At 41.8% G+C, this 144179-nt stretch overlaps 2 protein-coding genes and 1 pseudogene across 4 annotated transcripts; all 3 read left to right on the top strand.

The window, feature by feature from the left end:
- The first annotated feature begins 90776 nt into the window (after positions 1–90776).
- Positions 90777–98232, top strand: LOC146674428 (chymotrypsin-like protease CTRL-1). The gene is made up of 6 exons (XM_085395849.1): positions 90777–90873; positions 91303–91323; positions 93526–93688; positions 95985–96247; positions 96333–96481; positions 97383–98232. The coding sequence occupies exons 1-6, from the start codon at positions 90816–90818 to the stop codon at positions 97764–97766; spliced, it is 1038 nt and encodes a 345-aa protein (XP_085251975.1). The 5' UTR covers positions 90777–90815; the 3' UTR covers positions 97767–98232.
- Positions 98233–110834: 12602 nt separating this feature from the next.
- Positions 110835–119733, top strand: LOC146674427 (serine protease 27-like; annotated as a pseudogene). The gene is made up of 4 exons (XR_014910349.1): positions 110835–110886; positions 115953–116319; positions 116400–116534; positions 119648–119733. The product of XR_014910349.1 is annotated as a serine protease 27-like (transcript).
- A 28-nt stretch (positions 119734–119761) lies between these two features.
- LOC146674426 (serine protease 27-like) lies at positions 119762–124098 on the top strand. 2 transcript variants are annotated; one of them, XM_085395867.1, is made up of 6 exons: positions 119762–119819; positions 120486–120506; positions 121509–121671; positions 122112–122365; positions 123210–123358; positions 123645–124098. In XM_085395867.1, exons 1-6 carry the CDS (start codon positions 119762–119764, stop codon positions 123978–123980), a joined length of 981 nt encoding a protein of 326 aa, XP_085251993.1. In that variant the 3' UTR covers positions 123981–124098. The 2 variants fall into 2 exon arrangements, with proteins under 2 accessions (XP_085251993.1, XP_085251986.1); XM_085395860.1 differs by having other exon boundaries at positions 122112–122374.
- Positions 124099–144179: the final 20081 nt, after the last annotated feature.

Here is a 144179-nt window from a genome sequence, read left to right as displayed (position 1 = left end):
CCAGTAGTCCTCGACTTAATCAAAGCATGAACAGATATTTTATAGCATCAGGGTTTGATTTACTGACGCCCCTTCATGCGTCACAGATACATTTTATACATAGATCAGATCAACACCAGAATGACTTTTCACCTAGAAGATCATCTTCTATTTTCATGGCTGGTACTTTCCGTTATCTTAAAGTGAATTGTTCCTCTTTCTTGTCGAGACATAACTAATCTCTCCTCTAAATAAATCTAACTAATGTGTGTGTATGTGTTGACCTCACATGCTCTTTGTGTCACCTCTTAACTGTCTGTGTCTCGTCCTCAAATGCTCTTTCTCAATTCACCTGTTGCACTTCTGACCTTTCACTAGACCAGAAGCTCACTGAGACTATGTGTATGTCTTCTACTAAATAAATGTTTTAACCAAGAACCTCTACTTAAAAGCTTAATATAAAATGATCTGATATATAAGTGTTTTGTAAGCATGTATTGCAATTCCTTCTATGGCTCCAAGTCACTTGCACAATAGATTGTCCGAACATCGCGCCGAACAAAGCTTCCGACCCCCAATTAATTGACCGAGCTCCAACTCTTTAATAAGCACAGATATGCATTGTGTATAAAATAGTCATAACTGCTTAAGGCCTTCTTAAAGCTATCTGTTACATTGTTAAAGCCTCGTCTTAGCCTGCTGCTCAAAATAACTTCCACTTCTGCAAAACTCTCCAAGCCTGTTTCCTGTCAGCCTGTGACTTTTAGCTTTTCTGAAAGACACACACTGTTCAACCCCTGAATGCAATATAAACTCCAGATTATATTATTAATGCAATGGTAATGATGACAATTATTTAACAATAGCAGTAAAATAATTTCCCTGCTCCACACTCCCTCTCTCGACCTCTGGAACACCAGAGGTCGCAATACATTGTGTCCTCGAGATCTCCAGGATCCTCGCCCCTCCTGTGGTCGCCGAGATCGATCTTCTGCAAAGGAAACAAAACACCTTTTCCTGCACCTCCCTAACTTATCCTATCTGGGACTCTTTAATCAAAAGCCTGATCCTAATTATCTTCTTAACTTATTGACTTATATTTATATATATTCTTCAACGTTCCTCATCACTTTAAAACTCTTTAAGCCCTGCTTTCACGTCCGGTTGCTCGCTCTATTTTTCCCTTATCTGATCATCAACATCCTGTGCACAAATTGTCGCTGCTGCAAGTTCCTCTACTCTAAAAGATCCAAAAGAAAACAACCACTTTAATCAATTAAGTTTAAGCATATAAGCAATTACTCCTGTATACATTTCATCATAGCTGAATGCTGCCTTGAAACAACTCCTATGTGTTAACACTAACTTCATTTTAAAACCTCCCATTTCCTATGTTATCACCTGTTTTTGGTATAGCCTTTTTATTTCATTTTGCTCCTTTTAATGTAACAATACCTCCTAATTCTAGTTTATCAGACTTAACCAAAATATATGCTTTCCTTCCTCTTTGGTCCTTCTTTAAGTTCAGTTAAAAGCTAAATGAATTTAAGGCCTTTTGCCTGGAATCAATACTGTCATGTGTGTTTCTTAACTCTGTGTCTGTAAGCGTGTGCAATCCTTCAATAACTTCAATAACTCATATCAAAAAATGCAATATGTATAAAAATCATTTCTATTTACAAGCTCTCCCCTTTATCCTAAAAATACCTCCTATGTAATATCTGTATGTGTAAGCCTACATTATAACCACTACTTCTAGAAATCAAAAAGAAATCAAAGCTGTTCTACCCCTTCAACCCTCACTAATTTTCCCTCTAAGAATTATTCTCAGCTTTGAAAAACCAGCATTGTATCTTCTAAACAGGATTCAGTTCTGTCATGGTCCTGGGCCATGTTGGCCCAGTATTCTTGGTTCCTTGTATTTTCGCTCCTTATTTAGGCCAGGTTTTCTGAGGTGTCCTGTTGTGGTGTTCCCTAAGTGTTTTTTCCCTTTGTGACTCTTACCCCCTTGTGCCCCTCTGTGTATTTATGAGCTCTCGTCTCTCTTTGTGTTTATTCCATGTTTTCCCCCAGCCTGTTATGTCTGTGTTCTCCCCGTGCTCTCTGGGTGTATTTAAGTTGTCTTCTGTTATGGTAGTTGCTGGTTCGTCTGTGTTGTTTCCCCTCGGTCTCCCTGCATCTCTTGTGTATTTCCCCGGACCTCCCTGCATCCTCGTTTCTGGTTTGTGTTATTAGCTTACCCAGTTTAGGTTTCCGGTTTCTTGTTTTTCCACCAGTGCTGTTTTGTGCCCACCGTTGTAAATAAATATTCACCTGCACCAGAGCTGCCGCCTTTTGGGTCCTTTTCTACAACTCCACACGGCTTGCCCCGCAAACCGTGACAAGTTCACTTTAATCCTTTAACCTTAACTTAAAAATAACAGTTTCAGTTTTACCATATCCAAATGATCAAAAACCCCAAAAGTCCTAAAATGATCCTAAATTATTAAACAATTAAATTAATAAACCCTAAACCCCCCTTTATCTTGATACATTTCATGTGTCAAGATACTATACAAAACTTAAAAATGCTCAGTTTTCCCCACTCATGATCCAATCTATATCATAAAAATAAACTTAAAACAGAACAGTTATCAGTCATGTGTTTCTTCAATTAATGGTAACTGAGTTACATCAAAAAATATTTCCCCTTTAGCATTTGGCATTCTCCCAACAATATACTATAATCCCATAATCTAACCCCAGTCAACAAAACAAAAATTTTTCTGGTAAAAGCAAATTGTTTGTCCACATTTATTCATCCTCACATTCACTCACACATTCACTCCATATTTTGCTAATAGTGGAGCTTCCCGCGTCAGATTCTCCACCCTCAGCAAAATGAGCTCAGTCATTTTTTATTTTCCATAGGAAAATATTTCTTTATGCTTTTGGACTGGATTGACTCGCATAAAATCCTTTTTACAGGGACTTACGACCTGAATTGTCCCCAGGTAGCTTTTTCCTCAGCCAATTGTAATCTGGAAAGCCCCCCCTTGTATTGGCTCTCCCCGAGAATTTTCAGCGCTGTTGCAGGCCTGCTTAAAACAGAAATGGAAAAATAGAGCTGATTGTTAGCTCATAAAAACAAAACAAAATCACCCGACAGGTTTTCTTTAAGTGCACTGTTACAAAATAATTGGCCCAATTTTTAGACATGTCCATGTTTCCTAAAACTCCCTCTATTAAAAACAAAAACAACAACCCAAACCTAACTGACAAAATCAACCCATCACCACAACAACCTCAACAACCTTAAACGCACAAAAGTTTTGCCACCACATAATTTCGCCTCCTCAATACACCGAAAGTCTCATTAAAACCACACAATTTGCACACAAAAATCACCCCCTTATGCTCTTAAATTCAGCATAAGACCCCTTACGACATCATATAATCACTAAACTATAAATTCCCTACCCCAATCTGCACTTCTCGTCTGCCATGCTTCCTCTTCTGAAAGTCACTTCCTCAGTCACACACATACAGGAAGCTCCTACGTCACCACTCACTCCAGCTAATGTGCATACTGAGTCATCTCTCAAAAAGCTGTAACAACAGAAACATATGTTTAAACATTCCCAACTCATTAAATCATTTTATTTCTTTCTACAGTGATCACTGGTTTTGATCACTCAGTACAAGAGAGCACTCCTAAGTCACTCTTTTTAAAACTACTTTAATCACTTTTTGTTTACATAACTCACTCCCTTTGTCATATGGCTTCTTCTATTCCTCAATTACAAACTCAAATGTATTTTATTAAACATTCACACCATTGTATCATTCATACAAAATAGCAAGCTGTTCTTCATTGCATATGTTTGTGTTCTTAGCCAGGTTTAATCTGTATCTATGCATTAATCTCCATGAGCTTGTCTTGTCTTCATAAGGTTAATGCATTTTCTGCTTGTGTATGTGAATTTGCATATGTTGCTTTTGCAGTGTGTCAGACTCCTGCACAATTCTCCACTTAAGCCGTCAGTTTCTTTCCCAAATCTGCTAACCCAAATTCTAAGTTCCCACCTTATTAACACCATTCCTGCTCCTTAGCCAGAAGTTAGGGCCCACTTGTCATGTTTATGGAGACATGGCGCTGTAAACAATTCAACCAGAAACTTGCCTTGGCATGTCCAGTCAAGTTAACCTACAGGTTTCTTCCGACCGCTGCCTGGGGAGAATTGATCCAGGTCTGTTTAGCCCCTAAAGAAACACAACTGAGACATTTTCATTATTATCATAAGTACTTAAACTACCCGTTTCCCTTTCTCTGGTCAGAAATCCCAACTTATGTCATGTATATACGTGTAAGCAGGTCTTCATTGCTTTTCCTATGTATTTTGTTAATGTTCAGTGAGTGTAAGCTGCTTTCTTCATTGCCTCTATATGTTATAGTCAGGTTTAATTCATGCATCTTTTCCCTAATTTCTTAATTCAAAACTATCTCACTTCTGATTCTTTCCAGAAATAATTTCACATGTAACACTTTGTCTATGTGTGTTCTCTATTCTTGTTTACCTCTTTGTTTGTGACGGTGGACATCTCTAAACCATCATGAGTTCAGGCTTTCATTTCAATCCAATTACACCCTATATACTCACAGTCGAACTCGTCCGGCTTCACCTCTCACTGGTCACTGTCCTCTTCTCTCAGTGTCCTTTTGTTGTCTTGAATTCCAGCAAACACAGTCTGTTTCTTCTCTGTTTCTCTTCAGTATTTTCCTTTTGGATCAAGTCCCAGCCTGGCAAAATACCACATTCAGTGCCTTTAAACAGTCATGTCACACTGTTCTTACCAGCCTGCTGTCCACCGTGCATGTTTCATCACGTGGTTTCTTCTTTTCTGTTGATCCTCTCAGTCATCTCTTTCAAGATTACTCCAAGCATGGCAAATCTGACAATCAGTGTCCAGTGCTTTACCACCGTTCATTATCCCACTGTTCAACTGCCCAGCCTGTAATTTACAGTACATGTTTCCACCTCGTGGTTCCTTACATGCTGCTGCTGGTGTCGTCAGTGTGGTTTCCGTTGCACTGTCTTTTGCCTGCTATTAATTCTTCTCAAGTCCACGATGTTCTGTCGGTCTTCATCAGGAGATTAACTGTCCTTTGAGCTTCTTCTCAGGATGGGGACAAGTGCGAGGTCAAGCTGTAAAATTTTAAGCCAAAATCTGGCCTGTTTTCTCCCAATTATGCTACTCTAGTCGTTTTGGCGCCGTACTCAAAATTCCAGGTTGAGAGACGTCCACCTTTATTTATCTGTAATCTGTGTTGACACACTAAAACATACAATTAATATCCTTTTCATTTCTTTTCTCAAAACCTCCATTCGCTTTATCTGCCTAGAGTTTAACTCATCTATTTCTCTCTCTGGGTGCTCACTCGTCACCTTATATGGGCATGCAAACTTCCTGTCACCCACACCATTTCCTGTTACACACACACAGCATGCAGCTGCTCAGAGCAGCTCAAGCTGCTTTGCTGTTTCTCCAGGCTAATCAAACTTATTTTGTATTTACAATCTACAAACCCTCTGTATCGCGACCGATTGCACCCAGACGCTGTGATGCATCGGTAATGTGGACCTGTATGAAAAAAGGAAGTGGAGTGGAAACCCAGCCGACCACTGTGACCTCGTTGTGTGGACACAGAGAGACCTTGCTGTGATACGCATCTTCCCTGATGTGGATTTCTGGGAACCCCGTTTAAAGCAAGCACAAGACTTCTTTCTTAAAGTGTGCCTTCCTGAACTTGTTGGGAAATACTTCTCCAAACAACGTGTTGCTCTAAACAGCCTGTAATGTTTCATTTTGTGTCAGCCAATACTACGTCCCCTGGTAACAGCTTTTGAAGAATGCCACATTTCTCTGTGATTTATCTGATGCACCCCCCCCCCCCCCATCCCATCCCCTGGAAATGAAAGAAATAGCTCCATGGGGTGTAATCCCGATGAGGTATTTATGGTGTGTGTACCTTTATAATGAGAGTATGTTTGTGCACGTGCCTTTAAATTAGATGGTCTTTCTGTTCGAATCTCAAAACAGTCAACAATGATGGCTACTCATTTTCCAGAAGTTTCAGTAAACTGTGAAGGCATTGTGGCCTGCAGACAGTGCCTCTCAGGCCAGTGCACCAGTGCTCCTAAGCGGGCATACAAAACATCAATGGTATCGGCGAAGACAGACGACAGTGTTTTATGGGACACATCGAATAGATGACAAAGATGCTGGACTGGAAGATCAAGTCTCAGACGCATTAGTGTGATTAAGAGCATTAGGAAACCTGTCAGTTTCTTCGATATTGGCAGGAAATCTTTGACAGTGTTGAAGAGGGACATTAAGACAGCATAACAATGTAGTCCAGTGTAATATCTTACTTTTTCGGTATCATCCTTTAAGAAATGTTTATTCAGCTCTGTCTTTTGCAACTATGATCGAAGCAGTCTATTCTCCAACAGCCGGTTTATTTCTGCTCTGCCCTGTTCATTGCACACACAATCCTTCGTCTGCCCTTTAGCTTCTGTGACGCTGTCTGTCCGATCACCACTGTCCACATTTGCAGCTGGTACCTCAACCTCCACTTGTCCAACACAACTGCTGTCCACTGCCTCCATGACATTGTGATTTTGTTGTTGGTCTTCTGTCAGATCTTCATCGATCACTTCTGCACAGGGCACACCTTCAGACTCTGCAGCTGCATAACAAAAAGCCTGTAAGATAAAATTAGTGCATACACATAAGCATAGCTGGACTGGCCATCGGGCATACCGGGCATTTGCCCGGTGGGCCGCTGGCGATTTTTTGTTTTTATGTTGGATGGATTTTTTTTTTTTTTAGGAAGGGTATATATAATGAAAGGTGTTGGATTGGCCAATTGGTCATGATCGACTCTGGGTTGGACCAATTACAGCCGAGGAGGCTGGATGCACCCGCCCCCTTGTTTAGCAATCACGTGATTTTCGCGCATTGCATGCCGGGAACTCGTGGCAAAACAATCCAAGTACCGCATCAAATGCAAGCGTTTGCAGCACCGCAAAACGTTCATTCTCCGGTTCCAATACCTTCTTGTTTTTTCTTTGCCGCACAAAAAAGGAATGTACAAAACAAAAGGAGAACAATGCCGGTCCGTACAAAGACAGACTCGACGAAAAGGCAAGGCAAGGCAAGTTTATTTGTATAGCACAATTCAACAACAAGGTGATTCAAAGTGCTTTACAGAGACAACAAAAACAAGTAAAAAGCATGATTTAAAATTGATTAAAACAATCAAACAAACAAACAAAACAGTATATAAAATCAAAACAGATAAAATCAGAAATAGATAAAATCAGTAGTTAAAATGTTAGTTTTGAAATTTAAGCTAAAAAGTGTGGATTTGGTGCTTTATTCAAATGCAGCTGAAAGGACAAAGAAAAGATACGAGGAAAAAATCAAAGGAGTGAAAGGGTCAGACCCTTACGAGCACACAGAGTGGACAAAAGACGTCAGCGTGCTGCCCAACTTTCACCACGCTCAGATTTATAATTATACGGTTCTTGGAGTGAGTGCATACACTCAAATCAAATCAAATCAAATCACTTTTATTGTCACATCACATGTGCAGGCACACTGGCACAGCACATGCGAGTGAAATTCTTGTGTGCGAGCCCCACAAGCAACAGAGATGTGCAAACACAACAACACAAACGAGCAAAATACAAGAATGGCCAACCTGAAACTAATAAATATATGTACAATATATAATAGTGTATGCATTTCTGGATGTGTATACTAAATATTTTCCTACGTGTGTGTGTGTGTGTGTGTGTGTGTGTGTGTGTGTGTGTGTGTGTGTGTGTGTATACACACATTTTTACAAATTAAATAGTAAAAAAAAAAAATAATAATAATAATAATAAAATATATAAAATATACAGAGTTGAATATGTGCAGAACAAGTGGCATTTATATACACTCATGAAGTTTAGTAACTTCAGGTCACTGCAACAAGCCCAGGTACAGTTTACCGACGGATGGGTGCAGGACCTTGAAATGCACCGTGTAGAACGAAAGACCATCGTACGAACAAAGGTAAGTTTACCAGTCTCACAAATCGTCTTCATAAATACACATTCGTTAACCGTTTATTAATAGGACCTTTGAGCTCAATGGTAATTAATTAGTAGTGGAAATAATCTCTGGTAGCATTACAGAAATGTAGCAGTGACAATAATATTGTATGCTGTAATCGCACTGGACAATTAGTGATACAAAACAACTGTTTTCTCCTGTGAATAAAAGTATATGTTTTTGTCAATGTACCATGGTAATAACAGAAGCGAAACGCAATATTGTGTCAGGACAATTCACTATTTATGCACAATAAACAAAGGAGCATAGCGCCATAATTTCTGTTCAGCGCCAGACTTGCTTGTAACCTATATCACCAATTATGTTAAGAAAAATGACGCATTAACTACTACAAAACTCTGACCTTTGTGGGAATGCTTGGAGCAGACTAACATGTGCGCTGGAGGGTTCTGAGACGTTATATTTGGTATATCCAGACCATCTGTCGGCTCTTACTTCGGAAACATGGCTTAAAAATGTCTCTTCAACGATGTAATCCGATAAAAAAAACGATCTCTCTACCCGTCGGCTTCCCATGGCTGTCATGTGACCGACTATTGAAGTTAATAATACAACAGCTTCTTGCCGTTTTTTGGGTTTCTTTTTATTGCTGTGTAACTGAGTTCAATTGAAAGCCTGCGTGAGCTAGTACCTCTTGCCACAAGCTCCCAGCATCCTTTGCGGTTTAACCCTGAATGACGTCAAATTTTCAATCTTTATCCTGGTGGGCCGGTCTCTAGTCAAAATGCCCGGGCCAATCTTTTGTCCCAGTCCAGCCTTGCACATAAGGTAAATGTACACCAATATTCCAATGACGGATGTATGATTCATCTGGAAGTTATGTGCGGATTAGTGTACACTGATAGCAATTTAGCATGCTTTTTTTTGGGGGGGGTGTACCTCCGATGGGTGCTCTTTTTCGCTTCCATTGCATACGCCTTGTGTGCCGGTCCGAGTCTGATACAGGTATGTCATCGTGCCCCATGTGCAGTGTTGGTGCCCAGTCTGGATTTGTTACATCCATTTCATATGCTGGTTTGCCTGCAATAATGCCAGTCGACATGACGTGGTTCTGCAGCATCACACATTAGCATGTTTTATCTCATTATCTATGACCTCAGCGCATTGAAAATAACACTAAAAGCATTTTAAGAGTGATATGAATTAATTTAGAACTCACCAGAAATAAAATGCCGTGAGCAAACCAACAAAAAGCTGGGGATTGCAGAGAACTCGATATCTACTTATCTCACCACTGCAATCCAAGCCTGACATCTTTGTTTAGTAATATCGGATACATGGGATCCCTCACGTTGCCTCCAGGATGGAAAACGATGAAAAGAGAGCCCATTATCCAGCTTCTTGCCTTCACGATCGTGTGATCTAACGTTGCAACCGACAACTCAACACGTACGAACCATAGCTGAAGCTGTATCCTTTGTCTGGCCTACTGTCATGGTGGAAGGGGGCTTGGCCCACCTCCCGTGACATCACGCTCCAAAGCCCTATTAATGCAGCTGTATTCATCAGTGGACCTGTACCGCCGGTCAGAGGAGGAGACGAGAGATTCAGCAGGTTGTTTACACTGAATAAATGGCTTATATCAGCATGTGCTGACCACTCAGTGCACTTTATTGACAACTTTAATATTTTTTGGGAACGCAGGCATCTGTTCAAAGCAAATGGATTTAATTTTAACAAGTCAGGGGTGAAACTGTTCACCTCCAACTTGTTTTATTCCATACGTCATCCATCTGTGCTTGGTGCCAAGGCTGAGATAAACGAGGAGTTATCTCATAAAGAGGAACAAACAGTACTCCAAGAACAGACAAAGCCCAGCAGAAACCTTGAGGAGGAGCTCCATTTGCCCCCACCCGGGAAGAGCCTCAGAAAGGAGAGACATCCATGGCATCTGAGGAAGAGCCTCAGAAAGGAGAGACATCTAAGGCAAGAAGAGGGGTCCCTATTTGCCTCCAACTCTCTCAACAACACCAACGACCAGGACAAGGGACCACGACCTTCCCCAGTCCCCCAAACCCCTGACAGGCCATCACCCTCCTCCCCCTCCCTTTCTCCCTCCTCCCCACACCTGAAATTCACTGAGGAGATGATGGAGCGGGTCAATGCTGGGCTCAGATCTACCCCCCGTCCCAATCCCTTTTTGTCCCCCATAAACCCCCCCACCAGAGCGGCCAAAGGTTTGCCATCGAGCCCCACCCTCAACAGAGCAATCGAAGTCACATTGCCCAGCCTCGCCCCCCTTAGTTCCTCTTCATGCCCTGTCTCCGCAGTCTGATGCGTGATGTGTGAAGGGTCCGGGCTGTGAGGATTATGGCAGTGATGACTTTTCCCAGGAGAAGTTGGGACCCTGTTTACTAGAAGGTTTTAAAATTTCTGTACTTTTAGGTGACAGGAGACATGTGGCCTGGTCAAAACACAGAGAGCTGCACTCTAAAAGATCTTTAAACATAGTAAACATACCTTGTGTGCCACAGACTGCTCCCAAACACGAGGGGACAAGTAATACCTCTAAAACACTTAAGTTGGCTTTATTAAACATTAGATCTCTAGCTGGGAAAACATTTTTAATTAATGATTTAATCACTGAGCACAGCCTTGATTTTATGTTTTTAACTGAAACTTGGTTGAACCAAAGTAACAGTGGAGCTGTTCTCATCGAGACGACCCCTCCTAACTACAGTTTTATCAGTGAGGTCAGGGCGAGCAGGAGAGGAGGAGGGGTTGCTGTCTTATTTAATGAATCATTTCAATGTAAGCAGCTATCTCCTGGAAGTTTTCAGTCTTTTGAATATGTGGCTTTACAGCTGAAGGCCCCATCCAAAGTTGTGTTTCTTAATGTTTACAGGCCTCCCAAATACTGCACAGACTTTTTTAATGACCTCAATGAACTGCTGTCTGTGATCTGTGTTGATTTTGACTGTGTAATTATTGCTGGGGATTTTAACATTCATGTGGACAACCCTCAGGACAAAGGGACTAAAGACCTGAGTAACACTCTGGGCAACTTTGGGCTTACTCAGCATGTAACAGAGGCCACACATAATAGAGGACACACCCTTGACCTACTGATCTCCAAAGGCCTGAGCATTTCAAAGGTTACTGTGTCTGATGTGGGCCTGTCTGATCATTACTGTGTTTTCTTTGAAAGTAAAATCTCAGCCCACACAAATATATCAACAACAGTGATCACAAAACGGTGTATAACTGAACACAGTAGTGCAATTTTTAACCAGGTCTTCCCATTAACACCTGACCTGTCCAGAGGGTCAGTCAATGAGCTCGTCAATAGCTTCAATGCTAACATGTTAAATGTAATGGACACTATTGCTCCCATTAAGGTGAAGGTTATCTCTGGAAGGAAAAAGTCTCCATGGAGAAACTCCACACTGGTGAAAAATGAAAAAAGAGAGTGTAGGAAAGCTGAGCGCAGATGGAGAAAAACAAACCTCCAGGTTCATTATGACATTTATAAAGAGAAACTTCACAATTATAATTTACAACTGAGGAATGCAAGGAGGTCCTACTTCTCTGACATCATCACTAAAAACAGCCATAATGCTCGGGTCTTATTTTCTACAGTTGACAGGCTAACAAACCCTCCTGTGTCAGTGGCAGCTGAACTTCATTCGACCATGGCCTGCAATGACTTTGCCAAATTCTTCACTGAAAAAATCCAAAAAATTAGACAAGCAATTGGTACATCAACAGCAGATCCAGGATATGTACTGTGTCCACCAAAAAACTGTTTAAACACCATGAAACAGTTTCAACCTATTAACAGCAAAGACCTGGAGGACATCTTAGGTCAACTGAACTCCTCCTCCTGCTGTTTAGATGTCCTGCCAACAAGTTTTTTCAAAAAGGTCTCAAAGACTTTAGAGTCAGACCTGTTACAGATCGTCAACTTTTCTTTATTATCAGGTGTGTTTCCAGAATCACTAAAAACTGCTGTAATCAAACCTATACTGAAAAAGGACAATCTTGACAAGACACAAATGAACAACTACAGGCCGATCTCAAATCTCCCGTTTTTAAGTAAGATCATTGAAAAAGCAGTTTCTCAACAGCTCAGTTACTTCTTAAAACAGAATAATTGCTACGATGCCTTCCAGTCAGGTTTTAGACAGAACCACAGCACTGAAACCGCTCTGACCAAAGTCTTTAATGACATATGTCTGAATACAGACAGTGGAAAAATGTCAGTCCTAGTTTTACTGGATCTCAGTGCAGCATTTGATACAGTTGACCACAACATATTACTCAAACGACTGGAGAACTGGGCAGGTCTTTCAGGAACTGTACTAAACTGATTCAAAACATACGTAGAAAACAGGAAATACTTTGTATCAATAGGTAACTTCACATCTGAGCAGACAAGTATCACATGTGGAGTTCCCCAAGGTTCCATCTTGGGACCCCTTCTGTTTAACATCTACATGCTCCCACTGGCACAGATTATAAACAACAACAAAATAAACTATCACAGCTATGCAGATGACACACAAATATATATCACAATGTCACCAGGAGACCGAGGCCCTGTACAGGCTCTTGGTAAATGCATTGAGGAAATCAATGACTGGTTGTGCCACAATTTTCTCCAGCTAAACAAAAACAAAACTGAGGTAATAGTCTTTGGCGCCAAAGAAAAACGATTACAGGTCACCAGAGAACTTCAATCTATACATCTAAAAACCACAAACCAGGCGAGAAATTTGGGTGTAGTGATGGATGCAGACCTAAACTTAGAAAAACACATTAAGACAATAACAAAGTCAGCTTACTATCACCTCAAGAATATATCAAGGATAAAAGATCTGATGTCTCAACAGGACCTGGAAAAACTAGTCCATGCATTCATCTTTAGTAGGCTTGATTACTGTAACAGCATCTTTACAGGTCTACCTAAAAAATCAGTCAGACAACTACAGCTCATTCAGAACTCTGCTGCTCGAGTCCTCACTAAGACCAAAAAAGTGGACCACATCAGTCCAGCTCTGAGGTCTTTACACTGGCTGCCTGTCCGTCAGAGGATAGACTTTAAAGTTCTGATGCTGGCCTATAAAGCTCTGAATGGTTTAGGACCAAAATACATCAATGACCTCCTGACCCAGTATGAACCATCCAGATCCCTCAGGTCATCTGGATCCGGTCTTTTATCAGTTCCCAGAGTCAGAACCAGACACGGAGAAGCTGCATTCAGCTTTTATGCTCCTTATATCTGGAACAAACTCCCAGAAAGCCTCAGATCAGCTGAAACACTCAGTTTATTTAAATCCAGGTTGAAGACTCACCTGTTCTCAGCTGCATTTGAATAAAGCACCAAATCCACACTTTAAGCTTAAATTTCAAAACTTACATTTAACTACTGATTTTATCTACTGTTCTGATTTTATCTGTTTTGATTTTATATACTGTTGTTTGTTTGTTTGTTTGTTTGTTTGTTTGTTAGTTAATTAGTTAGTTAGTTTATTTGCTTGTTTTAATCAATTTTAAATCATGCTTTTTATTTGTTCTTGTTTCTAATGTCTCTGTAAAGCACTTTGAATCGCCTTGTTGTTGAATTGTGCTATACAAATAAACTTGCCTTGCCTTTCCTTGCCTAATGTGTCTGCTAATTTATTTATGACAAACAATGAAAGATGAAGGATCTCCATTCACAAAACAGAGCTCTTGGTGCAGACAAACATGTTATCAGGTTAATCTCCAAAAGTTGAATCTGTTCAACTTGTGACTGAAGAAGTCACTTGCATGAGTGACAAAACGTTTCTCCCACAAAAAACGCTACGTCCAGATGAACAGAATCAACTTTTGGAGATTTACTTTCCTGGATGATTGAGAATGCATCAAGACGTTATCAGGTTAAGAAAAATCAAAATACAGTGGAACCCCAACTTACGAATACCCCATTTAATGAAAAATTCAAGTTACGAAGGCAATAAGAAAAAGAAAAGAATTAAAAAAATTTAGCAAAAAGTTAGCTCGCTAGTTTCCACCTAAACATGATATAGCATGTTCTTACTGAGAGATTTCTGAAAAAATTAAAACGTACAGCTCTGCTATCACTTCCAACATAAATGAAGACAGGAAAATAAACAGCAGTGACGTTTGTTGAGTTACTGAAATTTGGCTAGCTGGTATATAATGATGTGCTACGTGATCACTAGCGACATAGTTATGTTAGCATAACATAAACACAGTGAAGCTGGAGGATGATTTCCACTCGATAAAAGTTAACGCGAGGGTTCTCGATGGTTATGGACAAATGCAATTGCATGGCAGGATGCTGTAAATGGACCGAACTTCAGCCAGGAGAACAACGAAGATAATCCATCCACAATACGAGGTTAGTCATTAATATACTGAAACAACACGGAAACAGAGCAGCTGCGAGAGAATTCAGCATTACTCAATCAATGGTACGGAAGTGGAGAATGCAAGAAGAATGAGTTGAGTAAAGTTTGACTTATCTGTTTGATTTCGCTTAATGCGTCTTATAATCCGGTGCACCTTATGTATGAAAACAGACCCGTTTATTGATAGTGCGCCTTGTAATCCTGTGCGCCTTATGGTCTGAAAAATATGGTACATAGGGACTAAAGAATTTAATGTGATAAAGTTGTGTTGTTACTGAGGATGTGACAATAAAGTTTTGCCATTTCCCTTATTAAAAAGAAAAACAAAAGCAGTTTATTTAAATCTGGCTCATTTCCCCTTTAATGTTGTCTCCACTCGCTGTGCTTCAATGCTGATACTTTGAACTTATAAAGTTAGCTTATGAAGGGGAGAGCAGTGAGTCATGGTTTATGAGATGAATCATCATCAATTTGGTAAATCGGAACACATTTTAAAAGCATCTAAATCAGTGTAAGTTTGACTTTCCACAATAATGAGTTGATATGATAAAACACACCTTTCAGCTCTTCATGTATTTTGAAAATGGTTTTTTGCAGACCTGGAATGTAAATGTGCCCATCTCTAAAGTGCTTTGGGTCAACTTCTGTTGTTTAAATGTACTACATAAAAACAACAGTCCTAACAGTCAACATAAAAAGGTTATTATATTCAAACATAATATATTCATAGTTCATATTTGGATTTTTTTTAACATTTACAATACAATCATTTATTTAACACAATTCAGTGGGCTGAATATAATGTCTGAATGTTTGAATGTGGTCTGTAAGTGTCAGGGTCCTGGGACTGAGTGGCCCAGGGTCCCTGAGCAGTTATGTATTATATTATTATTATTATTATTATTGTTGTGTATTTTGGTGTTGCTCCCCCTTCCCTGTGCTTGTGTATATGTGTGTGTGTGTGTGTGTGTGTGGGTGGCTGAGCACTTGTTTATAGGCGGCGTCAGGCCTGGAGGGTGTGGCCCTGCAAGGGGACTGGCCACACCCGAAGCCACACACCTGCTGCTGATCAGGCCTCGTCGGGGGAGCTACTTAAGAGAGTCTTGGAGCTCCCACCGACGCGGGATCATTGCATGAGACTCCACGTCAGTCTTCTGTTCAGTTAAGTTAGTGTGCGTGTATGCCCGCAGTTGTATGTGTCCTGACGGCTGCGTCTATTTGTTTCCTGCAGGAGGAGCGTGGAAGACACGACAGCAGCGAGCACCGGGGGGTGCTGACACGGGAGTGGAGAGCACAAAGACACGGACTATTCACGGAGAGACACAACACGGGAGTCTGGGAAAACACGGGGATTTATTGTTACTTTGTTGCACACTGTAAATAAACACACTGTTTATACATAGAGCACCGCGCCTGGATCCTCCTTCCCCACACATCCCCACGGTCTGCCAGCCAGACCGTGACAGTAAGTAATGAGTCTGTTAAAATAACAGTTATGATTAACACTTTACATAAACTAACACTGAAGAGTGGACATCAGTCATGACTTAAACTTTCAGACCTAGCAGGTAATTCTTTGACAGTCTTAAACAGAGCTTCCCAAAGTGTGGGGCCCTCCCCATAGGGGGGCACAGAGCTGTTGCTCTGAAAAGGGAAAAAAAAAACGGTTGGACACTGCTAGCACGGGGCACCTACACAAACGAAAAGCAGGAGATGAAGTATAGCTGAATATGTTTCCAAACCAACTTCATATGGTGAAGCATATCTTCCCTTTGGCTTCACCTGCACAAGTGCCGAGGTAGGTCTCCCCTGCAGAATTGGTTTTTCCCTTCGTTGGGAACACACGTTGGGCTCTTCAAATCACGGACAAACAGTATCCGACATTCTTGATTTTTAGTTCACACACACGTTGTTGTAATGACTAACTACTCCTGACATTTTGGAGATGTTAGCTCTTTATACAGTAAAGTTACAGTGGGATACAAATAATATCAGGCTGATTCTGCCACGATTTGTTCCCTCGGTTCAAATCACGGACAAACAGTATCCCACAGTTGTTTATGTTTTGAACCCATTTTGCACAGAGGCATTTTTTGAAAAATGTATTGACAGCAATGTTGATTATAATAACACAGGAAAAAAAAAAAACAATTGCACTTGAAATAATCACACCGTGATGCCTCTGCCTTTCTAAATGGAGGGACAGTAACTGGATGTGTATATTTTCTCACATAAATATAATACTTCGGTGATGAATCTATCTGTCACGGTCCTGGGTCGGATCGACCCAGCATTTTGAGTTCCTTATGTTTTGGTTTATTGTTGAATGATGGATTGTTCTGTATGTTTCTCTCGAGCTTTGTTGATTTTTATTATGAATCTGTGTTTCAGTTATTCTGGTATGTCTCTGCATTATGATTAAGGTTCGGGTTGTATTTGGTTATTATTGCCGGTTCAGTTCAGCGTCCGTCAGAGTCCGTGTCCTAGTAAAGTGTGTCTTGTTTCCTGTTTTCCTCTGAAGTTTCATGTTCCTGTCTTATGTCAGTGTTTCTAGCTTTGTTCCCCCCGTCTCATTAGGTCTTATTCCTCTGAGCTGTGCTCCCTTTCTGTCTCTAAATCTTTGATGACTTCCTCAGTGTATTTAAGCCCAGTGTTTCTTCGTGTCAGTGTCACGTTGTACCCTCACGTTATCTGTGTATTCCGTCTGCCTGCCTGCTTAGTTTAGTTTTGTATTCTCGGTTTAGTTTAGTTTCTGTTCCGTTTCTCCAGCAATAAAGCTGTGTATTCTGAGTTCACGTCTGCCTCCGAGTCCTGCATTTTGGGTCCTATCTCCTTGCCTGCCCGCACACAGTCATGACATTATCAAGGTGAATTTTGAGTTTGTCGCAGAGTTTTATATTCCCTTCCTGATGTAATCCCAAAGGGTCTAGCCAGGATTAAATAAACAACCTTTTGCTTGTCAAGCAAATATATAACCACCTTTTTTTTTTCTTTTAGTAACACTCACTAATTACCTTCACTCTGCTCTTGGGTGGAGTTTGGGTCGGTCCCATCTGGGGTCCACCTGCTAGGTACGTGTTCTAGTGATGTGCGATACCACTGATTTCCTTCCCGATCCGATACCAAGTAATATTTAGGGTGTTATCGACGATACTGACCCGATACCGATACTTTGTACAAAAACGTATTTTATTTATTGTATCTCAAATTATAGCGTCATAATGATTACAGGATATCCGATTACTTGTTCTTATCACTTAATAATGCAGAGTTCATCATGTGGAAATAAAAAAAACTGAAGTTGTGCGCTATTTGAACATCTTGCCTGCCTGCAGCATTAAAGGACTCCATGAGAGACGTCTGTCTCGTCCTAGCAGCACCTGTCCCCCTCCTCCTCTTCAGTTCGCCTCAACATACGCTCATCATATTCTGTGATATGATTTACTCTGAGGTGTTTGACAAGGTTAGTGATGTTGCCACAACCATACTTGCCAACCCTCCTGATTTTTCCAGGAGAATCCCGAATTTCAGTGCCCCTCCCGAAAATCTCCCGGAGCCACCATTCTCCCGAATTTCTCCCAACAAAATTGAAAAACCATATGGCAGAATTCATAGCGCGGCCCAGCCAATTCCAGTTTCCGACAATGGCGGCAGATACTTAGTTTTAATATTATTCTTATTCCTCTTTCTGGGTTGCAAAAAAACTTTTAACATACAGTATTTTCAGGTGACTTCAAATATCTGAGCCGACCGACACATAAATAACCAGGGCTGCACATAAGTGGTCCGCAGGTGCGCATTCGCTGTCAAAATAAAAAACACACACAAGGGTTAGGGTTAAATTTAAAAACTGTACTTTTGAGTTAAAATATATATTTATAATTTTAATAAATGACAAATTAAAAAGGCATGAACATTTTATTTTGTATCGAAAAAATATTGAACCGTGACACCAAAGTATCGAACCGAACCGTGAATTTTGTGTATCGTTGCACCCCTAATAGCTACTTTAGGTAGTAAGCAGGCTGTGGAGGTACACCCTTACAGCATTGGTACAGTCAATAAACACAATTAGTGATTGAAGCAAACAATACAGAACATGCAGTGTTACTGGCTAGTCATCCTCTGGAGATGGTCCTAGACAAGGGAAAAACAGTCAAAAATACAACAGAAAACCAAACCAAAAGCCTCTCACGGGCTGCGGTGATGAGGGTTCAGTGGAACAGAACAAGTAATCATCCCTTGCGAACAGAATAATTACATCACATACATCTTGCATGAAACCAACCCTCAGTCAACATCAAGATTGTCCGTATGATAACGGTTAGTCCACCTGGTACCCGTCCAACCAGCGGTCATTGCGGGGTTCGTTGGGGAGATGGCCGCTCCATGATCCAAACACTTCAGCAGGCTCTTCTGCAGCTCCAGCGAAGCCTGTAAGCAAACTCGTGGCTTCTCAACCTCCCCTTTCAAGTTTACCACTTCAAGGTTGAGGTAAAGAGGTGTAGAGTGAGGGATGATGTACTTTGTCAGGCCAGGCGCCTCAGCATCCGGGTCGCAGCCATCTTCCTCACTCCTCGTGTCTGCGTGGGACGCCATTTTAAAAGTGTGGAAACAACTCGCTCCCACAAAAGTTATGGCGAAGTGAAAAGAGCGTTCACACACAGTACCTAAGCGCATATATCAGTCAGACCGAGAGCGTCCATGCACGCTCTGATGCTTCAATGCTTCACACAAAACAACACGTCCCTCTGAATAAACACTGAGTCAAAGTCACTGCAGCATTAGCCTTAGCTTTAGCGCCGCCGATGTCGTAACGGTCCAACAGCACTGAGTTGGCGGTCCGACGGACCGTACAGTTACTGACGGAGTACTCCCCCTCGCACGCTCGCCTGCGAGGGGGAGATATCGTTGAAGTCGCGGGGGGTCGGCTCCTTCACGGGGTCCTATCGGCCCGGCCAATACAGCCAGACGAAGAGAAAAAAAAAAAAAACACGCCACCTCAGCCGAAGTGTCGATCGTTGAAAAACACGGGAAAAACATCCGAGCCCACAGTCTGTCCTTCCGGATGACGATGAAGATCCAGAGAACAATGTTCGGGCGCCACTTTGTAACAGCAGTCTGGCGAGGAAGGAGCGGCTAGCAGGTCCAACGGGCATGTGGTGTTGAGGTTAGCCGGATAACACGGAGCCAGTCGGTTAAATCCAATAACAGACCTTTATTCGCTGTCAGCAACATTACACTTTATAAGCCAGGTCTCCTCGGCTGTACTCGTCCGAACCTACATGTGCGGGGATTTGTACCGCCAGCGCCAGCTTGTCACAACAGTAAGTAAGGTGTTTTCTTGGAGACCCCCCATAGCTACTACAATAGTTGGGCAACCCCCCCCTAGTGGTGCTATAACCCAAAAGGTTTGTTACACACTGAACTGTACAATGTGAAAAGCAACATTTAAGTCAACAAAGAGACTGCAGAGGTGCTGAAAAGAAGTGCATATTTATAACTTTAACTATGAGGTATATTTAATATCAACATTAAAGGTTAATGATCCATGCAGGAACGAGACAAAAAAAAAAAAAGATCCATGCAGGAATGTATTTCCGCCTACTGTGGAGGTCACGTGTTTCCGGTTACTGTGGCGATCCCAATATGGCGCTCCCCAGTGGCTGCAGCCAGACCCTTCTCTTTGTGTGGGCGCCCCGTGCTAGCAGTGTCCAAGCATTGGTGGGGTTTTTTTCCCCTTTTCATACCACGCCCCCCCCTACCATGGCTCTGCGCCTCCCCCTAGGGGGCGGGCCCCACACTTTGGGAAGGTCTGCCTTAACTGGTTATGACACTAAGACCTTGAAATGATAGCCTGAGCTTCTTTTTTTTTTTTTTTTTTAGACCAGGGGCACTGAATGGGAAGACCATTGTGGGTGATGGCATCAACACAGTGTCAATGTGTTACCATTAGGAAAAAAAAAAATCTAAATTTAAGCTGCATATACCCTCATAGTTTCTATCTCACTGTCTGAATACATGTTTTTGCACTTCTGTGGATCTACTAATATGACCAATGCTAATAACAGATAACAGCCTGCGGCCTCCAACCTTATCTCCCTCTGTTCTCCAACCTTTCTCCTCCCTCCTCTTCCTGCCTTCATCTGTAATCCTCCTCAGATGAGTGTGGTAAATGGGGGATAAAACAAGTTTCAAATAAAGCCATAAAAATTCAAGTCACATGTTCCCTGAGTGGCTACTGAATGTACAGTACCACATATCGAGGCAGTTAAACAGACGCTTGCGGATCATGAGGCTATATTTGCTGTAAGCGCTGCATTATGGTCAGCCAGATTAAAATGCATGTCGCGTCTGTGGATGATTACAATCTGCGTCGCTGTGTGAAAAAAACAACAAAAAACTCAAAAAACCTCACTGTCCTGTTGAATGTTTCTCAGATCATATTAGGGAAAAACAGAAGTGCAATGACTCCAACCTGCAGGGAGTCTAAGTGTGTGTGTGTGTGTGTGTGTGTGTGTGTGCGTGCACATGCATTTGTGTGTAAAGAGTATGAGGCTACTTTTAAGAAGTGAAAATAGCAGCTTGAACAGTTTTGTTGTATCTATAGATCTGCTTGTTTTGTCGATGTACAATGTTACAATAACAGATATTACAGACTGTGCAGTGCTGTGAACAAGTATTTGCCCGATTCTTGATTTCTTTTGTTTTTGCATATTTATCACAAATAAATTTTAAGTACACAAATATAACCAAAGTGAATATGAAAATCAGTATTTAAATGATGATTTAATTTATTAAGGGAGAAAAGTTCTCACAAACCTACATGACCCTATGTGGCAAAATTCCTAATCATAAAAGATTTATTTTCATTTCACACAGAGGAAAAATCCAAGTGAACTCCAATGTCATTAAAGTCATAATCCTACGATCCTAACCCTTGGCAGCAAGAAATCTGGGTTATGGGTCTTTACATTGCTGTGGAGAAATGATGGCCCACTCTTTGCAAAATTGTTTTAATGCAGTTACATTGGAGTTTTTTTTAACATGAATGGCACGTTTCAGGTCATGCCCATTGTTAAGCCCATTACTCTGTGTGTAGTTTTTCCACTATAATCAGGCAGAGTGGATTTTTAATGAACTGATTAAAAAAAAAAGTGCTTAATATAAATGTGAGCAGAGTCTCTGGATCATTTCTCCTCAAGTTTTTGTTTTACTGGACATTTGTGTTTCTTTGCAAAAGAGTCACTGTGTGTCGAATGTGCAGACTGATTAGTGAAGGACAGGCGTCTGATTCATTTTATGTATATATATATTAGTGCTGTGAGCGTTAATCTCGTTAAAATGACGTTAACGCCATAACCGCATTAATGCGGCAAATGTCCGTTAGCGAGTTAATGTGGATCGCCCCGCGTGAGGGCTGCACGGCATCAACGCCTTAATGAGCTAACCGCACTAACTCTGACAGCACTAATATATATATTAGATGAGTTAATACAACTAGTTATAAAAAGGAAAAAAGGGGAAAAAAATGTCCTTGGAAAATGTTAGAACTTAATAATGTTTGTACTGTTTGGCTCATATCTTTCCACCTTTGTTCATTAACTACAATACGCTGGATCAGTCATTATTACATGTGACGGCGACTCTCCCTCTGGTATCGCACAGCTTCTTTCTTTTCATCCTGCTCTTACTACTGTAATGAGTGCAATGTTTTTACAGTCTCAACCCTCCAGCTCTGCATTCCTTCAAAGGTCAGAACTGTCAAGACCATTTTAGTAGTCAGTGGTGCAAATCTGCAAGTAGAACTTTCATCAATTTTAGCTCTTGTGTGACATTTGCTCAGGTTTACTTCGTTCTCCAAGTATGTATGCTGATCAGAACAATTCCACTAGAAACCTCATACCTCACAAAGCTTTGCTGTTTTAAATGATCGTTTAATGTTTGACCGAGGCTTATCTTTTAATGAAAGAAATAGAACTAATTTAAGTTTCTTAGTCTGTTTCTACTTTCTTTTTACACCTTTAGTCATTCTGTATTAAATATTGTATAACATGGCTTGTCCATTTTATCTGGTTCTCCTGATGATGTCTTTGCCTGATATGCTCAGAAAAGGGAAGATTTAATCTTGGTACCATTTTATAATAACATTTCATGAAGCAAACATTCATTTATCAAAAAAGTGGAAGTAAGAAAAATTCTCACTTGAATAATGCATGTGAAAATATGCAAGCTTTGAAAGAGACATCCCGTATGACAGTCCATCTTCTTCTGCTTATTTGGGGCAGGGTCTTGTGGGCAGCAGCCTAAGCAGAGAAGCCCAGACCTCCCTCCCCCCAGCCAACTCCTCCAGCTTGTCCGGGGAACACCAAGGCGTTCCCAGGCAAGCCGAGAGATATGTCTCCAGCGTGTCCTGGGTCTGCCCCGGTGCCTCCTCCCGGTGGGACATGCCCGGAACACCTCACCCAGGAGGTGCCCATCCTTGTCAAATGCCTGAACCACCTCAACTGGCTCCTTTCGATGTGGAGGAGCATACTGCTCCATTCTGAGCCCCTCCCGAATGGCCGAATTTCTCACCCTCTAGCGGCCAGCCACCCTTCGGAGGAAGCTCATTTCTGGCGCTTGTATCCGCAATCTCATTCTTTTGGTTACTACCCAAAGCTCATTACCAATAGGCGAGGGTAGGGACATAGATCGGCCAGTAAATTGAAAGCTTTGCTTTTACACTCAGCTCTTTCTTCACAACAGACCAGTACAGCTTTTGCGTCACTGCAGCTGCATCGCCAGTCTGTCTGTCGATCTCCTGCTCCCTTCTCCCATCACTCGTGAACAAGACCCCGAGATACTTAAACTCCTCCACTTTGGGTTGGAACTCATCCCTGACCTGGAGTGAGCACGGCACCCTTTTCCGGCTGAGGAGGATGGCCTTGGATTTGAAAGTGCTGATTCTCATTCTCACTGCTTCACACTGGGCCTCCAGCTCACGCTGGAATGGTTCGCAGCCATCACCCAATGAGGCCAACAGAACCACATCATCTGCGAAAAGCAGAGATGAGATTCTGAGACCACCCAAGTAAAGGCCTCTCACCACTTGACTATGCCTAGAAATTCTGTCTATAAAAATCACAAACAGAAACGGTGACAACGGGCAGCCCTGGTGAAGTCCAACATCTACCAGAAACTAGTCTGATTTATTGCAGGCTATGTGGACCAAGGTCTTGCAAAGGCTTTGGCTAGTGAAGACAAAAAGAGCAATATGATTACTAGGCAATCTTCTAAGAGCGAGGGTTTTCAAATAACAAAGTAATCCATGGCCATACTGATGGGTTTGACGCAAGGACGTAGATTTGGTTTTGGTTTTGACGGATGATTCAACCACCGAACCCTGCCCTGTTTCTTTTTTTTTTTCCTTTTCGTCTTTGCTTCTTGATAAAGAAGAAAAAAGAAAAAAAGAGAAATATACTTGGCTACATATGTTATTCTACATGCTTTTAAACCATTTAAAATTACAATTCATAGTTTTATATGTGAATTATATAATGTTAAATTACTATTAAACAAATGACTGACAAAGTACTTTATACTTTAGTTTACTTCAACCATATTCCATATAAATCAGGTATCATACAAATATAAAAATAGCTTCAAATACAGTCATGACAATAAAAGAATATGACTTTAAGGACTTAACAACATTACTTCAGTTATACTACACCAACATCTCTTATACGTTAGCACTAAGGGAACACTGAATGACCTGGTGGTTTTTGTCCTACTCATCTAAGATGACCACAAAGTAACAGATCTCTTAGCAAAATTATGCAACATTTTAGGCACTATTGCCCCGATCAAATCAGTTGGCTGGGATGTTTTACTCTAAACATGAACTACTGTTACAGCAACAGACATTGACTACTGGTGTCCCACACAACAACTCAATGTCCAGTATGTGAAGGAGCCACACACATGCCTTCTCCTCTCATTAACTGAGGTAAACTGCTGGCATATTTGTTTTACATCTATACTGTCCAGTCTCTCCTGGTGGACATGGCAACACGTTATTCATGGTTACATACAATTTTAGACTGATGTGGGCCAAAGCCTAAAACGATGTGCCGGGGGTTTGCTGTTCTCCCCGGTTCAGATATTTGAAGTTTGCACAGCTACATTCTCGCCTGAAAAATTTGTAAAAGTTTATTTTGCAACCCAGAAAGAGTAATAAGAGGGGCACTGAAATTCAGGATTGTCCCAGAAAAAACGGGAGGGTTGGCATGTATTGCCTTGCATAGCCTGTAACGTTATTATGATGGACAGGTTTTATGAGTGAACTTGACTTTAAGTGGTGACTTACAGGTTTCTTTGAAAAATACTTTCTTATATCCAGGTTCTTTTTGCTGCCATCCTCCTCTCCTCCTTGCAGGTCCTGGCAGCACAGGCTTGCCGCTGCTAAAACTAAACAGAGCTCCCTGAAAGGCTCAGCCAATCACATTGGCCATATTTGTCACATGATATAGGACTCCAGTAGAGAACGTAATTTAACTCTTTCTGACCCGCTGGGTGAATGAGACGTTGACAGATCGCTTTTTTATTTTTATTTCTATCAGTTTTGTTTTTCTTTACTCGAAGAGATCAAATTATTGGTGGAGACAATTCAATAAACGCTGGATATTGGTGGGGACATGTCCCTTCCGTCCATGCCAAATCTACACCCTTGGTTTGACGCAATAATCCAGCGTTGACTGAAGACCAGTCACACTGTTAGTAGAGAGGCTCCTGATGAAGGCAATCAACTACAGCTGGCGACGGCTGATGAGCTACAGGTGCGACTGGCTTCAGCATGGGAACTCCTCTCGGTATGACAGTGCCTGTAAACTGGCCTTCTATATACACACACACACGTATACATGCAAGCAGGGAAACAGGTGACTGGGAGAGAAGCTGAGACAAAACACATAACAGCAGAACATGCTTAACACAGACCCACGGGCAGGACGACCCGAGAGGATCGCCAGAGTTATCACTGTGGAGTTCTACTCTGACATCCTGAGGTGCCAGGGGGAGAACATTAGATCCAAACCACCAGAACTGTGTTGATTCCCTTCATGGGCCTACTCTCAGCATATTAGAAAGGCAGCAGGTTTTTTTGGCCACGCCAACACAAACTTCACTAATCACCCATCCTACTAGCCTGGCTCGTCTCCCTGCTACTTCCCAAAATGAAAATCAGATTGCAGAGTCACGATTTTGAAATGCTGGAAGAGTTCCATCACATTCACATCACAGTTTGGCGAGTGCAAAGTGGTCAGAGCAGGAATTCCAGGGAGCGATTTAAAAATAGCAATAGCACTGAAATGCTCACAGCACTTCATGAGTAGCTGACCTTGAAGGGGTTAGAGGCTAAATATTCCCTACTCCTCTGTTTTTTCTTCTCCTCTTGTAGCCTCGCGGCGCTAATCAGGGCCATTCTGTATTGAACTTTGGCTTCTCTCGTCAAACCATGCCATATACATACTGCTCCTAAATCCATAGGTTAAGTGGAGCTAATTAATTATGTGTGGTCAGTAAAAATATATGCAACTCATCTATTCCATATGGGATAATACGCTTGACAAAGTAACATCTTGTTTACTTTATTCTACCCATAATTTATTGATTTCTGCAAAGTGGCAAAGGCAATAACTATCAAAGTCTGCCAGATTTTCTCATCAAAAGTACAGCACAGTCACATAGGTGCTGGTCGTATCACAGATTTCAAATTCTTTCTACGTAGGCTGTGAGGCTAAAAATAAAGCCCCTTATCTCCAGAAACAGCTCAAGACAAAAGTGAAGACTGGGAGGAGGGAAGACACAGGCTTAGGGGACCAATCAAGGCTCAGGAGGAGTTAGAGAAAAGAGTCAGGCTATTTATGTTGCATCACTAAAACAGGTGAGTCACCCTGCTCTTATCTCCCCTGGAGAGAATGGACAGAGCAATGAACAGGGAAAAACAGATGTCTGAAAGGAATACAGGGTATTTGTCTTGATCACAATGGGAATGGAGTTATTGGTTTAAACAACAGAGAGATCAGGTGTGTGTATGTGCAGACAACATGTGGGCCCGTAGCTCCATGCAGCTCATGCATTACACAGAAGTTTGCCTTTAAATGCCACTGAACTCATATTATATTTCATAGATGGCATTTTTTATGCTGAAGGTTCTGTTTGGTGATGCTCTGGTAATGCAGAGGTGCCATGCAAAGCATTGCAGAGCTCTGTTTTTATGTGGTAGCTGTTAACACTCAAATATGTGGACAGGACTCAGTGTTAAAAATAGAAGGCCTAGAGGGCGTCATTTTGACCCCACTCTACAACAATATCAGCGACTGCAAGAAGTCTTTTCTTTAAGACGTTTTTGTCTCATTTTTGTGATTATAAGTAAGAGTTTTTAAAAAGGTTTTCATATTAAGTTTTAGGGTTTTTTAGTCATAGAAATGATTGAGATTATTGAAGATCATAAAGGTAAAATATATTTTAGTCCAATTTTAGAATCCATTAATAATTAAAGGACAAGCCACCAAACAACACAATACCTAACACAACTAATTCATTTGATTACTGCAGAAAAAGAACATTTATACAAATTAATTTGGGATAATAGGTGATATTAGTTGATATAAAAACAGTCAAAAACAGAGGTTTTAAAATTGATCTCACAGCTGGCTACAACAAAACAGAAACATGTTTGAAAAAATTCATTTAAATGTAAAGTAGAAGTACAAAAGGTAAAACTTTTAATCTCATCCACATCTGAGTCCTCTTCACCAGACCTGCTGCCTCGCTCCCATATCCACCATCCTCACTGCTCCACCAGTCAGCCTCCTGGGTCTTTGCCCCTCAATCTCTGTGTTTGCTTTGTTATGTTTTTATTATTTCCTATTTTATTTTGTCTTGTGTATTGTGTGCATGGTATTTAGTTTTACTTCCCCTGTCTCATTGTCTTGATTGAGGTTGATTAGTTTCAACTGTGTCTTGTTGCCCTGGTGTTTTCCATCCGCCTGAGTTCATTGTGTCTGTTTAAAGCCTCAGTTTGTCTTACTTCTCATGCTGTATCCCTCTTTTCATCTTTGGTCTGCATCTCTCCAGAGCTCAGTTCACAGTCTGCATTGTGTGTCCTTTATCCACACACTATAACACCGCTGCAGTGTGCAGGCCTGAAACCAACCCAATTCAACTGCTCTGCTCTGGTTTTCTGATTAGTTCTCCACAGTCTGGTTTCTCTGCTCAGTTCAGCTCAGGTTGCTCTTGTGTTGCTTCTCTCTACAGCCAGCAACCTCCCAAGTAGACTTGTAGTCAAGACCGTCTAATCCGAGACCAAGACCAGAGAGTATCGAGACCAAGACAAGACCAAGACCGAGACAAAAAAAAGTATTTAAACTGCAGCCAGATGCTGCTACGTTTACGGGTGTCAGGCATATTTATGTGTTTTTGCTTTCGCGCAGCCCTCCTCACCGCTGTCTACTGTCTCACTCGCTTACTGAGAGGACAGACGCACACTCCACTTGACTGTTGTGTCTCTCACCCTCTCTGTTTTTTACATAATGATATTATCCTATATCCTCGCATGTGATTGGCCACAATATCGAGGGATTGGAGCATAGCTGAGGCACTGTGTGAGAGCTGAGCAGCGAAAGGAAATTAAGTGAGGGTAGAAATGACTGAAAGATTAATAGGCTCTGTTTTGAGTTTTGTTCAAAAAAGAATGACTTCATATAGGAAAAAAAAAAATATCACATCTGCAGGACACCTTAAACTAGTTTTTTAATTAAGCAGCAAGGCGGAACAAAATCAGGGCTGTATCAAGACACAAGGACTAAACCCCAATTCAACCAGACCCAGAACTGATCCGGAATTAAAACAGGACTACAACAGATAATACGTCTTGCTAAGCAATTAAGGTGTTATGTGAATGTTGAGTATAGCATCATACATTGATTTCTATGTGGTCAAAATGATTCCATGTAAAAGTAGTTGTATTTATTATTTAAAAAAATGTTTTGTTTTGTTTTTTTTTCCCCCATTCACCCCAAAATTCATTATATAATGAAAGAACCCATTTTAGTAAATATTTTAGTAAATGATGGGGGGCCTGATTGTTAACTCATTCACTGCCATTGACGTCTATAGCCGTCAATTGCAGTGAATGAGTCAATGGGTTTAACTCATTCACTGCCAATGGCTGGCAGTGAATGAGTTAAGTACTGGTCAGTACTTCTCCTCCACATCAAAGTGGAGTTCACCAGATCTTCATGGTGAAAACCACTTTGGCATTCCCTTTTTCTGCTCTGCACTCCACCCAGCAGAGTATTTCCCACAGGCGATGTGCTGTTGGCTTGTCATAGTGCTGCATGCAAACAGAATCCTTTGTTCTGTGACTGCTATGAACAAACAGATACCAAATTGAGGCTTTAGTCTGCGTCCAGAGTCATTTTTCATAGGAAAGTCAGACCACAGAATAGTTATAAACTGTGGCTGTAGCTCCTGTGTCTGAAAAGTGAAGTCATTGCATGCACTTCTTTATAATGGCCAGAAGGGGGCATCAACCACCAAGCACCAAGATGGCAATGGGAGTGAAATGCTCAGCTTGTGACATTACAGCAGGGCTTTGCTAACCAATAAGCGATGTCACGGTAAGTATGTCCATCTTTATATACAGTCTATGAGCCAGACAGAAGTTCATAGGCTCACCATTTGCAACAACATCTGTATTAAGAAGCTGAAAATGCATTGTGGTGTTGGTAGTCAGATACTGGAAAATTAAAAATAAAGTCTGAAAGTTCCTGTGTGTAGAACAATCAGTGGGGGGTAAATAGGCAAGTAAAAGCTCTGTCTGCCACAGTTTCCTGTTTGAAAGGGCTGTTGAGCTGTGAGATTGCCAGACATTTTTTGACAATGTGTGATCTTTTTAAATGAGGAAAAAGATCACCAACCATACACACTGTGTAACATGCCTGATTTAGCCAAAACCAGAATATTTGTACTGACTTTTATGACCTTGACTGAGCTGCACCAGCAGTAAGTCGTAAAAAGAAGGGGGTTATTTTTTACTCTGAATTTTGAGAAAGGAAAAAAAGCATATTAGAGAATAGCACTGAAAGTCTGCTGTATAGGTCAAACCACTGAACAAAAATGTTTTATTTCTAAACATCTCATTTCTTGGTAGCTCCAGGCAGGGATGCTGTGCTGTAGCTGAGTCCTTTTGTTCAGAAATCATCCTCTACATAAGCATCAGATTACCTCCCTCATTGAGCCAGATGTAAAACTGATTTCTCTGGTAGTTAAATCACCTCCCATCCACAGGAAGACCAGCGCGGTCTCACTCCATATTTAACCACAGGCTCAAAACTCATCCATTTGAGAAAACACTCACATTACCCTCTCTCGTATGAGTCATCCTCTCTCCCCTAACTGTCTTCATCCCCTTGTTTTAATAAGCTCTTATCTGGAAAAACCACAGTCCACTCTACCCCATGTCTTGGCTCTCTTCTTATACCTGCACTGGTCTTTGTCGCAGTCACTCAGGGGTCAAAATAATATTGTCAGGTGAATGCAGCCCTCTGACCTGATCGCATCCTGCTATTGGTACTTGTAGCTGTGGATGGTGTTGAATTTAATTCTCTTCCTTCATTGTGAGCAATTTTAGCTAAATGTTTCAAAAGCATGGCCAACCGGACTCCTGTCCAGCTGCTGTCCTTAATTTTTTATAGAAGAAAGAATAAAGAAGACAGTATTAAAATTTAATGGGGCTTCAGCTCAGTCTATAATTTACTACATCTAGACATCCTTTTGAAACCATACCTTACCACAACCAGAGAAACTTTATTCTGTTTTTATAGTTTAAAATAATTTATTTATAATGAGGTTTATAATCTTATTTATTAATTAGGGTAAAAGGTTTATGGTTAAGTTAAAGTTGAACTAAAATTGATCTACTGTGTCCTGTTTGACAGTTGTGAAAAAAACGTATTTTCTGCAGACATGCTGGTCGCTCTGTAGTGCTGTAATTCAGTGCTTAAAATTAACATTTATTTTCAGAAAGTGTACTTTTCTTAATGATTCAAAGGCCTCGCTAATAAAACAGTATTGGAAATAACTTCAGAATCAGAACCAACTTTGTTGACCAAGTATGTGTAAGCATACAATGAACTAGGCTCTGGCCATTTCTTTGCTCTCAGTGTAGGTAACAGAGACAATATTGACTACATGACATCAACATAATGCAGACAATAACAACACATGTAGCATACTTATGGTAAGGAGTGCAAAGATATTAGAATAAGGGATGGATAACTAGTGACAATATATAGAGTGTATATATATGAGGATTGTCTATTTGTATATTGTTAATATATATTCACACACAAAACAGTGTGTAAAGCACGATTTGGTTCAGGAGCAGGTATGATGGATGTTTTAGTACAGACATTGAGTGTTCATCAGTGGAAAGAAACTGTACAGATGTCTGCTTGTTTTAGTGTACAGTGCTCTGCACCTACCAGAGGGAAGGATTTGGGACAGGTTGTAACCAGGGTTTGAGGCTAACTGCTTGTTTTTCTGCCAACCTTACTGTCAGTTGTATTCCTGTTCAGTATCCAAACCATACAGTGATGAATTAGCAGAGAGAAGACTGGATTATTGAAGGGATATCTGAAAGGGTCATGAAGAGATATCTGGACCACATTTAATGATTTGTCAAAGGAGCTTGCAAAAAAAAGCGTCTGGACTTCTTTAAGTTACTTGAAGACGTTTCACCTCTCATCCGAGAAGCTTCTTCAGTTCTAAGGTCAAATGGTGGAGAGTCCCAGATATAAACCTAGTGGGAGTAACCCCCCACAGAGGGACAAAAGGACCCCTGATGATCTTCTAATCGCCTGAGCCAAGGTGTGAAACTGGGTGTGGGTCCCAATCAGCCAGAGTTTCGGGTGAGTTCATTGTGAAACCTGGCCCCACCTTATCAGGCGAATTCCTGAGATCAGATGGCCCAGGATGTGAGTGGGCGTTAAGGCGTCTGGGAAGGGATCTCAAAACTGGATTGTAGATGGCAGAGAGTTGGTGTCGTAAACCCCCGCCTCTGTTCAAAGATGGTCGCTCACAGTGGACATAGATAGCTTCTTTCACTCCTCTTTCAAACCATCTGTCCTCTCTGTCCAAAATGTGAACATTGGCATCCTCGAAAGAGTGTCCTTTATCCTTAAGATGCAGATGGACTGCTGAGTCTTGTCCTGTGGAGGTGGCTCTTCTGTGCTGTGCCATGCGCTTGTCAAGTGGCTGTTTGGTCTCTCCAATGTAGAGGTCTGGGCATTCCTCGCTGCACTGTACAGCATACACCACATTGTTAAGTCTGTGTTTTGGCGTTTTGTCTTTCGGGTGAACCAGTTTTTGTCTGAGCGTGTTGCTGGGTCTGAAATGCACCGGGATGTCATGCTTGGAGAAAACTCTCCTGAGTTTCTCTGATACACCGGCTACATAGGGGATGACAATGTTGTTGCGTCTGTCCTTCTTATCCTCCCTCGCTGGTGTCTGGTCTTCTTTTCTGTGCCTCTTTGCTGACTTTAAGAACGCCCATTTAGGATAGCCGCACGTTTTGAGTGCTTCCTTTACATGTGTGTGTTCCTTCTTTTTTCCTTCAGGCTTAGAGGGAACATGTTCTGCCCGGTGGTGTAGGGTCCTAATTACTCCAAGTTTGTGTTCCAGAGGGTGATGGGAGTCGAACAGGAGGTACTGGTCTGTGTGTGTGGGCTTCCGGTAAACTTCGATGTTGAGGTTGCCATTCTCTTCAATGTGCATGGCGCAGTCCAGGAAAGGCAAACAGTTGTCCTTTGTGTCTTCCCTGGTGAACTTGATGTTTTTATCCACAGAGTTAATGTGCGAAGTGAAGGATTCCACTTCTTGTGTCTTGATTTTGACCCAGGTGTCGTCTACATATCTGTACCAGTGGCTGGGTACTCTCCCTTTTCCTTTAATGATTTGAACAGAAAAAAGAGGTCAAGCATCGTGTGACCACCAGGTTGCTTGGATGCATTCTCCGAAATTCAGAATTTTTATGGCAGCAGTAATATAGTGACAGCAGAAATTTCCACTAATCTGTCCTCAAAGTTCAATGGTCCTTTATCCAGATGGAAGATCACTGAAGTCTGTAGACTTAATACCCAGAAGACAATCAATGTTTGTATAAAATGGGAAATTGCCTTATAGTAGGTGAACCAGCTGATAAAACAAAGATGATATTCATGGCCATGACTCAGTTTGGTTTGTTGTTGGAGCAAATATTGTTGGTTCAGTCTCTGTTGTAAAATGGAAGCAATGCACTTTACAGTCAGTGAATAATATATTTATAAAGTAGTAGCAGCCAGGTGATCAAATGGACTTTACTGATCATCAGCAGTAACATATTCCAACATATACAACAACATATTCCCAGGAGAGGGCGCTCTAGCAAATTTACCCCCAAGGTCAGACTGAAGTAAATCTGAAACTCTACAGCCTGTTAAATCTTAAAGTTCATCACAGTATAACTAGAAAAAGGCTGAACAAGTATGACTTGTCTGGGTAGTTTGCCAAGAGAGAGCCTCTTCTCTCTAAAAAAAAAAAAAAAAGCTTGCCAGCACAGCTTAGGTTTTGAAATTTGTATCTAAAATAAACCTCAAGACTTCTGGATAAACGACAAAAAATTGTAGCCATAATACATTCTGTAATCCTTGTTTGTCATGCACTTAAATAAGTTCTCTCTACACCCTCATATTTGTTTCCTTGTGCATCACTTGACTCTTTCTTTACTCTGTTCATACTCAGCTGCTTCTTTGTTCCAGGCCACACTGTCTCGCCCCTCTCTCGAAAAAGAAAAGATTCAGGGTGATGTAATGGCCCAGTCAAAGTTCAGACCTCAACATGACTACAAACCTGGCAAGACCTTTAGAGAGCTGCGCATAAGTGAACAGAAGCAAACTTGTAAAGAAGGAAGAGCCATGTGACACACTGATTTTTACTTTCCACAACAAAATGAAACACACCTATTAGCTTTTCATGTATTTTGAAACTGTTTTTTAGACTCTTTTTAAAAAAAAAAAAATCTTTAATGCCCTTTGGGTTAGCTTCTGTTGTTTAAATGTGCTGTAGGCTTTGCTCTGATATGTGGTAAGCTAAAAGGAGTTAAAAATGGATACAGATCTACAGTCAATGGTATAAAAAAAATATTAAAAAATAAATTAATTCTAATAAGCTAGATACAAGTGATAAATACAAGGATCAGGTCAATCAGTAAAAAAAAAAAGTAAATAAATAAATGTCAGATGGTGAGTTCACTTACAAGGTTGTATTGAGTCAAAGTCACATCTTTCTGAGGATCCATGCATCATAAAATGAGTTTAAAGGTCTGTTGTAGTTTCAGCGTGTTTAAGCTGTTCAGGTCGTTTCTATTGTTTAGATTGAGGAAGTGAATCCAGCCAATAAATGAAAACCTAAAATGTGAGGTGCTAATTCAATTTTTTTTAAAGTATTTCCATGTTTAGGTTTTCTATGATGCACTGTTTCTCTGTAACTCATATGTATTACAAAAAGCAGAACACTCAGTGGAGATCTTTGAAATAATAACGTCCAATAGTTATTATTTTTTTGGCCACACCAAGGAATGAAATCAGTAAGCACATTCCTCCAGTTTGATTCTGAACCTCGGAAGAGGGTCAACAATGTTGTGTCATCAGAAAATATGGCAAAAAGCACTCCAACATTCATCCATGTCTATATTAAAGAGTCGGGGTGAAAGGACACATCCACATAGGGAGCCTGTGGACATCTACAAGTTCGGAGAAAATATGGCCATTTACAGAAATCCTCAGCTCTCAGTCAGTCAAGAAGTCAAGATCTCCAATAGAAGCTGGTGAGGCAATTTAAAATCACATGTCACAACCTATCCTATTAAAAGATATGGCAGCATCGTGTTGAATGCTGATGAAAAGTCTGCAAACAAAAGCGTGAAATGGCCTTGCAGCTTTTCTAAGTGCTTATATAAGTTATTGAGAATAAAAAGTACCTCTCTCTGCGCTGCAGGCAGACTGTAGTGGATCTAGTTTCACATTCACGGTTAAATCATATCTCACATTTTTTTTAATGGTTCACTTTGTTAAAAACTGTTATGTTGCTTGAAGGTGATGGTCTTAAGGAAAGGGGCCAGAGGTGTTTAGCCTCTCGAAGCAGCAGCCAGAGAATATCAAAAATGTTGCCACTTGCCTAAATATTCATGTGTAGATAATGGTTTATAGAGATAACAGCGATATAGAAGATTTAGGGTGGCAGGAATCTGGTTCAATCAATGACATTTGAGAGATATGGTGATAAGCACAGCTTATGAGGACCCACAAATTGGATCTGGCCTCTCTGTTTATGTATTCCCTAAACTTCTCTCGACATCTCTGAATGCTAAGATAACACTCAGAAGAGAGACACTCAGAAACAGTAAAAAAAATTTTTTTTAAATGAAATATTTTGAGAAAATTTCAAAGTAGATTCTGTCTCGGTTGTTCATTAATTTTGGGTTTTGTATTCTTACTTTTCTCTTCTAATTCTGGAATAACAAAAATCTGGACAGAAACTAACAGACCTTTTGATTCCTATATTTGACAGGTTGAGTTTTGTATTCCTTACTCTATTCCTGCTCTAGTTTCTTCTCACTTTTGAGTAATTTGTCACATTGTATTATTTCTTTCAGATTTTTGCATGAAATGGTAAATGAACTGGTTTCCTATATATTGCTTTGCCTACTCTAATTGAGTGAGCAGTTTTTACTACTCACTGATGTGCCATCCAAGTTCTCGCATGAGTGTATTTGAGGCAACTCAGAGTTCAGTATCTCTATAAACCCTGAGCCACAGCCACATACATGCATTAAAGCTCAGTAACAGCTTCTTCAAGTGATTAAGGCCATAGTTTTGATTCCCCTACAGGTGGTTTCTCATATTACCACTCCAATACTCCAGGTATAACATTAAAATAAAAGATGCTTTTCTTCATTTCTTTTTTTTTTCTCTTTTGTGTTGTTGATAAATAGGCATTTTTCACAGTTCATGAATGATCGCCAAATCATACATACACACTTCTTGTTCCTTGCAGGAGCAAACGTGATGGCAATCGAATACAAACAAACAAAAGTAAAGGCCAAATATGTCCTTATGTCAAAGACACCACAAGCAGACGGGAACAGGTATATGCTTTCATTTCAAAACATCTGTACATGTAGTAATGCATGCAAATAATTTTTTTTTTTGCAAGTACAACAATTCCTGTTGGACATGTGAACACTGTAGAAAACACGTATGCATGCACACATTTATATTTGTGAGGACCATGATTAAAATGTACAGTTTGTAATCTGGATGTCCTATTTGCAAAAACACTTACTAATGGCATTTTCAGTGTACACACTCTGAGTTAGGAGATGCTGCGTGTGTGTGTTGTGCCCTTAAACAGGGGAAATAGTGAGGAGAGGTGAAAGAACGGCGCAGCACGCAGCTCTCACTCTCACTCGTCTGTATTGAGTTTCAGAAGCAATACAACCAAAACAATATTCTTATGGATGCACTCAGTCTCAGGACAACTGTATCCAAACTAAGTCACTATTGTTCGCTGCATTAGCTGATGAGAATACTTTAGATAACATGAACTGTAGCATTAGACAAAAACACATTTTTAACTCGCACATGTTAGCTGACACAGTCACTAACTTTCCACAGCAATGAAATAATACTTTAAGTACTGCATGTCTTTCAGTAGTTAACTTATACAGATAGTAACAGAAAAATCTTCACACAATATGGCGGAGTAATAGCGAAAACTAGCATAGGCAGCAACAGAGATTAACTGGAACTTCTCAGCAAAATAGTCTGCAATTCACATCTTCCGCTACAATGAACAATGATAACAATGTAATAATCAACAGTAACACACATTTATACAGATTTGTGCATGACAGTTACCTTAAACAGGGGAAATAGTGAGGAGAGGTGAAAGAACGGCGCAGCACGCAGCTCTCACTCTCACTCGTCTGTATTGAGTGAAGGAGGAAGCGCGCGAACCCACCTACTGGAGCCCTGAGGCATTAACAATGGATCGACGCACAATCCACCCAGGCAAAACTTTCACTGCTTATCTCCCTCTATATTCCCACTGCATATTCTATTCGAAAACAGTCAAAGCAACAAATAAAACATTAATAAGGGCATCACATGAAATATAAGGAACAGAGATGTACAACTTCAAAACTAATCAAATTTATGATCCACCACATACTCCCCCTCAGAATAGATGTTGTCCTCAACATCCAAATGTTTAACATTTAGCACAAACGTGGAGTTATGAACATTAATATCACCAAAACCACATACAATAAACCATTGCATACTATAACTGTTTCTTGCACCTTATATGTACTCTACAAAAATAGTTTCACAAGCTGGAACTCTTTTCATACATTCTTTAGTGTGGGTTATTACCCAAAGTCTTTCAGTGTTCTCATACAGTCTGTATGAATTACAGTGTCCATGCAGTTACATTAACACAGTCTGCTGCTGGCTTGAGAACAAAGTCATTTTAGTGCAGCTTGTCAAAGCAGTCACTCTCTCCTTTGACAAATGTCCATGAGAGTGATACAAGTGGCCGTAGCCATGTGGTGTGCTTTGGATGTGTCTGTTAAGCTGCAAGCACAATATGAATCAGTTCAATGTCCAAAAGTCACTTTGAATATGAATTCTGTGTTAAACAGTCCATTTCCTTGTGGTTGGTGTGGAGTGTAAGTACATTGTCTCTGTTCAGTAATGTGTTTCGTGTTTGATCACAATGTTTCTTTTCACTCAAGTCCATACAGTTATCAATGGCAGTATGCCTGAACAGTCCGTGAAACCATGAAGTGTGTATGATGTGATGGTGTTCTCAGGTTATAACAAGCTGGTGAACCAAGCCGATCATATGTGAAGATCTTTGGTGGCTTGCGCTCTCTACGCGGTCGCTGATGCTCTTGCTCACAGGTCCTGATGTGTTTGTCTGGAACAGGTGCAGGAACAGGTTCCTCCACTGATGGTTCCTCGACATAATTTTCCTCTTGGTCGGGTAGTTGTTCACATTGGTTCAGTACTTCATGTTCATTCTCTGGCTCAGATGACATGTTTTCCACTGTTTGAAGGTGTTTGGCTGGTTCATCAGTGCTCATAGGATTCAATGTCTGAGGATAAAGTGGCTCAAATGGCTGCTGAGATGACACTGGACAGTACTCATCATCGTCATCCTCTTCCTCAGCTTGTTCCACTTCCTCACTTGTCTCCACGGCTCTTTTTCTTGTTCGTGGTCGCACTTCAGTTTCAACAGGCAGATGGTCACATGGCAGAAGAAGATTGCGATGCAATATCCTTGATCTCCCTTTTGCTTTCTCAGGTCTGAGTTCATAAACTGGGATATCTCTGCTGACCTGACGAACGACTGTGTGAACCACATCCTCCCAGTGGTTCCTCAGCTTGCCTGGACCTCCTCGAGGTGTCATGTTCCTTATTAAAACACGATCACCTGGCTGTAATACTGAGCTCTTCACCTTGCTGTCATAATGTCTTTTACTTCTTACAGCTGCTTTATGAGCATTTTCTCTCGTGATCTCATATGCTTCTTCCATGCCTTGCTTCCATTTTACCATGTAGTCATGATGATTGCCATCTCCTTGTTCTGAGGTCAAGCTGAACAGCATGTCGATTGGCAATCGTGGGGAGCGTCCATATAACAAGTAAAAAGGGGAGAATCCAGTTACCTCGCTGCGGGTACAATTATAGGCATAAATCAGTTTGTTAAGCGAGTCCTTCCAGTTAGTTTTCTGACTCTCTGAGAGTGTTTTCAGCATCTGGAGTAGTGTCCTATTAAATCGCTCCACTTGTCCATTCCCTTGGGGATGGTAGGGAGTAGTCCTGGACCCAGCAACTCCACAGTAGTTTTTTAGTTGTGCAAACAGATGATTTTCAAATTCAGCACCTTGATCATGATGTATTCGTGCTGGAAAGCCAAATCTTAAAGCATAGTCATTAAAGATTTTGTCTGCAGCCGTTTTACCTGATTTGGAAGTTGTGGCATACGCTTGGGCGAAGCGTGTGAAATGGTCAATGACTACAAGGATGTATTCATAACCCCCTTTGCACTTGTCAAGGTGCAGGAAATCAATTGAGACAAGTTCAAATGGGTGAGTAGTGACAATATTAGTCAGTGGTGCTCTGCTCTCATGACACGGCTTCTTCTGTTTTATGCAAACACACCTTCTGGTCACATAATCCTCTACTTCCCGTTGCATATAGGGCCAGTAAAACCGGTCCCGTATCAGTGACAATGTTCTCTCTACACCTTGATGGCCCATTTCATCATGTAGCTCCTTTAGTACAGTACTTTTGTGTATTTCTGGTAGGACCAACTGTTTTCTGTTTGCTGTTTTTCTGTGCAAGATCCCATTCTCATCCATCTCCAATTTGTCCCACTCCCTCAGGAGACATATGACCTGTGGGCTGAGTTTTCTTAGTTCTGAACGTGATGGTTTTTCCTGTGTTAGTTTACACTGAATTACAGGTCCAATAGTCGGATCACTTCTCTGGTCCTGTTTGATCTGGCCTTTTGTCAGTGGAATGATGGAAACATCTGTGGCCATGGCTGAACACCTGACTGAGACACCCATGGACCATGACACATTGGAGTCATCCTGCCTTTCCACTGCCTGTGTGGTTGCTCCAATTACATCGTATGCCATTTCCTCTGTGCATTCATTCATAAACGTTTCCATGTCTACCGGCATCCTGGAGAGGCTGTCTGCATCCACATTTTCTTTACCAGGGCGATATTTAATTGTGAAGTGAAAATCTGCCAGTTCTGCTACCCATCGACACCCTGTTGCATTCAGTTTGGCAGTGGACAGTACATAGGTAAGTGGATTATTGTCGGTGTACACGGTGAAGAATGGTGCATAATATAGGTAATCACGGAATTTTTCTGTGATAGCCCACTTGAGAGCAAGAAACTCTAACTTGCCTGAATGCAGATGGTAATTCTTCTCAGCTGCAGTTAAAGTGCGGGAACCATAAGCAATTACACGAAGCTTTCCATTCTGCTTTTGGTACAACACGGCACCTAATCCCTGGTTTGACGCATCAGTGTGAAGGGTGAATGGCTGTGAAAATTCTGGAAAGCCTAGAACAGGGGGCTGAGTTAGACAGTCTATCAACTGCTCTAGTGCTAACTGGTGCATGTCGGTCCACTCCATAGGTGTACTCGAAGGGACACTACACCTGTTTCGCTTTGTTTGCCACTTTAATCTTGTGTTTCGCTGGGTCTCAGCATCTGCAGGTCCCTTGAGCAAGTCATACAGAGGATTTGCAATTCTGGCAAAATCCTTGATGTATTGTCTGTAATAACTTAGTAGGCCCAACATTGTTCTTAGTTCACCAACAGTACCTGGCCATTTGTTTTTCAAAGCTGTTACAGCAGCAGTGTCTGCGGGGTCTATCCTGCTTCCCTCTGCCGACACAATCCTGCCAAGGTACCTCACTTCTGTCCTAAACAGGTCACACTTCCTTGGTTTGAGTTTGATTCCGTACTCCCTGAGTCGGCGCAGCACTTTCCTGACATCCTCAACATGATCCTCAAACGTTCTGCTAAAGACAAGGACATCATCGAGGTAAGGCACACATATTTCATCCCTTAACCCTTCTAAGCACTCCTCCATGCAGCGTTGAAATGCTGCCGGAGCATTCATCAGTCCAAATGGGATTCTGACCCACTCATACAGGCCCCAGGGGGTCACAAAAGCTGTTAGGTGTTTACTGTCTTTGCCCATGAACCCCTGGTGGTATGCTTTACCCTGGTCCAGTAGAGAAAAGAGAGTGTTGCCACCTAAGTTGTCCATGATGTCTTGTACTCTGGGAATGGGGTGGCGGTCTGGGTGAGTCTTCCTATTCAGCTCTCGGTAGTCAATACACAAGCGCAGTGTACCGTCTTTTTTTCTTACACAGACTACCGGAGAGGAGTAAGATGAGTTTGATTTTTCCACCCACCCCTGAGCTATTAGGTCCTGTAGGTAGTTTTTCATTTCCTGATACAAGGGTTTTGGTACAGAGAGATAAGTCCGTGTGACTGGCTCATTATCTTTCAACGAAATGTTCATTTGCAAGTTTTCAACACAGCCTATGTCGTCATCAGATTTAGAGAATGACTCTGACTCTTCTCTTAACATCTGACTAACAGCTTGTCTCTGGTGGTCATTCAGGTGAGTCAAGTCGACAGGTGGGTCCCATTGTTCACTTTTAGGTGTGTTCTCACCTGAGCTCTTAGCCTGGATGGGACGGACTGATGCAGTAGGGAGGCAGTCAGTTTTGAATACATTAGCAGGATATATTGATGCAACAGACTGCACAGTTCCAATAACAGTCCTACTTGGCAGTGTGATGTCATGGCTGGTGGGATTTTGTACACTAATGACAATTTTTGGTGTCATACCAGTCTTTATTAAAACAAGGGTATCACAGAACTCGAGTCCTTTAGGCCACTGTGGGTTCTCATGAGGCTCGAAGATCAGGGTTCTATCTTCTTTGAAAGGTGGGGCTTGCACTCGACACTCGATTTGGAGGGAGCTGTGTTTAGGCACTTCAACTCTCTCATTTGTTGTTCTTACACTGTGCTCACATGGCTTTCCCACTGTCACTGCATTAACAAAAGCTCTTGCCCTACTCTTTCTGAGGTGAGGAAAAGCTACTTTTACTGTTTTCATGAGTTTCTCTTTATTCTTATTGTTTGTCTTATCCTGTACTCTGTTTGCAACTAGGTGTGAAATCACATTGAAGCCAATTATGGGGCATGACTGTTGGTTGCCTTTTAACACTAACACAGGTATTAGCAGATCTTTATCATTAGCAGTAAGTCTGAAGCTTACCTCGAGCCAACCAATATATGGTATTTCCGTCCCATTGGCTGCTTCAAGTTGCAGTGGTTCAAGTGGGTCTACTAGTTCTGCTATATCTCTTAGTTGGACATCAGGCAAATGGGTCTGTTTCCAGGCCGCATCTACAGCACAAATTTGTGAACCTGTGTCCCAAAGTGCCTGGATTCTTTGGTTGTGCAGAAAGCACTGAATGAGACATTTCTCTCCTACAAGCTCTTTTATGGTAGGCATCTTCACTGGATTACTTCTTTTCCTACACTTTGGTTTGCAACTTGACTGTGTTTCCTGTTTCTTAATAGATGAACATGTATGTGGCTTACAGTACCTTCTGTGCACAGACCAGTGTGTCTCTTGACAGTCTTTTGAGCAGTACAATGTTATTTTACAAACAGAACAACATTTTAACTTCATACTCTCTTCCTTTCCCTCACAGTTAGCACAATATTGGGACTTTTCAATGCTGTCGGTTGCCCCATGTCCCGTGGGAGCAACCTCCCTTAGTTTAAAGGGCTCCCTTTATCTGATTTTGTCAGTCTAGGTGCTTTACAACCTGCACGGAAATGCTCACTACTCCCACACCTAAAACAATGCTGGCAATGTGCCTCACCTGCCTGCACACATGCAAAACATCTGGGACGGTGACTTGGTGAGGGATAATATCGCTGTGGTGCGAATCTTTGTTGAAACTGTGCTGTCCCATGCACATGCCCAGGTCCATATGCTGAGTGGTATTCCTGTGCTGCTGCAGGAGGGTGCTGGTGGTAAAATGGCATGCAGTTTTGTTCAGCCTTAATGGGGAAAGGCTGCTGAGGTGCTGGGGTTGTCTTTTGAATGGTTTCTCTGATTTGGGAAACTTCAGCCCTCAAGTCTTTCAGCAGCACCATGTCAGCACGCATTTCCTTTATTTCTGTTAGAAGATCAGGGGGTGGAGGGGCTGGTTTCTCTTGAGCTGTGCTTCTCTTTCCCACTGGGGAATCATTAGACTGGACAGTATTTACAGCTGTTACTCGTGATGGAGCGGCATGTTTCTTTTTGTCCTGTCTTTCCTTTTCATTTGCGACTGCAATATTTACCTTCTCGAGCAACAACTCATCTGAAGTATTTGTTTGCAGGAGGTAAGGTTGCAGGTCACTTTTAATATTGTCATTCTGAAGGCCAGTCAGGACAGTATGCATAAAAAGGCTCTGGACTAGTGCTGGATCATACTTTAGACTGGACTCAACTTCCTGAGAAGCAAACAGGATTTTCTGTCTCAAGTCCATTGTCCTGATCAAGAAATTTTGGGGTGTCTCTTTACTACTCTGAACCTCAGAGGTAAGTTGTTTGTATAACTCTGTGGCACCTTTCTCCTGGTAATGAGACCTGAGGATTCTCCTAAGAGCAGGTAATGTGAGGTTTTCTTTTCCTTCAAGATAACTCCTTAGCTGCAAGCCTGGCGTGATAGCACGAATTACAGCATCAGTGATTTCTGATTCTGGGTAGCCTCTATTAAGCCCGCTTTCAATTTGTCTGGCCAGACTGGAGAATGTTAGCCTGTCTTTTTGCCCCGGCTCTCCTATTTGGCCTGATATCTTAAAATCTTTGCACCACATGGAACTGTTTGGTGCTGTTGGAACAATGTTTCTCACTGGGGTGCGAGGACTTAAGGCAGGATTCATGCTATTCCTCATCAAGTCATGCATTTCACCCTCTTTTTGTTGTAAGAGCAGTCTTAATGTCTCTAACTCCTCCTGGCTACTTTCCTGGTCCTGAACAGCTGGATCCACTGTTTCATTCACACCTTGTTTTTTATCCATTTGTATGTCACTTATAATGTCCTGGACATTAAGAAGTTCTGACATACCTTCATCCTCTCGGGTAGCCAGCTCGGTGCGTTCAAGGTGCTTAACTAAATGCGAGACTAGCTGACTGCGCGTTTTATTAATCACAAACTCTTTTCCTGGTCCTGAGATTTGAAGTACATCACATAATTTAGTCAGCTGCTCTAAAGTCAGTTGATACAGTGTTCCTTTAATCTCCAGCTGAAGCTTTTCTAATTCAGACTCCATGTTGTCAGAGGAGTTAGCACAAGCAGTCAGTTGAGAAATGATCAGACTTAGTTGGCTTTTACTGCCCCCTAGTGGCCACTTTTTCACTTCAGGATACAGATACCAACGTAGGTCTAGCGATGTCTCTGCTGCTTTACTATGCTCCTTTCTGATACCTGGGTCGTCTGGGGGGGATGATCAACGAGAGGATTTCTCTTACAGGTCAGGGATGGTCCTCGAATCAATCATCCCAGCGGTGCCTCCAAATGTTGTGCCCTTAAACAGGGGAAATAGTGAGGAGAGGTGAAAGAACGGCGCAGCACGCAGCTCTCACTCTCACTCGTCTGTATTGAGTTTCAGAAGCAATACAACCAAAACAATATTCTTATGGACAACTGTATCCAAACTAAGTCACTATTGTTCGCTGCATTAGCTGATGAGAATACTTTAGATAACATGAACTGTAGCATTAGACAAAAACACATTTTTAACTCGCACATGTTAGCTGACACAGTCACTAACTTTCCACAGCAATGAAATAATACTTTAAGTACTGCATGTCTTTCAGTAGTTAACTTATACAGATAGTAACAGAAAAATCTTCACACAATATGGCGGAGTAATAGCGAAAACTAGCATAGGCAGCAACAGAGATTAACTGGAACTTCTCAGCAAAATAGTCTGCAATTCACATCTTCCGCTACAATGAACAATGATAACAATGTAATAATCAACAGTAACACACATTTATACAGATTTGTGCATGACAGTTACCTTAAACAGGGGAAATAGTGAGGAGAGGTGAAAGAACGGCGCAGCACGCAGCTCTCACTCTCACTCGTCTGTATTGAGTGAAGGAGGAAGCGCGCGAACCCACCTACTGGAGCCCTGAGGCATTAACAATGGATCGACGCACAATCCACCCAGGCAAAACTTTCACTGCTTATCTCCCTCTATATTCCCACTGCATATTTTATTCGAAAACAGTCAAAGCAACAAATAAAACATTAATAAGGGCATCACATGAAATATAAGGAACAGAGATGTACAACTTCAAAACTAATCAAATTTATGATCCACCACATGTGCAGGTTTGTGGAAGATAACTAACACTGGTCGCAGCACTGCATGGTGCAAACAGCAGAGCATGAGTCACCACACCCACTCACTTCTGTGAGCAAACAGTTTGGTGAAATACACCCCTTAACATCTTGACTTCTAGGGGTGAACACACGAAACATGCAGTCTCCCACACTGATCCTGTTTCCTTCAATTATTCCTCCCGGTCTCTCAGCAGGCCATGGCAACGGCTGTGTCCCAATTCAGGGTCTGCACGCTTGAAGTACGCGCACTACGCGTACTACGTATGGTGCGTACTATAAGTACGAGAAGTGCGGAAGTGAGAGGCTTGTGAAATGGGACGGTATACGCTTCGTTGCGCTGTTCAGGTTGCCTAGCAACCATGATACTAACCGCGAGACACGTTACATACAGCTTTGTTTGACAGAAATGAAGGAGATGTTTTGTTGGTCATTCATTTTTGTCATAACATCACTTTGATTAGTTGAGTATCTGAGGCTGAGACCACAGGACTGTAAAACATGATTGTTGGGCTTCATTTCTGTGCTGAACAGTCATTTAAGATTAGTTAGTAAATAACAATTACCTAATGTTGTTCATGAGACTAAAGTCATCTCACTGTGGCAGATTATTATGATATATATATATATATATATATATATATATGTATGTATGTATATATATATGTATGTATATATATATGTATGTATATATATATACATATATCACTGGCTTTCAGCTTGTTGTGTTTGTGAATATATGACTGACTTTAATTATTAAACATTCGCACATAAATGAGTGACGTCATATTCAGTACTTTTGACAGTTCACTCTTCGGCCGCTCCATCTTATTAGGGAAGTCCCACATACATAAATGTCAATTTCAAAACTCAACCCCATCATTTAATTTGTTTTTGATTGAAATTGAATATTACTTAAACTCTCTTAAATTAACTTCCAATAAAAAAAGGTTTATCATTGATTGAAATTCATTCAGAAATGTTTAACGAATGAGCTGTCACAACTTTCAAGTACAAAGTTGTTATGAAGTCTGTCACATTCCCCCCCCCCCCTTTTTTTTTCTTTTCTATCCTTTATTTATTTATCCTTCTTATTTCATTGTACTGTATATTGTTACTCTTATTTGCCTTGTATGCCTACTGTGCATACTGAACTGGAATGACTGACTGTTCGCTTTATAATTTCAATAAAGTTTGGAAAAAAAAAACTCTTCGGCCGCTCCCTTCTGCCGTATTTTGCGGCAAAATTATCCACACCCACCGCTGCGCTATGAATTGTGGGATATATGGGACCACGAAGCGTGCACCAGACCACGCTTGATATTTGGGGAAATCGACGGCGCATTTGGAGTATGCATTTGAAGTACACTTCGAATTGGGACAGCCGTCGTCGCGTGGCGTAACCGCACTTAAAATGCGTACTTCAAGCGTGCAGACCCTGAATTGGGACACAGCCAACACTTTTCAGCAGCAAGTCCTCCAGCTGAACAGTCATATCGGTCATTTCCCACAGTCTCAAATGTTCCATGTAAAGGTTCTTGAAATTTTATATAAGAAGATTTTTGCTTTTAGAACATCAAAACATTCAACAAGCGATAGAAGGAGAAGCGGTAGAGGAAAAAACAAACTTGCTGGACTGCAAGTCGAATTTGGAATTTGGTTAGGCCTAAGCACCCAGGCTTCTTACTTAAAGTTAGGAAAATATGTTTTGGATTAAAACCACACAGCTGACATACATGAAACCAGGGCCGAGAAATGAAGGCAACATCGAAGTGCCAAAAAATGCAGTTCTTCCAGTGGACTTTGGAGCCTGGCCTCAAAAATCATATGTACATCCTGGTATATTAAAAGAAGATAAAGGTTTTTGTCTGTACAGGACACCCACTACATCCTTGGTCAGTTATACTATATGACTGTTGCCATTTCAGGGCCTTTGCGTGAATATGATTAAGTATACAAAAAGGTATTTTTAGCCCTCAGCTGAGAAAGGCTCAAGGTGTATTGTCACCAGTCAGTTTTGGACATGTAACTTTGTGAACTCGAGAACGAGGTGATGTAAGATTTTAAAATTGATGCCATATGTGCATCTATTAAAAATCTTGGAGGAGTTCATATCACAGTAACCTTAACCTAGAGGTCAAGTTCAGAGGTCAAGTCTTATGAAATTGTTGTTAATACGATTGCTCAAGATGGAAGTCACCTAGGTGTATCTACTGGGAGGCTAAGGTTAGCACTGATGGTAGTCAGTATTTCTCCTGTGTGCCATCGCTGCTCTGCTGGTTCTGGTGCTGCTTTAATCAAATAAACCAGACTTGTGCTATGATGCAAGATTTCATCTTATCCAGGTCATTTCAGGATTGACACTGAGTGTTCTGCCCTACAAAGGTAACTTGAAGGTTAACTCTTACTGGATTTATTGCCATGGTGAATTATGTTGTAGAGCTAAACTGCCCTGGAGTAGGTTTTTCTATGAGACTAGATATCAACAGGTATGAAATCACGGCCTACTGACAAATCAGTTGTCAGGTTGGGGGGAAAAGTGCAGAAGATCCCTCAGGCCTCTGTGCTTGTAGTAGGAGAGTTTAAAGGTTTTCAGTAGCACTTAATGTCTTTTTTTGAGAATCAACAATACTTTTTTCCAAAATTTGGAACCAGTTTTGTGTGACTGCTGTGCTTGCTGTTGTTGATTAAGTAAATATGGATAATGGAAATATATCCTTGATATGTTGAACTTGCTTAACAGTTCAGGCGTCAAGTCAATATTTTAAATCCCTCAGCTCTGAGTCGTTTGCCCTCAGACAGTGTGCTGATACCCTGAGCCATTTCTTAAAAATCAAGAAATCAAATCCAAAACAGTGACAGCATTACAGGACACAAACAACACACTCGCATTATAGCCAGTAGCATAAAACTAGATTGCATGTGCACACTTCCACAACGAGCCCACTTGCCCTCAAACATTGTGTTTTCCAATTTGCTTGAGTAATGACATGAAGTGTTTTCGAGGTGAAACATTTATTTCATCTTTTAACTGTAAACCAATTAGTTCTGCAAGAGTTGGTTTCAGACTGTTAGATTATAATATTATTTTATGCCATGTTATACCCCTAACTAAAGATTGTGAATTATTATGTAGTTTTAGTTTGCATTATTCTCCTGAATTAGAAGAAGCTGATAACTATTGCATTCGTTAAACTGATTTGCATTACATTAGACTGCTGATTTATTGTGGATGAATGATATTGTTTTATGATGTTATAAGAAATACTGTTTGCAGAAAGTCATCGCCTTATTTGTCTGATTAGAAGAGAACAGAATATACTGGAGTTTTCTGCCCCAACTCAGCAGGAGCAGATAAACGGGAAGCCAAGGTCATAGCTTAGGTGCCGTGTGAGAGAAAAGCATGTGAATGTTTATGCTTTTATGATAAGGTGGGAGAACCAGAGGCTATAAGAGTTTGAGCAATGCTCCACCATTTTGAGATCTGAGGCTGTCTGCATACGGTGTCCATCTCCCACGCGTGTGTTCATTAAAATCATCGTTTGACTTAACCCAGCCGGACCAGTGTTGTTATTGTGGTTTTTCTCTTGTCTCCATCCCCAATATTTTGAACCTTAACAAGACCAAATATGATTGGCTACTCCTGGCGCAGTTTTAAATCAATTATTTAATCAGGTCGTGTTTTGTCATGGGCACTGAGTGTCTGTCTGGCAGGTGGTTTGTGACAATGATGCAAAAGACTCAAAGGAAAAGTGTGAAATGTGAAAGGACAGTGAATTACAAATATTTCTAATTTGTTTTGTGGGTATTTATAAAAAAAAAAGTGGTTATTGTAATTTTTCATGAACACCAACGGCAACATTTGCATTCAGGACAAAGTGTCCTGTAAATGTTTGTCTGTGTAGAGAAAACACATGTAAAGAGCAACTTCATGAGGAGAGGCTGCAGGCACTGCGTGCCTCATGCAGAGATAAGAGAAAGTAGAAAGACAGAAATAGTAGCTGTGTCGATTTTAATTTTCACAATTGCTTTTGAGTTAAAATTACAGCCAAATCTCAATTTTCTTTTAGCTTTGAATGATAGGAGATAAGATCAACTGAAACATCAGCTGTTTAACCCCTTTGTACTGTTCTGCTGTACAAACCTGGCCTAAATAGTTTTTACATCAGTAAAAATACCTTGCAATAAATTTTTGTAGTTAACGAGATGAATGTTTGTTGCACCAATGGGGGTCAAATCAGGGAAAATTATGATTTTATGGAATCTTGAAAGTGTGTGTTCCTTGTCTGTCTTTAGTTCAAGGAATTTTAACACCAAACTGTTTGTCTTTCCTCCACGTGTGTTCAGGTTCCCAGTGGTTTATGAAGTCTCATCTGGGAATCTCAAAACCATAAAACATAGGTTTTATTATGTATTGTGAACAAAATGAACAAAGGTCATATAGAGCAGCTGTCCCCAACCCCCGGGCCTCGGACCGGTACCGGTCCGTGAGTCGTTTGGTACCGGGCCGCGAGAGTTGAGGCTCAGGTGTGAAATGTACAGTTTTCAGGGTTTTTATAGGTTTTCAGCGTTATTTTGTTATCGTTTTCATTGTTTACTCAGTTTTCCTTGGTCTTTTCACGTGTGTTATGAATTGTTTTTTTTTTCGGTACCGGTACTAGTTTTATTTTGTTGTATTTATCCGCAACACCTTAAAGGCCGGTCCATGAAAATATTGTCGGGCATAAACCGGTCCGTGGCGCAAAAAAGGTTGGAGACCGCTGGTATAGAGGTCAGACGGTGTCTTCTTATACAAACATGAGAGCAGCACCTGCAATCTATCTATGCATTCTCTTAAGCTCATCCTTTTTCAGGGTCGCGGGGGGGGGGGGGGGCTGGAGCCAGCTGTCTTAGATGCAGGGTAAACCCTGGACAGGTCACCAGTCTGTCGCAGGGCTAACGCATAGAGACAGACGACTATTCACACTCACATTCACACCTATGGGCAATTTAGAGTTACCAATTAATCTGTTCCCACTAACTTTATGTCTTTGGACTGTGGGAGGAAGCCGGAGTACCCAGAGGGAAAAGCTGGAGAAGTTATAAGATTATAACGGCACCTGAGCTACCGTTTCAGCGAGTGTGGGAAACACACAGGTTTCCTACTACCAGCTTCAAGAAAAATATTTGAAATAATTGCAGCTGTTACGTTTTCATGTCAGGACTCAATATTTCATGATATTAAATAGTTCTAATTCAACATAGGTGGTTAGGAGGGAATTCTTGGCTTGGGTCAGAATTGCTTCTGGCACGCTGTTTTCAAATCCCCCACTCACCGTCATCTCTCAGTGCGAGGGAGACACAGGATATAACACACTCAGGTGATATCTGATGGGTGATAGTTTGTGTGTTTCTGTGTTTAGTTTATTTGAGCAAATCTGTTTGGCTGGGCTTAAAGTTAAGCTCTAACTGTATAGTTTTAGTGAACCTTAGTGGCTAACTGAAACACTGCTGGCACATTTTGAGGAGAATCGTTCACTCATCTTTATTTCCTGATTTTCAGTTGTGTTTTACCTGCTTATAACAGCTCATTTTCAATGAAATCTAAAATATTTTAACACAGGAAGGAAAATGAGAACATTTTCACCAGGAACTCAAACATCTGGAGCAGCATGCTGATGCTATTTGTAGATTTCCTGAAGAGTGATGTCAAGTAAATTATCGTTTTTTAAATGTATTTGATTACACTGTAAACACCATCTGTTATAAGTGTTGGAAACGTCCAGGGAGAGAGAGAAAATTAACATACAATCTGTTTTGTCTTCGTTGAGAATAAGTTACGCATTGATGTATAATTGTTTTCTCCTAAAATGTTTTTAGGAGAGAAGAGAACAGTTGATTAATCAGTAATATTTAGCCTAATATACTGGTGCACTTTCTTCCGAGCGAGTGTTTATGACCTTTCAAAATAATTCCATCCTAATGGATCTTTTATGGCTGAGCATCTTGCCCAAAGTGCTTATAAATTTGTGAATAAAATGTAAAAGAACAAAAGTCATTAGGTCTTTTATGACCTCCTTTCATTGCAGGGATTAATCATCAGGGTGAAAAGGTAGTAAAGTAAACAGAGAAGCCGAGCTGACGTCATTGAGTCTGCTGCTCTCTCACTGTGAGGTGTGTCCTCCTGTCCTCAGATGTCTGGATTCCTGGGTGTATCTGCAAAGCAGCAGGTGTGCGTGTACAAACCCCATGCACTCAGATTCCACTGCACACCTGGCTTTGACTATATCAGAATCAACCACACCCCCTGACTTTAAGGGGCGAGGCCATGATGACCTGACACACAGAAACCATGAAATAATGAATTAAAGATCAAATTCAATATTTTAATCAATTTAATAGATACTTTAATTCGTTATCTATTTATTTTGATTTTTATTAGTTAATGGCAAATAAAACAATTAACTATCTTATAATGTATTTAGTTTATTTTGTAGGTCTCTCTTAATATTTGGGCAGCACTTTATAACAATGTCACACTATTAAACATAAATTAAAAAACATTTAATGGTTTATTAATTAACTAATAAGCTGTTAGCAAGTTTTTAATTCAATAATATATCATTACTTTTCAGTATGTCATTTATAGATACAGATATTATTGTGATTATGACTAGCAGCTGATATCTGGACATGGTGTAACATATCTGTATTTATGAAAGACACACAAAAGGAGGTGTAATGATATATAAATGAATTAACCGCTTCCTAATACCTTAATGGTTCATTGTGTGACATTATAAAGTGCGTCCAATATTTGTTTTCACTGCAATGTAACAAAGATAAAAAAGTATTTAACGTATCCCAGTCTTGGAAAATTCTTTAAGACAAAGTAGAAAAAAATCATCTCATAGATTTTGCACTGAAACCAGCAGTGTGCATTTTACTTCCCCTTAACTTAATCTAAAAATTCAAGCCTTTCATTATGTCCTTGTGTCACTTTTGCTTGAATTCTTTTGTTTATTGTAGGATATATTATTTTTAACCTTCCCCCTGCAACACACGAACTTATTCTATCAGTCTATTATTATTCCATTATCATAGTTTGATTGCTTTAAATATGTCATACCAGTTTGAACACAAGTATTTCATAACAAACTAACCTCAAGTTGCTGACCTTTATTGTTGCATAAGATCCTCTCTATCACAGTAGATGCGTTTAAACTTGTTGTATTCTAAGGCAAGCCAGCATAGCCGAAGCATTTTGAGTGTTTTTACAGCGGGAGATTCTCCAGCACACCGTAGACTTCTAGTTTTGCCACAGGGCACAGCACTCTGTGTTCTGGTCTTTGCGGGACTCCCTTGATTTTCCAATATTCTGATAAGCCGTATCACTCACTCAGTTACTCGACAGTGTTTAAAACAGACAAAGGAAGGATTCAGTCAAGTGTGTATCCTGTAAAGCCCAAAGAGGATGACTATCAGGTGAGTGGATAAAGCAAAAGCCGCCTGACTCTTTTGTTAGTTAGATAATCATTTCCTTGTGGATCTAAAATGTGTGTTGCGTTCAGGGACACTTGCAGAACTTTTATCTCTGCGGCTGCTGTTCTTCATTTCAACTATAAACTGAGGTCTATGTCACAACTTTGAATATTATGAGAACGATATTGTGTTATTCTTTATTATATTTTTTTAGAATAAGAATAAGAATTTGACAGTTAAAATAATGAACACGCTTTATTCTGTATAAATGGCACTTCAGTAAAGCAAAGCAGCATGCCTGTTTATCTATGACTAATTTATAGCATGCAGTGGACATTAAATGGTGCAATGTGCCATGCTAATGTTTGAACAATTAAAAAGTTTTATATATATCTTTGTGCACAGATGTTTTCAGCCATTAGGGGAGACTGTGGCTCAGGTGCTCAGGAGCAGGCTGGCAGTTCAGTCCTGGACTCCTACTGTAAACTTGAAAGACACTGACTTGAATTTGATCCTGACTGTAGAGCCTTAGGTGCTTTTCCACGCTAACAAACCGGTATTATCAGTATTCCAGTTTGTCAAATACGAAAATGTCAGACCTATCCCATAGTATTCAGTCACATGTTTGAAGTATGAGAGCATGAATTCTTTTCAGGCCATTAAAAACCACAAATGTTAAATCAGATTATAGATGTCAAAAGGTAACACAAATAAATAATTTAAATTCCAACCATTCCAGATTTTTATACTGCTGTTGCTTTTATTTATTTTTATTTTCATCACTACAGACTGCAAGACTTTTATATCACAGCAAATTAAAGTAAACATTAACTTTAACATTTAACCATTAAACACATACGGTACTAGTAAAAAAAATAAAAATAAAATTCACACACAGTACAACATGTCGTGAAATGCTTGTGTCAGAGCTGCGGACAGGCTGCAGACGTAGCCGCGCCATTCCAGGGCTAGTTTTTTAGCATGGGGGTGTCTAGCCAGGACCCCTACTGGATACCAGGTGGGAATCCACCAAGTGTGTAGACTTACCACTACACTATCCCATTCTCTCCCTAAGCATAAGGTAATATCAGGTCCTTTTTAAGGGCAGCTGCAATGAAAGTGTATATTGAGAGTAAAAATAAAGTATGGGATTAGGAAAAATGCACCAGATTTACCAATCAGGACAAAATAGCATGTGACTGTATTTACTAAACAGTGTTCATAGGGGTGGCCAATTTTGCGACTAATCTCCAAAAGTGGGCTGGTTGCAAAAATTTGAGTTACTGGTCTTCTTGAGTCTTTCTGGACTCCTTTACAATCATGTTGAATGTGTCGAACGATGTCCAGGTATAAACACAAGAAGACAAACTCCTCTCTGTCCATCATAAACTGATGTTAAATCGTAATGTTTGCATAACTTATCGTGTCAGTAACTCAATAAATTCTTCACCAGCAGCTACCATTATTGATATCTGACATAATCATCTCTCAGCTCTCAGCGAAGGCGGTCGCACTTCTCCTCTCCTCCTCACCCTTATCTTCCCTGCTTGCTTCTATGTCCTCGTCTTGTCTTGCGTGCATTACTTTTCCCTGGAACAGTCTCTCACTGTCGTTCTCTAAACCTAAAAGACAATTATGATTTGATCAACTGGTCTCTGAGTGCTATTGACACCCTTTTCTCAACGAGAAGTCGGGGCTCGGGAGAGCCTGAGTGCCCTGGAGGGACTTTCCCTGCCGGTTACACGATGGACGGGTGGCAGAACTGGAGGACCGTGTGCCTGGCGGGACTGTCGATCGAGGACGCTGAAGATATCTACCTATTCGGAACCATGATAACAGGGTTCATGCTGATCGGCGTTGGCCTAGCCCTGCTTTATCGGAGAAATAAGAGAGCGGAACCGGCTGTTCAAACCCCCACATGGCTGCCCGCTGGATTCGAAGCGCCGGGACGAGGTGCGACCTCTCACAACGAACGTAATATGGTCAACACCTTGGAGACGCTTACTGCTGCTGTGAAGGCTCAAAACAACACCATTGAGCGTATGAGGGGAAACATCAGAGAGAGGCCTGCTCAAAATGACACCCTTGAGCGACAGCTGGAAAACATCGCGGAACGGATCACTGCAGTTGTGAAGTCTCAGAATCAAAAGACTGACAACACCTTGGAACTGAAGTTTGATACCATCATGGGGAGGCTCGCAGCTCTCCAACGCGAAGTTGAGGGACCAGTCTCAGAGTGCTAAAATTCGAGCTGCTCACAAAACAGAAATCAACAATATTCAACATTCGGACACCACGGCGCCAGCTGCAGGCCCAAGGCTGGAGCCCACCAAAACAACTCCCTGATAACGACTGTGTGATGACTATTCTTCCCGTCCCATGAAGGCCACCTGGGTTGGCTGGCAGACTGTTTACTTAGCCTGATAGTGCGAAGGACACTGTCTCCGCTGAACTCTGGACACACACACACACACACTTACACTGACAAGCACTCACTCATCCCCCTCCCTTTCCAACGCCTTCGATGCTTGTGCCCTACCGGGGATGATAGCAGTCAACTGGACCAGCGCAGATGCTGCAGGACCGGATGCGCTGTCTACGCTGGCTCTCTACCCTTTACCCGCCCCTGTTGCTTGTCTCGTGTTTCTATGGTGTATTGATAGTCATGTGCTTTTGTGCTGAGGTGTTTTTTCTGTTATCAAACTGTTCTCCCACCAGGAGCTCAGTCTGAGTGGAGTTTTTTTTCTCCTCCTCTTACCTCATGTAGTGTATTTTCGTTGTTTTTCCTATCAGCCTACCTTTCTGACATGTCTCCCCAATGTGATGTTTGTGTAAAGTTGGTCAGAAGGTTCCTTTGTGAGTGCGCATGCGCCATTAGCGTGCTGCCTGCTGTAACCCCTAATTTCCCTCGGGATGAATAAAGTATTCTGATTCTGATTCTGATTCACCTGATGTGAGCCACTGCTCCCACACAAATACCTGCCTTGCATTCTGATGTTGCGTTACACTTAACCTTCAGTCAACCCCACTCAGGACAGGTCCACTGTATTTGCACACCTGTTGTGACTCTTAGAGAATGTGCCCTTACTGCATTCTTCTTTAATCTGGCTCCCCGCCTTGCCTTTGTTACATCAGTCACTTGTTCAGACTAATGCATGACGCTGCAAGCTTTTATATAAGCTTTTTTTTAATGTAGGTAGTTAAACAGGTTGCTAAGTACACAGCTATTGATGTAAAAGTTGGAAGGTTTCTGACATGGACACTGATGAGTTTAGTTCTAGTGACGTTTTAGTTTACTTGAAAGGAGCCATAAGAATGGGGGGAACGGGCAAATCTTTATTTTCTCTTTTCCAGAATTCTGAGATTAAAGTGACTTTAATCTCAGAATTCTGGAAAAGAAAAGAAAAAAGACGTGTCCACTTTTCCCCCCAGTGGCCCTAATCTCCTTCTGTAGCAAAGCCTGTTTTCTTTCACTGTACTCAGCATTCACAGTTCTTTCCACGCCATACACGTGAGGCTTCTAGGAAATTGTGTGTCAGGCATTTTGCATTATATTGCATCTGTTAAGTGTAGCTGCAGAAAATAACCTGAGTTACATTTGATTACATTCATCATCTAAACTACAGTATGTATGATTGTAAGTATGATTATGTTTCCTTAATTTGTATCAGAGAGAGCTCTGGATCCACAATCAGTTTTGGTGCAAATGCTTTTAGTCATATGGACGCGTCAGATCAATTGATTTTGATTTTGCTGAGCTCTAATACTGTACATGCTCTTTGCATTCTGTAAGTCATCTGAAAGTTGGATCCAGGAAGTTGCCACTCACCTTCATCATTATTGTTTTTTAAAGGTCAAGGTTCTTTATTTGTCACATGCATAGTTATACAAGTATAACTAGAAAGTGCATTTTCTGAAGAAACTGCAGTGTGAATGCTTGAATCTGAATGTATGCATTGAAATGAAATAATTACTGAATTTAAGTTAAAAATTTTGAATGAGATTAAAAAAAAAAACCCGAATTTAACCTGAAAACAAAAGTGCTGAACTGCTAAAAGCTGAAGGTTACACAGAAGAAGAAGTTGGAAAAAAGCTGAAAATGTTTTAATTGTAAATTAGAAAAACCTAAGAAATGAGAAAAGAACATTTAGAGTCAGAAAACATCTGAAAGAATATTAAAAGGTCATATTCTTTGAATCACTGAATGACTAAAATGTGATCCCTCCACTTGGACCCACACAGTTTAAAAAGTTTACATCTCTGAGCTTTGAAAGACAAGATGTTGGAAAAAGAACAACGATGGCGACGTTTTGAGGGTAAAATGATGGCTTTAACACTGTGGACACAGCAGCAGTTGAAAGAGAAGTGTTTAAGATGAATTTTGGCAGAGTGGCAGAGAGAGCTCGTTAAGCAGGCAGGTGTGAGCCTGGTTGCTATAGTGACCGCACCCAATGGCTCCATACACACGGACACAGACATGCACCTCACTTTTGCTGCTTAAAATGAACAGAAAAGTCAGGCCCAAACAAATCGTTCCCAAATGAAAAGTAAAAGTCGTATTGACAAAATTCTTTCACTGTGAGCGACAGCAATGTCTAGTCTACCAAATTCTCAGTTTTCATGTCTGTGGAGTTTATTATATGGACGTGGTGACAGTGGAAAGACACCATGCTCTTCTGATTTTCAAACGAACCTTCTGAGCCATTTTAACATTAGAGTCTATGGAAGAGTTGGAGGGAGGAGGCTGTGCATTGGTGACATTTATGAAAGAACCATAACACCTAGTACAATAGTAAACACATTGGATGAAAGAGGACAGCGATGGCTACGTTTTGAGGGTAAAATCATACCTGTAGAGCAAACGCTGTGGACACAGCAGCAGTTTTAAAAAAGATTTTAAGATTAATTTTTTTGCTCCTCTCACTCTAGCAGTTGAGCTGTCTCACTCTAGCCCCAACATTCCGTCCCATACACACCCATTATAAACTCTGAAACAGGTGAAAAAACATCATGAAACTTAAACTGGAACTAAAGAAAAAGTATAATAGATATTGAAAAGATAAATACAAGGTGAATAGTTGAATGTCTTGTCTTCGTTTTAAAGTTTGAATGGTGGCTCTATGTCAACGTATGTGGAAGTAGTAAGGGTTTAAAAATGAGTAAGTTGAATGAGGATTTGAAGGGTATCCCCATTGAAATACATGGGAAATTTTTGTTGAATAAAGTTGAATAAAATTAAAAATATAAATGTTAAAAATGAGAAAAATAGAAGCACACCATTCCAAAAGAAGAGGAATCTAATAACACACAGTGAAATGTAGCCTGACACGCTCCTCGACATGTGCAAAAAAATTGGGGGGGGTGTAGAGGAAAAACATTATATATAGATATATATATATGTAGTATATACATTGGGTGAATGTGCAGTAGTAGCAGCAAGCAGGTGAATTCTGTACATTAATATGAATAGATATCTGACTATTTTACAGGATAGACAATATAAACATATTTAAAATTAAAGGAATTGAAATGTACATTGTGCCTTGATTTAGTGTCTGGAAGAGTCCTGACTCAGTCAATTATAGATGATGTGAGAGGGCGGGTGTGTGTGTTTAGGGCACGGATGGCTTGGGGATAGAAGCTCCTCTTGAGTCTCTCTGTCCTTGCCCGGAAGATGCGGAACCGGGCAAGGACAGAGAGACTCAAGAGGAGCTTCTATCTGTTCATCATGTTTAGATGTGCACATAAAAGTGCTTTATACATTTTAAGAGCACAATAAAACATAGAAATTGTTGCATTCATACATTTTCGAACATGAGGAATACCAGGTTCTCTCTTAGAAATAAGATTTGAATTTCAAAGAGCTTAGCATTATTTGGTATTTCAGCTTCCCGTTTTAATGATTTCCACTGTATTTCAGTCATGGATTCTTCTGGATAAATTACCTGGATAACTAAAGGGTTGAAAGAAAATACTGAGTAGAAATAACAAAACTGGTCTTTATGGTAGAAACAGAAAATCCTGGTTGCAGGGAAAAAAACTTCTTAGCAGCAAGTTGTAAAATAACAAAGTCTGTAAATTAAGAGAGAAGAAGGGAGAAAGAGACAGGCTAAGAGAAATCAACAGTTCTAGAAAAAAAACAAGTCACTGAGGAAAACTGAGGGCTTAAATACAGCATACAGTAAATATATAATTGGGGAAAACAAGACACAGGTAAACAGAGTCAAACTAACAAGACGAAACCAATCCAGCAATCCAGTCTTTAAGTCATGATGTGATGAATCCTGCTTCCAGGCCCAAAGTAGTCTGCATTTAATGAGGCTGTTGTGTTTTCAATGCTTTGTATCTTGTTCCATTAAATCTCAACAATCCCCTAAAAACAGTCAGTGATCACTGTCGGCCTCTCTCGGTTTTTATTATGGCTAATTATTTTAAAGCTCCGTTTCTAAACCTTTACGATGTAACTACAGCCCAGCCCATGCAGCAGTATATTAATGACTAACCTCGTATTGTGGATGGATTATCTCAGTTGTTCTCCTGACTGACGTTTGGTCCTTTTACAGCATCCTGCCATGCAAGTGCATTTGCCCCTAACCATTGGGAACCCTCACAATAGCTTTTATCGAGTGGAAAAACATCCTCCGTTCGTTAGCGTTCATCCTCCAGCTTCACTGTTTATATTATGCTAACATAGCTTTGTCACGCTAGCGATCACGTAGCACATCATTATATACCAGCTAGCCCAACTTCAGTAACCTTACAAAGTCACTGCTGTTTAGACTTCTTTAAGTTACTTGAAGACGTTTCACCTCTCATCCGAGAAGCTTCTTCAGTTCTAAGGTCAAATGGTGGAGAGTCCCAGATATAAACCTAGTAGGAGTAACCCCCCACAGAGGGACAAAAGGACCCCCTGATGATCCTCTAATCGCCTGAGCCAAGGTGTGAAACTGGGCGTGGGTCCCAATCAGCCAGAGTTTCGGGTGTGTTCATTGTGAAACCTGGCCCCACCTTATCATGCGAATTCCTGAGGTCAGATGGCCCAGGATGTGAGTGGGTGTTAAGGCGTCTGGGAAGGGATCTCAAAACTGGATTATAGATGGCAGAGAGTTGGTGTCGTAAACCCCCGCCTCTGTTCAAAGATGGTCGCTCACAGTGGACATAGATGGCTTCTGGCTTAGAACTGAAGAAGCTTCTCGGATGAGAGGTGAAACGTCTTCAAGTAACTTATTAAAGAAGTCCAGACGCTTTTCTTTGCAAGCTCCTTTGACTACGATGACCTGGATGACTGAGAACCTTCACAGACTCACTGCTGTTTACTTTCCTGTCTTCATTTATATTGGAAGTAGGGATGGGTACCTGGCACCGGTTCTGAAATAAACGATAGTAACCAGACTGAAAAGCAGCGCACATTTCGGTGCTTTATTTCATTGCTTTTTTTCCCCCAGATATGTCAAACAGCGATTTTTTTAAAATCCGAGAAATGCACCGTATTTGATAGCTTGCTGCAAGACCTCCCTCCGAGTGTGGGTGTGGTACCTGTTATTGGACCCGGAGTTAGCAACATTCCCCAAGAAGCCGAAGAGTAGAGTCCTGGCCCCTGCATTAAACTAATGCACGTAAGGTGAACTAGCAAACACTGTCGTAGTTACATACGGCTGTCTTCTTGTTTGAGGCAGATACTCCCTTCATCCTGGCCAAAAAGGCTAAAATGACCAAAGAAAAAGTGGAAAACAGCTAAACAAGAGAGGTTTTTTGACAAAGTTTTTTTTTTCATTGATTAAGCACTGCTTTCAGCCAAGAGTGATACCATATATGCCCTATAGATGCAGAAAAGGCTAACATTGTTATGTTTTTACAAAAAAACAGCTAAACATGAGAGGTTTTTGGACAAAGTTTGTGTTTGAGCACCGTTTAAGCACCGGTTTGGCACCGGTATCGGATAAAACCTAAACGATACCCATCCCTAGTTGGAAGAGATTGCAGAGCTCTACGTTTTAGTTTGTTTCATAAATCCCTCAGTGAGAATATGGTATTTTATATTTAGATGAAAGTTAACTCCCTGCTAACTTCTAACTCCGTTAAATGTCATAAATTCCGTTTTCATGGATGCCTGGATGTTAAACTTAATTGTTACACCTGGTAGAGCAGCCACACTGAACATTTTATTACAGACTAAAGAATAGGCAGTTTTTCTACTCTCAGTGATGCCGCAGTGATCGTTTGACTTAGGGACCTGCAGCGGAGTTTGGGCCCAGACATGAACGTCAGACTTAAAGACCGGATATCTCTAAAGAGGTTCAAAAGTCCACACTGTGAAACTACAACAAACTAAGAATAAAAAAGAAACAATAAATGACAGAACAAATCCCAGAGCCAGGTACCACAGAATTTTCTGTATTTGTTTGTTTGTTTTTTAACCATTTTTCATTTACAGTAACACTAAAAACCCTCATAAAAATAGAGGCAAAAAAAATGAACAGGACATCGTTCTTCACAGATGTTTTTTTTCAGTGTGTAAACAAAATGAGATCTGTTTTTTGGCAGACTACAAATATCTGTAGAAATACTCTTATCATGTACACTGTAGCTCTGAAGCAGTTTTTCATTTGGTTGATTATTTTTAACCCTTTAGGCAGATTATTGTAACTGAGCTCATATTGGAATACCATTTGGCAGCTGAAATCTTTCAGAGCTGAAAAAGCCTTTTTAAAACGCTAAAAGGCAAAGCATTTTTTTGGCAAATGGAAGGTTTTCATAAACAACTCTAGATCTGGATTGGGTGTTTCTGTTTTGCTTTTTTCCCCAGAGTAACCCCTAATGAAGACATGATTGTGATGGTGAAATCCTTTTAATTAAATAAAGCAGTCTGATGAATGTTCTTTCATTACTGCCTCAGATTCCCCACTGAGGGTATTTATTACTCACAGAGGAAGATATACAAACACGCACACAAAGGCTCAGAGAAATATTTGCATACACACTCATTCTTGTGGGGCTTATGCCACTCATTTTCACCCACCTGGCATCGCTGTGTAACAGATGGGTGACATGTTTGGTGCCAGAAATAGAATATAACAGGCGATATCCCACTGTGCGCGCACACTAACAAAGCCATTCACTTTTCTCTGCACTTATTCAATGTGACTTCCACTCACTTATCATGTGTATGATTTGCCAGCTGTCAGCTTACTATTTCATGCGTGTTCACTTTTCCAGGGATTCTGGTCTTTTAGTGTGTATGTGTGGGTGCATTCAAAAAGACCAAACAGCCATTTGCACACTCAGGAAGCATGCATTTGTGAAATTAGTTAAATCTGTGCTGTTGTCATATGTAGTGGAGCACGCATTCCTCCTACCAGTATTGTGGCTATGAGTAGATATATTGTAACACAAAAATCCCAGAGACCCCTTCTCTTCCCTGACGAACCTGTGCATTTTTATTTTATTTACAGTGCTTTCAAAAACAACTCTGAGAAGAACGTATGGTATGAGAGATCTTGCATTTGTGAAACATTTGATCTTTATTAGCTTTGTCTAATTTATTCATGTGTGTTTTTTATTGTCATTTTTAGTACCCCAGACTTATAAAGGGTTATATAGGTGTGATCCCTTTCCTGGAAACATCTTAGTGACATATTATATTATATATCTTCTCTGCAACTTGTCATTGATTCTCTGAATGTCTGCACTGCTAATAACGATATGAATGCTACCGAAACCTCCCACAGGTGCTGAGTTCCTTTGAAATCTTGTGACTGTGAAAGCATGTCGTTGTGACTGTCTTTACACTTGTCAAACCATGGATGAGTGCTTTCATCAGGATTGAAATATTTCATTTCAGAAAAAAGAGATGACAACTCAGAACTGCTTTGTACTGATTTACAGTGAACTACCCCAGAATCTAAACCTATTTTTGATCTGATTCAGATCTCACAACTTAATGAAAATTTGTTTCCATTACTGTTTTTTATCTATAACTAGAGCTGGGCAATATAAGATTTTTTCATATCACGATATGTTTTTTTCATTTCAGGCGATAACGATATCTATCACGATATAAGCCAAATAACTATATTTGTAAGATTTAAATGTGCCGTTGCTCACAGGTAAAATGTGAAATAATCAGCAGCTTGTTTTGATTTAAATATTTATTTCCCATAATAAGTTCAACAGGGTAAATGTACTTAAGGAACATGAGACTTTTTCAGATAAATAAAGGCAAATATTGCAAACTACACAAAAGGCAGCCGCTAAAGCGTTTTAAGTTTCAAAATAGAACAAACGAAACCGACTAAATTGTCAATTCCACTTAGAAACAAAATATTAATTCTAAAAATAAATCTTAGTTTGTTTTACAGAAGAACAGACAAAATTGACTAACTTTTGTCAATATCAAATAAACTGAGAACTAAAAGGAAATTCTCAATCTCTCCTTGTTGTATAGCTTAGCTTTTCAAACAGGTTTAACAGTTACTTTAGTCTGACAAAAGCCGAATGACGAATTAGCGCTTTGAGTCAGAGATTGAGCATGCACCGGTTTATTGTATTTCCAGACTTGCTTTTGGCACAATTTACAGTGCGCGCTACTCTGTTTTTTGTCAGACTTGAAATAGCTGAAATACCTTCACACTACGGAACGTCTATGGCTCTTCCGTTCAACAATCTCTCCGGCATTGGAACCATCATCTGTTTTCTCTTCGGTAACCTTCGGTCACGCTCTCGGTTGATTTTTCTCTAGTCGGCACACTTATTTCCTCCATTATCCGGGCGGCACGGCTGCTGGCTGCTTCCCAAACAAATACACATGTGCGGCTTGGCACTTGTGCTGTACGTAACAAGTCACGTGACGTGACGCTGCGGCTGTGATTGGTTCGGCTCTGCGCTAGTTAATTTGGATTGGCTGTCCTTTTTTTTTTTAAGAGGACAAGAGAGATGAGGCCTATCGCAATAGTTTAACTTTTCTATCGAGAAAAAGTTATTTCGCAATACATATCGTTATCGTTCTATCGCCCAGCTCTATCTATAACTAATCCGAATTTATACTTTCTGTTAAACTCATTTTGAAATCACAACATCTTCTTTTATTTTGCCTTATTCACCGGAATGTACTTAAACACTCTGAAATCATATCTGATGCCAGTGGTTAAAAAATCAGGCTGGATATCTATACTGATATGGACTGGGTAATGTGTTAGGAACAAACAGATATGGCATTGTTTGTTGAAAATTATCAGTACACACAAGGCAGAATCCATTCCTTCACTTGGTTCTTAGTAGTTCGTATGGCCTTCACTTGCATGTATTCATGCCTGACAATGTCGGGGCATATTCCTAATGAGGTGACAAACGGTGTCTTGTAGGTGTTTCTCCAAAATCTGGAACAAGGTATCACTGGATCTGGTAGTGTGTGAGGAACCAAAACATAATCTACCAGAGATGTTTTACTGGAGTTTGCGAGGGGCCAGTCAATGAGTACTGACAATAAGTAATTGTACCCTTAGGCCCTGAGTAAATGTGGTTATCCCAGCTGGACTTTTGTCAAAGCTGGAACGGCACCTAAAGAAAGCTCCAGCCGATCCAGGAAAGAAGGACAACCGCTGCCCAAGCGAAAACCTGTAGTGATCCTATATGTGTCAGGAGTATCGGAGCAGTTGAGACACATTTTTTCTAAACACCGGGTCTCTGTGACTTTTAAACCCCAAAACACGCTGCGCCAAAAACTTGGGGTGGACCCCAACAGAGTAACATAGTGTACGCTGTTAAGTGCCAGGATTTATACATTGGGGAAACCAAACAACCTCTGGCGAAGCAGATGGCACAACACAGAAGAGCCAACTCGTCAGGCCAGGACTCTGCAGTCTATTTACACCTACAGGCCAGTGGACACTCTTTCAAGAATGAGGATGTACACATCCTGGACAGGGAGGACTCTTTAACGTTTGTCACTTGTGCTCAGGGTGAACCTGCTCTCACCTGTGAAAAGCACAGAGTGCCAGAGGTGAACCTGCCAATTTTGGTAATCTATAGCATGTGCCAATCAGGCGCCACGATGCCGGATAGTGAGCACAGGGCTCAGTATATGACACTGGGCCCTCTGTCCACCCTCAGTCAGACACATTTACACCAGTTTCCTGCTGGAGATTATTTTGTAGCTCTGCAACTGGAGGATGTGTTAAAATAGATTTACTTCCCAAGAAAAGTGATTCCAAACTGCATTTTTATAGACATATTTTATTAGTGTGTGAATGTTTGTGTGAATGGGTGGATGACTGGATGTGTAAAGTGCTTTGGGGTCCTTAGGGACTAGTAAAGCGCCATACAAATACAGGCCATTTACCATAGTTTTTATATAGTGAATTAAAACAATATTTTAAAAAAGAATACTCACATTGATATGTAGACTTGATTTTGTAATGACTGAGCTTTTAACCCTTTAAAGCCGGTCAGAGCGGGCATGCTCCGTTTTGCGTAACTATTTTTAAATCCCTGTAGAACCGGAACCATGTAAGCTAGCACAATATTTTTTTTGCATATGAAACCGGAGGAGTTGTACTTACATCTTATGCCATCAGCTTGTCCTAGGTCACGGTTTCCGTCCACATATCGCTTTGCAAATATTGCATAAAAAGCGCTTGCAGGAACAAAAACATAATATTCCAGAAACAGGTTTTGCCGATCCGATCAGCTGTTTGTAACACTTCCCACATTGAAAAAGACATCAGGCGAACTATCGCATGTCCGCCATTACCTGCCCGAAACCGGAAGTGACGTCATTTTCGCGGAAAATTTAGTTTTTTACTTGTAGGCCTTAAAAGCCTATACTGGTGTTTTTATAAGTCATGTTTGACTTCATGCTTTTCTGAATAGTTTCTGTGATGCTTAGAACTCAAATTGCACTGCTTAAAATAGTTTATTTTGATGCACATGCTGCTTTCTTTGCAAATTTGCATCATAGGTTTGTTTTTCGTTTTTCCTGCAGTATATAAAAATTGGTGTATCTCAAAAATAAAACTATGAAGACGCTCAAAATAAATTTCCTGTGGTGGGAAACTATCTTTTGCAACTTTTTTGTATTTAACGTTTTGAGGGATAAACCTCTTAAATTTCTCCAAGTAGAAATATATGTAAATAAAAAAAAACAAAAAACGATTTTCAATTTTTTTTGTAGTTTATTGCACTTTTTTGCAATTAATGTAGTTACTATGGACTTAATGCATACATATTATTAAAATCTGGGCTATAACAGTTGTATTGATGTATAGCAACTTGAAATGGTTCCAAAAATAGCACCACACCATGTAAAAATATAAAGTAAGCTCTGGCGGCCTTGGTTCTATGGTAGGTCTTAAAGGATTAAACAAAACTGTTAATTATTCACAGGCAACCCTTACGCCATTTAGCACAACACTTTTTTTTTCCAATTTCTGTTTAAAGCGTTGTAACAATGCCACTCATCACAATGTGTTGATGGCTGTAAATAAAGAACCCTAACCCTGATTAAACAAGCTGCAGTTATAAGTCATGTTTTATCTACAGAGAGCATGTTAGTGACTGTGTTTTCATGTTTGAGTGCAACAAAAGACGTGCTCAGCTGAGTCACATCACTTTTCATGCTCCAGCAATTAAATATGGTTGACCATTTGATCCATTCTCACTGTAAAAAGACAATTATGTGTCAGAAATAATTGTCTCTAATTTTCCCCTTCAGAGGTAATTACCCTTCTTTCATATTCCTCACACCAAGTTTCTTTGAGTCAGTTCTGCTTGTTTTCTCAAACTATATGTTTGAACTTTGCTGAGCATTGCTTTGATGGATAAGACCTTCTCTATCAGCCAAGATGTCAGTCACACAATTAACTACACCATTTTCATGCCTTCAATCCTTTGCTTTATCAAAGAAAAAAAGATGATGACCACTTTTTATTCTCTATTCATGCTCCTGCTTTGTTGTCTGTTCAGCATCTATTCATTCTACATTTGTTTTCTTTTCCATTTGCAGGTGAAGGGGCGCTGTATTGAAATATGGATCTAAGAAAAAACAAGAACAAACATACACTCAACGCACTCGAAAGAACACGTGACAGAGAGAAGTTTTGTTTTGTTTTTACAGCATGTAGCTTTGCATATCTATGATGTTAATCTCTCGTTCGACCACAACCGCAGGTGCTGTTTTTGATTGATGACCGTGGCCCTTTGCACACTGAACTCTTCGAGCAATCACGATTTAAACTTTTTGACATGGTGGGTTATCCTGCTGAAGCAGCCATCAGACGTTGTGTACACTAAGGCCATAATGGGATTGAAAGGGTCAGCAACAAGCTTAGGTAGGCTGTGGCAAATTATGTTCAGTTGATACTAGCGCGCTAAAGTGTGCCAAAAAGTATCTCTCACACCATTACACCAGCGACTTGAACCAGTGACAGGAGACAGCCTGGATCGATGCTTTCAAAGTGTTTACATCACATTCAGACTCATGGAAGTTCTTGGCAAATCTGATTTCATCACTTTAGACTCATCACCAATTGGGATAAATTCACATGACCTGTAGCTTAAGTTTTCTGTTCTTACCCGATGTCCTCTCCTGCTGCCATAAACCATCTGATTCAGGGTTACACGTGTTGTCCGTTCCAAGATGCTCTTCTAGATCCCTGTGTTGTCATGACTGGTCATTTGAGTCCCTGTTTTCTTCCTATCAGCTTGAATCAGTCTTGTCATTCATTTCTGATTTCCTGGTATCAATAAGTCATTTCAAGCAGAAAACTGCTGCTCACACAGTGTTTTCTCCTGATCAGACCATTCTCTTTAAACTCTATAGATGATTGTGGGAAAATCCCAGCAGATCAGCAGATACTCAGACCAGTCTGTCTGACATCAACAACCACGCACACTGAAAATTCACTTGAATTGCCATTCTTTCTATCCTGATGATCACTTTCAACTTCAGTGGATCATGTTGACCGTGTCTATATGCCTACATACACTAAGTTGCTGCCATATGATTGGCTGATGAGATATTTGTGTGAATTAGCAGTTTATACTGCTAAAACTGTAGATTCTCACATTAAATATAACCAGTTCAGTAATCCACGCGAGTCAAAAGCTGAGGCTTCCTGCTGCTCTAAAAGGTCAGACATTTTTTTAGTCCTCAGAAAGAGAGAGGAAATATCTTCTAATACTAATATATTCATCAATATATTTACCACTGGCTATGAGCATCCCACCTGATGTTAAAACCTTTTCTTTGTGAGCGGGGACCACAGCTGCTAAGACACTTATGCAGTCAGTAACCCGTTTAAGGTTGTCTCTGGAGCGTCCTCAGTTAGTTTAAGCAAAACAACCACTCCCAAATAAAAAACAGGAAGCACTGTGAGAGTGTTAAACATCATCCAAGGCAGCTTACTCTCTTGCCAGTATTTACTTTTAGGAGAAACAGGAGGAAACATAAGTTCAATGTGCAGGATTTTGTTATTTACCCAGTCAAAAACCATTCTAATATACTTGAGATAAATTAAAAAATAATAATTGTACCCCCAATTATGTAGATGTACTACATATGTAACATTCATTCCATTGTTTGGGAAAATTCATTTAGATGTTTAGAAATCAACATCACATGAAAACGTTTTTGAACACAAATGTCTGTTTAACAATTTGAATATACATGAAATGTTTCTGAATGTTTTGTAATGGTTATAACTTGTTACTGTAATCTGCATAACAGTCATAATAAAATAATGTGATATTTAGCATCACCATGCATCATAGCCTTTATGCCTATGTTCTCAATACAAACAATGGAAGTAAGAAAGATTGTTTTATACCATTATTATCACTTTGTCCATCAGATCAATCTATTCCTCGAAGGAAAGGTCAGAGGTCAAAGGTGACATGATTCAAGTGATTTTTTTACTTTTATACACTACTTTCTATATGTTGACAACACACGGGAATCATAGTTTCTAAGATACAAGACTTTTTGCCAATTTTCAACCAATGAGACATTAAGTGAGTTAAGTTTTAATAGATTGTTAACATGACTCCACTCTACACCCCTAAAAAGTTTTATCTGAATTAATTCGACTTTTTGAGCTATCATATTTGCAGACAGAACCTCTCCCTGGCAGAGGTAATGACATCAAACTCTTGAAAGAAAATCCATGCAGGACTATATAAGAAGAATAAACAAAGACCTATTTAAACTTTTCACAAGAGAAAAAACAAGGGTAGAAGTCATAACTTCTATTCAAGTGTCCCAGCGAGTCATGGCCATGCCAAAGAATTTAGGGAGCAATGATTTAATTATTTTCCGAAATGCTTTTCTAGCTCTGACATGTGAAAATGTCTTTCTGTGAAAAAGACCTGTCGTAATTATCCTGATCTAAGGTGTGACAAAACTATCAGAGTGGCAGCCATATGTGATATTGTGAAATCACACAAATAAACAAAGAGGAACGCAGCAGTGAATCCCTTCAAATGTGTAGCCAATAAATTTCTTATAACCACATCTTTCCCCTTGGCCTAGTGGGTTGTTAGAGAGAGCTGGGCGTTTTTAAGCAGAACTGTCTGCTGGCAAAAAGACGCAAAGGAAACCTAAATACCTAAAAAGCTCAACTGCAGGATGTATTCTGTTCTCACAATTGTGTGTCATACGTACAGCTGTAGCTGTAGTTCACATGGTTTATGGACACCCACGAGTCTCTGACACCCAGGAACATGACTGCACACACACTCGTGAGCTTGCACAGAGGCTCGCAACAGCTGTGGGTTATTAAGAGATAAGGAGATCAAAGGGTCAAAAACCACTGCTGGTTTTGACACAAAGACAACTATCTCTCTCTGTGTCATACAGACACACACACATACTCGTTTTCACATCTTAGTGAGGGCATCAGACTGACATAATGATGTCCCTAGCCCCCTTACCCCAACCATGACCCCAAACCACTTTTTGAGCCTTTGCCTTAAAAATTGATGATGATGTTTAAACAAGGACACACACACACACACACACTCTAACAGGACTGCGCTCTGGAGGGTATCCAGACATTTTCACAGGGCCTCGTGTACAACTAGCGTACAATTGACAGCTATGCACATTATTGTATACTCATCAAACGTAGAAGCGATAACAGAAGCAAAAAACGTTCAGGGGAATGTGCGCCTGGCAGACCTGACAGTGCATGGATGTATTTAAAAAAAATAGCATAATGGGATCTAGGGGAGGGGGATCTACATTTTACATTTTGCCAAGGTGTGAGCATTTTTCTGTGAATTTATGTATGCAATTTTCAGGCTGTCACGTGTGCCTCTGTGATTTCTTTATATAATGTTTATATAATGTTGCATAATGGTGTGTCTGCCTTTCTGAATGAAATTTCATTCCTCCTGGTGTTTTGATTATTTTTCAGACATGTTGTGTGTGTGCGCACAACTGTGAGTCACGTGTGTGTTATTTAAAGAAGGGATTAGGGCCACCAGAGACTCAACACCTGATTAATGCAGAGAGCAATGGATTGGAAAGTGGATTTGAGCCAATGGATTTTAAACATGCACGCACATCAGCACACCCTAAATACTTCACATGCCATACCAGAAGACTGCCATTAAATACAGTGACAATAATCACCTTTACTCATTTACTGTGGAGGATTAAAAGTGCCAAAAGTTAATATTGCCAGGAATTCTTTTAAAATGCTTAAAAAATATATAAACATGAGGTGAGGTTGTCTTTATAAGATATTATAACGTCATCATGTTGCCGAGCAACCACGTAACAAGTTAAACAGACCTGTTCTCTGTATTTATGTAAAAATGTTTCTTTCATAATAATAATAATAAAGTCTCATTTGTAGCCACAACAAATAAAATATGAATGATTTACAGTCTGGAATTCTTGAACAATGTCCTTTGGATAGTCTAATCTAACAACTCCACTTTTGGGTAAAATGAAATACAGCATGTCAGCACAAACACCCCAAACCAGCCATCAAAGATGTTGGGCAATAATGTGATCTTGTTTCACATCCACGGGACCTGCACACCTTGCAGCCATTGAGTCAGCCTCACACTTGGTGCTAGAATACTTCTGCAGAGGATTTTATGGTTGTCTGTCTGACAGGTAAAGCGTGGCTGAAACTGGATCATGCAACAGGAGAATGATCCCAAGCACAGCAGCAAGTCTAAAACAGAATGGCTGAAAAAGAAAAGAACCAGGGTTTTGCAGTGGTCCAGTCAAAGTCCCGACCCTAAGCTGACTGAAATGCTGTCGTGGGACGTTCAGAGAGCTGCGCACAAATGAATGACCACAAACCTCAATGAATTGACAAGCGATAACTTTATTTATCTTTGCTAAAGGTTCGTCTACAACCTGCTGAGTCATGGGGTGTATATAGCTTTTCACAGGGTTGTGTCATGACACCATCAGGTTGTCTGTTTTTAGCCTTCATGCAAGTTTTATGAGTTAACAATATCTGTGTGTATCTTTAAATGATACTGGATTTATTGATAATGGTGTATTTATGAACAAACGTATTAAATTCCTATTTTTGATGTTTGGCATTAATGGTCCTCCATACATGCAACACTGGGTAAGACAGACAAAAATGATTTTGTGTATTATGAACCCAGATACAAAAGGTTTGTGGCTTTTGTGTCTGTATCTATTGACATTTGACAAAAACAAGCAGACAAAAAAAACCCACATAAAGGTAAAATGGGAACGGGGAACAAACACATCAATGAGTCAGGAAGGCAGTCAGTGAAAAGCACAGTTCCCTAGGCACGTTATCCCTGGAGGGCTTAACCTGGGGGTTGTGGTCATAACCTGGTTAGTGGCTCTGGTTGCTCTTAGAGGGTGTTCTCCTTGTGGCTGCGTGCAGCAGGGCTGGGGGAAGGTCTGTGCTGGCGGACGTAGGTTAGTGGCCTGGTAGCCCCTGAGTGGACCCGGTGCAGGCGTGCGGGCTTGGGGTTCAGGGGTGCTTCGCCTCCGTGCTAGGGCTCTTGCTGGGCCTTGGGGGCTTCGGTCCTCGTTGGTGTGTTGCCGAGGTTGCGGGCGGGTGGGTGCACGGGGGCTCAGCCCTGGCGCAGGGGGCCTCTGGCGCAACGGCCTAACTAGGGGGCTCTTCAACTGACAGGGAGTTTGTTCCATCCTTGCAGGAGTCCACTCTGCAGGTGGGGGAGAGTCATAGGAGAGGGGAAGAATAAACTTAACCTGGGTGTCTACTGTCTTGTGCAGTCTGGGAGATGATTGAATGTTAGGGTGGGTACAGTTTCCTCTGCGGTGGGGTCGGGTGGACTGCCCCGGGTCCTGTATGGCTGGGCGGTCCTACTGCCGTAGGCCCCGTTCTGGATGGGCCTGGGATCCCTTGCCTTGGTGGGTGCCGAAGGACGGGGGTGCCTACTGGCCCCAGGGAGGAGCAAGATGCCCCTCCCTGGGGCCATCTTGCTCCTCCCTTCTTTTCCTCCCCATCCCCGGCTGCCTCCCTCTTCCCGCTCCAACACACCCACCCACACAAGTAGGGCCTTGGAGTGCGGGTGTGTCACCAGCAGTGTTGGGTAAGTTACTTTAAAATAGTAACTTAGTTACATTACTAGTTACTTCTCTCAAAAGTAACTCAGTTACTTCAACTTACTCGTTGCTTTCAAAGTAACTAGTTACTAGGGAAAGTAACTTTGGTTTTACTCAGAATTCTCTTGTTAATGTGTTGCTTCCATAACTTTGCCAGTCTTCTAGCTTGCTTACTTGCCACAAGTGCACTGTGCCACCTACCAATAGAAAGAAAAAGATAATGTGCATATTTCCACGAGAGAAATCCCACGCCTGGACCGTCATTGACTGCTGCCATGATTCTAGCCTATGTCACAGAGTCATGTGCGCCTTTTACATCCAACACAAAAACTGCAGTCGTGGTGCTTTCGATTGTACTCAGAACTCGGAAATTCTGCCTTCTGAATAGGAAGATGTAGGCAACACCAGACTGCAGATGAGCTGCATACAGGGCTGGACTGGGACAGAAAATTGGCCCGGGCATTTTGACTAGAGACTGGCCCACCATTATAGGAAAAATCATAAAGCCTTTGAATGATAATAAACACTGTTGTGTCAGTGATGTACACTGTTTTGATGGTATATATGCACCAATCTATCAATTGTTTGTTGTAAGATTCAGATAATTATTTTTTAAAAGTTAGACATTTTAAATGAGAATAAGAAAGAAAAGTATTTCTTTGTGCCCCCCTTTCCCCGTTAATGCCCTACATGCCCCCCTGGCAACACTTTGCTAGATCCGCACCTGCACAGTTACCAGCTGTCAGCTACCTAGAAAAGGATCCTGGGGTTATTTGTCTCTCAGAAACAGTTTCATAACTTCCCTTCAACTCATTCATGTCACCTAAAAGGTAAACCTGTTTCTCCATCACCTGTTCAGCTCTGATGATTCAGTAAGGACATCTCCTGGTTTCATCTTCATGTTTCCCTCTCACCAGATAACCAAACCATATCATGACCAGTAGGCCTGAACGATATATCGCATTTGCGATAATATCGCGACATGATCAAGTGCAATTTTCTTACCGCAAAGGCTGCGATTATACTCTGTTTACGTGACATGCGCGAGTAAAACATGTGATATGATCAAACGAGATTGTCTAACCACAGAGGCTGCACTCTGGTCACGTGACACGGGGAGCAAAGTTTTGAAACAGTCTAGCAAAGCTGTAGCCTACACAATGGCCTCAGGTTCAACAGAACCAGAGCCTGCGGGGATGCTAGTACCAAAGACAAACTGCACATCAGCCGTGTGGGAATATTTTGGGTTTAAAAGAGATGATGTCGCACAGAGTCAGGTACTGTGTAAAACCTGTCTTGGTAGAGTTTCTACATCTCGGGGAAAACACTACGAATTTGTACCAGCACCTTAAGACTCAGCACAAAACAGAGTATGATAGATGTATGGCTAAAAAATCTAGTAGTGTGCAGAATAAACCTAGTAACGTTACTCGGCAAGGATCACTGACCGAATTGTTTGAAGGTGTTACGCCATATGAACGCACTTCAAAACGGCACGTGGAAATCACCAAAGCAGTAACCCACTGCATCGCGAAAGACATGATGCCCGTCAATACGGTGACCAAGCCTGGGTTCAATAATTTGGTAACTACACTGGATAAGAGGTACAGAATGCCCTCCCGCACGTATTTCAGTCAGACTGCAATACCCGAGCTACATATGCAATGTAGGCGGAGGGTTGCAGCGGAGTTAAAGGCTGTTGAGTTTTTTGCGGCGACAACAGACATGTGGTCAAGCCAAACAGCAGAGCCCTATCAAAGTCTGACGGTGCATTACATTACCGAAGACCTCCACCTCGAAGCTCGCAGCCTACAAACGGCCTACTTCCCCGAAGACCACACAGGGGAAAACATTGCTGCTGGCCTGAGAGAGGGGCTTGCGTGTTGGGATCTCCCTGAAGACAACCTTGTCTGCATAACGACGGACAACGCGTCAAATATGGTGAAAGCAGCACAGCTGAACGAATGGACCAGGCTCCAGTGTTTCGGACACAGATTACATCTTGCTATTGGTAAGTTACTGCCGTGAGAGGGAGAGAGAGAGAGAGAGAGAGAGAGTGTGTGCGTGCGTGTGCATGCATGTATGCGCGAGCCTGTGTATCACTCTCTCCCACAAACACACCACAATATTATTTATCTTGTTCTTTACTGCTGTTAATTCTAGATATGTTATGTCAACCCCACACTGATGTACCCACCTCTTCTTATGTATTTTCATTTTTGTATTTTCTCCATCTTCTGGCAACATCAGTCTTGGCTGAAGATGCTGAGGACACTGATCTGACTAGATCAATTAAAACCAAGGTCCTGGCATACCTCAACGACAAGTATAGTGACCTCAACACCCAGGAGCTTTTGGATGTTGCGTCGTTCATGGACCCTAGGTTCAAAACGCAATACATCAGCGCAGACAACCTTCCTGCCATTAAGGCCCGACTGAGGACAGAAATGGTGGAATCGGCTAGACGTACACATAATCAGGTAAATCCTTGAAAATTATATTTCCACAAACACATAATATTTATATATAAGCTAACTGCAAAACTAATGTCTCTCTTCGCATCTGGCAGGAGAAGAGGTCTCGCACTGAAACTGCTCAAAATTCTCCAAGTGCACAGGCCTCTGGGGGAAAGGCAAAGAAGACTCTTGGTAGTCTTTTTAAAACCAGTGCGGCCTCTTCAGCTTTGCCTCTGCCACTTGAAGATGTCGTGGAGGCAGAGTTGAATAATTACCTGTTGACCCCTGTCATTGACGGAGAGGATGATCCCTTAGCCTGGTGGAAGGTGCACAACATTCACTTTCCACGACTGTGCAAGATGGCCCGCAAATATCTGTGTGTGCCAGCCACAAGTGCCCCCTCAGAGCGTCTGTTCAGCACTGGAGGGAATATAGTGACTTGCACTCGCTCATCCTTAAAGCCAGCAAAAGTAGATATGCTGGTCTTCCTAGCAAAAAACCTGTGAGCTAGGATGATTATGGCTAGCTGAGCCATACTCATTGTGCACTTTAGTTTGTGCTGTGTTGCTGTTACTTACTGCAGATAATCAAGATGTTCAGCCAGTTTTAATTTAAAGGCGTGTTTGTGTGTGTGTTTATACAATTGCTATTATGTTTGCACTTTATGTGTAATGTTACTGACTGCAGAGATCAGTAAGATGTGTGTATTTTTTATTTATTAGTTTTATTTATTTAATATTATTTTTTAATTTAATGACTGTCTAGTAGTTCACAGATGTCGAAAAACTGAGTGTGGTAAAGCCACTGATTTTTTTATGTATATTTCTGCAATCTGCACATTGTACTGATTTTCATTTTAATGTTTACACCAGGGTTCCTTGTCAGCACTTTATGCTCAGACGTTTGTAAGCTAAAAATAAACTATTGTGTATGTTCAAATATACTGTTGTGATTGAAGAAGTTAAATAAAAATGTCAGTCATCAATTCATGCATCACCTCATGTCATCATAACAGAGGTCTGTCTTCCAGGAAAGAACAGTTTAAAATTAATGTAATATAGTATTGGCCATACTATATGATGTATTGCTTGTCTTTGTTTAATAATACAGAAGACAAAGACCTTAAAAAATAATCGCATCGCAATCGCAATATTGGGGCAAAAAATCGCAATTAGATTATTTTCCATAATCGTTCAGCCCTAATGACCAGCAGCTTTTTTGCAGCTGTGGCTCCAGCAAACATCAGCTGATACTAGAAATTAATATTAAATAAATTCTAACAATAGCTGATCAAGCTTAAACGTGCTGCTGTTGTTTAGCGCGACATCCGCTGGTTTCCTCTTTCGGCGCAAAGTGAGCGATAAACAAACAAGAGAGCCGATCAGCTGATCATTGATCAGTTTTCATGACTGAAGTAGAAACGGGAGAGGGAGGGGGGAGAATGAAAGAAGAAGAGGCAGCTGTGCAGCAAAGACACAGAATAAATCCAGCTTTGTGCCTTTTTCATTGTAGCTGAATTACGGGACAAACTGTTTCTTTTCACCTCAATAAGAAACGCGTAATATTTTCTCTGAATACCAAACGGGACGGTTGGCAACTCTAATAACTTATGAACAAAATAAAGTTCAACATCAGTATCATAGCACCCACCTAGCTGTATAGAAACCCCGTCATGCTAGCTAGCACGCAGTACGGAAAAAGTCAGAATAACGAAAATAAACTCCACCTAAACTCGGTTTATATCTGACCCAGAGAGACTGCAGGTCATAACTTCTTACCTGAAGTTCAGTTCACACTTGGACCGGCGGCCGCCTCGGGTCTCTTTTCCTTCTGCGTCCCTTTTCCTTCATCCACCTGCGGGCCTCCACCACTTGCTAATGTTACTGAATCTGTGGAAGCTCCGCGATAGCCACCACACGAAGTAACGAGTAACGACCCTATCTAAATCCCAGTAACGACTAACGCGTTCCTGATTTTGGCATAATAACTAGTTACCGTGCTCGTTACCACAATAATAACGTAGTTACTGTAACGCGTTACTTAATAACGCGTTAGTCCCAACACTGGTCACCAGGGTGCAGGGGAGGCATCCCCCCCCCCCCCCCTTTCCTCTTCTGGCCACCTGTGCCTCAATTTTATTCCACAACTTAGACATCCACATTACTTACACTCTCATAACACATACATATATGGCCTTGAGGGTGGGCACGTTAACGGCATCCAGTTGACGGTCTGTGTATTCAACCCCACCTCTGGCGCTGGTGCCCACCTCTCAATTTTAAATCCATGTAGACATTGAGGGTTCTCAGGAGGGGCCGTGCTAACACCTGCTGATCTCTGTGCACCATGCTCTACCGTGTTATAAATGCACCTTAGAACAACACGCAGTAACACTACACATGAGTGAGAGGAGGGAGGTTTTGGGTCTTCACACACCCCTGTTCTCTGCTGGCTATCGGGGAAGGGGGGCTGGGAGGAGGTGTTGGCCGTCCGATTGGGATCTAGGATGCGGGGCCTCCCTGCTGCTGCGGAGCCTGGGGCGGTCTGCTTGCCTCCACCCCGAGGGAAAGGGTAACATCTCCTGGGTCTAGGTGCCGTTTCCCCCTCCAGGGGCGAGGGTACCTGGACCCGGGATATAGAGTTTGTTTGGGGAGTGTGATTGTGTGTACATGTCCATTTATGTCTATCACTACGTTGGGTGAATGCTGAGTATTTGTATATGTGTGCATGAGGGTGGGAATGCATGTTTGTGTCTGTGTGTGCCTGTTTGTCTGTGTTTATTTGTCAGGTCGGGTCTTACACTCCACCTCTCTGGGAACTCCCAGGCCCTCCAAAGGCCCTCCCTGCCGGTAACTGATGCCCTCAGGGGTTGGTGCGTTGGTGGTTCTTGGTGTCCGGGGCTGGGCGCTCAGGTATGTACCAGCTCACTCCCGGTGACTACTTGGCGGGGCCTGGTGCCTGTTGCTCGGTCAGGCCTCTTCCGGGGCAAAGGGGGCCCTCTGGCCTCAGGACCTGCGGCTCGGTTCATTCTGGCACAGCTGGCTGCCGGCAGAGCCGGCGGGCACGTCACTGCAGCCCCATCTGGCTTCTGCTCCGTGGCTACTGGGTGACCCCTCATCTGGGGCTCTCCCCAGGAGGGTGGCCGTGATGATCCATTTCGCAAAGTAAATCCATTGGGTATCCTTGTTGGTCTTCAAACAACAATTCTGATGGCTAAAGAACCAAATGGGACGGGCAAAAAAAAGGAAAAAAAAGAAAGAAAAAAAGCAGAGTTCAGAGGAGACAGAAATATATTTGTATTCATAATTTTTTTCTGCATACAAGTCCACGTGGCATGCTTCAATGGAAGAATCTCATACAGATTGACATCCTTGAGTTGGCCCCACCCGCAGAGCAACACACTGACTGTCATCGCCTTTAAAATCAAAAAGGATCAGCAGAGACACAAATAAACACGGCTTCATGACAACCTGAACACAAAGGGAAAGACGGGAAATATAAGAACATCTCTAATACACATCAAGAAAATACATCCTATGTTGAATCGGTACATTAAATCCATCCACATTTTCTTTTTAATCAAAGATGCTTCTGCCTAAAGTGGTTCATTCATGGTATGCTCCAAATACCAACAGTCACACTGGGTAGTTTGTGTCAAATATATCTGTGTATGTAATCGGTGCCTCCTCGGTGCAATTGAGGGGTTCATATACAGCTCTGTTCACTTTAGCTTTAGAAATGTGAGCTTTGTGCAGTGATTCAGTGCATCTGCATGAATATTACTGCTGAGTCTCTTTATAAGAACAGATGTTTTGAAAATCAAAACTTACATGTTATATAATCATTAATTTTTTTACACAAGAAAGTCCACTGTACTGTATCAGAGAGTAACTAATCTGCAGAGAGTGTGAAAAAAGAAACAAAAAACCTGAAATGAAAATCTAGTAGAAATTTTGAAACTCTGTTCTGTAGACTTGCAGAAGATGCCTTTGAAGCCAGGCTGCTGGACCACAATATTCCAATATTCAACAATATTGTTATTTTAGTTAAGTGTATTAGACAAAAAAGAAGGGAAACATGCTGTCTTCATTTATTAAAATCTAAACTATAATATTATTGTGTTCATTTCACTTTTGTTAACGCTAAACAACCTGCCAATCACAACTGTAAACTACAACTGCACGTGTACCTTGCCTGTGTTGCAGTGGAAATGACTGCATAATATGCACGCACACAGTGGAGGCATTTGTTTCTCCATTACAAAATAACACTGAACAGTTGACATTCCACTCAATCAACAGCGGCCCTGGTGAGTGACAGCTCTGAGAAAAAATATGAGCTTCAGTGTCATGGTCTCCGTGCCTGCCCGGTCGGCCCCACAAGGCTACAATTGCTGTTGCTGTTTTCTCCCTCTCTGCCTGGGCGGAGCTCACTGTGGGCTCCCGCCCTTGGCCCACACACACACCTGACAACACTCACCCATCATCACCGGGAGCACTATTTGAGGCTGGAACACAGATCCTCTCGTCGCTGGATGATTGTACCCCTAACGTTAGTGTTCTCACAGCTCTTGTGCTTCATATCCGTGACTTGTGATTAGTTGGTGACCTGCCTTCTCGTCTGCTTCAGATCCCCCCCCCCCCCCCCCCCGGACCTGCGACCTCCCTGCTGCGGGAAAGTGTGTGAGTGTGAGAGAAGAAGACGTGAGCGAGTTACCCTGTGATTTCCCCCCCGGAGTTTTGGATCCCTTCACTGTACATATATTGCACTGCACTGTAAATAAACCACACCTTGGAGATACCTTACCGCTCTGCGCTTGAATCCCTGTACCAGATCGTGACATTCAGAATGTTGCTGAACTGGTTTGTGCCCTTATTGTTTTATTTTTTTTCTTCCCACAGCTTCATATACCTCACACGCATCGAAACACCAAGCCAGCATTTTAAGATTTACAATTTTAATTACCATGCTAATTTCTGAAGGGGCTCTTTTGGGGATCCAATTAAGGCTTACATGTGTCTGCATGGAAAGAGGGGTGCAACAAAGGCAAATGAGACAACGCCAATAGAACTTACAAAACATATGAAATGTTTAAACCAAGCAACTTTAAGTAAAAGTAAATAATTTTGATTTTCTTTTTTTTGCTTGTCCCATTTGGACCTTTAGCCATCAGAATTGTTGTCTGAAGGCCAAGAAAGATGCCAAGCGGATTTACTTTACCAAGTGGATCATCATGTCCTTGCCATATTGGTCCATTTGATTGACCTTAAAAGAAAGAGTGGGAGAGAAAGAAAAATAGAGGGGAGAAAACATGGTGAGAAAGGGGGCAAGAAAAAAAAAAGAAACACAAACAAAACACTTGGATCACCTGTATGGAGAAGAAAAAAAGAGAAGAGAAAACAAACAAAAAAGAGCAACATAACAAATACAACACAATCACAATAAACTAGCTAACAGTAGATAACAGTAGATACTAAAGATCAAATGTTATTGTGCAGCACACAAGATCAACAGCGCACAATGTGCTTTGAGGCAGCAGCCAAGAAAGGTGTAGTTTGTGTCTGTGAACACCCGTGTGTACACCTGTGTGGATCAGCACGCTTGCATTTAAAAGGTTTCTCCATGTAACGATCTGCTAGGGAGTGTGGGGAGTCATAGCTCCGTCCCCCAGGGCATGTGTAGCCGCTAAGACTGGTGGACCTAAATCTTCACCACCACGTCTGTATACATACAAGCGAAAAGGGGAGTGAGCGGGTCAGTGCTCAGGGCACAGAAACTAAGCTGGCTTCAAACACACACCATTTATTTCCATAAAAACGCAGCCAGAATCGCAAATACAAGTTAAAATCCCCGCTATACAATAAAAATAATGTTCACAACCCGCTAAAAGCCCTGCCGGCAGGAATAACCGTACACTATTAAAACAAAGCTAAAAAAATGGTTCCCATATGCTAAAATTACCCTCCCACAGTCCCATAATCCCACAGTCCAGCCACACATGGGCGAATGGTCCTTATCTGAAACAGGAGAGGAATTCCTCTTCCGGGATGGAAACCACGTAGGCCAGAAGAACAAGGAGGGGGCTCCTGTCGCAGACCTGTCTCCTCCTGACAGCGCGTCGCCGCACAGTCCCGCACCACTCCACACCTGAACACGGCCTCCCTCGTCTCACCGTCGGATGCAGGCAGAAGGGCATCCCTGCCATGTTGTGAATTGCGGCCATCGCCACCCGCTGTTGCTGTTCCTGCCGTTGGGACTGGGTCGCCGAATGACTCGTGGCACCCCACAGTCAGGCAGCAGTTCCTTCAACACATGTGCGGGCTTACACGCATTCCTTTTTCTCCTGCTCACCTTTCATGCGTCGCTTCTCTTGTCTCTGCGCTCACTATCCCCTTTAACAGGTCAATCTGGCGGTTGATAGGCCACCTTGGGGAACGCCCCCACCTCACAGGTGCCTATAATTGTCTGTTTAGTCCACAGTGGATTAAAGGAATATGATACAACAACATTAACACACATAATATAAATATGAGGATAAAACCATACAATATAAATATCAATAAACAAACATGCAATATAAAGATCACAATAAAATCATGCAAATAAAATCAACACTATGTACCAATACACAGATTGATAAAACTTAAAAACACAAATTTCCACTGTGTGACACATGTAGCAGGTATGGACGAGATCCAGGCCCCAGACATCCAGAGGCCCCAGAATACGAGGACCCAAGGAGGACCACCAAAGGGGCAACTGGGCCACCCTCCTGAGAAGAGCTGAGGAGAGCCCCAAACGAGAGGTCACCCAGCAGCCACGGAGCAGAAGCCGGGGGGGTTTCAGTGCCGTGCCCGCCGGCTCTGCCAGCAGCCAGCTGTGCCAGAGAGAACCGGGCCTCAGGCCCAGAGGCTGAGGACACCCCACCCCTCGGAAGGGGCCCAGCCGGGCCACAGGCGCCAGGCCCCGCCAATCGGCCACCAGGAGTGAGCCGGTACATACATGAGCGCTCAGCCCCAGACACCAAGAACCACCAACACACCAATGTCTGAGGGCATCAGCCACCAGCAGGGAGTGTGATGAGGGGAGATAGGCTTCCATACCTCGAAGAGCCTAAGCTGTTCCCAGAGAGGTGAAGTCTGAGACCCAAGCTGACATATAGACACAGACGAACAGGCGCATGCAGACACAAACGTGCATTCCCACCCCATATACACAAACAAATACTCGACACTCACCCAACGTGGAGACAGACACAAATAGATACTGTACACACATTCACACTCTCCAAACATACTCTATATCCCAGGTCCGGGTACCCCTGCCCCCAGAGGGGCAAACCATACCCGGACCCAGGAGATTAACCCTTCTCTCTCGTGTGGAGGAAGACCACCTCCTTATCTGCAGTAGCAGGGAGGCCCCGCATCCCAGACCCCAATCTGACGGCCAGCACCTCCTCCCAGCCCACCAGCCCTCACAGTTAACAGAACGGGGGTGAGTGAAGAGCAGAAGAAAGAGTGAAAAGAGAGCCATGACGGATAGTGGTCGCTTTGGCTTTTCCATTCACAACAAGAACTGGTCTGCCGGGAGCACACGTGTGCATGAGAGAAAGCAAAGAGAAATTCAAATATCTGAACAGAGAAGGGAAGCAAATGTTTGATCTCTGTCTGGCTGGATTTTAAAGGTCAAAGGATACCTGTGGTGAATTTCTGCACTCTTTGCAAAGAAAAGCGTCTGGACTTCTTTAAGTTACTTGAAGACGTTTCACCTCTCATCCGAGAAGCTTCTTCATGGCACAACACAGAAGAGCCACCTCCACAGGACAAGACTCAGCGGTCCATCTGCATCTTAAGGACAAAGGTCACTCTTTTGAGGATGCCAATGTTCACATTTTGGACAGAGAGGACAGATGGTTTGAAAGAGGAGTGAAGTGGTTTACGACACCAACTCTCTGCCATCTATAATCCAGTTTTGAGTTCCCTCTCCAGGCACCTTAACGCCCACTCACATCCTGGGCCATCTGATCTCAGGAATTTGCATGATAAGGTGGGGCCAGGTTTCACAATGAACACACCCGAAACTCTGGCTGATTGGGACCCACACCCAGTTTCACACCTTGGCTCAGGTGATTAGAGGATCATCAGGGGGTCCTTTTGGGCCTCTGTGGGGGGATACTCCCACTAGGTTTATATCTGGGACTCTCCACCATTTGACCTTAGAATTGAAGAAGCTTCTCGGATGAGAGGTGAAAAGTCTTCAAGTGACTTTAAAGAAGTCTAGACGCTTTTCTTTGCAAGCTCCTTTGACTATGATGACCTGGATGACTGAGAACCTTCACAGACATATTGCACTCTTTGTTAAATCTCACAAAATAAGGAAAATATAACAATTAATAGATCAAATTAAGTATAAAAGATAAAAACAGAGTTTGGACAATTCTAATGAGCTTAAAAGTTATTATTTGTATGACCACCTTTATTCTTCAACACAGTCTAAACTTGTCATTTCTTTAAGTAGTCATCAGGAATAGTTCTCCAGGCTTCTTGAAGGACATCCAAAGCTCCTCTTTGGATATTACTGCCCTTTGTTCTGTTCTCTGTCATGATGATCCCACGCTGCCTCAGTATTGCTGAGGTCTGTGCTCTGGAAAGACCAATCCATGACTGATAGTGTTTGATTGACAAATGCTTTCACTGCAGTGGCAGTGTGCTTGAGATCATGGTCATGCTGAAATGGAGCCCCAAACGATGACATTTACTGTTGTATCTCCCAGTAAATACTGATCATGATTTGAACCAAAACTTTCACATTTGGATTTATCCCTTTATAACATCAGTTGACACTGGTCTTATACGGAGATCAACTGGATTTTGGAGCTTTGTATGATTAATGGCCCCAAGTAATCCTAACTGCTTCCATGATGGGTCAGACCAGCAGTTTGTTCACATTTTTTTAGGTATTAAATAGCAGAAATGATTCAATTTAATTAACATGCCTAAAATGCTTGGTTTTGTTGGGGGGGGGTTTGTTTTTTGTTTTTTTTTAACTTTTTTTGAGAATTAACCAAACATTCACAGTCTCCTGTATACATAGACTCTGGCACTCTAACCTCTTCAGGGCTGTAGCTTTGGCTTCTATTGGCCGATTGACACCTCTTTTTAATCGTTTGAGGCAGTAAAATCATGGTAATGATTCTGGATTCTCATCACTTCAACCAAGCAGAAGCTGCAAGGCCAGACACCACATGGCCCCAAATTTACAACACGCGGTGTAATCCAGTCACATGTCTGTAACTGGGCCTGAAATTGCGATTGTTGACAGAAGTGGCTCTAATGCATTGTGTTGGTTCTGCCATTATCAGGAGGTACAGCGGCTCGTATGCAGATTTCTGTCTTACCGCATTTTCTCCGCTTGTATTGTTGTGATCTTCTTTTTCAGCTGGTTCAGTGAATTTTAGTCGGAGCATGGTGAAACTTGGTGTTAGCTTAACAGTTAACTAGCTTAGCTAATTGTTTACATCGCTACATGAAGTCTAGATATTTTTTGTCTCAGTTGCGTGTGTTAAGTGGACTTTTGTGCAATTACGTAGTTGCTCTTTTAAGTATTGCTTGTCTGCGTTGCATTTGGTGGTTATTGAAATGGTTTATACGAGCATTTAGCTGAGGTTTCTGTATATATCACACATGTTGATATTTGCATATTTGAATATTTGCATAAAAGACTTGACTTTTATAATACAAGCTTTGAATCAGGATGTAGAATACATTTATTGCTGCTTAAGTAGTAAAATTAGCATTTAAGTGAAGTACTTGAGCTTTTTAATACCACCGAGTAACTGTGCACTTGGATAAACACGCATATGTACTCTGGTCTACATTAGTCATCTGTGCAAGACAGTGAAACAAAAACAGACAGACTTGGCAAACAATAGTTTAACCTTCTGCTTACAAGCTTATCGTTGTTTTGTCAGGTTTATGGATTAACATACCAACACACACCTCAGTTCCAATGTATTACAGGTACAACCACATATTTTAACTCCAGAAACATGCCCCACCAGCTTTTTCGTGGTATATGTCAACTTCCTCTTCTCAGAAAAGCTCCCGAAACATCTGAAGCTTTGTGAGTAAAGAGGAAAATAGTTGCATTATGCTACTTATGCTATTGTAGGTATGGAAGCCACACACAAGACACAAGACGATTTAGAAAAACACAGGCTAGTGGAAGACAAAGGACAACGGCCCAAAAACACAGGTTACATCACTAGTAAACATAGTCAACATAAGAACAAAAGCTAAATAAGAAAGGAGGCAAAACTTCTGCAAGGAAAAAAGGTTGAAAGCTTGACCTTAGCGGAAAAAGACAAGACAATGTAGATGAGAACAAAGGGAAGAAGTTAGGTATCAAGTGCGGACTGATGGGATAATCAGTAACAGGTGATCCACAAAGAAAGAGAAAATAAAGGGTGGAGATAAAAGTAACGTAGGTATGTGACAAACAAGGGTTGCAAAATAATGAATACCCCACCTTTTATATATTTTTTTCTGTATGACAAAGCATTTGTGTGCAGTCCAGCCGTTTGTTGTCCTTTGTTCAGACATCCAAGAGCAACCCGGAGAGGATCTTGTTATATACCAATAATTCACATTTCAAAATTGTTTTGTATTTCAGTTTTTACACTAGTCTGTGGTGACCTATCCTGTTTCAGTCATTTGTTGAAATAGCATGATTTACAAATAGGTTTATTCTATCTGATTATTAGGCAGGTATGTGTCTGTCTAAAAAGGATCACCTCTTCATGTCTCCAGCATCGTAAAACAATTTGGGACATTTCATGATTATTTATTTTTTTTCATGGCACTTATAAGTAAGACTACAAGGCATCTGGTCTTTGCAGAATTAAAACATAAAGAAACAAAGTGAATGAAAAAAAAACTTGTATTGTCTGAAATTACATCTTTAATACAGTAGCTGATAGAGACATCTATGCTGTGTTGGTTTGAACTTGGACCTAAAAAGTGAAAAACAACAATTACTTTTTCATGTAGGAGGAAAAACTGTTATATCTATTTCCCTTGAAGTCAGCTTCAGTTTGCAAGCTTCTGCAGCTCATGGATGGTACAGTTTATTTTCTTGGGGGAGAACAAATAACCACCTACTCTCTTCCTCACAGCTCTCTCATTCACGCACTTAGAATCAAAACTGCACCCTGAATACATGTGTTATCCTAAGGATTATCAGCGGGGCTGCTGTTTGCACGGGTAAAAGGGTTGTCGATATATTGACCAGGCAAATTTACATGGTAAGTTGAATGAGCCAAAAGCTGCAGAAGTATGATGATGTGTCATGGGGCAATGTAATGGCTGGTTTCATCAAGGCAGAGTAAAAAGTTATACTTGATGTATACCTCAGTAAACATTTGCATTGCCTAACTACCTAACAGTTGAGCATAATACTGAATAAACAAATCCTTCTCTGTCCATCACCTCCACATATTTATCCTGCACCTTTCAAACAGAAAATATATAGACAAATAGATATTTTATTGATACTACAAGGGAAATTGTTGTGTTACAGCAGCACGATAAAGAGTGAAAATAGTAAAGTCCACAATAAACAACAAAAAAATCCAACACCTTAAAATAAAAGTGCCACAGGCAGCTGTTAAGGGCCTTATATAGAACTGTGCTTTTTCTTTATCATTTCTAATTACACTTGTGAAATACTTGGATACAATATGGACTGTGGCTGTAGATGTGATTCATCAGCAGAAGAGGCTGATGTGTGCTGAAGGCTCAGACGAATACCTGGGTTAAAAAAGCATCTGTAACGAATACATTACTGACATTATGATGAGAGCTCTTTTAATTTGTGTTGTTTTTGTATTTGTTTGTAAAGCTGGGAATATACACATTTAATAAAAAATAACATAAAGCAAGTCATTAAGGCCACAAGCACAACCTCAAGTTTTCTTACTATAGATTTATAGTCACTCTACAACTCATCTGTCCAAATTTTCAGCTGGACTGAGCTCTACGGACTGTGAATTCCACTGCATATGACACCTATCATTTTTATACTTAGACCACTCAGTGCCCCCCCTTTGTGTCCTTTAGGGGGTATTGTAATCTTGGATTTGTCTTAATTTGTGGGGACCCTTCCCTCTAAGATTACAAAAGAACACATCATAATAGACCCACCAAAATTGAGGTGGGCAACAAATAAAAAAACCTACATGAATGACCCTTACAGTGCTTCACTGCACAGGTATTTTAAAATGATGTGAACTCCTTCAGTTTATGTTCTATATAAAGTAATTTATGTCTAAACCTGACCAGAAATTAAAAACAAAGCTAGGAAGTAGGTACAAGCTAAACAAACAACTGAAAACAGAGTGACCCACAGCGTCCTGGCTGGCTGACTTGTGACTCCTGGAGTCCTTCCCACCTCCAGTGTGGACTACAACTACTGACCAAAATGGGATGCTTTGGGATGCTTTGTGCTAATTCCGACATGTGAAAATCCGTTAAAATACAGAAGGCAATGATAAGTAAAGTAATATGATGTATTTTGATGGGAACATGTACAGGTTCTTTATATCTAACAGACCTGTTCACTCAAAAACACTGGTGTCTGGATGGGAGTGTTTGATTCCCTGGGATGAGTACGTGGTGGCAGATCAGTCTCTCTGATTGAGAGGATAATCCAACATGTTACAATCAGTTAAAATACAGAAGATTAATGTTAAGTAAAGTAACATGATTTATTTTGAACATGTAAAGGTTTCCTCTATTGAATTAGATCTGTTCACTCAAAATCACAAATTAGGGGAGGGGGGTGTCTGTGAAGAAGAATGGAGTTATGTAAATAAATAGTATTTGTTGATGGGTTGGGAGGACTATTATTCACAAGCTTGAACTTTCCTGCTAAACCTTTTTGTCCTCCACTGTGTGCAGCTTGACAGGTTAAACAAGTATTTTTTGTTTTTTTTTACCAGGTAGCAGTGACCTCACATTGTTTTTTACATTAGCCTGCTTGGAAACTTATTGTGCAACATAACTTTAGGTGTTACCCTCCTTTAGACATGATGTGGATAGTCAACCAGAATGACTTGTTGCTTTTGATCAGTACAAAGAAACATGCATGCGGTGAGAGTTTAAGTGGTTGCCAATGAAAACTTCTATTGTAAGACAGGAAAAACACACATGGTGTTACAGTGTGATAATGAAAAGTCAATTTGTTGATTGAATTATACACCAGAGTTTGTTTTTTTTAAATACTTTGCTTTGATCTCAAGCACAAAAGCGCATACAAGGGATGTTATTCACGATTCATTAGGCAAGGCAAGGCAAGGCAAGTTTATTTGTATAGCACAATTCAACAACAAGGTGATTCAAAGTGCTTTACAGAGACATTAGAAACAAGAACAAATAAAAAGCATGATTTAAAATTGAATAAAACAAGCAAATAAACTAATTAACAAACAAACAAACAAACAAACAACAGTATATATTACTCATTATTCATGATCCCATCAATCAACAGTGATGGGAATAACGACGTTACAAACGGCGTTACTTTTTTCAGTAACGAGTAATCTAACTAATTACCAAGGTGGGTCGAGTATCTAAAAATTGTACTCAAGTAAGAGTAGCATTACTTTAAAATATTATTACTCAAGTAAAAGTGAAAAGTAGTCGTCAAAAAAGTTACTCAAGTAAGAGTAAAAAAGTACTTGGCGAAAAGACTACTCAAGTAGCGAGTAACTGTTTGAAATGTCAGATTTATTTTTTAAATAAATGTTATCAGACAAACAAAAATAAATAAATATACAAATTTTACCATTTTCAAAAGGAATATATATAAAAAGATCAACAAAATAAGGCACAGCAATTCTAATTTCCAGATTTCAGTTTTCACAACATAAAGCTTTTTTCACCAATACCTACAGTAAATAATATAAACATATAAACAGTGCAAACAATTTCCAGTGACAAGATATGCTGTAAACTTTATATTCATTTTTGCTCCAAATGGCACAGCAGCCTCAGAGAAAACAGAACGAGGCAGCTTCAACATATGTTCATACAAGGCAGCTCAGTTTACCATAAGTTGTATGGGTGTGCATTTATTTCTGCATATTTAGCAAAAATGTGCCATTTCTTCACTCAGTGAGGTGATGGTTAAGCTTCAGCAGCAGTTTTATCTCAAGGTTCTTTCTGTGAAGCTGTAACTGTTTAGCAGTGAACAGGAGTCCTGCATGACTGAGAAGTCCTTCACAAGCTCCAGATGCAGGAAGAGCTGTATTGACTTTGATCGACAGCTTCTTGATGTGAGGAAAGCCATGCAATAGATCCACACCTCCAGTGAATGGACATGAAAGGTACCTCTCCAGTTCCTCTGCTTCTGGCTTTCCTGACCCCATGGATCCATCATCTTCGTCGGTTAGGCTGCTGTTTGTGCTGGCCTCATCCAGCTCTGAGTCCAGGTGATGTCTGATGAAGTGGGGACCTGTGGAAAGATGTATGGTTTTCAAAAGAATTAGGTCTGGTCATTATAGTGCTGTATACACTGCCAAGCTGCAGATGTTTGTTTGGAGCTAGCCTCCAAAAGCTGGCCATACACTGTGCGATTTTTGGCCCATTTTGAGCCGATTTTTCAGTTGCGCAACCGTTTTGGGGATTGGCCCGTGTTTTGCCTTAATCGTGTGTGCATCATGTAGTATACATGGGGTAACGAAAAGCAGTTAACACCTCACGACCAGCTCCCAATCATCAATCGTATGGTCGCAAGATAATCTAACCTCTTTGAAATCCTGTTGCCCGTCAACGCAGCCTCTCACACTGCGCACGCACAAACACAGAAATGAAAGAGAAAAGGTGGAGCAGCACGGCGGAGCAGCGTGTGATCTGGACACAAGAGATGGAGGCACAACTTGTAGGATGAGGCAAGCTCATCCGAGTACGTAAGCGTAGAGCTGCCACCCAGGCAAAAGAAAAATAGAGCTACATCACATTATAACGTGAAAAGTTTATTGTTCTAACAATAAACTTTTCATGTTCGTGCAATATACCTTTCACATTTGAACAATATAATACCATGTTTGTACAATATAATATTTATATTGTACGAACGTGATAATTATGTTTATTGTAATAACGTGATATTATATTGTTCAAACGTGGAAAGGTATATTGTTAGAAAAATTGTGCTACAACACAGCATTTTACATTCCTCAGGATGCCATCACAACATCAACAAAACACGGTTAGCAACATCTGGACTCTTACTTCAGTCATGTCTAGGTTCACATTGACAAGATAAAATAATATTAATGTTTTTATTGTTGGTTTGTTACACTCTCTCAGAAAGGTTACTGTGCATCATAAACTTAAGTATTATAGCTCTTAAAAATGGCTTTTTGGTACAATTTTTTAAAATTGTGTCATATAAAAACAAAAATAAAACAAATAAAAGAAATATGATTCAAAACTGGAGGGTTAAAATAAGAGGAAAAAAACGCAGCTCTTGGATGAATTAAACACCATTGCAAATATTCCATCGCTAACATAGAAAACATCCCTGTATCACAGCCTATTTGATTGAGAGGAGTCAACAGATTTCTGAAAGTCTAACAGCTGTGAATTATGCTCCAGTCAATCACAACCAATTCTTATCACAACCTCCTTCTTTTGATCAATTCTCACTCTTAAGTGACATATGTCAACTTTTCTGCTTTTCTTTGTATTTACCAGTTGTCCACTTTGGCCCTGAAGGATCACTCACTCACTTTCTCCTCTGGGACTGTTGACACATGTACAGGCAGTCACCAGTGCTTGTCGATGAAGACAACGTGGTAATTGACAGGCTGAAGGAAAATGTTTCAATCTGTAATTAAACTACACTTTTTGTTGAGCTTTTCTGCAACCGTTTTTATTCCTCATAAACATGCCATTGCTACACCAACATTATACATTTAACAGCATTCGTAACATCAGTTCTAACATTAACATTGAAGTGCCAAGGCGATTAAATGGATCTTTTCTCACTGTCCCTCTTCCCCTCTGTTTTCTTTCCCTGTCCTTTTCTTGAACTTCTCTTTTCTACGTCTTTCCCTTTCCTATCCCCAGTCATGTCTGTTCCGATTGTAATAACTTAAAAGTAAAAAATAAATAAATAATAAAGATCAATCAAGAGCACCAGTATGGCAAAGTACTGCAGGATGCTGTGGTAGCCAAGCTGGTTCAGTGTGCCTTCAATTTTGAATAAATCCCTAACAGTGTCTCCAGCAGAGCACCACCATGCTATCACACCTTCTCCTCCATGCTTCAAGGTGAGAACCATGTACAGTGGCTTGCAAAAGTATTCGGCCCCCTTGAACGTTTCCACATTCTCTGTGACAATGTTAAGATGATTTTATAGTCATGCCAACCTCCAACCGCATGGCAAAATATACCAAGAACTATAGAATAGTTTCTTCTTTTACATAATATTTCTTTGAATCCCAGTGCGTATTTCAAAGAATATGTGCAGCCTTTGAACAGTTCCTCAAACAAAACAAAGGCCAACTTGTTTGACTTGTTGCTTTACCTTTTGTTACTATTGTTATTTCAGTGGTCAGTGAAGGGAATCAGGTCTGGTTGTGTGAGCTTGTGGGTGGAGCTGAACACAAGATTTATAGTATTTAACAGTTGAAGTCAAATTAAAGCCAGCGTAGTCAACAATGGCCCTCCAACGGTTCTTGTGCTTTTTCTCTGTGATGATCATTCTTTTTGGCGAAGGTGAGAGAGAAAATTGTATTTCTGTTTGTAGTATTAAAATCTTTCCCATTACTTCTTTCAGATGAAGTGTGGAAAGTTTAATTACAGATACTAAAGAATTTTATAATAAATTTTATTTTAGCTGGATAGTATGAAATGCATCCTGCCTGTAGCATTCTGCAAGATGGGAAAGAATTTTTTGACATCCTTAAATTCTGCTCTTCTTATTTTTTTCTTTCTTTATTTTCTCTTCTAAATTATATGGAATAGAATGTTATTATACTAATTATTTTAATTATTATTATTATTATTATCATTATTATTATGTTTTAAACATTAGAGTTATTTCATATTAGTTGCAATTGAATAAAAATACTTATTCACTATGGACTAGTCATGATGTGTATTACCTCTATTTTGATATATTTGTCTTTGTGTTCCAATTTTTAGATGTTCATTCACAGCAGCCTGGTAAGCATCCAAGAACAATTCTGAAAGTTTTTCATACTTAACCTTTTTTTTAAATTATATTTAAACCTACACCAATGGGAGTGCCAATTGAACGTCTGAGCTGGGTATCTGTCAAGATTTTATTTTTCATTTATCTGTTGAAATCCACAGGGTAAATGGTATTAGTAAACTACTGTATCGTTGATAATCAGTAAGAGTATGGGAGGCAGAGTCTTCCTTTGTGGCACCTGCTCCCAGTTTTGACTGAGGAGACCGACATCCTCTCTACTTTTAAGATTAGACTTAACACTTGATTTTTTTTACTGTTTCTTCTTCCCTAACCTTTTTTCACTCACCATGTGTTTATAAAGCACTGTGCATTTAATCATTGCTTATTATTAATCTCTAGCTCTCTTATGTTCTTTGAAGTTTTCCCTGAACAATTTTGCACTAAAATGTCACAAAATACCTTTTCTGTGGTTGAGTGTGGTTCATGTGCAACAATGTTTTTATGACTTTACATCTAAAAATAACATCAACATGTATCATCTCCCATCAGAACTCTTCATGAGATGTTACTCACTGAACGTGTGAATGGTTATACAGGGAGTGCAGAATTATTAGGCAAGTTGTATTTTTGAGGAATAATTTTATTATTGAACAACAACCATGTTCTCAATGAACCCAAAAAACTCATTAATATCAAAGCTGAATGTTTTTGGAAGTAGTTTTTAGTTTGTTTTTAGTTTTAGCTATTTTAGGGGGATATCTGTGTGTGCAGGTGACTATTACTGTGCATAATTATTAGGCAACTTAACAAAAAAAACAAATATATACCCATTTCAATTATTTATTTTTACCAGTGAAACCAATATAACATCTCCACATTCACAAATATACATTTCTGACATTCAAAAACAAAACAAAACAAATCAGCGACCAATGTAGCCACCTTTCTTTGCAAGGACACTCAAAAGCCTGCCATCCATGGATTCTGTCAGTGTTTTGATCTGTTCACCATCAACATTGCGTGCAGCAGCAACCACAGTCTCCCAGACACTGTGCAGAGAGGTGTACTGTTTTCCCTCCTTGTAAATCTCACATTTGATGATGGACCACAGGTTCTCAATGGGGTTCAGATCAGGTGAACAAGGAGGCCATGTCATTAGTTTTTCTTCTTTTATACCCTTTCTTGCCAGCCACGCTGTGGAGTACTTGGACGCGTGTGATGGAGCATTGTCCTGCATGAAAATCATGTTTTTCTTGAAGGATGCAGACTTCTTCCTGTACCACTGCTTGAAGAAGGTGTCTTCCAGAAACTGGCAGTAGGACTGGGAGTTGAGCTTGACTCCATCCTCAACCCGAAAAGGCCCCACAAGCTCATCTTTGATGATACCAGCACAAACCAGTACTCCACCTCCACCTTGCTGGCGTCTGAGTCAGACTGGAGCTCTCTGCCCTTTACCAATCCAGCCACGGGCCCATCCATCTGGCCCATCAAGACTCACTCTCATTTCATCAGTCCATAAAACCTTAGAAAAACCAGTCTTGAGATATTTCTTGGCCCAGTCTTGACATTTCAGCTTGTGTGTCTTGTTCAGTGGTGGTCGTCTTTCAGCCTTTCTTACCTTGGCCATGCCTCTGAGTATTGCACACCTTGTGCTTTTGGGCACTCCAGTGATGTTGCAGCTCTGAAATATGGCCAAACTGGCGGCAAGTGGCATCTTGGCAGCTGCACGCTTGACTTTTCTCAGTTCATGGGCAGTTATTTGGCGCCTTGGTTTTCCACACGCTTCTTGCGACCCTGTTGACTATTTTGAATGAAACGCTTGATTGTTCGATGATCACGCTTCAGAAGCTTTGCAATTTTGAGACTGCTGCATCCCTCTGCAAGATATCTCACTATTTTTGACTTTTCTGAGCCTGTCAAGTCCTTCTTTTGACCCATTTTGCCAAAGGAAAGGACGTTGCCCAATAATTATGCACACCTGATATAGGGTGTTGATGTCATTAGACCACACCCCTTCTCATTACAGAGATGCACATCACCTAATATGCTTAATTGGTAGTAGGCTTTCGAGCCTATACAGCTTGGAGTAAGACAACATGCATGAAGAGGATGATGTGGACAAAATACTCATTTGCCTAATAATTCTGCACTCCCTATAATGCTGTGGCTTATCAACATATTCAGTATTTAACTGTTGTGTCTTATTCTCTCAGCATGTGGCAGGGTTATTAAAAATCCTAGAATCGTAGGAGGTGAAAATGCAGCCCCTGGAAGTTGGCCCTGGCAGGTATCTTTATCCAAAGATGGCTTTTTTTTCTGTGGAGGGTCCCTAATCTCCAACGACTGGGTGCTGACAGCTGCTCACTGCATTACACCGTAAGTCAACACTGCAAGTGTTTCTGTGGTGGTGCAGTGGTTAACGCCTGTCAATCACCATGCTAACCAGGTCTTCATCTATTTGAGATTGTTCTCCTGAGGAAAGACAATAAAGATAAAGCACAAATATAAATATCACACACATAACTTATTGCATTGTATAATATTGTTATATCATTTAGTAACATTACTGCATGCTATATTATCATGGCATTTGATGGCTCACCTGGTCTTGCTCCACAATCGGTGTTCCCCTTATTCTCATGCATAGCTCTATAGTGCCTAAGCAAATCAAATCAAATCAAATCACTTTTATTGTCACATCACATGTGCAGGTACATTGGTACAGCACATGTGAGTGAAATTCTTGTGTGCGAGCTTCACAAGCAACAGAGTTGTGCAAATACAATAATGTAAACAAGCAAAATACGAGAATGGCTACATCTGAAACTAATAAATATATGTACAATATATAATAGTATATGCATTTCTGGATGTGTATACTAAATATATTTTGTGTGTGTGTGTGTGTGTGTGTGTGTGTGTGTGTGTGTGTGTGTGTATACACATATTTTACAAATTAAATAGAGTAAACAATAAATAAAATATATAAAATAAATATACAGAGTTGAGACATGTGCAAAACAGTGGCGTTACTGTACAGTATGGAGTGCATAATGTTAAAGTTCCAGTAGTGAAGCTGAGGTGTCTATGAAGTGTTCAGCAGTCTGATGGCCTGTTGGAAAAAGCTGTCTCTCAGTCTGCTGGTACGGGACCGGATGCTGCAGAACCTCCTTCCTGATGGAAGTAGTCTGAACAGTTTATGGCTGGGGTGACTGGAGTCCTTGATGATCCTCCCCGCTTTCCTCAGGCACCGCTTCCTGTAGATGTCTTGGAGGGAGGGAAGCTCACCTCCAATTATCCGTTCAGAGCACCGCACTACTCGCTGGAGAGCTTTGCAGTTGTAGGCGGTGCTGTTGCCATACCAGGTGGTGATGCATCCAGTGAGGATGCTCTCAATGGCACAGTGATAGAAGGTCCTGAGGATGCGGGGGCTCATGCCGAATCTTTTCAGTCTCCTGAGAAAGAAGAGGCGCTGCTGCATGGATGAGGTGTTGTTGTTATATCCCAGCTCCCTGGCACATAGCAAACACCTCACCTTGTACAAAAGTACAGACAGCTTAACATAGGTTTTATTGCACCATCAGTATTATGAAAATACATCTTCTGTGGAAATTTACATACCTTGTTGGGAGATATAAGCTCAAAATGTTCCCACACAGGGGAGGACATCCTTCTCTTCGTAGCTGGCTCCATTCTCTCCTGACTTTCTCTCCTCACTCTCATAAACCTCCAACCTCTCTCCAAACTGTCTCTAACTCTCTCTCACTAACCGCAACTCTCCATCAAACACCCACATTTTGAATGGAGTCTGAGGGGTGTATATCGCTGTCATAGCTCGCGGTACAGTTCGAACCGCTTCCTGAACCAGTCACGTGGTACAGCCGGGCAGCGAGGCTTCGGACGTCATCATTTTCAGCTCCTCCCATAAATGAAGCAAGCCTCGATACGCGCTTCGCGGAAACGCCCCCTCCATTACTCGACACACGCTTCGAAGCCTCGATACAGAACGTCACATCACTAGGCGGAGGTTCACCTTCCAGCAGCACAACGACCCTAAACATAAAGCCAGGGCAACAATGGAATGGTTTAAAACAAAACATATCCATGTGTTCGAATGGCCCAGTCAAAGTCCAGATCTAAATCCAATCGAGAACCTGTGGCAAGATCTAAAACTGCAGTTCTCAAACGCTGTTCGTCTAATCTGACTGAGCTGGAGCTGTTTTGCAAAGAAGAATGGGCAAGGATTTCAGTCTCTAGATGTGCAAAGCTGGTAGAGACATACCCTAAAAGACTGGCAGCTGTAATTGCAGCAAAAAGGGGTTCTACAAAGTATTGACTCAGGGGGCTGAATAATTACACACACCCCACTTTTCAGTTATTTATTTGTAAAAAATGTTTGGAATCATGTATGATTTTCATTCCACTTCTCACGTGTACACCACTTTGTGTTGGTCTTCCACGTGGGATTCCAATAAAATTGATTCATGTTTGTGGCTGTAATGTGACAAAATGTGGAAAAGTTCAAGGGGGCCGAATACTTTGGGAAGCCACTGTATATATTTATCATCAAAATCTCACAACCATCTGTTGCTACCTGGTTGTGACGGTAGTTCAATGATAATGATCACTATGCAATGCTATAAAAATAACTATATTTTTTCTTTCATTCAAGTGCTGATCTTCACACCACAAAAGTGACTCTGGGCCACAACACCGCGTCTGGTCCAAACCCAAATGCAGTTACTGTGACACTTGAAAACATCATCTGCCATCCCGACTACAATGCTGCAACATTTGAGAATGACATGTGCCTCCTGCAGCTGTCGACTCCTGTGAATTTCACAGACTACATTCAGCCAGTCTGCTTAGCCGCAGCAGGCAGCACTTTCAACAGTGGCACCAGCAGCTGGGTCACTGGCTTTGGTACCCTAGAAAGTAAGTTTTTTAAAATATGTATTTTCTTTTATTAGTGATAAATGATTCAGTAAAAATGATCTTCCTTTTAACATTTCCCAATTAGGTGGTGGTCTCACCCCAGAGATTCTGCAGGAGGTGAATGTACCAATAGTGGGAAACAACGAGTGCAGATGCGAATTACAAAACTTCGCTGCAATCACAGATAACATGATCTGTGCTGGACTGCAAAATGGCGGGAAGGATTCATGTCAGGTGACTACCACTTTGTGCTTATTTGTAATGTAAGGCCTAATTGACTGCATTGACTATCAGCTTTTAACCACTCACTGCTTTTCTGTAGTAGTGTTTATGATTATTAACATTATAGCCCTATTCCATTAGCACCTACTTGACTCAACTCAGTTTTCAGGGTTTTCGTTAGGTGTTATCACCTGGTACCAGGTACTTTTTTTTTTTTTCCTTTAGTACTGCTCGGCCGGTATTCCAAGCAAACGAAATCGATACAAAAATGTGACATCAAGAGACTGCATGTCACTGATAGGCCAGTCAGTGGTGTAGCTCAAGGACTCATGAGAGTCACTCCTTAACAGTAATCAAAAGCACCATTTTGAAGGCATGCAACAACAGAAATGGGTACACAGAAACCAACACCATGGTCCGAGAGCCACCATAGACCAAGTAGCAGGTAGAGAATCCCCTCGAAGCCTTCCATGGTTAGTTTGTGTTCAGGTCAGTGGACTTTCTGTCATGTTGCTTTAATGATACAACGCAGGTGGTGCTCTATTGTACGACAAAATGGCAGAAACCAAGTAAAGTAGAGTCAAGCTGAGAAGGTACTGGTGGAAAAGAGGCTTTGCATTGAAGCTCATTTACTCATAATTCGTAATTATTTTCACTTAGATGTATTTAATTTATTCTATAAAGGTTTTCCCAAAGGTTTTGTGGTAATTTCTGTCAGTGACATCACATCATGTAGTGACGTGCAGTTGAGTGTGTTGGGTGATACTGTAACTAATCAGCAAAAGTTGTGTGTCTGATTGACAATTAACACAAACATCTCCGGAAACATTTTATGTATTTAGTAGAAATTAAGCTCCATGAGATGTTCAACTGATCTCAATCTGTTTTAACAACTTTTACACTTTTTTCACAGGGAGACTCGGGGGGACCACTTGTGACAAAAGATAATAGCGGTATCTGGATCCAGAGTGGAGTCGTGAGTTTTGGTCAAGGCTGCGCCTTGCCTAATAGTCCTGGAGTCTACGCTCGTGTGTCCCAGTACCAAAACTGGATCAACACCACCGTCACCGGAACACCACCAGGCTTTGTTAACTACTTCAGCCTGGACTTTGACTATGACTTAATCTTCACCTGCCCCACATCAACACCACCCACTACAGATACACCACCCACCACCCCATGTGACAGTGACAGTTTGTTTTGCAGTGGTGAAAACCTGATCCACTTCACTCACTTCACCTCTCTCTGTGTTCTTGTTGTGTTGCTCCAAGTGTTTTTTGGAAGTGGTGGAATGTAACTCAACACATTTACTAGTCCTGTACTCAAATACTAAGTTGAAATAATCATTACTCCAAGAGATTTATGGGACAGCTTAAGTTTCTGGGCACTTCACAAGGGAAACGAAACAGTTATTAGTAGAAATTAGACTAACTGTTGATACCATAAGAGAAGAAGAAGTGGACAGTTTAAACATTTGGACATGAAATATTTGTTTATCTGAAAATGGCAACAATTTCTTATATCCTGTTTCTCAATTACAGTGATTGGCTAATCTTTATCTGATGTATTTCCATGACTTCAGTAATGATTTAAAACTACAGCCTGGCAAATTTGAAGTAATACATTTTAAACATTATTTAGTAATTCTCTTTAAATGTTAACACGTTATATATGGGCATATATCTGTGGTCTGTTCAAATCATGTTTTGGTATGCTTACACTTTTGATGATTAAAACATGCAATTTTAAAATACTATTTACTGTGCTGCATTCTTTTGTATTCTATTTTGAGTTATTTAAATAAATAGTATTCGTTGTTGAGTTGGTAGGACTATCATTCACAAGCTTGATGTTGCCAGCTAGATATTTTCTTTACATTAGAGTGCCTCGAAACGTATTGTGCAACATAACTTTTCCTCATAGAGAAGGCATTGCTAAACCAGCATCATACATTTAACAGCATTTGTACCATCAGTTTTTGTATCAGAAAGTCTGCTATTTTTTTCTAATGCGATGATGGAAAAATAAGAGAAGATGAGAAAATGAAAAAAACAAAAACAAAAAACAAATTAAATATGTATGTGTGGCATTAGAAACGGACCTGACCACAGGCTTATGCTTTTCACCATTAATCTCAAAAAGTTGATTCTGTTCATCTGGACGTAGCGTTTTCAGTGAGAGAAAAATTTCATCACTTATCCAAGTGACTTCTTCAGTCTCAGCTGACTGCAGGTTTCCCCAATCTTATACACAGCCACAGAAACAGCAATTTGAAATAACAATGTTGCAGACGTGGAAGCAGAGCAACTACGGACGAATTTTTCAGCCTGTCTCAGCAATGTAAAGCCCCTAGCATCCAACATCAGCATGGAGGAGAGGAAGGCACTCACATCACTTAGTAATGACAACAACATTATCATCCTTGTGGCAGACAAGGGTAGATGCATGGTTTTGCTAAACCAGAAAGACTATCATGAGATTATTTTGTCACTGCTCAGTGACAAAAATACTGAGCCCCTGAAATGAGACCCAGGAAGTGGTTACAGGAAGAGGGTAGGTAGTTCTGTTACGGTTGACATGGAGGACTCACACGCAGGACTCAGAGGTCAGATGCACACAAGAGAATTTATTTACAAACGTCCACCAGGTGTGTATACAAAAAGGTTTTTAGTTTTCAGTTTTATTTGTCATATGCAAGTTAGCACAGGGTCAACATTGCAATGAAATGTGTTTGACGAGCAGCAGTCACTCAGCAGCATGATACAATAGGAAAAAATATAATAAAATAAAATAATAAAGAAAATAGAAAAATAGTAAGGAGCAAAATATTAGAGAGACATGGTAAAAGAGAAAAGATGACTAAATATATATGTATCTATAAATATAAATATATGTACACTAGTGATTAAATAAGAAAATCTTGAAAAGAAATATGACGGGAGGGCAGATGGGATATTGCACAGGAATGAGCAGCAGAAAATTACAGTATTGCACTTTTAAATATAAATATCAATGACAATAAAGTGGAGTGACCAGTGCAGATTAAACAGAGTACTTGTGAAGCTGCAGGGTAGCTTCTGAGTGCTGAGTTGTGTGTGTTTAAGTGTTGTGGTTGAGGTGTCGTATGGCTTGGTGGTAAAACTGTTTTTAAGTCTTGTAGTCCGAGCAGACAGGCTCCTGTAATGTCTGCCAGATGGTAACAAGGAGAACAGCTGATGTGCTGGGTGGCTGTGGTCCTTGATGATGCTGTGTGCTTTACGGAGGCATCGCTGGAGATAAATGTCCTGAATGGCAGGAAGCCTCGTGCCAGTGATGTGCTCTGCTGCCTTCACCGCCCTCTGTAGTGATTTACGGCTGCTGGCAGAGCAGCTTCCGTACCAAACTGTGATGCAGCTTGTCAGCAAGCTCTCAATTGCACACCTGTAAAAATTTGAGGTGATGTTGGCATTCATGCTAAACTTCCTAAGCCTCCTCAGGAAGTAAAGCCGCTGGCGAGCTTTCCTGATAGCAGTGTCTGTGTGAAGGGTCCAGGAGAAGTCCTCAGTGATGTTGACTCCAGGGAACTTGAATCTGCTGACCCTTTCGACCTTGACACCGTTGATGTGGATGGGCTGGTGTTCTCTGACTGGTCGTTTCCCGTAGTCCACTATCATCTCTCTAGTTTTGCTGATGTTGAGAGTCAGGTTATTTTCCAGACACCACTCGTACAGCGCCATCGCCTCCTCTCTATAGGCCGTCTCATCGTTGTCTGTGATGAGGCCTATGATGGTTGTGTCATCCGCAAACTTGATGATGATGTTGGACTCTTGTTTAGCAACACAGTCATGTGTGAACAGGGAATATAGGAGGGGGCTAAGCACACAACCCTGTGGCGTACCTGTGTTTAGGATGAGTGATGAGGAGGTGTGCTTACCAACTCTCACCACCTGGGGCCTGTTTGTGAGGAAGTTTAGAATCCATCTGCAGATCGGTGTTCCCAGCCCAAGGTCGACGAGCTTCGTGGCAAGTTTTGAGGGGATGATGGTGTTAAATGCCGAGCTGTAGTCGATGAAGAGCATCCTTGCATATGTATTCCCTTTTTCCAGGTGAGTGAGGGTGGTGTGCGTTGCCAGGGCGATGGCATCCTCTGTGGTTCTGTTTGTCCGATAGGCAAACTGAAGAGGGTCCAGTGTGTCAGGGAGGGAGGAGCAGATATGACCTTTGACCAGCCGCTCCAGGCACTTCATGATGACGGATGTCAGTGCAACAGGACGGTAGTCATTCAGACAGGAGACCACTGATTTTCGGGGAACGGGAATGATGGTGGATGCTTTGAGGGACGTGGGGACCACTGACTGCCTCAGGGAGAGGTTGAAGATGTTGGTGAACACCTCTGCCAGCTCGTCTGCACACACTCTGAGTAGCCGGCCTGGGATGCCGTCTGGTCCTGGAGCTTTGTGAGGATTTACCTTTTTAAAGGTCCATCTCACAGCTTCTGTTTTCAGAGTTAGAGTTGCAGCCTCACTGTCCTCCTGATGGTAGAGTATCTGCTCTCTGTTGTCTGCGTCAAAACGAGCATAGAAGTTGTTAAGCTCGTCTGCAAGAGATGCAGTGGGCTGAACACTGACTGTGTTGACCTTCTTGTAGTCAGTGATGCAGCGCAGTCCATTCCACAGTCGCCTGGTGTCAAAGCTGTGGTAGCTGGACTCCATTTTGTCCCTGTAGTCCTTTCTGGCCTTTTTTATGGACTTTCGGAGGTCGTACCTGGCTGCTTTATATGCATCAGCATCCCTGGAGTTAAAGGCAGAGGTCCGCACTTTTAGCTTGGCGCGAACGTCTTTATTTACCCAGGGTTTCTGATTTGGATATATGCGGACAGTGGTTTTTGTGATGGTATCATCCATGCACTTTCCAATATATCCAATGACAGAGTCTGTGAGTTCATTGATGTTGCCATCAGCTGCATCCAGAAATATCTGCCAGTCAGTTGTGTCAAAGCAGTCCTGCAGGACCTCCTCAGCCTCACTGTCCCATTTGTAAATAACCCTGGAAGCTGGTTTTTCCTGTTTCAGTCTTTGTCTGTACGCAGGCAGCAGCAGTATGGAACAATGGTCTGCCTTACCAAAAGCTGGGCGGGGGAGGGGTTTGTAGCACACTTTGAATGGAGTGTAACAGTGGTCCAATGTTTGATCACCTCTTGTGGGGAAGGAGATGTGCTGATAGCATTTGGGGAGAACCTTCTTCATGTTGGCTCTGTTGAAGTCTCCCAGCACAATAAAGGCAGCTTCTGGATTTTTGTTCTCAAGTTCAGTAATGATGTCATACAGTTCATCCATAGCAGTAGCTTTATCAGCATGTGGGGTAATGTAAACAGCTGAGAGGAGAACTGAGCTGAACTCCCTCGGGAGGTAAAAAGGCCTGACTTTAACGGTCAGCAGCTCGAGACTCTGAGAGCAGTAAGTTTTTAAGATACACACATCTCTAGCCCACAAGGAGTTAACCATAAAGCACACCCCTCCTCCCCTTTTCTTGCCTGAGTCCTTCGTTCAGTCTCCCCGGTAAACAGTGAATCCATCCGGAGTAATGGCGCAGTCGGGGACACTGGGCTCCAGCCATGTCTCTGTGAAGGCCAGAACGCAGCAGTTCCTGATGTCTTGTTGGTGTTTAATCCGTGCACGCAGCTCGTCAAGTTTGTTGTCCAGAGACTGGAGATTCGCGAGCAGGATGCTGGGAAGAGGTGGCTTGCTGTTTCTCTGTCGCGTTCGGCACAAAACTCCGGCGCGTTTCCCCCTCTTTGTTTTCCCTCGACGTCGCGGGAGTAAACAAAGGATCCCAGGCAGCAGAGCGTCCACGGAGTCGAAACCCGCAGTAAAGTCCGAACTGGCTGACGAACGTAGCTCCAGAAGCGTTTGTCTGTCATACCGAGTGTATGATCGCGCTGTGCGCACAGAAATTGAAAGCAGTACAAAATAAATAATAACATTTTTGCTGAGATGACTGGGAGCTCTCGTCGGTGCAGCCATCTAACGGCGCAACCGGAAGCTTTAGGTGCAGGCCTGGGCTATATACAAAAGGTGAGGGGACAGGACTCCAGGGAAATCCGGGAGAAAAAGCAATTGTGCCTCTCCAAACAATCCACACACGAAATCAGTCTCTCTCTCCGACACTTGTCACGGGAAACACAGAGGAAACAATCCAGGGAGTATGTACAAAAAGAAACCCTTGTTAATACAAAGCACTAAGACATGAGAGAACACTTGCTGAAGCTTGACTTCACTAATGCGAGTCATGCAACGATCCCGATAAGAACAGTAGTCGCTCCCTGGATTGAATACTGGACACACTAATGAGGCTCAGATGTTTCTTCCTACGAGGGGCATGGGCCGAGGGCGTCAACCCGCAATGAGTTCTAACCAACGAGAGAGAGAAAGAGAGAACAAAGAGAGAAAAGCAGAAGCTGGTGATTGGCGTCCTGCTGATCATCCAGACCGTGACAGTACTCCCTCCCCCAACGGGAGCCTCCCGGCGACCTCCAGTCTTCTCAGGGTGTGCCTCATGGAATGCCTGCACCATGTTCTTGTCCAGAAGTGTCGCCCATGGGATCCATGAACGCTCCTCCATCCCGCAGCCCTCCCAATCCACCAGGTATTACAAACCATGCCCCAGGCCCCTGACACCTGGGTCTGGAAGGAGGGCACAAAGGACTGGAGAGACAGGGTTTCACTTGCGACACGTGGAAAACATTGTGAATCCGCATATTCTGGGGCAGCTTAAGGCAGACTGTTACCGGGTGAACCAGAGAGTCAATCTTGAATGGGCAAATAAAGGTAGGAGACAGTTTCTTGGATTCAGATCTGAGCGGAATGAATCTGGTTGACAGCCAAACCTTTTGTCCGGGTGCGTAAGTCGGTGGCAGGGTCCTATGGCGGTCCACCAGGCATTTGTTCCGCTCCACTATGCGGAGAAGGGCATCTCGTGTGGCTCTCTCCGAGCGCGCTGACACCTGCTGTACAGAAGGCACAAAATGATCACCTTCAATGGCAGCGAACAGAAGTGGTTGGAAGCCCAGGGACGCCTCGAAAGGGGACACTCCGGTGGCTGAGGAGGTGAGGCCATTGTGAGGGTACTCAATCCATGGAAGTTGCTTGCTCCAGGTGGTCTGGTGGGTGGATGCCACACATCGGAGGGCCGCATCAAGCTCCTGATTGGCCCGCTCAGTTTGGCTGTTAGTCTGTGGATGAAAGCCAGAGGAAAGACTGACCTGAGCTCCCAGGGAGGAACAAAACACCTTCCAGACATATGACGTGAATTGTGGGCCCCTGTCTGAAACTATGTCAACGGGGATTCCATGGAGACGGAAGACATGGTTTGTCCGGAGCCGGGCAGTTTCTAGGGCCGTAGGAAGCTTAGGGAGGGCAACAAAGGGAGCAGCTTTAGAAAAATGATCAATGATGGTCAGAATGACAGAGTTACCTGACAAAGGTGGCAAACCAGTGATGAAGTCGACAGCAATATGAGACCAGGGGCGGCTTGGTGTAGGTAGGGGTTGAAGAAAACCAGAGGATGGTTGATGATGGGAGAGTCACAAGCAGAATCCTTGGAGGCGGTGAATTGGTGAGAGAGAGCGTCGGGTTTGGTATTGTGGGAACAAGGTCTGTAGGTGATAGTGAACTGAAACACATGAAGGAAAAAACAGCTGGGAGGTCAGTTCCTTGATCAGTAATATGCAAATTCCCATATCTGTGTAGATGTGTCTGTGTGTATGTATGTGTCAAGAGATTTATTCTAAAGACACTTCTTCAGCTAAGAATCTAAAGGTAGAAACACACAGACGCTGCAGCTTTTACTTGCAAGGGCGATCACAGAACGCTCACACCAGAGTGGGAGCCCTGTGATGTGCGCTCTGTTCGTGCACTTGTCTTTATTTCTATACAAAAATAATACAACAGTGAATACGTCTATTCATAGAAAGAGGAATATTAGTGCGTATGTATGTGCGTATGTAGGTGTATGTGTGTGTGTGTGTGATTCTGAAGGACGTGGCCCCTCTTCTTGTTAGGGAGTGCAGATAAAAGTATCCAGCTCTCCTCTTCCTGGCAGGAGTGAAATAATAACAGCTTGTTCAGCTATTATCGCTGTGAGAAAGAATGTATAAAACAAGTCTTGTAGTGGACAACAGTCTAAGTCATAAAAAGGTCATCATGCAGTATTCTATCATATGCAAACATATCATTAAAAGCTTATACTGACTACTAAGTACAATTGTATATTGATAGTATGTATGGGTGTATCTGTACGTATGCATGTGTATGTATAACTTGTACATATCTTTCTTGTGTAAATGTTAAAGCCTGTGTTATTGTGTAAATACTTATGTTATTGTGTATTACACACAACTGAGAGATGCCAAACTGTGTTTTATTGTTCTTGTAACATTGACAATAAAAAGCTATTCTATTCTATTCTAAAACCAAAAAAAATCAAATCTCATGACCTACCACAATTCACAGATCACATTAAATCGGTGGACCAACACATCAAATTCACCAGGGAGGATATGAAAAGTGGCCTACGCATATGGATTAGTATTTAAGGTTTGACTCTCATCAACCACTGGAGCATAAACTGGGTGTCATCAGGAGGCTACAACACAGAGCGAACACCATCCCCACAGTCAGGGAAGCAGAAGAACATCACATCAAAAAGGCCCTGAGTAAATGTGGTTATCCCAGCTGGACATTTGTCAAAGCTCGGAAGGCGCCTAAAGAAAGCTCCAGCCGATCCAGGAGAGAAGGACAACCACTGCCTAAGTGAAAACCTGTAGTGATCCTGTACGTGCCAGGAGTATGAGAACAGTTGAGATGCATTTTTTCTAAGCATCGTGTCTCCGTGGCTTTTAAACCCCAAAACACTCCAAAACTTGCTCCACCCCAAGGATCGGGTCCCCTGAAACAAACAGAGTAACATAGTGTACGCTGTTAAGTGCCAGGAGGATTGCCAGGATTTATACATCGGGGAAACCACACAACCTCTGGTAAAGCGTATGGCACTACACAGAAGAGCTACCTCGTCAGGCCAGGACTCTGCAGCCTATTTACACCTACAGGCAAGTGGACACTCTTACAAGGATGAGGATGAACACATCCTGGACACGGAGGAACGCTGGTTTGAGCGTGGAATCAAGGAGGCCATTTACGTGATTAGGGAAAGACCATCTCTGAATCGAGGAAGGGGCCTTAGGGTACATCTTTCACCATCTTACAATGCTGTGGTTGCAGCCATTGCCCAAATCTCTGTCAATGGTACTCATGGCCATTGATCAGTGGGTTTTGATCAATGGTCATGAGAATTTGCATATTAATGATCAAGGTGGATAAGAGGGTTTGTTCCCTGCGCCTTAGGGTCAGGGAATGGGTCCTGACTGTCATCTGCGCTTAGGCGCTGAGTGGCAGTTCAGAGTACCCAGCCTTCTTAGAGTCCCTGGGTGGGGTGCTGAAAGGTGCTCCACCTGGAGACTCTGTTGTCCTACTGGGAGACTTTAATGCTCACATGGGTAACGACAGCGAGACCTGGAGGTGCGTGATTGGGAGGAACGGTTGATCCTATTGGACTTGGTTAGCCTGTGGAACTCCGGAGGCAGCTGACAGGTACCGACAGGCCAAGCGGAATGCGGCTCAGGCAGTGGCTGAAGCAAAAACTCGGGTGTGGGAAGAGTTCGGAGAGGCCATGGAAAAAGACTTTCGGACTGCCTCGAAGAGATTCTGGCAAACCATCAGGCGTCTCAGGTGGGGTAAGCGGTGCTCTACCTGCACTGTGTATAGTGCTGGCAGAGCACTGCTGACTTCGACTGAGAAAATTGTTGGGCGTGGAAGGAATACTTTAAGGACCTCCTTAATCCCACTGGCACGTCTTCTGAGCAGGAAGCAGAGTGTGGGGATGAGGGGGATGACCCGCCAATTTCCAGGGGTGAGGTCACTGAGGCAGTTAAAGAACTCCTTGGTGGCAGAGCCCCTGGTGTGGATGAGGTCCGCCCCGAGTTCCTGAAGGCAAGTTATTGTAAATGACTGAAATGAATCTATAAATCTATAAAGACAAATTGAAGACAACATTTGTGTAAAAAGTTAAAACATGTTGTATCCATGAAAACCTTCTCTTACAGTGGCTGACAAAACAGTGTGAGCCAGGGGCGATTCTTTGGTCCAGCAACCAGGCGATAACAGCTCAGATGGCCAACTACTTCTCTAGTAGCGACGGTGAAGCTGGTCCGGTGGTCGACCGTGTAGCAAGCAGTCACAGCGCGGTGTCGGCAAGCCGAGGCTCACAGGCAGCCGGGTGCGCATGCAGCACGCGAGACCACGAGGCGCTACAGCCTCTGGTGGAGGTGAGGCTGGTCTGACCCGCCGGCCGACCTCGGGCTTACGTGCAGGCTCCCCTGGCATGGGAACCTCCATTCCTGAACTTCCGGCTCCTCCACTGCTCCTTGCTGGTGCAGGTCGCATGCACGGTAGTTACTCCACGGCGCTGGGATCAGCGCAGGCACCTGCTGGCCACTAGCCTCTCCCACCCGTGGAGTGGGGACATATATAGCTGCAGGCTGCGTCTTGGCTGATCGCACACTGCGGGCAGGCATGGGTGGCCCTCCACCGCCAGAACTGTTGGGGAACGCCGGTGGTAGTGGCGGCGGTGTCAGCCAGGAACCAACCCAAACTGCCAGACTTGCCATAAACTGCAGGTGGCGCTTGGATCAGTCCTGTGGCTCTTCCCCCCAGCAGCGATACACCGCCACCTGCTCCTTGTGTGTGGCCACCAATTCGGCCACCTTTTTTGCCAGCTCCTCCCTTTGCTGGTCTGGTCCTGGGTCTGCCACGCCCCCCTCCTGGGTTTCGGCATCACTGTAATATATCCATGGCAGACCAAATCACATTTTACTGCTTTCCAGCATACTTTATGCACGGTTGCTGTTCAGAAACACACACACGGCTGCAGCATTTCAGCCGCCAGCTGACCAAATATCAACAACAACAACATGATAGGACCCAGTACAGATTTTAAGTCCACGGATGCCGTGCAGGTGTGTTCGCCTTCCCTGTATGGCACTGCAGACCAGTCCCCGCCGAAAGGATACAAGCACATAAGAGAAGAAACATGCACAACATTGTTTTATTAACTAAACACAAAGAGGCAGTGCCGCAAATCTTCAAGCAATTAAAGTAGAATACAGACAATACAGACACTGGAAAATCACCTTTCCACTCCATACACAAAGCAAACTTGCCCAGTAAGAGCGCTGCTTTTATATGAAAAAGAATAGATTTGTAGTAGAAACCAGCCTATTCAAGCCATGCTTAGAGTAATATGTACCCTGTTAAATGCTACTATTCATATCATAAGCTACTGGAAACCACAAAAATCATCCATGAAGTGCATGGATGCAGGCTGGAGATCCATATTTAATAACAGTGTAAGAGACTACTTTATAATGTGAAATCACCATAAGGGAATGCAGGCAAACAGAAGCTACATTGGCTTTATTTTATTTTATTTTTTATTTTATTTTTTATTTTATTGATTGGATGGCCACTATATTTTTTTTGCTCCCTCTCTCTCTCTCTTGCTGTCATCATCCATGTTTTAAGGTTTCAAGTGACAGTATCATCAAGCTTATTATTATCAAGTATAAAGTGACTTGTCTGCATTGTTAAATAAAAGATAAAAGAACATAACTAACAGCAAATATCTAGAAAATTTTATATGACAAGAAAAATAAAAGTAAGATAAAATGTGATCTTTTAAGCTCTGTTTGTGACTAAAACATAGCACACATATAAGCTCTTCTATCAAAATATATGTATTAATGTAAGTATTATACTATAAGCATTATAGTAGTATTATAAGTATTTCCCGTGTATATTAATAGTGCATAAGGCTGCGAAGTGAATGGTGGCTCTAAAATAAACAAATGTTTTCTAAGTTTCAGTTATACCAAATAATTTTTTAAAAAATCCCTGAGAGAATACTTGGAATTAAGCCAACAGCAGGTGGAAACACTCGCTGCTGAAAACGGCTCAATATGGGACTTGGTCAAGTCTCTAACTGAGAATGTGACCCATCTTGGTGAAGGAAATAAAAAAAAATTAATGAAGGAGACTGTCATTGATCTTCAGGCCTGTGGCATGAAAGATAACCTTGTTTTTTTCAGATATCCCAGAGTCTCCTGGAGAGGACACTAAATCAACAGTTAAAAAACAGTTAAGAACATCTGCTTCAACAGAGTCCATCGTATCGGAGCTAAGAGGCCGGGTGCTGGGAGACCACGTCCTGTTGTGGCCAAATTTAATCTTTTCAACCAAAAGGAGCAAGTGAAGAGTCGCTGCAGGGAGCTGAAATGAACGGACTTCAGCGTGAACGACCAGTTCCATAAAGAAATCCTGGAATGACGCATGATCTGACACATCTAAATTCAGAAGGGCTCAGCAGTGTTACATTAATCACAATTTCTTTTTTTATGTTTCATCCCTCCCACTTGCCCTTTTTCACAGGTCTCTTCCCTCTCCCTTTTTTCACTGCACTGATCACCTATTCTCCCACGCAGTGACACACAACACCCTGGATCTTTACACATTTGCATGGCATGATCACACATGCACTCAGCGTCAGCACATCCACTACAGCCTCACAGCACACGCTGACATATAGGACACACACACACACACACACACACACAAGCATGTACATGCTAGTTCATATAAGTTAGCATGCACACACGTCACATGTAGCATCCAACATTAGTTAAACACAAACAATTAGGGGCACATTAAGGATTGTCTCATGTGAATATGCATGGAGCCGGCTCCAGAAAGAAGAAATTAAAGATATTTAACAAGCTTAAAAAAACTACAGGCATATGTTGTTTTATTACAAGAGACTCGTAGACCTGCCAAAGCTACAGATGAACTTAAAACACGTCAGTTCCAGTTCCAATTCCTTTGGAAAGATAAACCTGCGTATTTTAGTTTAACAATGTGACAAACGGCCAAGGATAAAGGAGGATTTGATCTGCCTAACTTTCAACACTACTTCTTGGCCAACAGGCTACGATTTATCTCAGGGTGGTTAAAACATACTGTGGCGGGGTATGATTTGTGGCTCAGCTGCAGGGGAGGGGTGGAACAGTGGGTTCAGGGTGTGGTGGGGAGGCTGACACATGCCTGAGCTCCATCAGCTCATCATCTCTCCCCTATAAAAGATGTGCTATTCATCAGATCCAACATCAAAACAACATGTACGTTTTAAAAGCATCAACATCAGCTCCTCTCTGACAGCATGTTGGGAGTTTCCATGACCAAGTTTCAATTATCCCATGCAAACGTACACCCATTTGGAACAACCCTGACATACTACAGAACAATAATGTAATTAACTTCCTATTTGGAGTTGTAAAGAAATAACATATTTGGAGCATATATTTGAAAGAACAGACTTTATTCAGTTTAACAAATTAGTTATACAATATGGGTTTAACAAGAATAGATTTTTAAAATATCAAAAATTAAATCCATAGTAACACCCAGAGCTGAGTCATTCGTGAATAAAAGCGCACTGTCATATCCAACTTGTGCCAGCGGATCCTCTTGCTTTGGCTCTGAACTTGTCTTTCCTGCTTGGCTTCTCTTGTCTAGTCTCGTCTAACTTGAATCCTCAGGGAGTCTCTCGGTCTTGTTCTCTAAAACCTAAAGAATATTGATTTGATTAACTGGTCCCTCAACACAATTGGCACCCCTTTCTCAACGAGAAGCCTGGGTTCAGGAGAGCCCGATTCTTGATCATGAGACTGTGTTATGACTCTCTATGCCCATATCCTCCCAAGGTCACCTGCATCGGCTGCGGACTGTTGACTTTCACTTTACTGGTTGGAAGGTCACTCTGTCAAGCTGAACACAGGACACATACACACATGCATGCACGTACAGAGTTCGGGCGATCGTGGCTCAAGAGTTGGGAGTTCGCCTTGTAATCGGAAGGTTGCCGGTTCGAGCCCTGGCTTGGACAGTCTCGGTCGTTGTGTCCTTGGGCAAGACACTTCACCCGTTGCCTACTGGTGGTGGTCAGAGGGTCCGGTGGTGCCTCGCGTCTGTCAGTGTGCCCCAGGGTGGCTGTGGCTACAATGTAGCTTGCCATCACCAGTGTGTGAATGTGTGTGTGAATGGGTGGATGACTGGTTGTGTAAAGCGCTTTGGGGTCCTTAGGGACTAGTAAAGCGCTATACAAATACAGGCCATTTACCATTTACCAGAGTTACGCACTCACCCCCGTCCCCCATTCCAAAGGCCTCTGCTGCTTGCCCCCTACCCAATACAGACGGCAGGTCGACTGGACCAGCGCAGTCATGCCGCATGACTGGATGCTCACACTGATCCCCTATCAGGAGTTCAGTCTGAGTAGAGTTATCATTTTTCTCCTCGACTCCCCTATTCTGTTGTACATTTTACTGTTTTTCTTTAAAGCTGACCTGTCTACCCAATGTATGTATGGTTGGAAGGTCAACAGTGTGGAGTCGAGCGATGTGTCATTATAGTCCCCTGATATTATAAAAAGGGCTCTCAGAGATTGGGTTTGCAGTCTGCTGACCACAGAGAGTCACAGACTGCCTCCCCGCATGCTAACAGCTAACAGCTCAATGTATCTGTTGCAGAGCTATTCTTTCATAGCGATGTACCCATGGTTACACCATCTGTCATTTAACAAACACTCCCAGTCCCCCTCCTTTCCTCTCACTGCTGTCTCTCGTCCTGTGATCCGGCAGCAGCTGGAAACCAGGCAGCGCCACATTCATGTCCGGTGTTAGCCAGGACTCTGTTAGCATCGTAATGCTACACTGCCCGTACTCCCTCTGTGACTGGGTCATTAGTTCCTCAATCTTATTAGGGATTTCCAATGATTACATAACGTCTCCTTTTCCAGCAACAACACCCCCGTCTTTTCATCCTCAGCTTACTTGGGATGTCGGTTCTCTGTCACGAAGCTGCAGGGCCTCCAAATATGGGTGGAAAAAGTGGAGACAAAAGAAGAGAAAAGTAAACAGAACTAGCACGAAACGGTAGTGCATGATGGCAGAATATTATTGCTAAGATGTAAGACGTAAAGTATTCTGTCGTTTGTTTGCTTGATCATGTGTTAAACACATCAAAATGCATAGTAGGATTATAATACAAGTGAATACTGGGACAAGCATTGGTACCGAAAAGGTAGCAAGGCGAATCTGTGATGAATTAGTGTGGTCTGCACTTCTTTCTTCCTTGATTGGGTGAAAGGAGTTAAAAGTAATTGGATGAGGGAACCATGAGGAGTGCCCTGCATAATTTCAAGAAAACGGCGTTTTAAATGGCGTCACAGCTGATACTGAACAAATGTGAATGTCTGTGTGTGTGGTGATCATATATGTGTGGTGATTGAGGTGTCTATAAACAACAAAGCAAAAACAGCTGTAGATTTCATTTTAATTGTCTTGGTGAAGGCCATCTTAGGTCACATGATCCTGTGGGTGGAGCTGAGCAGGTATATGTAGTAGATGAAGTCAAAGTTAGGTGTAGTTAACAATGGTTCTTCCACGGATGTTCTGTTTCTCTGTGATCATCATTCTCTTATGCAAAGGTGAGGAAGACTGACATTTATTTGAATTACTGCACATTTTTCTTATTACCTAGCTTAAACAAAGAATGGGCAGAGTAAAACAATAATCACAAAAACAAAAGCAGACTTTATCACTTATCAGCCCAACTGGCATCATACTAGTAAGTTGCTGCAAGATGGGAAAGGTGATCAAAATGGTTCTAAATAAAATGAAAATGCAATATCAACAGGAGTGGGTCACAAAAGAAAATATCACCTAGATCAGGGGTCTGCAACCCTTAAGACCCAAAGAGCCATTTGGACCTGGTTTCCACGCAAAAGAAAACACTGGGAGCCGCAAATACGTCTAAAATGAAGATAACACTGCATATATTGTTTTTTTACCTTTATGCTTTGTGTGAATAACTAAAGTGTGTTGCTTATTAAATCCATGAAGTGCTAATGAGAAAATTAAATTTTATTTATGTAATTAACACATTTTGAATTCTTAAAGAAATATAACAAATGGAAAGACACCCAGCTGAACTAAAATGATCCATGTAGCAAACAAAAACTGTTGTGAGCCGCCACCCTTATATCGCCTTTGGGCTTTTGGAGCCTTGACCTGACTTTTAAAAAATAATTGGAAAAAAAGCACTATGCTGCTAAAAGATGAAAAATTGATATTTGCAAAATTCTGCCTAAATATGTATTTTACCTGGTTAATGTGTGTGGCGGGGGGGCTGCAGCGCCGCTGCATGGGAGTCGGACGCACCTGAGCGGCACCCGCAATCACGCCTCGCCACCTTAAAGTCTGTGCTCTCTCTGCTGTTGTGTTGGTGTGTGTCGGGCAGTGAGCTGAAAAGCTACAGCCGACTGTATGCGTACAACAACCGTGTGTGAAAAGTGGTCAATAAAGAAATGCTGAAAAGCACCGGGTCTGCAGTGGTATGTTTTCAATGGAACTTCTGCTCCTGAACCTCTGCGCACAGCGTCTGCAACGAAGTCACTTTCATCTTTACGCAGGACTGTAAGCTGTCGTCTATGAGGCGTGAGTGGTGTTTGTTTTTAACATGGTTCACGGTGGTGGCTGCTGACGTAATGTGGATCTGAAGATCCATAATTGGCCTACCTGGGGTTGAAAGTCTCGATAAATGCATGGCGTTTCGGCAGGTATACTGGCTTCCGCAAGTGTGACGCTTATTTTGAGCGAAATACAATTTTATTTTTATATTTCAATATCACAATAATCTTCCAATTTAGAACTACAAGTTAAAAAAAAGAACTAAACACAAATAAAATACACTTCAGCTAAATACTTCTAATTTATTTTCCCAAACCACCCGGAGCCGCAGTATAAGTACAAAAGAGCCACATGCGGCTCCGGAGCCGCAGGTTGCCGACTCCTGACCTAGATCAAGGCACGGTTAGTTTTGATCGTCACCATATTCCTTGCAACCAACTATGTTTCTTTTAGTTTTGTTTTCTATTATCATTTAAATATCAAACCAGTGATACATTAAAATGAGATTAGTTACTTGGGATTCTTTAGGTTTTTGCCTTTTCTTTGAAACTTTAATGCATATCCACAAGTGGAAACTCAGTACAGTTAAAATAGTGCTAAAGTCAGTAACATATTTAACCCTAAGTTATGTTAATAATGGATAACTTCAAAGTTACATTTCCAGTGAGACTTTGTTTGCAGTTAATAATTTTTAATAACTAGTGAATAACAGTAAACCAGTGTTGTATTTATGAAAAATGTGTGGCATATCTACAATATTATTTGAACACTTGTTATAATGTTGAAACTAATGTTTATATCATTAGCAGTATGCATAGACTGGCAGGGCAGAACTAGTGTGAATGACAAGAACAAACCAGTTATTTTGGTAAATTTCAGTTTTAATTTAAAATATTCTGGTTGGATGATCAGCATTACCAACCAACATTATTATTAGTTAAATGAAACTAAATTAAAAAGTAAAACTAGATGTGAAAAGGCCTTTTACTAACCTAAATATAAAAATGCCGTCTACAATTTGAAAAAAAAAAAACTGAAAGAATTTTGTGAAGTTGGAAAAAAGGGTGCATTCGATCTCCTCAGCTGTAATTGGTCCAGCGCAGAGTCAATCATGACCAATTGGCTCCTCAACCACCTTTCATTGTTATACCGTTATAAAAAGAACAAAAAACATCGGCCCATGAAAAAGAAAAATCACAATTGGCCCACCTGGCAAATGCCCTGTATATCCGATGGCCAGTCCAGCTGTGATCCAAGGCCCGCTGTTAGAGCCAAAAGTAAAAACGTGTATATGGTGGATTTTTCACCATAATTTGGTCTTTCATCAATACAGGTTTTGAAAGAAGTTTACAACATATGTTGTACAGTCCCGATCAAAAGTTTAAGACCACTTAAAAAATAGCTAAAAATCATATTTTGCATAATTGGATCTTAATAAGGTTCCAAGTAGAGCTTCAACATGCAACAAGAAGAAATGGGAATGAGACAAAATATTTTTTTGAGCATGCAATTTATTGAAAAGAATGCGTGAACTGAGACAGGCTGTTTTACAGCTCATCAAAAGTTTAAGATCACATGCCTTTAAAACGCCAAATCTGTGCAGAAATGTGGATTCATAGCCTGTTTCTGTTTAAGGGTTGTTTTCAAGAAATTGCATGCTTAAATTTTTTTTGTCTCACTCTCATTTCTTGTTGTTGCATTTTGAAGCTCTGCTTGGAATCTTATTTAGATACAATCATGCAAATATGATTTTTTTGCCATTTTTCACGCGATCTTAAACGTTTGATCGGGACTGTATGTATGTGCAGTATGCTGTTTTCACTTGTGGCACCAATTGAGTTTGTCAGTATTACAAGCATGCCAAGCCTTAATGAAATTATTTTGCCTTAATCTAAAAAAACCCAAAAACAAATGAAAATATCAAAACGTACTTGCTTACTTATTTTGCATACTAGTTAATGTTTTAAAGCCATAAATTATGCATGTTAGGTTGATAGATTTTATAGTAACACCAACATCCACCTCCAGGCTGGAGAAAACAACCTCCAACCACAGCCTTTAGAATAGTTTCTTCTCTTACATAAAATTTCTATGAATCCCAGTGTGTATTTCCAAGAATGTGTGAATCATTTGAGCTTTTATCAAACATCGGCACACAGACCGACTTATTTAACTTGTTGCTTTATCTTTTGTTACTATTGTTATTTCAGTGGTCATTGGGGGGAAGGTCAGATCTGGATACTATGAAATGTATCCTGCCTGTACATTTCTGTAAGATAGGATAGATAATTTTTTGACATTTTTAAGTTCTGCTCTTGTCACCTCTATTTCATTATCTAATTTCTCTTTTAAATTTGTAAGTAATAGTAGTTAATGATACTAATTAAGTAAGTACTAATTACTTACATAATTTTTTTTTTAAAGTGAAGTAATTTCACATTAGTTGGGTTTAAATAGAATTTCAGTAGTAATGACGTGCAATACCACTGGTTTGATATATCGGTCTTTGTGTTCCAATTTTCAGATGTTCATTCACAGCATCCTGGTAAGCATCCAAGAACAATTTTGCACGATTCCCCATTTCAGATGTGCTGTAAATACAGTTAACAAACATTACTGTAACTCATTTGTTTCAGCAAGAAAACAATTTTGGCTGGGTCTTTTATTTTATTTTTATTTAAACCCACACCTGTTGTTGTCTGAGCTACATATGTGCCAAGATGGCAACTAAAACAATGAAAAGCTTTTTTTGAGTAGTTGCTGCTTCCCTTCATAATCTTTTGAAATTTACAGTGTAAATGGTATTAGTAATTTACAGTTCCAGGCTGATCATCGTATTCACTATTGAACTTTTGTGTCTTCTTCTGTCAGCATGTGGCAGAGCTAATAAAAATGGCAGGATCGTAGGAGGTGAAGATGAAGTCCCTGGAAGTTGGCCCTGGCAGGCATCTTTAGCCAATGCTGGCTTTTTTTTCCTGTGGAGGGTCCCTAATCACCGACCAGTGGGTGCTGACAGCTGCTCACTTCATTACTCCAAATGCAGTTACTGTGACACTTGAAAACATCATCTGCCATCCCGACTACAATGCTTTAACATATGAGAATGACATGTGCCTCCTGCAGGTGTCGACTCATGTGAATTTCACAGACTACATTCAGCCAGTCTGCTTAGCCTCAGCAGGCAGCACTTTCTACAATGGCACCAGCAGCTGGGTCACTGGCTTTGGTGACCTATCAAGTAATTTATAAAATATATTTTTTTCTTTTATATTAGTGATACATGTAAAAATGCTCTTTCTTTTAAAATTTCTCAATTAGGTGGTGGTTCCACCCCAGAGACTCTGCAGGAGGTGAATGTACCAATAGTGGGAAACAATGAGTGCAATTGTGACTTACAAAACTTGGTTGCAATAACAGATAACCTGATCTGTGCTGGATTGAAAAAGGATTCATGTCAGGTGACTACCACTTTGTGCTTATTTGTAATGTAAAGCCTAATTGACTGCATTGAGTATCAGCTTTCAACCACTCACTGTTTTTCTGTAGTGTTTATGATTATTAACATTATAGCCCTTTTCCATTAGCAGTTACTTGACTCAGCTCAGTTTTCAGGGTTTTCATTAGGTGGTAGTACCTGGTGCCAGGTACTTTTTTTGTACCTACTCAGCCAGTATTCCAAGCGGGGGAAATCGATACGTAAATGTGATGTCAACAGACTGCATGTCACTGATAGGCCAGTCAGTGGTGTAGGTCGATGAGTCATGAGAGGGACTCCTTAACAGTAATGAAAACCGCCGTTTTTGAAAGAGAAAGAGAAAAAGCTAAACAGAAACCAGTGCCATGGTCCCTGAGTCTGACAAAATGCCATAGACTGAGCAGCAGGTATACCATCGCCTCAAAGTAGTGGTAATAATAACAATAATAATAATAATAATGGATTGCATTTATATTGCGCTTTTCGAGACCCTCAAAGTGCTTTACAATTCCACTATTCATTCACACACTGGTGGAAGCAGCTACAGTTGTAGCCACAGCAGGCTGACTGGCAGAAGCGAGACTACCATATCGCGCCATCGGCCCCTCTGGCCAACACCAGTAGGCGATAGGTGAAGTCTCTTGCCCAAGGGCACAATGACCGAGACAAACAGAGCAGAGGATCAAACTGCCAACCTTCCAGTTGCAAGATGAATCAGAATCAGAATACTTTATTGATCCCTGGGGGAAATTATTTTTTGTTACAGTGCTCCATTTTAAACCAACATTAAGACAACACAGACAATACGATAACTAAGAATAGTACAATATATACATATATATACATACATACATACATAAGTCACTTATAAATAAATATTTGGAAAAGAAACATGTGTAGTTGTAGCAGCAAACAGTGTGTTAAGTGGATGCGTTGTACAGGGAGATGGCCACAGGCAGGAATGATTTCCTGTGTCGTTCAGTGGTGCTTTTCGGTAATCTCAGTCTCTCACTGAACGAGCTCCTGTGACTGACCAACATGTCATGGAGTGGGTGGGAGGTGTTATCCAACATTGTCTTTATCTTGGACAGCATCCGCCTCTCCGACACCACCTTGAGGGAGTCCAGCTCCATCCCCACAACATTGCTGGCCTTACGGATCAGTTTATTAAGTCTGTTGGCATCTGCGACCCTCAGCCTGCTCCCCCAGCATGCAACAGCATAGAGGATCGCACTGGCCACCACAGACTCATAGAAAATCCTCAGCATTTTCTGGCAGATGTTGAAGGACCTCAGTCGCCTCAAAAAATAGAGACGACTCTGGCCCTTCCTGTAAAGTGCTGTGGTGTTTTTAGCCCAGTCCAGTTTATTGTCAATGTGTACTCCAAGGTATTTATAGTCCTCCACAATGTCAACACTGACCCCCTGGATTGAAACAGGGGTCAAGTGTTTCCTGGTCTTCCTGAAGTCCACGATCAGTTCCTTGGTCTTTGCCACGTTGAGCTGCAGATGATTCTGCTCACACCACGTGACAAAGGAGTCGACCACAGCCCGGTACTCTGTCTCATCATCCCTGCTGATGCATCCAACCACCGCAGAGTCATCAGAAAACTTCTGAAGATGGCAGGTCTCTGTGCAGTGGCTGAAGTCTGTGGTGTAGAGGGTGAAGAGGAAGGGGGAGAGGACAGTCCCCTGTGGTGCCCCTGTGTTGCTAATCACCTTGTCAGACACACACTGTGGGAGACGTACATATTGTGGTCTTCCTGTCAGGTAATCAACAATCCAGGACACCAGAGAAGCATCCACCTGCATCGCTGCTAACTTATCACCCAGGAGGGTCGGCCTGATGGTGTTGAAAGCACTGGAAAAGTCAAAAAACATGACCCTCACAGTGCTCGCCGGCTGGTCCAGATGGGTGTAGACACGATTGAGCAGGTAGATGATGGCGTCCTCTGTTCCGAGACGAGGCTGATAAGCGAACTGAAGGGGATCCAGATGTGGTCTTACTATGGGTCGCAGCTGGTCCAGGATGAGCCTTTCCAGGGTCTTCATGATGTGGGAGGTCAGTGCCACGGGCCTGTAATCCTGGGGGCCACTGGGACGAGGCGTCTTTGGTACAGGGACGAGGCATGATGTCTTCCACATCACCGGGACCCTCTGCAGACTCAGACTCAGCATAAACAGTTTATGAAAGACTCCACACAGCTGGGGGGCACAGGTCTTGAGGACAAGGGGACTCACTCCGTCTGGTCCAGCAGACTTGCCTGAGTGAAGTCTCCTCATTTGCATCTCAACCTGGTATTGAGTGAAGGTGATGGGTGGGGGAGGGGTGTCAGGAATCTCACAGGAGGCAACATGTGAAGAGAGAGGCTGGCACAGTGGTGTGGCTCTGGATTCCAGGCTGACTGCAGGTGAGGTTGTGGGGGTGGGAGCAGACACTGTGGTGTCGAATCTATTGAAAAACAGATTCAACTCGTTGGCTCTATTCTCACCTCCCTCAGCTCCCCTGCTGTTGGTTGGCCTGAATCCAGTGATGGTCTTCATGCCCCTCCACACCTCTCTCATGCTGTTCTGCTGGAGTTTCCACTCCAGCTTCCTCCTGTAATTGTCCTTAGCCTCTCTGATCTTGTCCTTTAGTAAACGCATTGTTATTTATTGTATAATGCTTTGGTGCCACTGGGTTTTAGCATGTCTCAATGTCTCACACCTTATTCATGCCTTTAAACAGCTGGGTGATTTTATCTGATCTCCCACAGGAAGAGTCTTTTGTCTCTTCAACACTGTGAGAGGTAACAAGAGTGTGTGAACTTTTCTTTGGGGGAGGACTAAATGTGTGAAAACAGCACTGTACTGCTTTTTGTTTCTGTAGAAGGCATTTAAACTCAGGACTTTGCTGGGTTCAGGAGAGACTCTGATAGTCATTCTTCCCGCAATGGCTCCTCTCACCAAGCTTGGATTTTTGTTCTTTTTTGATTAAAGGAGGTTAGCTTCCACTCACCGTTTGTCTGCAGGCTTTATTAAATGGAAACTTCCACAACAGCACCAAGCCCAACTTGTTTGACCTGGTTCCTTGTCTTTTGTTGCTTATGTAGGTCCAGTGGTCAGTGAGGGCAAGGACAAGTGTGGAGGCATGATCTCGTGGGTGGAGCTCACCAGGATTTCCATATTTAATACTTGAAGTCAAATTAAAACCGGTGTACTTAACAATGTCTCTCCAACAGTTTGTGTGCTGTTTCTCTGTGATCGTCGTTCTCTTGTGCAAAGGTGAGAAATTGATTTTATTTGCAGTACTACACTATTTTCTTATGGGCTATAGAAGAGCGAAAGATTAATACAGAGATACAAAACATTAAACATTAGTCACATTTTTTCTGCCAGGTTACTATTAAAGGGCTCACTCGGCATATTCCCTGTAAGGACAGGAAAGTCACATTGTGTTATTTTATATAGACATTTCCAACTTATTCATCAATAAACTGGCAAGTATGTGTTTAGCACGTGTTCGGCAGAGCTGAATTCAGTAACCTAATAAAAACCAGTGTTTATAAGGGAAGAGACGATACTGGCACAAGTACAAATGACAAAATCTTTGATTTGATTGCTGTTGAATAAATAAATAAAATTGAATTGTTAGCAGACAAACGATATTAGAAATTGAATTTTTAAATTACATGGGCAATATCATAAGATGTAATATAACATAATATAGTATAATATAATATATTTAATTTGCTATTGGAAAAAACACTTTTAAATTTCCTGAAAGGACAGTTTTAGTTTTTAAATCACTCACTTTTCCTAAAATTCTGTGAGCAGGTCCAATTTCAATTTTTACATATTTGTTTCCTCTCTCTCTGACACGTGCTGACAAAAGCAAATCGTGATCTGCAATACACTGTTTTAACTAGTTATCGCTGTTTCAATTTTCAGATGCTGATTCACAGCAGCCTGGTAAGCATCCAAGAACAATTTTACACATTCTGCAAGCTTCAGGTTTCAACATGATTATTTCCTCCTCTCAGCTGCAGACAATAGACGATACTCCTCCCATTTGTTTCAGCAACAAAGGAGTGCTCGGAGTCTTTTTCATTTGACATTAATCCTACAGTCTACACCCTTGGATAGACGTTTTGTTAAGTTAAATATTAAATGCCAAAGTTATGAAACTATAAACAATGACTAAACATATTGGTTTTACAGCAAGGACAGGATACGATGCCAACATATTTTAGGATTGAATGTCTCGTCATGTCTCCCTCCCCTCACTCTCACCCACTCATGGCATATGGCCGTCCTTCCCCTAGCCTGGTTCTGTCGGAGGTTTCTTCCTGTTACTGTAGGGTCTTTATCCTTACAATACAAAGCAACCTGAGGCAACTGTTGTTGAGATTTGACTTTGAAAATTTTAATTTGGAGAGGACCGAATATCCGTAATATACTGACCAAGTCACAGCTTTGATTGAAGTTACCAAACAGAGCAAATATATTTGTCTAACCCTACTACATGAGTTAAGACATGATCATTTTTACACCACCAATAAAATGTTGCATATTGTATTGCATTTTAAATTACAACTGGCTCTCTCTGAAAATCTGAAGAATACTGCAGGAAGTCTACCTAAAATATAGTATTATTAAGCCCTGTTTGCAAAAAAACAAGAATCTTCACAAATATCAGCACCAAACTGAATAAAAAGCTGCAGTCTGGGGAGGTTTGAAAGTTGACTTACAGTCAGTGGAGTTTGTTGTACAATCAGCATGTTTTAAGAATCTTTGCATCTTTCTTAGTAAAGGCGCTTGCAGGCAGACACAATCAAAAACAACATGACAGATAAATTGCCAAACATTACGCCTAAAACAATAAGGAATGCTCTTTGCTTTACCAGTAAGTGGTTTTTATTGTGGCTTATCAGCGTACTCACCATTTAACTTGCATCCATTTTTATTTATCAGCATGCGGCATGACTGCAAAACATAGCAGAATTGTAGGAGGTCAAGATGCACCCCCAGGAAGTTGGCCCTGGCAGGCAGCTTTATCCATTTTTGGCAGTTTTTCCTGTGGAGGGTCCCTCATCACCGACCAGTGGGTGTTGACGGCCGCTCACTGCATTTCATTGTAAGTCACCATTGTAAGTTTCCATTTTTAGTAATAATAATGTTCCTGCATGGTGTTGCAGGAGTTAGCACTGTTTCCTGACTTCAAAAAGTTCTGGGGGTTTTTTTAGACTTGTGATTTGTAAGAAAATGGATAATTTTGCACTTGTCTGGTTATCATGTGGTCCCTTTTTTTAAGCTATTTTTTTGGTTCTAATGACTGATGGCTAATACTAACATGAATAAAAGGCCTTGAAGAAACTGTTGCTGTTGCTTTGATTTGACTCTATATAAATAGCACATTAAATCACAGCCAGATGAGAAACTTTCCATCAACTGGAATATATATATATATATATATATATTACTGCATTTGTTACTATGGTGACTGTTATAATGGTCAACATAAGATGCTATGAAAATAACTATATATTTTTTTCCGTTTTTTTCCGTTTTGTCAAGACTTGAACTCTCCTTCACAAAGGTCCATCTGGGTCGCCACAGCCAGTCAGGTTTAAACCCAAATGAGGTGACACAGACACTTGAAAACATTGTTTGCCATCCCAACTACAACCCTTTAACAATTGAGAACGACATATGCCTCCTGAAGCTGTCGGCTCCAGTGAATTTCACAGACTACATTCAACCCATCTGTTTAGCCTCTGAAAACAGCACTTTCTACAGTGGGACCAGCAGCTGGGTCACTGGTTTTGGTAGTACGGCAAGTAAGTTACAAAAAATTTAGTTTATTTTACTTTACTTACTTTATCAAGGTTCAAAAAGAATAGTGAATAGTATGATGTACAGTTTGGAGATGGTGGCTCTAACAAGAAGACATGAAGCTGAGCTAAAGATGTCTAAGGAGCTTGTAAAGAAAAGCATCTGGACTCCTTTAAGTGGCTTGAAGACGTTTCAACTCTCATCCGAAAAGCTTCTTCAGTTCTAGAGTCCCAAATTTAAGTCCTGTGGCAGTGTCCCCCCAAGAGGGACAATGGACCCCCTAATGATCCTCTATCTAATCACATGAGCCAAGGGGGGACACTCTTGAGGGGTTACTCCCACAAGGCTTAAATCTGGGACTCTCAATCATTTGACCTTAGAACTGAAGAAGCTTCTCGAATGAGAGGTGAAACCTCTTCAAGCAACTTAAAGAAGTCCAGACGCTTGTCTCCACGTTCCTTAGACTATGATGACCTGGATGACTGAGAACCTTCATAGACATACTGAGCTAAAGATGTTTCGATTTTCATTCATGAGATCATCAGAGGGACAGCTCAGGTTGAGCGGTTTGGAGACATAGTTAGACATATGGTTTATACAGTGGAGAAGAGGTGCACAAGAGGGAACATGGTGGACAAAGGGTATTGAATATATGGAGCTGCCATGCAGGAGAGAAAAGAGCAAGACCACAAAAGAGCTTCATGGGTGTAGAGGAGGACATAGCAGGAAAGAATGCTAAGAATAGCATGAGACTGAGGCAGATGATCCACAGTGGAGGGAGAAGAAGATGGTGCTGGCTTCTTTAATAAAAGCTCTTGCATTTGAATTTTTTCCAATTAGGTGATGGTTCACTTTCCAACATCCTGCAGGAGGTGAATGTACCAATAGTGGGAAGCAACGAGTGCAAATGCTACTATCAAGACTTCAGTGAGATCACAGAGAACATGATCTGTGCTGGGTTAAAAGCTGGAGGGAAGGATTCATGTCAGGTAACACCCACTGTTTGTTTACAAGATAGAGTGGGATGTTAATAAAACAAATGCTGCTAGTTACTTTTTAAGGAAGTAATGCATCATGTTACTTCATTAATTCATGTAGAAATCATTTGTTACACTACTTGTTACATTACTGCACCATGGCCTCTTACTCAGACATGCAAATAATCTGTTTCATGTTGACACGATCCATACTTCACCAGGATTGATCTTACTGAGACAAGTCAGGACCTCTACAGGACGCCTATCTGTCTTAACTTTTATCAATTTCTTTTTACAGGGAGACTCCGGGGGACCACTTATGACAAAGAAAGAATCAGTCTGGGTCCAAAGTGGAGTTGTGAGCTTTGGTTATGGCTGTGCTGAGCCTATGAGACCTGGGATCTACACTCGTGTGTCCCAGTACCAGAAATGGATCAGCGACACCATCACCGGCAAATCACCAGGCTTTGTTACCTTCACCTCGCCAGGCACTGATAGTGATTTAGACTTCACTTGTCCGATAGATGACAGTGTGTTTGACAGTGGTGAAAACCTGATCCACTTCACTCACTTCACCTCTCTCTGTGTTCTTGTTGTGTTGCTCCAAGTGTTTGTTGGAAGTGATGGAATTTAACTCATCACATTTACTCAAGTTCAGCATTGAAGCTTGAAATAATTTTTCTTTATGAAACTTTATAACCTAGAGGTGAAGGCTACACTTTTTATTCCAATAGATTTATGGGGGCGCTTCAGTTTCAACTTACCCAATTTAGGATTTGAGTATTTGAGAATACACAATCTAAAATTTTTATAAATGAAGCACTAGGTATGAAAGTAATGGGAAATACTAAAAAAAAGTTGAGTCAGTGAGCATATTAGACATTATAACACAGAATAACTTTTTATCTGAAAATGTAACATGTTTACTTATCTCTACTGTCTAAAATATGGTGAATTGCTTTACTTTGTCTTACTTCATTTTAATCATTTAAGACATTTTAATGATTAAAGCAGTGGCTCCCAAACTTTTTTTGCTAGGCTCCCCTTTGTTTTACAAGAAAAATGTTCGCGCGCTCCCACCATTCTCGCACGCACAAACACATCCTCCAACCACACACACCCACATTTTGCTCCATTGCGGTTTCTTTCACACCTCAAACATTTAGTAAACAATTAAACAAATACAAGTAATCTGGAATAAATTACAGGTAGTAAGAAAATTAACTACCAGGTTTTAGTTTTTACCAATTGTTTGCTAGTTTAGTTTAGTTTTTATTTTTTGAAAATCCTTAGTTTCAGTTTAGTTTTGATTAGTTTCAGTTATAGTTTTAGTTGTGTTTGCAATAATTAAGTGTAACAAAATCCCAGTTTCATCATATCAGTCATTCTCTTCTGCTTATCCTTGGGTATGTTGCTATTCCAGCTACCATACCCTGCACCCTGGACAGGTCACCTGTCTGTCGCAGGGCTAACACGCAGAGACAGACAACTCACATTCCCACCTATGGGTTCTTTAAATAAATAAATAAATAAATAAATAAAGGCAGATGAACAACCACTGATACCAGGCAACTATAAAATGTATATCTTGGCCCCAATGAGACTATTAACTCTTGCAGCACCGGGTGTTCGTAATTTTGGTTCAAGTGAATTGATAAACTTTTTGAAGGCAATTGACTCACACAGTTATGTAGATGTCCCAGTCCTGTTGTCTCGGGATGCATCACGCTGCCTTGTCTGGGGTTAGCTTCTGTTTCTGGGGATGAGAGTTGAGTGTGCTCCCTTACCTTCTCAAGGTAAGCTAGGTTAGCCTTCTTGTGTGAGCTTTTCAAGTGCACTTTGAGGTTTGTGGGATTTTTTTCCCTTTAGAAATGTCCCTCATAATTTGTCTCTTTCCACTACAAGACACTTGCTTTATCCAAAACACAGTCATATTCAAAGTAATCCCAAACTGGACTCTGGCGCTTTCTCCCGACTTTTCCTGACATGATTCTGCATGTGGACGGAGCAGCAACACAGACGACTCGACTAACGTACTGCCACCTGCTGGCATAATTAGACAGCAAGAAAAAAATCTGTAAACTAAACTTCATTTTCACCCTTGACTATTGTATGACACGCACACATCAATGAAAACTAAACATGTTTTTGCTATAAATTCAGTTACTTTTAGTTAGTTTTGTGAACACTCATTACAGTTTTAGTTAGTTTTCCTTTTTTTAAATTTTTTATTTCCGTTAACGAAAATGTTTTTTCACATCTAGTTTTCGTTATTTCGTTAGTTTTCGTTAACAATAATAACCTTGCAAACTACTAACTCTTTTACGCTCTGTTCACACCTACACGGGTATTTTTGAAAACGCAGCCGTTTTGTCCACACGTAAACGGCGTTTCGAATCACCGAAAACTGAGATTTTTTAAAACTAATTTTTTGCGTTTACGTGTAGACGAGGAATACAGAGTTCATCACCCAACGTCAAAGGTATGTGCCTTTTTTTCACGTCATGCTGTGCGCCACGTTATTGTTTACATGAGATGAATTTCAGAATGGCAGATAGAGATGAAATACTGTTAATCTGACTATCTGCAGGTTTTACAGCTTACATATAAACACGCAGTTACTGTCCCTCCATTTAAAAAGGCAGAAGCGTCACGGTGTGATTATTTTACGTCTAGTTGTGTTTTTTCATGTGTAATAATATTCAACATTGCTATCAATGCATGTTTCAAAAAATGCCTCTCTGTGCAAAATGGGTTTAAAAACATAAACAACTGTGGGATACTGTTTGTCCGTGATTTGAACCGGGGAACAAATTGTGGCAGGATCAGCCTGATGTTATTTGTATCCCGCTGTAACTTTATTGTATAAAGAGCTAACATCTCCAAAATGTGTCAATCAGTGTCAATCAATGAACAGATGATGGATCAGTAACTACGACTGGATTGTGTTTGTTCTCTCCATCAGATTCCTGTCAACTCAAAATCGACACAAACACAATATGTCATGGTCCTGGGCCATGTGGGCCCAGTATTCTTAGTTTCTTGTATTTTTGTATTTCGTTCCTTATTTAGGTCATGTTTCCTGAGTTGTCCTATTATGTTGTTCCTTATTTGACTTCCCCTTGTGACTTTTATCCCCTGTGTGCCCCTCTATGTATCTGTGAGCCCTCATCTCCCCTCCTTGTGTTTCATTCCATGTTTCCCCAGCCCACTATGCCCGTGCTCTCTCTCTCCTCCTGTTTGCACCTCTGTGTACTTCCTGTTTTACTTTGACAGTCTCCCGTCAGTGTTGTTTACTCCTGCCATGTCTTGTTATGTTTATCTGTGTCAGCTGTGTTCCCATGTGTGGCCACTTCCCCTGATCATCCCTCTTGTGTGTTTAGTCTCTGTGTTTCATGTAGTCTGTGTCGCGTCGTCTGTGTTCTCACCCCCATGTTTTCACGATCAGTCTTTTTGTGATCATCTTCGTCTCAGAGTTCTCTTAGTTTGTCACAGTATTAGTTTTCCCAGTTTAGTTATAGTTTAGCCACGCTATCCCTGCTGTGTTTGTATTCCTGGTCTTCAGTCATATTAAAGGCTCGCTTTCTGTTAAACTCACTCCCGTCTACTCACTTGTGTACGCTCCTGGGTCCATTACACACACCACCGCACGGCCTGCCTCTGTAGACTGTGACACAGTAAACAAAATGGTAAATAAACGGTAAATGGCCTGTATTTATATAGCGCTTTACTAGTCCCTAAGGACCCCAAAGCGCTTTACATTTCCAGTCATCCACCCATTCACACACACATTCACACACTGGTGATGGCAAGCTACATTGTAGCCACAGCCACCCTGGGGCGCACTGACAGAGGCGAGGCTGCCGGTGTTCTGACAAACCATCCTACTTTGGCAAAACGTCCTACCAGTAGGATAATTTTACGCTGCCATATGACAAACTGTCCTACTTTGGCAAAATGTCCTACTGTATGTAATTTATGCACATTTCTGCTGCCAAACAATAATTCCAGCACAAATTTAAGTAGGTATGATGGTTTGCCACTTAACTTTGCCCATCAGAGTATGTTTGTAGCTGATATTCAGTTCGGTTTGACACTTCTTTTTACCCATTAAAGTGTGTTTGTAGGTCACATTCACAAAGGTAGCATGTTTTGGCACGTAATTCTTCCTGTCAGAATTATGCTTCTACTTTATAATAACAACGGTAGCATGTTTTGGCACATAATTCTTCCTGTCAGAATTATGCTTCTAATTTATAATAACAAAGGTAGCATGTTTTGGCACTTGTTTGTAGAAGCAGTCTGCATGCCAAGGTGCTTAAGTTATACAGCTGTCACCACTGAAGTGATTGGAACACCTGACTATATAAACTTTGACAATGAACTCACTCCATTATAGTTACAGTATATATTTACTGAATATATTTACAGATACATATATTTGACATTTATAGATCCAACAGAACACAGGGAGAAAGAACTGAAAAAGAAACAGTGTACAAATTATGCACATTTGTCGCACAGGTACTTGACCAGGCTGCTCTCATATTGAGCACATCCAAAATGTGCCCATCTGGAACAAAACTCGCACTGCACCTGAAGAGGGAGAAGGGGGGGGGGTGTAAGTGTGTTAACCAACATTATGAATTTGATGAGGAAAATAATTACTACAGTGGCTTGCAAAAGTATTCGGCCCCCGTGAACTTTTCCACATTTTGTCAGATTGCATTCACAAACATGAATCAATTTTATTGGAATTCCACGTGAAAGACCAATGTCTCTACCAGTCTCTAGCTGGTAGAGACAGACCCTAAAAGACTGGCAGCTGTAATTGCAGATAAAGGTGGTTCTACAAAGTATTGACTCAGGGGGCTGAATAATTATACACACCCCACTTTTCAGTTATTCATTTGTAAAAATTGTTTGGAATCATGTATGATTGTTGTTCCACTTCTCACGTGTACAGCACTTTGTGTTGGTCTTTCACGTGGAATTCCAATTAAAATTGATTTGTGTTTGTGGCTGTAATGTGACAAAATGTGGAAAAGTTCAAGGGGGCCGAATACTATTGCAAGCCACTGTATATTGCATTTGTGGTTTATTTGTTTTACCATTTCAATCATACTGGACTCAGGATCGGCTTCCAGCATGGAACAAACTACACAGCATTACCTAGAAACACACTGACATTAAACCTAACAGTTTTAAACAAAACTGAAAGTGCTATTGCAATACAAAAGCACATGACTCAACTTACTTTGATGTTCTAGCAGTTCGCAAGCAATTTCAGTGCGGTGCAGCCCAATGGCTTCTGGAGTGGACAGCACCCTAGTAACCTCTCCACTCAGAAGGTAGTGTTCGGCAAACTGTAAAATATGTTACAGTAATTGCAATTGATTAACTTAATTCTAGTTAAATACATTAAATACAATTGCTTATTAAATACCTTCAACACTAAAACTCCACAACTGCTGGAGTCCATCTGCTTGTTGTGTGGCAGAGTCTCCATTTTCCAATCCACTCGGGACTCTTCCTTTCCTTTCATCTTCAGAAAATTCCTAATAAAAACAAAACAAGTTTTTAAAATGTAGCCAGCATTTTGCTCTAAATAAAAAGAAAAAAAAAACCCACAAACCAAACAACCTAAAACAGATAATTAATGAATGATGAATACCTCCAGTTACGCATAACTTTCCTTTCATAACAACCTTCATTTCCAAGAGGGTCTAACAGCAGTACAGATTGTGAGGAGATTTTGACAACCTAAAATAAAAATTGTATTTAGTAGAATATGTGTATTACACTCACTTAAGTAAACATAATCAATTGTAAGCATTTTTAAAATAAGAATATGCTGCTAAAAATAACAGTAAAACAAAAAAAGAGAAAAAACACATGAGGTGTGAACATGTACCACAAGGATCCAGTGTGCACCAGAGTTCAGTGGGCACAACCAAATGTCCTCAGCCGGAAACAACATCTGTGGAATAAGTTTATAAAAGGTTTAGATTTATTTACATAGCATACACTATATAACCAATATAACATCTACATTACCTTGCTGACACATTTAAACTTCCCAGAAAACAGAGAGGTTGCACGGGTTTCTGAAAAATGCAAGATTTTTTTTTTTTTAAAAAGATTACAAAATTGTATAAAATACCTTTGTGAAATAACCGGCATACGTTCTTACTTGCCTTTTGTTTCTTAATGAGGCAGTGCAGGTATGCATCAAAGACCTGTTTGGATTAAAAGAAGATTATTTTTACAGACCACCACTAGGACCAAAAATGATTATTTCACTTACCTCATCAGAAAGCCACCCACTATCCTCCAGTGTGCGAAAAGAAGAGTCATACAATTTGTATGGCCCAACGACTGCCTCCACACGCCCGGTGTCTTTTGCAGCCCAAAGCCACTTCACTACAAAACAAAATATGATAAGTTTCTTTAGTAATAACAGTTGCCATTTGAAAATCACGGTCAATGGCCAACAAGCAGACAAGGGCCAACAGGCCACAAGCAGACAAGGGCCAACGGGCCAACAACATAAACATGCCAGAGGGGAGTAGCTTTATGTAAATCAGAAATTAGCCAAAATTGGACCAACAGGTCAAAATTAGCAAGAAGGGAGAAAAAAATAAAACATTCTATCCATTTGACTAGCCAAACTGGCAACAATTGACCAACCGGTCAGAATGAGATTTTTAGCTATGCCACCTTTTTCTTGCGTGCTGGGTTTCTGGGGGATCACTGGTACAAGCTCTTCTGGTGCTTGGACTGATTTTACCTGAGCTATTTTTGGTGCAAACTGAATGACAGAGGATCTGTTATTTTGCAGCGCTTCATGATGATGCTGAGGACTACAAGGCCACATCTCAGAAGATGGGCTACTCTCAACAGGTTCAGTTGGAGTTGAGACTTGACAGGGTGGCTTGTTCTATAGGGTTTAATGTGGTCAATACTGTAAAGACCTTTTAAAGTATTTCCCTCAGCGTTTTTCAGTCTAACACATTTTCCACTGAAGTCATCAATTGTGTAGGGACCTGAAAAATCCGGTTCAAGTCTTCCTCCTTTTCGCCCACGTTTCCTCATATTTAGAAGCAGAATTTGATCCCCTACATTGTACACAACATTTTTGTACTTTTTCCGGGCCCGCTTGGCGTATGCAACCTTTTGCTTGTCTTGTGACTTCGCAATGTTTTCTTGTGCAGTTTCTTTAACTGCATGTTGTGCTTCACTTTCAGACTGTACATAGTCACTGTACCTTTTGTCGTCTGGCAGAATGATGTTGGAAATCTAAAATTTTGTAGATATTAGCAATTAAAACAAGATGATATCATATTCATAAAGACATTACTGGGTTTTTTTCTTAAATGGTTTCAATTCTTTGTTCTAACATAGAAAGAATTTGACAAACACTCACCGGCACTTGAGCAGGCACTTCTGATGGAAATACTGCTTCTCTTCCATACATCAGAAAAAAAGGTGTGTATTTTGTTGTGGTGTGTACTTTTGACCGAAGTGAAAACAGGGTGGGCTCTAGATACAGATCCCAGTTATTCTGCTGGTCATTCACCAGTTTTCGGAGGGCTCTAAATGCAGGCATAGAAATATGTAAACACAGTAAGTAAGACAGAAAGTTTAATTAGAAGTAAAGAAATTAATAAATTATTAAGTAACAATTAAGTTTGAATAACATAAGTAATGTTATTAAAAACTGATAGATAAAAATTAGGCATACCTTTTTATGTTGAGATGAGATGAAAAGACCAATGACAACATACCATCCACAGATGGTCTGTGGATGGTATGCTGCTGTGACACTTCTTTCAATTTGCAATAACTTGCAAAGATCAGAGTTGAGCTTCAACAGATAAGGACAAGGTTATACTTCTTATACAAGCACACAAGAAAAAAATCTTTGACCCCAGTGAAGTAAAGTTAAAAAATGTAACTGAAAATTATTTAACACTTACTTCATTCACAAACTCTCTGCCTTGGTCTGACAAAATCCTTTTGGGGCAGCCATGTCTATATATAATGGAGCACAAGTGCTGGGCTACCTCAGATGCAGATTTTGTTTTTAATGGGAAAGCTTCAACCCATTTTGAAAAGTAGTCAGTTGCAGTAAGTATATACTGGAAGCCGCTTGAAGTTTTAGGAAGAGGTCCAGTAAGATCTATACCAATAAGTTCCCACACTTCAGACACCTATCAAGGACAAATAAATAATTTGAATAACAATTTGTATAATGTACACATTAACATTGATGGTTAAAATTAGTTGGCAAACCCTCCTGCCTTTATGAATATGAGCTACAAACATAGTTTGATGGGTAAACGGGGCATAATATTTACCTGAATACACTGTAACGGTTGCACAGCAGTCAGTGGTTTCCCAACTTTTTGACACTGGTCACATTCCAGAATCTTTAAGGTAAAAATATTTATGGAGTTCACGTAAATGTTCAACATTCTCATTTGTAAAAAACAAAAAATAAAAAACACTTACCGGTAATGACATATTCTCTAACGAACAAAATATTTAGCAACAATAGTTTGTGTGCGTGTCTTCAAATCTCTGCCAGGCCTACAGGTTATTACTGTAATGTCACTAATTAACCATATTTATTTATATTTTGCAAGTGTACAGTTTCTCTTTTAACTGATATCAAAAAAATTGCTTATTTTAAACACTATTTAACAACAGTACAAACAGTTAATACATACCCATGTTTTAATGTCAACTGTCATACCAAACCAGTAAAATCTGGAATACACTGCATTTAGCGTTTTGTGTGTGCCAGTGTGTCCTCCAATTGGAGATGAATGAAACTCATGAAATATCTTCCTGGCATCATCCATGGTTTTTACTACTCTTCTGGTTCCAACAAAGAGTTCTCCATCTGCAGTAAAACAATATATATTTAGAAATTAATTTAATCACATATATGAGTTGTTAGTATTAACAATAAATTACTGACCCTTTTGTTTGAATTTTGAGGCATATCTTCTGAGGTTTTGCCTCTGAGCCTGGTCATATCCTGAAGGGTAGGAGCCCGCAGAAATGAACGCGTAAATCTCTTCCCACTTCTTCTCCATATCTACGAATGTCAGTAAACATTTTCTTATGAGCTTCAATATGTGCAGTTGACAATGCAAATAATTTAACTTATTAAATAACGACATTACCGAAACAGCCTTAAAACACCGAAGCTGCGGACTCAAAAGTGTTGTGCAAATACCACGTGTCCAGTAACTTGACAGCAGACTTCACCGAATCTGCAAATTCGACAGTTTTGTGCAGAAAGCAGATAGCGACTTCACTTTAATATTGACAAACAATCACAAAGGCTTAAAAAAAAAATCAAGTATCAACGTCAATAAAAAGTACTAATACTTACTACTTACCTATTCTCCTGAAAATATGACAATGGAGTAGCGTGAAATCACAGCCGGATGCGCTTAGCTTCCCTTTTTGTGTTGTGCGCATGCGCGCACATGCTCAGGAACAACGGGTAGGACGGTTTACGGGGTAGGAGAAATTCCCAGAACACCGGACACCACCACCAGTAGGCAACGGGTGAAGTTTCTTGCCCAAGGACACAACGACCGAGACTGTCCAAGCCGGGGCTCGAACCGGCAACCTTCCGATTACAAGGCGAGAGGCTGATGGAGAGGGTGCTCGTGGATATCCCTCGTAGCCGCTGCGTTGTGTACCTGGATGACCTGTTGGTGCATGGTGGCGACTTCGACAGTGCACTGTCTCACCTGAGCGAGGTCTTGAGTGCCATCCGACGAGCTGGGCTGCGGCTCAACCCCGCGAAATGCCGGCTGTTGGCGAGAGAGACCACGTTCTTGGGCCATGTGATCGAGGTGTCGCCACTGACCCCGCAAAAGTGGCTGCGGTCCGGGACTGGCCGACTCCCTCGAACGTCCAAGAACTGCGGAGCTTCCTGGGCCTAGCCTCCTACTACCGTCGGTTCATCAAGGGGTTCGCGACAATGGCCAGCCCCCTCCACCGCCTGACTGACAAGGGGCAGCTGTTTGGCTGGGGGGGAGGCCTGTGCTGCGGCTTTTGCACAGCTGAAGGAGGCCCTCTCCAGAGCCCCAGTCCTGGCCTACCCCGACGCCCGGCAACCTTTTATTGTGGACACTGATGCTAGCAATGTAGGAGTCGGGCGGTCCTTTCCCAGCAGGACGAGGCTGGAGAATGGGTGGCGGCGTACTTCAGTCGTGCCTTGGGGCGAGCCGAGAGGAACTACTGCGTGACCCGGCGGGAGCTGCTGGCCGTAGTGCTAGCGGTGCAGCACTTCCAGCCATATCTGCACAGCTGCCGGTTCCTCCTGCGCACTGACCATGCATCTCTGACTTGGCTCCTGAACTTCAAACACCCAGAAGGGCAGGTGGCCCGCTGGCTGGAGGTCCTTCAGGGCTATGACTTCGAGATCCAGCATTGGGCAGGTCGACAGCATGGCAACGCTGATGCCCTCTCCAGACGGCCCTGCGTAGCCGTCGAGTGCCGCTACTGCCTGCGACAGGAGGAGCGGGCCCAGGAGGTGCTGGGGGTGGTTCCCATTGACAACGCAGCAGCTGAAGTGGGAGCAGGAGGCCGACGCGACGTTGGTTCAGGTGGGGGCATGGCTGGAGGCGGCGCAACGCCCCGCCTGGACGGGGGTGTTGGGACAGGAGCCCCAGGTGAAGGCCTACTACTCCCACCACAACAATCTGGAGACCCACGACGGCCTCCTGTACCGGAGATGGCGGGCCCCCGGTCAGGGCAGAGGTCTCCTGCAGCTGTTGGTGCCTCGGTCGCTGTGGTCGCAGGTGCTTGAGCTGGTCCATGGCTCGGTGGGGGCAGGACACTATGGGAACGCCAAAACTCTCCGCCGCCTCAGGGGACGGTTCTACTGGCCTGGCTGTCGACGGGATGTGGAACTTCATGTGCACTGCTGTGACACCTGCACGGCACAGAAGGGCCCAACTCAACGCTCCACTGCCCCCCTTCAGCAGTACCTGGTGGGGGCCCCAATGGAAAGAGTGGGAGTGGACGTCCTAGGGCCTTTCCCCGTCACAGAGTCAGGGAACCGGTATGTGTTGGTGGCTATGGAATATTTCACGAAGTGGCCAGAGGCCTACGCGGTGCCGGACCAGAGCACAACGACGACGGCCAAGAAGCTGGTGGAGGAGATGTTCACCCGTTTTGGGGTCCTGGCTGAGCTCCACAGTGACCAGGGGCGTAACTTCGAATCGAAGGTCTTCGGGGAGATCTGCCGACGACTGGGGGTGGAGAAGACAAGAACCACACCGCTCTGCCCACAAAGCGATGGCTTGGTTGAGCGCTTCAACCGCACGCTGGCCACCCAGCTCGCCATTCTCACCAGCCGCCACCAGCGGGATTGGGACCGACATCTGCCCCTGGTCCTTTGGTCGTATCGGACTGCGGTGCAGGAGTCCAGCCAGTGCACACCTGCCGCTCTGATGTTTGGACGGGAGCTCCGGACACCTGTGGATCTGGTGTTCGGGTCCCCCCCGAGCCGGAGATTGATGGTGGGCCAGAGATGGACTACTACAGGAGGCTGAGGGAGCGGCTGCAGGTGGTTCATGACTACACCCGCCAGGCCCAGGCCGGAGTACGACAGAAAAGAGCCTACGACACCAAGTGCCGAGGGGGGGTTTTCATGCCTGGCGACAAGGTTTGGGTGTACTGCCCGGTTCGGAAGAGAGGAGTGTCCCCCAAACTCTGCAGTCACTGGCAAGGGCCGGCGGAGGTCGTGGAGCGGCTAACAGACGTGGTGTACCGTATCCGCATGTCGGGCCCGGGGCGCATGGTGGTGTTGCACCGTGACAGGCTCTCAGCGTACCGACCGCTCGCTCCGGCAGACGCCGGGGCAGGGGATGATGGTGGCACCCCATGTTCTGACCCGAGTGACTTTTCCCACGCCGGTCGTGACCGGCCGGTGCACCAAAAGAAGGCACCTGGACATTTGCAGGACTTTGTGTGGGGTAATGGGGTCGTCGGGGACGACTGACCCCTTAGGTGGGGGCTATGTAGCGGGTAAGGGCTGTTCAGGGTTCTGTTTGTACAGTTATGTTTTGTTTATGTTGCCATAGTGACGGGTGACGCCCTCTTGCTGCGACGGCATGTCCTTCCGGGGTCAGAGGGCACCCTGTGTGTTGTTATTGTTGTTGCTGTGCTGTTGCCGCGCTGAGCAGTTAGCTAGCGGCTGTGTTCTTCTGCAGATGTCAATAAACGGCTGTGCTCCCTGGCTAGCTCACGGGAAGCAAGACCAAACAATACCTCCGTCTCCTCCTTGTCTGAGCTCGCCACAATATAATGCCATCCTGGACATTTGTTCCGACCATTCCCTAAAACAACAGGGGCTAGATGACTTCCAGCGCCTCAGTATTATACTGCATCCTGTTATGAAAGGCAAACGCACCCATAGTCTCTGTTTTCTAGTGAGAATACTGCTGTCAGGTAACAGACCCAGGACACACAAAGCTGGAGACTTAGAAAGGTTAAGATTAAAAAGATTGTTCACAAGGTTAATGATCCCATACCACAAGTAATCATTTTTCCAGTATGCATACAACATGTGAACTAGGGTCCCGGCTTCCTCCTGACATTTCCAGCAGGTGTCATTGTCAGCAAACTTCAACCTGACTAGCTTACTGGGAGTCCAGTAATTTCTGTGAAGCAACTTGTATTGGATAAGCTGAGACTGTGCTTCATGTGAGCAAACACACCACGATTAAACCAGCTTCCTCCAACTATCCTCTAAAATCTGAATTCCCAGATCCTTCTCCCAGCACTGCCTCAGTCCTATGGGTTCAAATTGTGGTCATAAATATTTTGTACTTGTAAATCAGTTTTATACTTGCACATCAGGATTTATATGTTTAAAAATAATTTTTGACCCTTTTATTTCATTGGTCAATGTCATGTCAATCACAAATTTAACTATCCAATCAGAGAATTGATGGGTTTGGCTGTCGGAGGGGTGCTTTTGAACTGCAGGTTCTTGAAGGGTAATAGAGTTTGAAGCTGGAGGATCTCTATATAAATATCCCATAGAAGCTAGGTCCCCTAACTTTCAGTAGCTGCTGAAAGGATAAAGTTGTGGTATATCAATGGTTAGAAATACCATTATTACTTTAGGATTAGTTTAACACAAAGTCAGGGCTGACCCGGGAGTAGGGCTGGGACAATGTGTCGACGTAATCGATTACGTCAACGCGTAAAATATGTCGACGTAAAAACATTAGTCAGGCAGTCGCAGTTGACTTAAACCACTCCACCCGAACAGTTCTACAATAAGGGGATATTTTAACCGAAAACAAAGCAAATCAGTCATTTGCCGGCTTTGTGAGGTGGACATGGCCTATCATAAAAGCACGACGGCTATGCACCAGCACCTCAAACGATGACATCCAGGAGCAGCTTCTGAAAAAGACAAACCACCATAAGTTTTCAATTTTTTTACTAACGCTGGTTTTTACCCTTTAATTCATCCAGACACCCCCCAATCCACGTAGACATACACTCACTCATAGACAGAGATAAACACCCAACCTCCGTAAATGCAAAAATCATTTAAGATGCTTAGCAGTAACATGTAGCAGCTGCTGTTTAGTTGGTTTTTATTTCTGGCCCATGCTGGCAAAACGAGTCGGAATGCGCGCAGGCGCATTCCGACTCGTTTTGATCATCCCTTATCAAAATCGGAGAAAGACAAAAATGTGAGACAGCGAATTGGCCACAGGAAAAATGTTAACAAGGATAATACACCACCTGCTAAACGGTGATGGTGATTATCATTAATCTCTTACTGTTATGCTATGAAGGCACATGGCATAACAGTGAGGCACATACATGGTATAGATAGATAGATAGTAGGGTGCAACGATACACAAAATTCACGGTTCGGTTCAGTTCGATATTTTGGTGTCACGGTTCGATATTTTTTCGATACAAAAAAATGTTCATGCCTTTTTAATTTGTCATTTATTAAAAGTATAAATATATATTTTAACTCAAAGGTACAGTTTTTAAATTTAATGTTGCTGAAACAACAAAATAATAAAAAAAATAAATCTATCTGATCGAGAAATCACTCATCTTTGGAAAAGAGAGTTTATTACAGAGAAATGGCTCTTTCCAAAATAAAAGCTACACTATACGCTTTTGACGTCTGGAGGACTACTGTCAGAGAAGAAGTACACTATGCACCCCCCAGGAGGTGGCTGTACTTACCGAGAGCGTCTTATCTATGATTTTAAAAGACATGAGACCACTTGCTGTGGTTGAAGGTGAGGAATTCAAAGAAATGCTGACCACTTTCCAACCAGGTTACACTCTGCTGTCTAGGCGTCATTTTGCAAGCATGATAGAGAGAAAGTATGAAACTTCTGTGGAGAAACTAAGGAATTAACTAAAAAAGGCCACATCCAAAATCTCCCTTACCACTGATGCTTGGACAAGTCTGGTCACAGAGTCCTATTTAGGGGTAACTTGTCATTTCATTAATGACAATTGGGATCTTCTCTCCTTCAATTTAGCAACACTGCCAGTTGAAGAGCGCCACACTGCAGAAAACCTTGCCTCCTGGGTGGAGAAGGTGGCAGAAAAATTCCACATTTCCTTGCATAATGTCCTTGCCATTGTGCATGATAATGCAAGTAACATAGTTTCAGCTCTTCACATCCTGAAAGAGAAGTTTGGAGTGGTGTCCTATCGGTTTGCCGGGCATACACTTCAACTGGTTGTAAATTATGCACTGAAAGACCCCAAGATTGATAAGGCACTATCAGCTGCACGGGGCCTTGTAAAGCACATCAGGAAAAGTGAGCCAGCTAGCACCAAACTTAAGCAGAAGCAAAAACAGATGGGTACAGCTGAGCATAAACTAATCCAGGATGTCACTGTCAGATGGAACAGTTCATACTACATGATTGAACGTCTGTTGGAACAGAGATGGCCAGTGGTTGCGACGCTTTCAGATCCAGAAGTCACACAGCGTGGGAAACAGTACCTAGATCTGAAAAAATGATCAGTGGATTCTTCTGGATGAATTGAAGGAGGTGCTCAAGCCTTATGAGCAAGCCACTAATGTTCTCAGTGGACAGTCTTATGTCACAGTCTCTGTTCTTCCCCCCCTGCTGAAAGGTCTCCTGAAATCCACCCAAAACAAATCATTTGATTCTGCTGCAGTGAACTCTTTCCAGAACTGTGCAGAAGAGGAAATCTTGTATAGGTCGCAGCCAGAAGTATCTGCATTTCAAGCAGGTTGGAAAAATGTGTCACTCATTGCTGCTGCCCTCGATCCACGTTTTCGTAAACTGAAATTCCTTTCTCCAGAAGATGCTCTGAAACTGCAAGCAAGAATACAGAGGGAGGCACTTGATCTCAAAAGGGAGCAGAGATCACAGTTAGAGCAGGAACATGTGGGACAGGAAGCCTCAGCAAGTCCCCCAACAAAGAAGAGATCTGTGTTGGACACTTTATTGGGTACAGATTCTGAGGAGGAAGATTTTAATGAAAACACTGACCAGGTTGGGGATGGAGAAAATGAGGCAGTGAGGAAAGAAGTATTGTTGTATTTTGGGGAAGCCCCTATTCCAAGGGATAATGACCCCCTTACATGATGGAAGAATAATGCAACAAGATTCCCCACACTAGCTACTTTAGCCAAATCATATCTGGCTGTACCTGCCACATCAACACCATCTGAAAGGCTTTTTTCAGTTGCTGGAAACATTGTCACCAAAAAAAAGGGCAAGCCTGACTGCTGAGCATGTAGAAATGCTAACATTCCTCCACTCCAATGCATAACTACTTCATGTGATGAACGTGATTGAACACACACACAAAAATAGAAGAGAAGGCAGCAAAATGGATATTTTGTTAACGAAGAGCACTTTTTTTGCAGAGAGCAAAGTGAATGTTACATTTTATTTGTTCAAAGACGCCATTGTTGCTGTTTATATTTTATTAATTTTTTGCTATGATTTCCTTTATTCATATTTGTTTTCCACAACATTTAATTTTTTGTTAAAAACAGAAGATTGTACTGCAATTTTACTGTGGATTTTATTTTTATTAAATCTCCAATGCATAACTACTACAATCCATAACTACTTCATGTAATTAACATGATTGATGATTGAACTCAAACACACACACAGAAATGTGAGAAACGGGAACAAAATGGATTTTGTTTTGTGAATGAAGAGCACTTTTTTGCAGATATCAAAGTGAATGTTACATTTTGTTTGTTTAAAGACACCATTGTTGCTATTTATTTTAAATGTTTTGTTAACTTTTCCTCAATTTTATATATGTTTGCATATTTCATTTCTTGTTAAATGCTATCTCTTATATAAGATTGTACGACTACTACAACTTTATTTTAGTAAAGTGAAAGTAAATGTGAAATTGCTATACAAGTCAAATAATGGGGAAATAATTGATAATCGAATCAAATCGAAATCGAATCTGATTGAAAAATTAATCGTTAGATTAATCGATGCATCGAAAAATTAATCGCTAGATTCATCGATTAGGAAAATAATCATTTTGCCCAGCCCTACCCGGGAGCATTGCTGTGAGTCACAGTGCACAGCATAAAGTCCTTTCACATCGGACGCAGCATGTGCTGCTAATGCTAACTAAAAGCCAAGGATCCAGAATTTGTTGCGCTGGCTGCTGAGCTCTGTGGGTTTTTGCAGCAGCTCTACCTGTACTAGATGCACCTGCTCCTTGTCCATCTCTGACTTTATGTCCTCTACAAGAGTTTCTGTTTTTTTTTGCTGGTTCTTCAAATGCTCAATAAAAACATGTATGCTAATTCATAAAGAAGAAAGCTTTGTAAGTATCCCCACTAGTGAAGACTGTCATTTCTACGCACAAATTATTTTTACACACACAAATCTTTTTTACACACACGCAAATTCCTTTTACACATACAAATCCTGATTTACAAGTACAAAATATTTATGACCACAATATGAGCCCATACAGCCCCTCCAAATTGGGAGAGTGTGCCTCTCTGAAGATCCCATAGAATACCATGAGCTGCAAACACCTGAATACTAGATGAAGGATCTGGGTTATTAACCTCCATATAAACCTCCAAATTTCCCTTGGATCCAGAATAAATTCTTGTTTGATTGGTTGCCGCTATAAAAATGATGGTCTTACCAAAAATAAATTATTTATTCTCAATGATCCCAACTAAACCACCACAAGATTGGTTCAGATCTCTAGATTCATATATGTCCAAATTCCTTTGGAAAAATAAACCCCCACGTATAAGCTTAAAAACACTACAAAAGACCAAGGATGAAGGAGGACTAGAACTGCCTAACTTTCAGCACTACTTCTTAGCTAACAGGCTTCAGTTTATCTCAGGATGGCTAAAACATACCCTCTTAGATGAACCTTGGCTAGATGTAGAACAATCACTTTGCAACAATCTAGAGATCTCAGACCTACCATTTATCAGCTCAAACATCCAACGACATGAATGCTTTAAAAGCATCAACATCAGCTCTTCTCTGACAGCGTGGTGGGAGTTTCTAAAATTGACGGCGTCTTCATTAATCCCATGCAAACGTACACCTATCTGGAACAACCCTGACATATTACAAAACAATAATATGATAAACTTTTCAGATTGGAGTGGTAAAGGAATCAAATATTTAGAACATATACTAGAAGGAACAGAATTTATCTCATTTGACGGACTAGTTACACAATATGGGATCAACAAGAAAAGATTTTTAGAATATCAACAAATTAAATCCATAGTAAAAAATAAATTTAAACCCGGTCAAGTTGAACTACAAACACCACCAAGTGTGGTTCAATTTCTTACTCTTAAAACCCCCAAATTACTATCCAAAATATACAGAATGCTTTCTAAAACAGATGAATCAATATCACTTCCTATTGCAAAATGGGAAGCGGATTTATCAGTTAACTTAGACCTAAACTTCTGGTCTCAGATTTGCTTAAAAACCTTTCATCTAATTAGAAATCCCAGTCTTCAATTAATTCAATACAAAATATTACATAGAGTGCACTATACAGGTCATCGGATGTTCAAGATGGGCTTTACGTCTACCAACAACTGCTCACACTGCCAAACCAATTCACCGGACAATTATATCCACGCTCTTTGGTTCTGTCCACCAGTTCAGAAGTTTTGGCGCGAGATATGTGAAGACTTATCGAAGTGTCTGAAATGTAACATTCCAACTTCCCCCTTAGTGTGTTTGTTGGGCAGCTTAGATAATGTCACTTCAGAAAAGAATATCGCCCATATGGTTTTCACTGCCCTATGCACAGCCAAGAAAACAGTCCTCATGAACTGGAAAAATAAAAATAATCTTAATTCTAACCAATATAGAAATTATCTATTAGATTACATTAGTCTTGATACAGCCTCTGCCACCACGTCAGATCAATTGCTCTGGGCTCCTTTGATCAGCTCCATCACCTAGTGGGGGTGGGGGGTCATAGTTTGGTCCCGCCTTCACTGTTGTGATTGGTGTGGGGGTAGGGACAGGCTTAGGGCGTCGGGGGGTTCCCCGGAGGCATCTTCCTTGGGGGGCTCAACCCGGGGTAGCTGTTATGTCCGGTTAGGGGCTCTGTTGGCTCTCAGGTGACTGTTTCCTTGCGGCTGCGTGCAGCGGGGCTAGGGGAGGGTCTGTGCTGACGGACGTGGGTTACTGACCTGGTAGCCTGGCTGCCCCTGGGTGGGTCCGGGATGGGCGTGAGGTTCTGGGGGTGCTCTGTCTCTGGGCTGGGGCCTGGGCCGGGCCTCGGGGGCTTGGGTCCTGGTTGGTGTGTTGCCGGGGTTGTGGGCGGGTGGGTGCATGGGGGCCCAGCCCTGGAGCAGGCGAGCCACCTGGGGGGCTCTTCAACTGGTGGGGGAGATTATCACATCTTGCAGGAGCTTTCCTCTCTTCAGGAGCTCTCTCTGCAGGAGGGGGAGATACAGGAGAGGTGGAGGAAGATCTCAGCCTGGGTGTTTATTGTCTTATGTAGTCTGGAAGATGAGTGGATGGTGGGGTGGGTGCAGTTTTCTCTGTGGTGGGGTTGGGTGGACTGTCCCGGGCTCTGTGGGGCTGGGAGGCGCTGCTGCACTGGGCCCCGGTCTGGATGGGCCTGGGCCCCCTTTCCCTGGCGGGTCGCGGAGTATGGGGGTGCCTACTGGGGTCAGCGGGGGAGCTGGCCCCAGGGAGGGGTCACTTGCCCCTCCCTTCCTTCCCTCCCCATCTCCAGCTGCCTCCCTCTTCCCGCTCCACCACAACCACCCACACATGCAGGACCTTGGAGTAGGGGTATGTCACCAGGGTGAAGAGGAGGCTATCCCCCCCTCTGTCCCCTTCTGGCTGCCTCTGCCTCAATTTTATCCCACAACTTAGACATTCACATTACTCACACTCTCATTACACATACATATAGGATCTTGGGGGTGGGCACGATACACGGAATCCAAAGTACTATCAGGGTGTACACCCCACCCCTGGCGTCGTTGCCCACCTCTCAATTTTAAATACACGTAGACATTGAGGGCTAGCAGGAGGGACCATGCGCTTACCTGCTGCTCTCTGGCAGGTAGCTCCATGCCCTCCTGGGTTTTAAATGCACCTTAGAACACACATGTATCAACACTACAATGAGCGGGTGGAGGGAGGTTTGGAGTCTTCTCTCACCCCCATTCTCTGCGGCCTGCTGGAGCGGGGGGGCTAGGAGGAGGAGTTGGCCGTCCGACTGCGGTCTGGAGTGTGGGGCCTCCCTGCTGCTGCGGAGTCGGGGCGGTCTGCCTCCTCCCACCGCAGGGAAAAGGGTAACACCACCTGGGTCTGGGTGCAGTTCCCCCCTCCAGGGGCAAGGGTACCTAGAACCGGTTTGTAGAGTACGCTTGGGGAGTGTGATCGTGTGTACAGCGTCTCTTTATGTCTGTCTCCACGTTGGTTGAGTGTGGAGTAAGTGCATATGAGAGCATGAGGGTGGGAATGGATGTTTGTATCTGTGTGTGCCTGTATGTCTGTGTCTATATGTCAGGTTGGGTGTCAGGCGCCACCTCTCTGGGGACATCTCAGGCCCTCCAAGGTTTGGAGGCCTATCTCCCCCTACCACCACTTCCCCTGCCAGTGGCGGACTCCCTCAGACATCGGTGCGTTGGTGGTTCTTTGTGTCCGGGGATGGGCGTCCAGGTACACACCGGCTCACTCCTTGGCGGCTGCTTATCGGGGCCTGGAGCCTGGGGCTCGCTCGGGCCACTTCGGAGGTGGGGTGCCCCCGGCCTCTCGGCCTGGGGCTCGGTCACTCAGGCACGGCTGGCTGCCGGTGGAGCTCACGGGCGCGTCACTGCAACTCCCCCTGGCTTCTGCTCCGCGGCTGCTGAGTGAGCCCTCATCTGGGACTCTCCCAACCCGTTCTCACTCCCAAAGCGTAACATTTTACGCTAGGTGACAAATCGTCACCATATTACGTTTTCGGCTACCCACCACGTTCCTAAATGACGACCTCGGAAAAAGAGGAAATATGAGAACCGTCTGGACTGAACCTACACATGTTCGCTCTTTTTCTTCAAATCGCTTAGAAACACGCTATTTAACATCATTAAAGTCCTGGTTAAGGTCAGGAATAAGGTTATGGTCAGGGCTAGGGATAAGGTTAGGTTTAGGGCTGGAATACAGGTCTGGAACGTCTACTACCGCGGGAGCGTCATTGCACTGGATTCCAGCCATAACCCGCCGCGTACCATAAGAACGCCGAAGGTCTCCTTTTGCGTTCCTCAGGAACGCCGCGGGAC

The sequence above is a fragment of the Rhamphochromis longiceps genome, linkage group LG3 (genome assembly GCF_057381845.1).
Source record: "Rhamphochromis longiceps isolate RC_006_pf linkage group LG3, R_longiceps_female_GT1.1, whole genome shotgun sequence".
NCBI lineage: Eukaryota > Metazoa > Chordata > Actinopteri > Cichliformes > Cichlidae > Rhamphochromis > Rhamphochromis longiceps.
This window is presented reverse-complemented; position numbering and strand designations above follow the sequence as displayed.

Coding starts and splice junctions, on each gene's coding strand:
- LOC146674428 (XM_085395849.1), top strand. CDS start 90,816: ATGGCCCTCCAACGGTTCTTGTGCTTTTTCTCTGTGATGATCATTCTT. Junction 91,324..93,525: donor TGTTCATTCACAGCAGCCTG/GTAAGCATCCAA, acceptor TTATTCTCTCAG/CATGTGGCAGGGTTATTAAA. Junction 96,482..97,382: donor GCGGGAAGGATTCATGTCAG/GTGACTACCACT, acceptor CTTTTTTCACAG/GGAGACTCGGGGGGACCACT.
- LOC146674426 (XM_085395860.1), top strand. CDS start 119,762: ATGTCTCTCCAACAGTTTGTGTGCTGTTTCTCTGTGATCGTCGTTCTC. Junction 120,507..121,508: donor TGCTGATTCACAGCAGCCTG/GTAAGCATCCAA, acceptor TTTATTTATCAG/CATGCGGCATGACTGCAAAA. Junction 122,375..123,209: donor TGGTTTTGGTAGTACGGCAA/GTAAGTTACAAA, acceptor TTTTCCAATTAG/GTGATGGTTCACTTTCCAAC.